Source organism: Nomascus leucogenys, chromosome 11, assembly GCF_006542625.1.
Source record: "Nomascus leucogenys isolate Asia chromosome 11, Asia_NLE_v1, whole genome shotgun sequence".
NCBI lineage: Eukaryota > Metazoa > Chordata > Mammalia > Primates > Hylobatidae > Nomascus > Nomascus leucogenys.
Window position 1 is genome coordinate 56,849,589 of NC_044391.1, and position 137,269 is coordinate 56,986,857.

At 51.7% G+C, this 137,269-nt stretch overlaps 8 protein-coding genes and 2 long non-coding RNA genes across 14 annotated transcripts; 2 read left to right on the top strand and 8 right to left on the bottom strand.

The window, feature by feature from the left end:
- Positions 1-31,232: 31,232 nt before the first annotated feature.
- Positions 31,233-70,963, bottom strand: HOXC4 (homeobox C4). 2 transcript variants are annotated; one of them, XM_003252902.2, is made up of 4 exons: positions 70,434-70,963; positions 33,992-34,108; positions 32,906-33,350; positions 31,233-32,415 (listed from the first exon to the last, which is right to left on the bottom strand). In XM_003252902.2, exons 3-4 carry the CDS (start codon positions 33,342-33,344, stop codon positions 32,060-32,062), a joined length of 795 nt encoding a protein of 264 aa, XP_003252950.1. In that variant the 5' UTR covers positions 33,345-33,350; positions 33,992-34,108; positions 70,434-70,963; the 3' UTR covers positions 31,233-32,059. The 2 variants fall into 2 exon arrangements, with proteins under 2 accessions (XP_003252950.1, XP_003252951.1); XM_003252903.4 differs by lacking the exons at positions 33,992-34,108; positions 70,434-70,963 and having other exon boundaries at positions 32,906-33,454.
- Positions 52,519-55,023, bottom strand: HOXC5 (homeobox C5). The gene is made up of 2 exons (XM_003252901.2): positions 54,306-55,023; positions 52,519-53,601 (listed from the first exon to the last, which is right to left on the bottom strand). Exons 1-2 carry the CDS (start codon positions 54,757-54,759, stop codon positions 53,387-53,389), a joined length of 669 nt encoding a protein of 222 aa, XP_003252949.1. The 5' UTR covers positions 54,760-55,023; the 3' UTR covers positions 52,519-53,386.
- HOXC6 (homeobox C6) lies at positions 57,053-70,963 on the bottom strand. 2 transcript variants are annotated; one of them, XM_030822518.1, is made up of 3 exons: positions 70,434-70,963; positions 58,961-59,306; positions 57,053-58,215 (listed from the first exon to the last, which is right to left on the bottom strand). In XM_030822518.1, exons 2-3 carry the CDS (start codon positions 59,112-59,114, stop codon positions 57,908-57,910), a joined length of 462 nt encoding a protein of 153 aa, XP_030678378.1. In that variant the 5' UTR covers positions 59,115-59,306; positions 70,434-70,963; the 3' UTR covers positions 57,053-57,907. The 2 variants fall into 2 exon arrangements, with proteins under 2 accessions (XP_030678378.1, XP_030678377.1); XM_030822517.1 differs by lacking the exon at positions 70,434-70,963 and having other exon boundaries at positions 58,961-59,517.
- A 4,525-nt stretch (positions 70,964-75,488) lies between these two features.
- HOXC8 (homeobox C8) lies at positions 75,489-78,803 on the bottom strand. Its single transcript, XM_003252900.4, has 2 exons — positions 78,074-78,803; positions 75,489-76,720 (listed from the first exon to the last, which is right to left on the bottom strand). The coding sequence occupies exons 1-2, from the start codon at positions 78,507-78,509 to the stop codon at positions 76,428-76,430; spliced, it is 729 nt and encodes a 242-aa protein (XP_003252948.1). The 5' UTR covers positions 78,510-78,803; the 3' UTR covers positions 75,489-76,427.
- Positions 78,804-84,415: 5,612 nt separating this feature from the next.
- HOXC9 (homeobox C9) lies at positions 84,416-92,276 on the bottom strand. Of its 2 annotated transcripts, XM_012510491.1 has the most exons (3): positions 92,236-92,276; positions 87,045-87,639; positions 84,416-85,332 (listed from the first exon to the last, which is right to left on the bottom strand). In XM_012510491.1, the coding sequence occupies exons 2-3, from the start codon at positions 87,580-87,582 to the stop codon at positions 85,088-85,090; spliced, it is 783 nt and encodes a 260-aa protein (XP_012365945.1). In that variant the 5' UTR covers positions 87,583-87,639; positions 92,236-92,276; the 3' UTR covers positions 84,416-85,087. The 2 variants fall into 2 exon arrangements, with proteins under 2 accessions (XP_012365945.1, XP_003252946.1); XM_003252898.4 differs by lacking the exon at positions 92,236-92,276 and having other exon boundaries at positions 87,045-87,701.
- Positions 87,754-88,752, top strand: LOC105740470. Its single transcript, XR_001116524.2, has 2 exons — positions 87,754-88,062; positions 88,504-88,752. It is a non-coding gene; the product is annotated as an uncharacterized LOC105740470 (long non-coding RNA).
- Positions 92,277-97,493: 5,217 nt separating the features above from the next.
- Positions 97,494-102,621, bottom strand: HOXC10 (homeobox C10). Its single transcript, XM_003252899.2, has 2 exons — positions 101,756-102,621; positions 97,494-98,599 (listed from the first exon to the last, which is right to left on the bottom strand). Exons 1-2 carry the CDS (start codon positions 102,504-102,506, stop codon positions 98,322-98,324), a joined length of 1,029 nt encoding a protein of 342 aa, XP_003252947.1. The 5' UTR covers positions 102,507-102,621; the 3' UTR covers positions 97,494-98,321.
- Positions 102,247-103,819, top strand: LOC105740471. Its single transcript, XR_001116525.1, has 3 exons — positions 102,247-102,290; positions 102,683-102,802; positions 103,615-103,819. It is a non-coding gene; the product is annotated as an uncharacterized LOC105740471 (long non-coding RNA).
- A 6,290-nt stretch (positions 103,820-110,109) lies between these two features.
- HOXC11 (homeobox C11) lies at positions 110,110-114,652 on the bottom strand. 2 transcript variants are annotated; one of them, XM_030823102.1, is made up of 2 exons: positions 113,855-114,652; positions 110,110-112,600 (listed from the first exon to the last, which is right to left on the bottom strand). In XM_030823102.1, exons 1-2 carry the CDS (start codon positions 114,534-114,536, stop codon positions 112,368-112,370), a joined length of 915 nt encoding a protein of 304 aa, XP_030678962.1. In that variant the 5' UTR covers positions 114,537-114,652; the 3' UTR covers positions 110,110-112,367. The 2 variants fall into 2 exon arrangements, with proteins under 2 accessions (XP_030678962.1, XP_030678961.1); XM_030823101.1 differs by having other exon boundaries at positions 111,334-112,600; positions 113,851-114,646.
- Positions 114,653-128,834: 14,182 nt separating this feature from the next.
- Positions 128,835-132,866, bottom strand: HOXC12 (homeobox C12). The gene is made up of 2 exons (XM_003252038.3): positions 132,242-132,866; positions 128,835-131,450 (listed from the first exon to the last, which is right to left on the bottom strand). The coding sequence occupies exons 1-2, from the start codon at positions 132,843-132,845 to the stop codon at positions 131,212-131,214; spliced, it is 843 nt and encodes a 280-aa protein (XP_003252086.3). The 5' UTR covers positions 132,846-132,866; the 3' UTR covers positions 128,835-131,211.
- Between the last annotated feature and the right edge of the window lie 4,403 nt (positions 132,867-137,269).

Genomic DNA, 137,269 nt, shown 5'->3' on the forward strand with positions numbered 1-137,269 from the left:
TCACTGCCAGGTAAATGGGCCCTGCTTATCTGCAAGACTGTGTAATTTTTATCCCTCCCTCTCTGGTGCTGGAGGAGGCAATTCCTTCACTTTTTAGAATCTGAAGAACATCTCTCTTTCTTCACAAGAAGCTTGTAACACAATAACTACCATTTATCAAGCCCCTGCTGAATGCTTGGATCTATGCAAATAAAATTTAATCTGATCTACAGAACAACTCTATAAGGTCAGTGAGTATGTCTATTTTATGGATGGCTCAGAGAGGTTAAGTAATTTGCCCAAGTTTGTACAACTAGCAAGTGTCAGATCAGGGACTTGAATCACAAACTCATGCTTTTAACCACTGTGGTACACTGCCTCTCAGTTTCTCAAGGCCAGAAGGGAAGGGCTTCAGGTCCGCCATATGAAGTGCCTACGGAATGTCTTGGGGAGGGAAAGAAGAGAGAAGCAAGGAGAAGTATAGGGAAGCAGACAGGGGCTACACATGCATAGGGCATGGAGGGCAGAATGGCGGCTGGGAAAGACTGAAGAGGGTTTGTTGGGCTAAGAGGAGGTACCTGAAGGAGGGTGTGGTAAGCTGACACGTGCATGGGAAGGGGGCAGTGGCTATGGAGATAGCTGGGGAGTGGGGGAACGGGGTCCAGGAATGGGCGCTGGCAGTTGGAACATCCAGAACAGTGAGCAGTGCCCATCGTGGACTGGGTGGTTGGGGAGTGGGAGGGACCTCGTGTCAGAGGAGGGGTCTTTGTGAGAGTGCAGCAGTGAGGAATGCTCTGCCATGAATACTAAGGGCAAGAAGAGAAAGGGCCAGAGGGGGCTGGGTGATGTTTAGCTGCTGGGGTGATTAATGGGGGTGAACGGAGGGTGAAACTCAAGCCCTTCCAACGAAGATGGTGGGGAATGGTTGTCCAAGAACAACAGTGCACTGTTTCATGGAGAAAGCCAATGTCCAGGGGAGCGGTGGCTGAGAAGGACGCCAGGCACAGTTGCTCCTTCCCTTTTTTCCCAAGTTATCTTTGTTTACCACCAAACAGTAAATTAAACTATATTAGCCAGTTCCAAGGGACCCTCTGGATGGGCTTCCTGCCTGCCTCCTGGCTTGGGAGAGACCAAGGAATGTTGGCGTGGCTTGGGGAAAGAGTGAGTGAGGTCTGGGCTGAAAGTTGAGATGACTCCATGGACCACCCCCTGGTGGGGCACAAAATGGTGATATGCTGGCAAGAGCCACTGGCTCCCTCTGGACCAGACAGGCACTGAGAGACACATGGGGGCTGGGACCTCAGGTGTCCTGTAGAAAGTGGTAGTGTTCTTAGAGCAGTTTTTAGAGCAGCCCCTTGGCCTCAGGGAGAGACACAGGGCTCCTTTTCTGTGAGAGAGAGAGAGTTGGGGGAACAAGGAGAGAGGGCTTCCCATGGCCCTGGTTTCAGGGTGTTGACCTGGGTTTGAAGAATGGAGATAAAACTTGTGGGAAATAACAGGTTTAAGCCACTCTCCCCTCATTTCCTACTTCTCTCTCTTCCTCTAGGTACAGCTGTTGGGAGCTGCCTCTCCTGCCCTCAATCTCCCTGCCTGTAGTTCCAGAGGGAAGAAGAGGGGAAAAGAGGATGAAGAGAATTGTTTCAGTGCTGGGGGAGGTGAGCTTATAGCAGGGATTTAGATGGCAATTACCTCATGGGATAGGAGCAATTTTCTCCCTCTCCAGGCCTCTCACAGATGTGAAACAACTGGCAGATCCAACTTTCCCACCGCTAACCATCTGAGGGGATGATGTGTCTTGAAACCCGTGCCTCTCGATTGAGAGGCTGGTGGGGGAAAGAGAGGTCAGGAAAAGGGGCCAGATGTGTGTTCAGTGGTCCCCAGAGAGTTGAGGGAGGCTAGCATCTCCTTAGGGTAGGGAAGGCAAAATGCCCATTCCTGATCCCAGATTGCTTAGGTACTGTGCCTGGGAGTCCTCCCACCTGGCCTTAATTCCTGTCTCCACACACAGCTTGGCCAAGTTTCTTCCCCTGTTGGAGTCTCACTCCCAATCCCCTACTCTATCTCTCCAGGAGCCTATAAAGCACTTTGAAATCTGAAGTTTGTGGGAGGTGGCTGTATCGCACAAATACTCTGAGGTGCAACATGACTTGACTGGTAATGAGGCAACCATCCCACCTAGGGCAGAGTTCAAGGACTGCCTTCAAGAGGGGCTGGCCTCAGTTTGCCTGTTACAGAAGCCAAGGGCTAACAGAGGCTGCCCTCTGCCTCACAAAGAAGCAGATAAATGGGTCCACTGGAAAGCAATAGTCACAATTAAGTCTTAATGATGAATTAATAATTCATAATTACCCCAGACTTGCAGATAAGCACAAGCCCACTGGAATTATTTCCCAGGGAGGAACACAGTCAGAAAGGGTGGGAAGGGGACTTCAGTACAGACATTACTTCCAGAGGCCATTAAGTTCACTCCTCTGCTTCCCAACCAGAACCTGGAAGAGATTCATTAGCTTCCTTGGCTGATTCCTCCTAACAGCTACCACCCCCTGAGCTTCTAAACAGTGCCATATTGCCCCTCTGTTCTTCCTAAAGCCAGAGGACCATTCCTGCCAAAGTGACCTCAGAGCCTGGACTCTGGATTTCTGGGGTCTCTCTGTTCTTTGCTCCCCATTCTGCTATTTACATACGAGGTCCCCTGTAGGAGGGCCTGGTGCTAAGTGTCCCAGCGAGATGTGGACATCTTTCTGGCTCTTCTCCTTCTCTTATCTAACTCCTCACATGGTGGGAAAACACCTCTCTAACTCTATGTGGAAAGGAAGCAGGGAGTGCCCCTTCTAGCTTGGATGCCTTTGGTTCCCAGATCTGGATTTGAGGGGCTGGCTCTATCTCTTAAGAAGAAATTTACCTAGCATCGATAATGGAGATGGGGCCTAAATAGGGCTAGGGAGGCACACTCAACTCCAGACCCAGCTCTCTGCTGTTCCCCTTCCCAGTGCACACAATCCCAAATTCCCATTCCAGAAAAATTTTTAAAAACGTATCTTAAAAGAAACCTCAAAGAGCCAAGCAGACCCTCAGCTTCAAGGTATCTCCTCATTCTCTCTCTCTCTCTCTCTCCGAATCTACAAAGAAAGAGTGAGTTTTGTCTCTCCAATTACTCAGAGCCTTAGATCAAAAAGGGGCCTTAGATCCTGGTCTTTAGGAGGTCTTTGACCACCATCTCTGCTGTGGCATGACCTTTTTCAAAATGCTAGAAAGAAGAGAGACTGGCTCTTAGACCAAGGGGATTTGGGATTCAAAAGGACTTCCAATTCCAGTTCTATAGATTTCCTTCCCATTAGCCTCTTCATGTGCCTCAAATGTAAATGGCAGGCTAAACCTACAGGATGAAGAGAGTTGAAAGACTGGGGCCTAAAAATACCCTTGTCCAGATCTGTGGGTGCAGAAGCACATTGAAAAGCAGCTACCCAGCCTGGCGGTGTGGCACATGCCTGCAGTCTCACATACTTAAGAGGCTAAGGTGGGAGGACTACTTGAGCCCAGGAGTTTGAGGCTTCAGTGAACTATGATGGTGCCACAACACTCCAGCCTGGGAAACAGAGCTGGACTCCATTTCCAAAAAAAAAAAAAAAAAAAAAAAAAAAAGTAGTTACCCAGGTAAGGTGGATGATCAAGTACACCCAGTGAGAAGCACAGAAACCTTACCCTTTATCCAAACTCTCTCCCTTACCTGGCCCATTTCTGGTCTCTAGAGGAGGATCAGTTAGGGGGTGTGACCTAAGTTACCCAGATAATTAACTGTAGAAGCACGAGTTTGTTTGTTTTTTTTCCACTCGTTTGGCCTCTAAATATGAGATATCTTTACATCTCTTCCCCAGCTCCCTCTTATTCTCTACCCTCTCCTCAACACGCACGCAAATCCTAGCAACAAAAAATCCTAAATATAGGAAGACAAACCTTCCTGACCTACCATTTTGGCCCACCTGCAACCCCTGTCCCCCGCCCCCACTCCCAATTTTTTTCTCTCCTGAGCCTCTGCTCTTCGCTTCTAAAATAAAAAAAAAAAAAGGAGAAGAAGAAGAAGGAATTTTCAATAGTCCCACTTGTCAAGCGAAGACCATCTTTTAACCTTCAACAGCAGCGAAAGCCGTGTGAACTCTCGGTGAACCAAGATTGAAGTCATAAATCACGCGTACAAAGGCGGCTGCGGAGGCTGGCGCGGGCTGCTGCACCTTTAACGCTTTCTGGGGCTGACAGGCGGCGGCCCAGCTAAAGTTCACAGCGCCCGGGGAGGGCCCGCCTCCGCCTCCCCTCCTGCCCCCGGCCCCGGCCCCGGCCCCGGACCGGCCCGCCGAGCGGCTGCCTGCGCTGCGAGCTGAGGAGGCCCCTTGGCTGTTCCCGCAAAGGGCGGGGGTCGCATTTTCTCTCCTGCCAGCCCGCTCCATCCTGGTCGTTTATTCCCGGCCTTCTCTCACCCCCCACCCCCACAGCCTGCTGTATGTAAATAGGCAAATAGATCTACACGGACACAATAATTTAGCTTGTTTTGTCTTTGGCATTTTCTACAAGACCCCAAGAGATGGACTTTCCTCTCGCCTTCCTCCTTTTAGAACTAGCATCCTTCATCTCTGTCTACGCAGGCCCAATTATCCAGATCCTCGTAGCTCCAATAGGGTCTGAGTCATTGGAACCAGGAACACCTGGCTGAAACATGCCACATAATTAGATTTTCTTTTTCTTTACCTTTTCTTTCTTTGTTTTAATAAGAGGGCCGGAATTAGCCTCTTCGACTGGGGCGGAGTAGCTGGGGTGGGGGAAAGGAACACTTTCATACAACTTCCAGCTTTCAGCCCCTTGGAGATATCTCCAACTTCCCCCGAGCCGCCAGGACTTCCTTTCCTCGATCTCTCGGCCGCCTCCTCCTCCTTCTGCGATCGTTTTTGGTTTTTTTTTTCCCCTCCCCCCACTGTCTTCTCTACGGTTTAATTAAAGTTCAGCGACTCCACTTGCCTCTCCTCTCATTTCTTTCGGAAAGCGGAAACCAGACGACCCAGCGGCCACGGGCCGAGCCGCCCCAACTCAACCCCAGCAGGACGCTGGAGGGGCCTCCCTCGCCCTCCTCTCTTCGCCGGCGCTGGCCTCCCGCACCCGGGTCTGCAGTCCCTCCGCCATCTCGCAGGTGTGCAGCCGCTAGGCCTAGGGGATCCGAATGACTGGGGCTGGATAGGAATGCCTTCGTGTTTCCCAAGACCCCCGGGCCTGCTCCACAAAGTTTGAAGGGTGGGTACACCCCGACCCAGGCAGGTTGCTCCCCCAAACCCATGACTGACTAGTCTGATATGACAAAAGCCCATGATGGATTTGGTATATGTTAATTCACAATGCCCTCTCCTCCAGAATTTAACTATAAGTTAATACACACCGGAAACCACGCGCATACACGCTCCTTAATGGGCTTAGGTATTAGCGAGTCCTAACGATGCATACAAATGTGCTCTGCGCTCTGTAGGCCCCTCAAGATTTATGGGCCTTGAGCTCTCTGAAGCTGTAAACAAGGAGAAAAAAAAAAGAGAAAGCGAAAGCGACTGGGGGGAAGAGACAGAGGCCTGACTCGCCCCTCCAGGTTGTGGGAGAGAAGGGATTCTTTACGTATTTTCCTTTCCTTGCAAGCTCGGTGCGTGTGGGTTTTGGCGTTGGTCTGGGGGTGGTGTTCTGCCTGAATGCTGGTGTGCGTGGGCATTGTGTTGTTTGCTTGCTGGGGTAGGATGTCTGCCTCTTCGGATTGCTGTGCAGGGGCCTGAACACAGCAGGCATTTGTGAGCATATATGCGTGAGTGTGTGCACTGTGTTAGGGTGTGTGTGTGTATGTGTGTGTGTGTGTGTGTGTGTGAGAGAGAGAGCGAGAGAGACAGAGAGAGAGAGAGAAGCAGGCTTCCCCCTGGGCCAGGCTGCTGTCCCCTGAACGGTGGTAAACAAATCTCTAACAACAATCATAATAACAATAAATAACGAATAATAATAATAAAACAGTAGTTAACAGTCCCTCCATAACAGGATAACAATAAAATGCAAGAGGAAATATTTTGAGGTGGAGACAGAGGAAGGAGTCAGGATCACAGCATCTGAGGGGGAGATAGGAAAGGAAGGGAGGAAGAAAGCTTCTTAATATGCTCTTGGCGGGGCTGGGGTTGGGAACCCCTTTCCCAGACAAGGGACAGAAGAGGGGAAGGAGAGCCAGGAGGCCACTCTTTATTGCTTTTTTTCTCAGGCTTCTGCTTTGTGTGATCAGGGAAGGGATCCCACATATGGGGATGGTTAATGGCTTTTGGGACTCTCTAGGAGCCCCTGTTTTAAGAAGGAGGCCAAATGTGCAGGCTCAGGCCAAGGGGCAGAGATGAATGAGGCGATGACCACAGCCTTGATCCGGCAGGAGCTCAGAGATGCCCGGGAAGACCGGGGACCCGAACGGAAGCAGAAAAACACTTATGGCCGCCGGGGAGTGGGGAGAGCCAGGCTGGGGCTCCGGCAGGCCCAAGGAAAGTTCCCTTTCTAGGCTCTTTATTAAAAAAATTTAAAAGGAGGAGTTGAGGCGCCTTGAATTTTCCTTCGCGAGTTTGGAGACTAGCCGATTTTTCATGAAGCAAGCAAAGACCGCGGTCCCGGATCCTGCAACATCCACCTTATTCTCTCCAGGTACAGTTTTCTGGTCATTTAATTAGTTTGTTTTCTTGGGGGAGATGGGAATCACAGACGTAGAGATAATAAGTTTGCTAGAGAGGAAGCCGCCCCACAGTTTCGGGTATAACGAAATCCTTCCTTTAAAAACGATTGTACCCCCAATAAAAATAAAATTAAAGAGGAATATAGAAACACAAATTAGCCAACTTTTTTAAAAGAGAAAAAAGAAGAGAAAATCATCGTAAAAAATGAGCGTGAGAACTTCTAAAAGATTTGTCACAAACTCTTTCAGAGGTCTGGATTCTTTTTCAGTAGCCGGTGACCCATTTGGTCTGAAAAGAGAAATACACTATCCACTGAGTCACTTATTTAAAGCCAGCGCACACACACACACACACACACCCACACACACCCACACACACCCGCATTCAGAAAGCCCTGGGTGCCCTCGCATTTGAAAACAACAGCGGGTGGAGGACGCTGCGATACCTAATAGGACAAAACAGCACTAAAATAAGACCGGTGGAAGCGCTAAGCGCAGGGCGCAGGGCGCAGGGCTAGGGCCTAGGTTTTGTGTTCCAGGCCGCCGGCGGGCGAGGCAGCGGCCCCAGGCGATGGGGCGCCGGGCGGTCAGGCGCCGGCTGGCGACTCCGCTCGGCCTCCGCAGCCCGGCCTGCAGCCACTTTCTCCCAGCCTCTGCGCCTCGTGGGCTCTCTCCGCTCTGATGCCTGGTCGGGGCTTCTCTGTTGAGAGGGTTTTAGGCCGGACTCAAGCCAGACTCTGCTTTTTCATTTTTCTCCCTTAGGCCTCTCCACTTGCCCGAGCTCTCAGCCACCAGGAGACAGACGGAAGGGGCTTCTGGGCTGTGTTGGGAGCGGGCACTGTCCCCCCCACACTCCTGCTCGGTTTCCCAAAGTCCAGCGACCTCCGACCCTCCTTGGGGGGAGAAATACCAGTACCCAGACACCTCTGCACCCTGTTATATGACTGGGCTTGCTTCAGTAATATCTTACAAAGAAGAAGAAGAAGAAGAAAGAACGGCTTGGAGTCATGTTTACATCTAGTTCTACTGATCCGTTCACATCTGGAGAGTTTATTTATAACTCCCTCTATAATTCTCTGTTTGGAGGCACGGGTGGCTCTATTGACAGACTGATGTCTAGGAAATATTGCTCTACGTCTAACCGTACCTAAATGTGCTGTGGTTGTATTTACAGATTTATGTTTGAGGGAAATATAATTATTTCCATTGTATTTGTGCATATACTGTAGTTATAGGAGCAGATTTATATATGGGAAAATATACGACTCTCTTACAACCATCCGGCTTTATGTACATTTGATATCCTGACAGATTTATATCTCTGAACAGCTATATAGATAAAAACGTATATTGTTAGAATTATGTATCAGGAGATATATACTTATTGATTGTGAAATGGAGTAGTTAGAGCATTCACTTAGAGCCATATATGGCTATGGAGATATTTCTATATTATTATCGCTATATATAGGCATATCTATTTATAACTACATAGTTATAAAAATAGACATAAATAATTATAGTCCTATATGTGCATGCTGCAATCTCTCTCTAGAGTTATAGACACTTTCAAATATAACTCTATAGAGAGATCTGTATGTATATAAGGTGTAATTATCTTGTGATGTGTGTACCTTGGGACTTAGGCCCGTCTATCTCAGAACAGACATATTTATATGTAGGGGCTAGGAGAGACTTGTTCACAGATATCTGCAGAGGGCCAACTGGAAACACTGTATCTGCCCTCTAGGAAACCAGCTAGGAGAGTTGTGTACTTATGGAGGGATGGAGATACAAAAGGGTAAATAGAGCTCAGGGAGCCTTAAGGAGGGGAGGTGAATGGAGGGTGGGTGGGCTAGGTTTGAACAGATAGTGGGAGGAAAGGAGTAAACACCAGCACCCACCAGAAGGCGGGAACCAGTTTTGTGAGGGGCTGGCGCAGACGGCTGTGGACAACGAGCTTGTAAAAGGGGAAGCGGCGAACAGTCCTGCTACCTCACCCTGAGACACTCTCCACGGAGGAAGCAGCCTTCAGTCTGGCTTTTAGTGCACTGTAGGATAGGGACTGTCGTGTCCCTCCTGTAGTCCTAGCGCGTTTCTGTTGAACCCTAATTTTTAGGTCTCAAAGAGTGGGCTTCAGAGATAAAGAGGTTTAGGCAGGGACAGGGCAAGGAGCGTGGGGTGTACTTTCGCTTTCCGATAAGTGAGGTAATCCAGGAAAGTGAGTTAATTTGGCCAAATAAAGCTTGTTTTTATCTGGGCCTCCTGTGCCCTGGTGGGAATGTAGGATGGGACCAGAATCTGGTGGACTGAGGAGTGAATTTGCAAGTATTGGGCCTGCTCTGATGCGGGCTTGGGGAGGTTGTCCTCACCACCCGCCCTCCTTCGCTGAGGCCTGAGTGGCACAGAGGGACTCCTTCGGCTCCCTAACAGTGCTGCCCTGGGTCTTTTCAGGGAGAATTTGACTTTAGGAACAGGGAACATGGACTTACCCCACTAGATCTCACTTCTCCTACTCACAGCTACACCACTCTTACATCAGCCTCCTTCCAGGCACCACTGGGCCAGGGGTTCACAATTCTTCCCATGCTACCAACCAGCCCAGTGGGGAAATACCTCCCACCACTGCCGGTTTTTTTTGTTTGTTTGTTTTGTTTTGTTTTGTTTTGTTTTTTAACCAGGGAGTTACAGATAACTTCGTTGAATGTGTGAAGGAATTGTCCTGAACTCAGTCTCCGCAGCCAACCTGGCCTCCAGGATCTCTAGGATGCTAGGAAGGGAGTGGAGACCCTTGGACCAGGCTAACCACCATGTGCCACCCTCCACACACCCCTGCCCACAGGACTAGGAATTCCTGCAGTGCAGGGACTCTGTCTGCTGCCTGGCACAGAATGGTTGCCCAAACATACTTGTTGAGGTAAACGGAAGGGCAGTCAATATAAAAACTCACCCTCACTCTGCACACCACCATAGCCACTGCTGGCTAGCAGGAACCCTAGCCAGGCTGGGAGATAACATGGCGGCTGGCAGCAGCTTGGGCTTTGACCGGACCAGTGGTTAGTAGGGTGGGAGAGCATCCTGAGCCTAGGATGGGGCAGGGACTGGAGCGAGGCACCTGGAATCCGGAAATTTGGGGGTAAGCCAAGGCAGGCCCACCGCCCCAGTGCACTTCTGCTTTCTATCTCTAGTCTCCTGGCTTCCTGGACCCCCAAGTTATGAAAACTAAACCAGAGCTGAGACCTGGGCTAGGAAGGAATTGCCTGTTAACCCGGGGGTGCAAAGAGGAACCACCACAGGGTCCATTAAGAAATCCACAATTAAAACAAAAATAAATCAGTGCTAGACAGAACCCGGCTGAAGGAAAGGTTTCTCTCTATGCCTCAGCCCTGCTCCAGGGCTACCAAACAGATCAGGCTTAATATTTAAAATGTTTCATAGTTAAAATTTTTTAACAATTTAACTTTAAAAAGGTCACACATTTTCTGATCCAGTAATGCCCCAATCAGATTGTTTCATTTTTTTTTTTATTATTATCACTAGTGTCCCCTTTTTGGTCCCTGTAAAATAGTTCCTTTCGGGAGTTTGGAGCCAGGCCAGGCACCGTCGGTGCATGGGATGAGATGGGCAGGTTTGGAGCTCCTCTGTCTAGTGAGGATCCCGGTCTGCAGAGGAGGGTTGGCCTCCCCCTCTCCCATCAAGGCTTAAAGCAAGGAGGACCCTCCCGAATTTTGTTCCTTTTCCCCTAAGTATCCTTAGAGGCAACCCACCCTGTGACTAGGTGACTAGGTGAAGGACTGAGGTCCATAAAGCAGCTATCTTAAATCTGGAATCCCATTTCCTGGTCTGCAGCCTTTGGCAGTTTCCCTCTCAGACAACTAGCCCTCTCCTTCCTCCCCATGAATACCTATGGCTTACAGGGATGGTTGTTGCTTTCCCTAAAGAAATTCAGGGAGGGAGAACTGAGGGTCCTACATTTACATATATTTGCCTAAGAAGGGCTCAAGGCAGGTGCCTGGGCTCTGGCTAGAAGTAGGGGGGTTGGGGGTGTTGTTGACAGTTGCTGTAAACAGCAGATTACAATAGTGGCCAGTGTCTATTGGTGTGTCCTTAGCCAAAAGGCAGGAAACCAATAGACACTGGCCACTATTATTAACCCCAAAGAGTCCTGGGTCCCTTTTACCTGGGCTGGAATGGCTCTTAGCTGTTTCTGGGTCCCAGACCCCTTTGAGAAGCTGACAAAAACAATTGGCTTGCTTCCTAGCAAAATTCTGGAAGTGCCCTTGATAGTTGCAGGAGCCCTAGAAGCCTATGATCTCTAGACTGAGTATCCCTAATTTGTGTATTTCCCCTTTGTTTCTGTGACCCACCCCCTCCCTAAATGCCTGCCTCAGTTTTTGCCCTCCCTGAGTTCTCTTGCTTGGAAATCAAGAAGTTATTCCCTAAGTATAACCCCCACGATTCTCAGCAAGGTTCTTTTTCTTCTTTTCTTTCCTAGAACAGGTACCTGGCAGAGGCCTTGCTGCTTATGTTGAGCTCCTGTTTGGTTCTCCTGCAGAAACCAGAAGAACGGCTGTTAACTGAAGCCTAGTCTATATTGCCCAATTACTCAACTGATTCCTGGGGAGGCGGGGGCTGGGGGTTATTGACAGCTGTGGAGGCCTGGCAGTAAGGGGGTCAGTTCCCATCTTTAGTGGAAATTTGAGCAGGAAGCAAGTTACAATTGCTATTATAGTCATAATAATAACAATAATAATTTATTTAGCATATCATTAGATGTGTATTTACTGTCTTCCCTCTGGTTTTTTACAAGTGTCTCCTAAGGAATTCTCACAACACCCAGGGGAAACAATAATAAGCTAATTACGGCCCTTTAGTTCCTTCTCCTCCTCCCATCCACAAAGCCCCCCTCTCAGAGATGGAGCGTTTACAGAACCCCTTCCTATGTTTTACACCTGCTTAACACATTCTCCCCCATTCCCAATTATCCTCTCTCATTCCCTGTTCTTCCAACTTTCTTTCTTTTTTTTTTTTTTTTTGAGACGGAGTCTCGCTCTGTCACCCAGGTCACCCAGGCTGGAGTGCAGTGGCATGATCTCGGCTCACTGCAAGTTCCGCCTCCCGGATTCACGCCATTCTTCTGCCTCAGCCTCCTGAGTACCTGGGACTACAGGCGCGCCTGCCACCACGCCTGGCTAATTTTTTGTATTTTTAGTAAAGACGGGGTTTCATCGTGTTAGCCAGGATGGTCTCGATCTCCTGACCTCGTGATCTGCCCGCCTCGGCCTCCCAAAGTGCTGGGATTACAGGCGTGAGCCACCGCGCCCGGCCTTCCAACCTTCTTAAGGAAGTTTCCTCATAATTCAGAGGAGGAAAGTTTGGGGAGGGGAGTAGTTGAGGCCCTACAACTTGGTTGTAGTTGTTGTAAGTATTAATATTATTTCCCTGATATCACAGCAATATTTAGGGTAATGTAGGAGAAACCAAGTTCTCACTTATCGGGCTGCTCTTTTTACGGCAGAAACTGCCTACACAGGGTTTAGGTGCAGACTGGATTAGAGAGAGGATGTGTGCTGCCATGATGCCAAAACATCTGAGTTGAAAAACATTGGTAGGAAAGCGGCCAGTCCTGCAGATGTAACATCCACTCTGGTGGCCTTCAGGCTGTTCTGGTCAGATTGCAGAGATGCCAGTTGTCGCATATCTTATTGGCCTCTTTTGGCAATGGAAAGAAAGGAAGGAAGGAAAGGAGGGAGGGAGGGAAGAATGTGTGTGTGTGTGTGTGTGTGTGTGTACACATATACATATTCCATATTCACACACACATTTTTTTCCTTAGGAAATAAACATTACAATAGTTATACTTTTTCAAATATTCATTTCTTTGCTCTATATGAAAGAGCATATATATATTTATATTTCCTCAGAGATTACAATTAAAACACAAACCAGGCCAGGCGTGGTGGCTCACGCCTGTAATCCCAGCACTTTGGGAGGCCGAGGCAGGTGGATCATGATGTCAGGAGTTCGACACCAGCCTGGCCAAGATGGTGAAACCTCATCTCTGCTAAAAATACAAAAATTAGCTGGGTGAGGTGGCAGGTGCCTGTAATCCCAGCTACTCAGGAGGCTGAGGCAGGAGAATTGCTTGAACCTGGGAGGCAGAGGTTGCAGTGAGGCGAGATCGCGCCACTGCACTCTAGCCTGGGTGCCAGAGCAAGACTCTATATCAAAAAAAAAAACAAAACAAAAAACAAAACACAAACCAGTCACGTGTATTTGGATGATGGATTCTGGGTGGACTTTTGGACTAACTGAAAGACCCTCTAGAGTCCCAGTGATCTGCAGAGCACACTCTTAGTTACTCATTTCCTTGACCCCAACCCAGAGTGGAGACCTTTAGCTGCTGTCATGATAGTGTTGGTCAGAGACAGAGCTGCTTGGTCTCAGTCACTGAGATCCTGGATGTCGCTGCTCAGACTACCCAGACACTAGTATCGCCTCTCTACCTCTTGCCCAAGTACATCATTGCTCTTGGGAGGATGCAAGTCTGCGCTGGAAGGTACAAGAGCTAGGTAGAGTCAATATCAAGGTGACATGAAAGTTAGAATTGTCTCAATGTTTCAGCTCCCTAAATCACAGATGGCCCAGTCGACATTCTTAGTAGGTCCCATGCCCATTTGGTGTCTTTCTGTTGCCCATACATTCTGCTGTGTGCCTCCTGAAAGGAAGAGGCCTGTGCTCTGGCCCTTTAAGAACCCCAGTCCTATCAAAATTTACTTGTCCTGAGTTCCAGACCATTCATCTTTATTGAAGAAGAAGCTAGATTGCAGGTTAGGAAACTTTCACCAATGTATTGACATGCACATTCTCCCAGGCAACTGTGTGTTTTTGGTAGGGGTCTTCAGAAGCCACTGCCCAGATGGAGGGAAATATCTATAATAATGGAATTTTAGACCCATGTGGCAGGTGGCATAATACAGATTTGGGTGAGGGTGGTTTATGATTTTTCTTAAATCCTGTCATGAAGGCAGCCACCCATCCTGTCTGTGGGTAAGACCAACCTTGGCCCAAACCTAAAATTTCCAGGCTGCGTGGAGGGGTACAGGACTCTTTCTGCTTCCTTTATTGGCAGATCCTGAAAGATAAGATTAAGTTGGGAAGAAACAAGATTCACCCAGGTAAGAAAAAGATTATGCGCCGGGCGCGGTGTCTCACACCTGTAATCCCAGCACTTTGGGAGGCCGAGGCGGGCGGATCACGAAGTCAGGAGATCGAGACCATCCTGGCTAACACGGTGAAACCCCGTCTCTACTAAAAATACAAAAAATGCGCTGGGCGTGGTGGCGGGCATCTGTAGTCCCAGGTACTCAGGAGACTGAGGCAGGAGAATGGTGTGAACCCAGGAGGCAGAGCTTGCAGTGAGCCGAGATCATGCCACTGCACTCCAGCCTGGGCGACAGAGCAAGACTCCGTCTCAAAAAAAAAAGAAAGAAAAAAGAAAAAGGAAAAGATTATGCATGGATTTATCAGGGTCTGGACCTCTGATTTGCTCTGACCATGGTGACCATTCATTACATGGCTTAGTGCCAATTCATGAATGGTGTCCTGAAGCTCCCTCGGTACTCATAACTATAATAGTTTCCATTTCTAGAAGATTACTATATGCCAGTTGCTTTATACTGAATTTGATGAGGAAATCTATTCTCAGAAAGGTTAAGTCACCTGCTCAAGGTCACATCACTAGATTTGAACCCTGGCTGTGTGTTTCCCTATCTGCTAGGTTTTAATACATTCAAATCATGCCTTATGGGTTAGATATACAGTAGATAATCATAGAAATGGAATGGATTTTTCCCCCTCTGGAATAGTTTTATATCCTCTGGACATACAGGGGGCCCCATGAAGTACTTCTACATGGGTTTCTATAGTGGCTGATCCAAATGCACGTATATTATCAGAATTTCCATCCCCCTGATTTAAGTTTTACTGGCAGCCTCTGTGATTTTTCAGCGTGATAACTACCCTCACCACTTAGAGTCCACCCATATCCCAGGACTAGAAATATACTCATAATTGCAGGCATCTGGTTTCTAGGGGAGTCCTTGAGTTCCCACTTCCTCAGGCAGAATCTAGCTTTCCCACAAGGATCAGGCAATGTGAAACTGAGAAGTATCTAGAGATTAATCTTCAGGGCCCCTCATCTCCCTGAGCATCCCCCCTAAGCACTACTTTTCTGGTTCTATCCTTGTTTGATGAAGTATCCCAGTGGTGCTTTTGTATTTTAAAGGATGTGATCTGCAGAGGACTGTACTTAACACCATGTGCTTTAATGGTGGAACTTAAGGCATTTCTGTGGCAGGATAATTGGGGAAGGGGAAACAGATCCTTCCCAGGGGCTTTAAACTGAATCACTGCAAAAGGCTGATCCTGCATCTCATTATCCATTACATCAGATGAAAGCTACAAAATTGGATCCCTTTATTCTATTTGAAACTAAGCAGATAGTGGGCTAATTTCTCTGTTTTCACCTGGCTATTGGCATCATGCAGATGCCCTTTCCAACTTCCTGCCCCAACTTGTTTCTGCCTCTCTTCCCTCAGGGGCAGGGTCCTTAAGGGAAACAGCTCCCCATGGTGTGTCTGCAGGGGCTCTGTGGAAAAGGTTGAGTTGTCAAATAAGGAGACACCACAGCTAACACCCCCTACTCCCCCACCCCCCACCAACTCTGGAATGAAGATGGAGAGTTTTCTGTGCCTGGTTTGGTTCACAGAGACACATAGTCCATCATTTGATTTGCTACAAAGAGTATTCCTTCTCCCTGCCCCCCAGCATCCTTCAGTTTTTGCTTAGAGTCTCAGAGCTGGAAGGATCTTAGTGATAACCTAATCAAACCACTTCATTCTGAAGGAAGAGAAACTGAGGCTCAGACAGAGATCAGAACCCAGGTGTTCTGATCCCTGAACCAGTACTCTTCCCAGCACCATGCTGACTCTGGCTCTGTGTGTTTCAGCTGGATATTTTTGGAGTTGCTCCCTCCAAACCCCAGAATCCAAGCTTGCTCTCCACGGCAGGGAGAGTCACCAACCATCATAATAAGATGGACCCTTCTTCCTGGTTGTGGCCACTTTTTGGCACAAGCCTCATCATACGCCATGCCCCATAATCCCACTGGAGCCATCTGTGATCTCTGCGCTATTAGAGGGCCTCTCCCCTCTCCGTGCTTCTGTACCACATTACATAGAAACTCACCCTAATCCATTTTCTAGAGCTGGCCAGGGCCCAGATAAGGGGCTGAAGGTCTTAGGACAGACAGCAACAGGGTAAGGGAAGTTTTTGCCTCTAAATACCCCACCCCCAGCCTCAGATGAGGAGAGAAAGAGGCTCTCTTGAATAAAAAAATTTCCTTAAGATCTTGTCAAGCCTTCTTCAAGCTTCAAGGGAGAAAACCTCTCTTATTGGATGAGTTTTATCTTACTGTCCAACTCTGAGGACTGGAGGCAGGGGACAGGGGTTTGAGCTTGGCCTGAAGAATCTGAATACACATAAGAAAGAATGTATCAGTGATGAGAACTCTCAGACACTTGTGTTCTCTGAACATACCAGGTAAGTTCTCCGGGCCGGGTGCGATGGCTCACACTTGTAATCCCAGCACTTTGGGAGGCCGAGGCAGGCGGATCACGAGGTCAGGAGATCGAGACCACGGTGAAACCCTGTCTCTACTAAAAATACAAAAAAAAAAAAATTAGCCGGGCGTGGTGGCGGGCGCCTGTAGTCCCAGCTACTCGGAGAGGCTGAGGCAGGAGAATGGCGTGAACCCAGGAGGCGGAGCTTGCAGTGAGCCGAGATCGTGCCACTGCACTCCAGCCTGGGTGACAGAGCGAGACTCCGTCTCAAAAAAAAAAAAAAAAAAAGTTCTCCTCAATCTGAGATGGCAAAGTTAACCTCACTGAGTTCTTTCCAGTTCCAAGATTCTGGTTAGAAACTTCCGTTTCCCAGTGTTTGGTGGTCAGCCTAATCCCGGATTCTCCAGCCCATGCTCACTTAGTTTCCCAATGGGCCTTGGCTCCAGGAAACGGTTTTCAATCTCACATTGGCTCTAAACAGCTTCCCCATCCCTAAGACACAAAACAAAATTGAGCCAACTTAAGAATAGGATCCACCAGATGACTTAGTCTGACATGGGCATAATGGCAGCGGACTAGGAATCCAGAGTCATGGTGTCAGTTAAGGGCTGAATTGTGTCTCCACAAATTCCATTTCTTGAAGTCCTAACCCTCAGTAACTCAGAATGTGACTGTATTTGGAGATTGTCCCTTTAAAGAGGTAATTAAGTTAAAACAAGTTTATATGGGTAGGCTCTAATTAAATAGAACTGGCGTCCTTATAAGAAGAGCTCAGCGGGCCAGGTGCAGTGGCTCATGCCTGTAATCCCGACATTTTGGGAGGCCGAGGTGGGCGGATCACCTGAGGTCAGGAATTCGAGACCAGCCTGACTAACATGGTGAAACCCTGTCTCTACTAAAAATACAAAAATTAGGCAGGCGTGGTGGCATGCACCTGTAATCTCAGCTACTTGGGAGGCTGAGGCAGGAGAATCACTTGAACCTGGGAGGTGGAGGTTGCAGTGAGCTGAGATCATGCCATTGCACTCCAGCCAGGGCAACAAGAGTGAAAATCCATCTCAAAAAAAAAAAAAAAAAAAAGAGATTAGGACACAGACAAAGCAGAGGGAGACGGCAGCCACCTACAAGCCAAGGAGGGAGGCCTCAGAAGAAACCAACACTGCTAACACCTTGATCCTGGACTTCTAGCCTCCAGAACTACGAGAAAATAAATTTCTGTTGTTTAAACTGTCCATGCTGTGGTACTTGTTATGGCAGTCCAAGCAAACTAATATGGTGTCTAAATGTGTCTCAGCCATTTACTCGCTGCGTGACCTTGGACAAGTCATTTAAAACTCTCCAAGCCTCAGTTTCCACATGAACTCTAAGGTCCCTTCAATATCTAACATTCTGTGATTCTATATAAAGAAAAAGCCTCAATTCACTATACAACTTTTACTTTCTTGCCAATGATAATAGTTTTAAGTTCCTGATACATACATTTTATCCTTCCAAATCTACAGTCATTTACACAACCCTTCCCTTACCCTAAATGCCAGCTTTCAGTGCAAACACACTTGGGTCTCTTGACTCTCGGATGCTGTTGCTTCTGCTGCATCTCACAAAAATTGGTTGAAATGAGAACAGTTTAGTCAATTGGCTGGTTTTCCTGAGCACAGTGCTAAATAGCCCCACTGGTTTATCTCCATCTATTGATGGATCTTGTTTTAAAACTGTCGGATTCTGCCCATCCTTTTTGACTCAGTATCACTCCATGGCCATGTAATGCCTAGCCAACAACCTGATCCAGCCAGTTCCATCACCTTTATTCTTTTAATTGATTGGTAAGTTCACTCAGAAGAATCAACCCCAGACAATTGGCACAGCCTCTCTTGGGCCCAGAGAAAGCACCCCCAGGTCATGTCTAGAAGATGCCAAAACACCCATGTGGGTCAATCGATTTGGGGAAAAATCAGTTCAACCTACAGCTGTAGCACAGGGTAAGCAAAGCAATGTTCCCTCATCAGCCTGCGGTGACTTGAGGTCTGTGCATGGCTAGTGTTCTTTCCCCTTTTCAACAAGTTGACTTGGCAGAATGAAGAAATGTGTCTTCATATGGACACATGCACACACATACACGGTACCACACCACACCACTCTTATTCCTGCCTTTTGGGGAGACAGAGCACTAATGATAGAGAACTTGTGCTGACAAGGGCAGGGGAAAGGCCTTGGGATGACTTATCCCAGGTACACATTTTTGTGAATGTGACTCAGGTTGGAGTTTGGTCAATATTTGGCCTATTTGATGGTATGTGAGGGAAAGAGCCAGACTTGGAGCTTGGCCGTGTTAACTGGTCAGTAGTAAAACTGTCTCAAAATGTATTTTCACACTTCTGGGCTTTTCTGTTTGGTTCCAGAACCTGCATGTTTGTATCCCTGCATGTTTATATATGTTTGAGTGTTTGGGTTTGTATCTCTGTTTTCCTGCATGCCTGAGTTTGCTGATTTGTATGTGTATATTTGCATCTGCCTCTGAGTGTTTGCATATGTTTGTACATAGCTGGTATATGGGCAGGTGGGTTTACTTGTGTCTCTGTGCAATCTCCTTTTGGGTTTCTAGATGCTACTACATGTATCTGCATGTCTTTGGAGATCAGTAACTCCAAAGAGACTTCAGACATCTTTCAAATGCCTGGCGAGCCGAGGAAGAAATCTGATGCTGGAGAATGGCTTGGCAGGCCCTCAGCTCAGATTCCTTCTGGTTCACTCTGATTTTCATCCAAGATGAGGTCTGCAGTGTCTTCCGAGGATGCCTTCTGGCTGCCTCCACCACGTTAGACCTCCAGGGTCCCCTCTCAGCCCATTCGTAATGGACCTAATAAGTAGAGGGGAGGAGCTGGGGGTGGCCTGGGATTTTAAGATAAAAATAAAAAAGGAAAGTTCATCCTCTTCTCCCCATTCTCATTTTCTATTATTGACATTCATCAGCCCTGAGCATGAGACAGAGCGGAGTTAGCCACTTAACATTTCTTTTTTCTTTTCTTTTCTTTTTTTGAGACGGAGTCTTGCTCTGTCACCCAGGCTGGAGTGCAGTGCTGAGATGTTGGCTCACTGCAAGCTCCGCCTCTTGGGTTCACGCCATTCTCCTGCCTCAGCCTCCCAAGTAGCTGGGACTATAGGCGCCCGCCACCATGGCCGGCTAATTTTTTTGTATTTTTAGTAGAGACGGGGTTTCACCATGTTAGCCAGGATGGTCTCGATCTCCTGATCTCGTGATCCGTGATCCGCCTGCCTCGGCCTCCCAAAGTGCTAGAATTACAGGCATGAGCCACCGCGCCCGGCCTCCACTTAACATTTCTTAGATCTTTTTTTACTTTTAAAAAAGTAGGGAGGCTGAGGCAGGAGAATAGCTTGAACCCGGGGGGTGGAGGTTTCAGTGAGCCAAGATTGCGCCACGGCACTCCAGTCTGGGCAACAGAGTGAGACTCCGTCTCAAAAAAAAAAAAAAGATCTAAAGAGTTTTGCTAAGAAATTTTAGGTAGGTATTATAATCATATTGTGGTTATGTTACTAATAAACTTTAACTTTTAAAGGTATTCACTGAAATGTTTACTACGTAAAAAATGTTATGTCTGGAATTTGCTCCAAAATGTAAGAGGTACTGTTGAGTAGGGAATAGATGAAATTAGACTGGCTGTGGACTGATCATTGTTGAAGTGAAATGATGATTATATTACTAGTGTTTGATTATATTATTCTCTCTACTATTTTATTTGGACTTTTCCATACAAGAAAAGAATCCTAAAGCTGGGCATAGTGCCTGTAGTCTCAGCTACTCAGGAGACTGAGGTGAAAAGATTGCTTGAGCCCAGGAGTTTAAGGCCAGCCTGGGCAATATAGTGAGACTCCACACCCAAATCTAAAAAAAACAGAAAGAAGGAAAGAAAAAAGAAAGAAGAAAGAAAGAAAGGAAGAAAGAAAGAAAGAAAGGAAGGAAGGAAGGAAGGAAGAAAGAAAGAAGAAAGAAAAGAGAGAAAGAAAAGAAAGAAAAAGAATCATACTCAGACATCTCCTACTATTTCCCCACCAGACTCCTCATCCTGAGATGTAGCTGAGACTATCATTATATCCCCCCATTATGTGGATGAGGAAGTGGAGGCTCTCACTGGGTAAATGATTTGCTTGAGGCAGCTAGGAGCAGAAAGCTTGGCTAGAATTCAGACAGACTGACTTCCCACTGAGGCTTCTTCTCATAGGATCCTGCATAAACATGAGCCTCATACAGCCATAAAATGTAGAATTTGTGAATAAATACCTATCAGATTAGTGAAAGAATTGAGACCCCAGTTGCTCATACATTTACACGGGGCTTACCTAGACAGGTATGTGGGCACCCAAGGTTCTACATTTGCATCTGCAGACACACATCTACACCTCAGCTCATACAACGATGCCTTCCTTGGTTGTACACTTGTAGACCACTAATTTTTGAAAAGGTATGTTAGAAATGACGTATAGGGGCTGGGCGCGGTGGCTCACGCTTGTAATCCCAGCACTTTGGGAGGCCGAGGCGGGCGGATCATGAGGTCAGGAGATCGAGACCACGGTGAAACCCCGTCTCTACTAAAAATACAAAAAATTAGCCGGGCGTGGTGGCGGGCGCCTGTAGTCCCAGCTACTCGGAGAGGCTGAGGCAGGAGAACGGCGTGAACCGGGGAGGCGGAGCTTGCAGTGAGCCAAGATGGCACCACTGCACTCCAGCCTGGGCGATAGAGGGAGACTCCGCCTCAAAAAAAAAAAAAAAAGAAAAGAAATGATGTATAGGAAAAAGAAAAAGAAGGGGACGAGACTGCTACCCTCAGGTGTGCCTGTTCTGTGTGCTCATGTGACAAGCTGGGCTATCTACCTGCTCTCAGTGGGAATGTACCAGCAGGAGACCTGGAAGGAAAGAGTATCCCTAACAGTGGATATATCCAGCCCAGAACTACAGACACGTGGATAATTTGATGAGGAAGGAGAAACACTGGCAGACTGATGCCTTGTACAAAGCAAAGCTGTAACTTTGCATGCAGGAATACAAGACATTTTTTCTCTCAGATATAAATATGTTCAGATAAATACAAATATTATATGTACTTCATAAATGGTTTGTGCCTGGCGCACATCCACCCTCCACAGGCATGTTTTGCAGCCATGTCTGTATAGAGAGGGATTCTGAGAGGGTGAGCATAGGTCTAGGAGTCAAAGGACAGGAGTTCTGGCCTACTGCCCACCAGTTGCTGATTGTGTCATCCTCAGCAAGTCACATCAACCCTCTTTGGCTCAGTTTCCCCTTCTGAAAAAAAAAGATTGATATTAATAGTCAACTGCCCACCTCAAACAACGCTAAACATGTGAAAGCTATTTTATCTATAAATTTATATTTTACTCTATATACTCAAGCTAAACAATAATGAATAATGCACCTATGACACACATAGTAAGTCTATCTATATCTATCTGTCTTCAATCTATCTATGAGATAGAAAAATTGAGTAACTTACCTAAGATAACACAATTCAAGTACAGCATGAAATAGTGAAATGATGATGGGTTTTGTAGTCAGAAGCACCACTAAAGAGCTAAAAGGGTGTCCAGTAATATTATTATAGTGGCTTCTGCTGGTTATCATAGTTGGTTAGCTCAGTGGTTCTTAAACTGTAGTCTAAGGATCCCTGGGGGTCCCAGAGACCCTTTGAGGAGCTCTGCAGGTCCTTCCTGCCTTGGTTATATGTCTGCATATGAGGCTATGTACTTCAGATACTTCAACCAAAACAGCATATCAAAATAAACTGAATGCAGAAACAGATATGAGAATCTGTCTTCTATTAAGCTAAACATTAAAGAGATGCAAAAATGTGAAATAATGACATTCTTCACACTAATTTGTTTTGTTTGGGAAAATATAGCTTTGTCATAAAAGTTATTTTAACATATAATATTTATTACTTTTTAAACAATTTAAAAATGCTTTTAGTTTTAATTTTTAGTAAGGTAGATATTGATAGGTGTAACCCATAGAAATAAACAAAAGCTCCTCGAAACTCTAATAATTTTTTTTTTTTGAGACGGAGTTTCACTCTTTTGGCCCAGGCTGGAGTGCAGTGGCATGCTCTCGGCTCACTGCAACCTCCGCCTCCCAGGTTCAAGCGATTCTCCTGCCTTAGCGTCCCGAGTAGCTGGGATTACAGTTGCCTGCAACCACGCCTGGTTAATTTTTTGTATTTTTAGTAGAGACAGGGTTTCATCATGTTGGCCAGGATGGTCTCGATCTCTTGATCTCGTGATCCACCCACTTCGGCCTCCCAAAATGCTGGGATTACAGGCATGAGCCACCACGCCTGGCCTGAAACTCCAATAATTTTTAAGAGTGTAAAGGGGTCCTGAGACCAAAAAGTTTGAGAACCACTGGGTTGGAGCCTGGTGTTGATGAGAACAAGAATCTGCCTAGGTGAGACCAAGCCAGGTAGCAAAGCCCAAGCTAATCTAGGTCCTGCTTGCCCTCTGCTGACACGACCCCCATACTCTCACCAGTGCTCCTTGCCTATCATGAGCAAAGAATTGGAGTGGTTCAGAACACCCACTCTGGGGCTAGGCTAATCTGACTGGAGTCTGGGCTCTGCCAGTGGAGCACATCCTTATCCTCCCGAGGCTCACTCAGCTTCCTTTTGTGTCAAATAGGAATATAATAACTTCCTTACAGTGCTATTATAAGGCTTGAATGAGACAATGAATCTAGTCCAGTGCCTGGTATATAGCAAGCACTTAAGAAAATGCCTGATGATGTTACTAATAATAACAGATTGCACTCACCGAAAGCTTATTCTATTCCAAGCAAGATTCTAAGTTCTTGTCATGCATTAATCCATTGAATCCTCTAATACCACTGTAAGGCAGTTAACAACCCTAGGAGATAGTTATTTGGCAGTTGCTGCTATTGTGGAGTGGTTGTTTTCTAGGTCCTACCCATGGGCAAAATAGGATAGATTGGAGTGTTAAATAAATGTTCGTGGTTTTGATTAACCTTGACACAGAAGTGAGAGGGTTAAGTGAGAGCTCTGATCTACTAGAGATTAAGCGAGAGATCTGATCTTCTAGAGAGTCTTCTGACTCCTGCCTCATTCCTCTTTAGCCACCCCAGGCCTAAGGAGCCAAATTATGGGATCAAGAGTGAGACCTTAGGCCACATGGTCTCAGCAAAGAAGCAGGCCTTTTAGAGCAGTTTAAGGGCAAAAGGGGCGAGCAAAAACCTCTGGCACCAGTGACATCAGTGGTAAGTCAAAGAACTCACTTCATAGATGCACTGGTTGGGATGTCATTCTCTGTCATTCATTACCTCTACACACACACACACACACACACACACACACTCTCTCTCTCTCTCTCACCATCACCTTCAGCAAAGTCACCTACCCGTGCACATGTGAACAGAAAAAATAAAAAATAAGTATGTTAAGGTCCTTGAATGTATGTGTCACATATGTTTTGAGGATATGCCTCTAGGTAAATGTGTACAGAAAGGTCTGTGTGAAATTATAGACTGGAGAGAGGGATTCAATCCAGTCTTCTCTCCTGACTAATTAGCAAAGATGCTATCACAAAATTCAGGTTCCTACCTCCTGTATCCTCCTTAGGTAAGATTCCCCCAGACAAGAACAACATCCTGGGCTGGTCCAGGTCTGCTCCAACCAGAGAGTGTGTGTGTGTGTGTGTGTGTGTGTGTGTGTGTGTGTGTGTGTCTATGTGTGTGTGAGAGAGAGAGAGAGAGTAGGGAGTGGTAAGTAGGTAGTTTGCCTCTCAACATCATGGAAACTGGGTGGCAAAGCCACTGGGAGCATGAATCTGGGGCTCTTGGCCAACTGCTGCTCTTCCACGATAGAAGAGGAGGCAGGATCCCAGGCACTGGCTGGATCTCAGGATGGAGCTGGAGGGAAGGGAATGAGGAAGGTTTACTCTTTTCTACCAGTTTTCAACTGTGGGCACCAGGACAAGGACCTTGGGATTATTCCAGTCTAGTGCCTTGGAGATACAAAGCGGGTTTTTGCTAGAGACAGGTCTACCAAGCAGAGTTCAAAGGCCTTGGGCCTGAATTATCTGAACTTGGACCCAAGTGGATTGACTAAAAAGGGGAAAAGACAGGCTACTGTCTACCTCGATTGGGTTTACAACACTCTCTATATATTCTACGGGTATGAGTGGACGGAAGGAGGATGTGAGGGAGTAATTTTTTTGTTTCTTTTTTATTTTTTGAAAAACAGAGAAAAGAGGCTCTCCAATGTGCACAGTACGGAAACTGCCTTGATCTTCCTAGTTTAGATCAGTGAATTCTGGGAGAGATTGGAGGGGCTTTCTTATTGCTCAGAAAATGACTTTGCAATTAAGGGAAGGGTCAGAAAGGGGTGATAAAAGAAATGGCCAGGTAGAGGTCAGAAAAGGACATCTGTCTATGGTCAGAATATGGATATGTTCAAAATCTAGAGCCCCCAAAAGCCCAACAGAGGACTGGGGTAGTTATCTAAATAGTTCATCACCAAACCCTTCAACCTTGGACTCCTTGCTTTTACCTGAAAAATGGATAATTGTCCCAGGCAGAGAAGAGACTGGTCCCTAGGGGCCAAGACTCAACTCATTCAATTCCAGCACCCTCTCCAGCTGGTAGAATGAAAGAAAAGTAACTGGGGAGGGGCCTAAAGGTTTGGCCTCAAAGGTATCTGGACGTTGGTGTATCAGAATAGGTCAGAGGCCAGAGGCCTTCCCTTTGGGGGCTTTTTGACTGCTTGAGGTGGAGGGAGGGAGAAAGAGGAGGGTGTTGGGGGAGGGTCAGACAGGAACAGATGCTTTCAGATCTAAAGAAACAATTTGGGGGGTGGGCAGGATCAAACAGAGGAAGAGGAGGGGGAGGAGGGGGAAAGGAAAGAGAACAAAGGTATAGTGGAGATGGGAGCCTCTTCAGTGGAAGAGAGATGAAGGGGAATCCGGGTGAGATGGCCGAGCCAACATCTGCCCCGGCTGTAAAATTTTGTTCTATTTGCTGCTGGCCCAGGGGGCACTCTGGAGTGGTCAGATCAGCCCCTGAGATGGCCCGGACTGGAGGCTCAGCCAGGAACTTTTGAACCTCAGCTGTCCCTCCCAGACTGCCACCCACCACCTTTTGGTTCTTCCACTGCTTTTACAATTGGAAGGGAGTCCAAGGATTGGAACCAGGGCCAGGACAGGAGGAAATATGGAACTCGGAAAGCAGCAGAAATGCTAGGCAGAGACTCTGAAATGGCCAAGAAAAGACAGACAGAGCTGGAGGCAGTCACATTCCAGAAAGGTTTGAAATTATCAGAGACTGAATCCTTGAGGGGAGGTTTCCAGCTGGGAGGCCCACATCTCCCCATCACACCTGAGCTGGGTCAGGTAGGATAGCGATGAGGTGGGGAGGCCCAAGCAAGTGTGTATTATGAATATTCCTTGCCTCCCTCCCCCATTTTTTCCTTTCTCTAAATCGGTTGCCCTTTTGTTCCTCCAGCTAAAACTCAAGCCCCATTCGGTAACCTTATTTTCCAAAAACTATTCCAGCTGAATGGAAAGACTCCACATGTACAAACTTACAAACACAATGGTACCACCCAAAGGGGCAGAGCCTCAAATAAGAGCCAGGCTATCACTGTGGTGGGGTGAGATCGCCTCAACAAGAACAGACTAGTTCGGAGGACTTCTCCCAAATGACACACGCCCAGCTCTGTCCCTGCCCATCGGATTTGAGAAGTGTTTTCCCTTTTACAAAAGCCCTAAGCCTAACCTGACACCAGAGACAAAGGCCAGGGAACCGAAGATGGCAATTCTCCCTATAAATGGGGGAGAAAGGGACATTCTTGGCTGGAATTCCTCCGATGGAGGGGATTGTTGATTTGATGGCCTGGGATCCTTCAGGGCCGTTCTGAGTCCCGGGTTGAGAATGCTTCTACTGATAACTAGATTTCCCCTCTCCATCCCCACAAAGATCCTGAGAGGGTCCCATTTCCTGCTCTTATACCTCGGGGAAAACTATCTTTTCATTTCTGAAGAAAACGAAATCTCATTATTTGGAGGTGGTAGCGGTAGGGTATCGGTCAAGGAGCGATTGAGGGTCCTCTCAATTTTCCACGAAAAAATGGAAGGTGAGATAGGAGGAAGAAAGGAGAGGCTGGGATCTAAAGGGCGAGACCCTCGGGCCGAGCGGAGTTCACCGCGCAGTGAACCCTCTCAGCCGGCCACGCAGCCCGCGCTCCGTGCCCCGCGCCCTATTGTCCGCCCAAGCCTGGGGTCGTGACCCAGCTGAAGGCGACACCGCGCCCAGGGCGGACGCGGCGTGGAACCCAGAGGAGGAGCCTGGCTGCCGCCGGCCCCTAAAACCTCGTCTTTGCCCCTGCTGGCCCCATTTCGCGATCCTCAAGACCCCGGCCTCTGAGAAGCGGAGCTGGGACACCTCCACCCCGTGAAGACAGTCACATTTCGCCCCATTCTCTCGCGGCCAGGCTTCCCGGGAAGCCAGAGCTCCAGAGTGGAACCTAGGGTTTGGCTCTCTGGCAGTGCCTTCTGCACACTCGGTTCCAGGGTTTGTTTCTGCCTGGAAATTAGAATACTATATACTTTTCTCTCCCGATCTTTGAGGCTGGGAAGAGAGAGAGTCAGAAAGGAGGATTGAGTAGAGGCCACACTTTTTTGGCTTCACTCATACTCCATCCAGGCAGGCAGAGCTGACCCTAGAGGATGCTGCCTATTCAGGAATCTGAAAATTGTTGATGGGGCCTGGAAATTTAAAATAGTCCCTTCCTCTTTATTAGGCTCTGTAACCGTATTCGCCCGCAAACATACTCTGATATTCCCCACCCATCCTTGTCTTCCCTTCCTCCTGATTTATCCTCTAGGCCTGGCAGAAAGTGGAAGCAGGAAGATGAGGCTGCAGAGGCCCTTATCCCGGCAGGCCTGGATGTGGGCTCTGCTGGATTGGCCCTGCGTTCAAAGAGCTACAGAACTGACACCAGAGAGAAGAGAAGAAAAACCCGGAGGAGTGGAGGGAGAGCCGGGGGCTCCTGGCCTTGGAGGGCTGATGAGCAAACCTCCAGATCAGCTTTAGTTTCTTTCTGCTCCCCAAGCTCCAAAGGGGTCTGAGCTCCTTGAGCCGCACAGGTTTTAAAATGTTCGAGGGCTCCTCACAGGTCTGTGGCTCAGAGTTCACCGCCCCCATTTTTAATTATCAAGAGGCAGCTAAAACTCCAACACCTGGAGCAGCCACACGCTGCAGGAGAAAAATCAAAATGGGGCTGGCAATGCGGGGTGCAGAAAAAGCAGGCTGAGAAGGGTGGTCAGCTCTATCAAAAACGTTGGTAAGAGGCAAAGACTTTTTTTTTTTTTTTTTTTTTTTTTACCAAATCCCCCAAATGTTTATTTTGGGCTCCTGCCCATCCAGATAAATCAAGCTAACAGATTAGGAAGTTCATAAAATTGTATTCTTAGGTAATGACATCCAGAGAGGTAATAAATATTCCCTCTGCTCTGGTGGCCGCTGGAGTTCTGGTGTTCGGGGATCTTCCATCTCTCCTTCCAAGCCTGAGAGGGGTCTCTTGTAAGTGGAACATTTAAATTAAAATTAGCTCTCCATAGCTGCAGTGCCAGACAGAAGCTGTGGAAAACCCGGAGCGGTGGTTTTATGAGTGCAATAGCTTGCTCCCCCAGGACTGGGCAAAAAGCAGAGAAAAAGATGGTACAGTTGCTCCAGCGCACTGCTCCTCCCCGTCATAGCACCCTTGATCTTAAGGGTCCCTTTCAGAGTCAGTCTCCCCTAATCCTAGAAAAGCAGAGAAGGACACCCTGGCCTCAAGCTCCCAGCAAACATTTTAATTGTTTTCACTTCCCTACCACTCCCCCCAAAACACACACACACACACACACACACACACACACACACACACACACACCCCTAGCTGTGGGAAGCTGTCTCTGGATTTCAGTCTGCCAAGTCCAAGCAGAAAGAAAACTGAAGCACAGATTGCAGAGAAAACTTTGTGGGAAACTTCACACAAACAGCAGCAAGAGACCCTCTGAAAGGCAAAGTGCCCCTGTCCTTTTCCCTCAGTCTCATTTTCTCAGACTCTCTTTTTTGAGCCAAATTTCTTTACTCCCCAGGTACACAGACTCAGCACAGAAACGTCTTTTTCTCCAAGCAGAACTCCTCCACTCACAATTGGATTTCCCGCCTTCCCTGCCTAAGACCGGGAGTTGAGACAAAAATTAAGTGGCAAATACAGTTTAAACTTTTGTGCTCCTCACCCCCAGAGCAGACCGAGTGCTAACTACTTACATGTCAATGGGATCTTTGGCCTGTGGGGATCTCCTGGCGCTTGGAGAGAAGGAACCCTGGAAGATTGGTGTGGCCATTTCACCCGTCTTCTTTTTACTTAGCCATTGAAGAGAGAGGGATACAATGCACTTACAGGCATTCATGCGTCTTGCCTCTCCCATTACTCTGGGCAAGAAATCCCCAGTCCTACAAAAGCAGTGGCATCCTATCTGGAGACCAGGGCTGAGCAAGGGCTGGCTTGGGAGGGTCAGAGATGGGGGTGGGGGAGAGGTCAGAGGCGCTGCCGAATATAAAGGCAATGGGAGAGAAAATGCTGTGTCCTCCCCGTGAACCTGGGCTGTGTCCTCCCCCCAGCCTTTCCCCACTGCTCAACCCAACTTAAATAAAAGCCCAGCCCTCAGCTTCCCAGCGAGGCTGTAGCAGCATCAGGCAGAGCAGCAGGGACCAAGACTGCTGGAGCTTGGGGCCCTCGGTCCAGACTGGCCCCCCACATCCCACCCCTGCCCTGCCATTCTGGGTGGCCAAGTCCAAGGCAAAGGAGAGCTTTGGGGAAAGGGTAGAAAATGGAGCCCACTGGAGGGAAGGCCAGAAGCCAAAATCTTCAAACTCAAATGAAAGGGATTTTAGTTTGGGTTCATTTGTCAAGAATTATGGATTTCTGATGTTTCCCCTTTTCAGACCAGAAAGAACAGAAGAAGACACACAGAGAATGACCATGTATGTGAATGAAGAGGAAGGAGAAGAAAAAGAAGACATAAAGAAGGAGAAATAAAATAAGTGTTCTGACCTTTTATGCTGCTTTTCCTGAACTAGAGTGTCCCTTCTGCAATTTCGGGGAGAAACTTAGGAAATAAAATGTAGTAATTTGCCCCCTCCTCACTCTCATCTCTTCCACTTTTGGGAGGATAGGGATAAACTCCTTGAAAGCCACACGAGCAAACTTAGGAAAGAATCATGGATCTCAATTTACCCCTTCCCTGCTTTCCATCTTAGCTCCTTTACAGGCTTGAAAAGACACCCTGGTGCCCTTAGACCTTCCTTCCCTTTTCCCAAGCACAGCTAGAACCCCCTTTTTCTGTTCCAAGGGCAATCGCCTCAAGACGATAGGGCTACAGTCAGATTTGGCCCCTAATTCACTTGATTACATAAAAAACTCCAGATAATTGTTGGCCTGCCTCCTCACACTGCAGGCAGCATGTTTTGTTGTCTCCAGGGTACCACTGAGGGAGGAAAAGTAGACTAAAGGACTAAGAGACTCCCCCCAACACACACACGTGTGAGGACATGCATACACACACACACACACACACACACACACACACACACACACACACACCAAGTAACATCCAGCAAGTGGTTCAAAAGGAAATAAATTCAAAGCACAGTAATGTGATTTGTACAACTTAGTCCTGCTGTTGCCTTTCACTCCAGAATTTGGAGATAGGGGGAAGGGGTATCCCTGGCTTCCCTGCATACCCTAGATCTCTTCTCCTCTGTCTTCTACTTCTAATTGCCTTTCTTCCTAAAATATGGATAAATCGTCCGAGAAGAAGGTCACCAACAGCTGTCCTCCCACCTTCTCCTAACAAACAAGCAAAAAATTAAGCAGGCCTTGCTAGGGCCTGGTTCTCAGGACCAGAATTATTTGGGAGCCTTTGGCTTGAACGTATTATTCAGGTAATTCAGGCAAGATTTTTTGTTTCTTTGTTAGCCCCAAGGAAACAATTTTATTTAATTAATTTATTTCTTTACAGCCAGAGAAGCTTGTTCAAGCTATCCGCATACGCTGCCAGGACCTGGGAGGTTATAGGAAGAGAGGGTGGTCTTTGACTCTCCCTAAGTCTCTTCACAACACCTGGCAGGTCCATAATAAAAGTTAGAGAATAAAAAGGTAAAAGTCTTTTATTATCTCTAGGCATCAGCCTTTGAGGCCTATCCATAACAAGGGTACCTCCCAGGCCTCTGGCCTCCACCTTACCCTTTTTTCCAAGCCTAAACAAACAGAGAAGGCATCCTGACAGGTCACTTTGCTGCTTCAGAATCACCAGCTCAAAACCTTTCTTCTTTTAAGAACTCAAATGTTGAGGGGATGTCTTCCTTAATCTTCATCCCAAAAGAGCCCTAAAAGATGAAAGAAAACTCTTCTCCTTCCCACTCCCTAAACTTGCCCTCTTGTCTACAAATTAGGCAAGCCTACTCAGCACAGAGGAGGGAGAAGGGAAGAGAGAGAACAGACAAAAAGAAGAAACTGTACCTAACTATAGAAAAGTGAGACACCCCCCACCCTCAGCTCCACTGAAGTGCCCCCAGAGGAGTCTGGTCTCTCTGCAGACTCAGGGGGAAGGAAGGGGACTGGAGAAATCAGCCTTAATCTTCCACATCCCCTCTTCTGAAGATCCCATACCCCAACCCCCTTGCTGCTTCTTCTAAGGACATTGGAAGACTAATGGAGAGCTAAGATTTGTGTGTTTGTTTAAAGTAAACTTAGGCAACTATAGAGAAGATGGGATGTTACCAGGCCAGAGAGAGGAGCGGGATAAAAAGAAACCATCAGACATTGACGTAAAACTAATTCACATCCACTGGTTTATTATTGATCACGGGGCATTTCACATCGACACTAAAATTCTTTATTGCAAGTTTTACAATAATCAAGTAAATTCAGTCCAAAAACACAATAACCACGATGGGGGTGGGGAGAGATTCTACCTATAGACTGCCTCTCTGAACTGAAAGTTCATTTTGATTTTCTTTTGGCTCCTCAAACTGAACAGCTCTGAGAGGCTCTCCAGATGCATTTAGCTTTGTCTGCTGTCTTCGCCCCCTCTCCTCCCGCACCCCCCCAACAATAATACAAAAGAACTTCATAGCTTTGTTCTCCTTAAAATGACTTCCCCTCACTAACCTCCCCTGGTGCATTTTCAATGCAAAGGGCCTAAGGAAAGAGGGGGGAAGGAGGAGGAGGAGAAGGATGAGAATTGGCTTTAAAATTTCTTTCCTTTTTTCTTTTCCTCATTTCTCATTTCCCCTGAAATTCACCCAAACCAGACCATCACACCTTGCAATATATAATTTTTGCAGCTTTTTTTTCTTAAAAAATAAATAACCCCCCAAATGGCCTTTAAAAAAAAAAACACCCAGCAGGTACCATGCTAAGACAACATCACATGCTTAAAAGGGTCCTTAACAGTGGAAGGGAGAGGAGGGCAGGGGGCTTGTTTGTTTATCTGTTTTGTCTGTTTGGAACTGACAAGGGACAAGGTGAGAGGAAGAGAGAAAAGAACCTATATATATATATATATATATATATTAAATTCTATAAATAAGAGTCAATTTGTGTGTGAGGGGAGGGTGGGGGCATGGGGTGGGGGCAGGGGTGTGAGTTATGTTTTATAACCTGGTAATGTCCTCTGCCCGTTGCTGCTCCGGCGGCGTGGCGCTCTGGGAGTGGTCTTCAGAAGTACCCGGGGTAGCTGCCGAAAGGGTGCTGGGCGCAGCGCCGGCCGGGGGTGCTGACCTGACTTTGGTGTTGGGGAGTCGGTGGTCCTTCTTCCATTTCATGCGACGGTTTTGGAACCAGATTTTGATCTGCCTCTCAGAGAGGCACAGCGAGTGGGCGATCTCGATCCTTCTCCTTCGGGTCAGGTAGCGGTTGTAATGAAACTCTTTCTCTAATTCCAGGACTTGCTGCCGGGTGTAGGCTGTCCTCGAGCGCTTGGGTTCCCCTCCGTTATAATTGGGGTTCACTGGGGGGGAGGGGAAAAGCAAATAGTGGGGTTCAGAGGCAGCAGGCTCCCCGCCCCCCACCCTCACCCCATCCTCAGCTCTGAGGAACAGGAGGAGGGAGTGGTGGAAATAAAGTCATCAAGCTTAAATGGGTTATAAAGAAGTTGAAGGAAGCTGAAGACTTTGTAGTGTAATAAGAGGGGAATCCTTATTGTAACGACACTGAATTATTTATGCGCCCTTAGAAAGCGAGCATAGTTTTCACACATACATAACAGATCGTAGCACATGGCTCGGACTGCCCAGAGTAGCTAAGCCATAAAATTTATGGGGGATGTAATTACCCATTCTCGCTCGTAAATCCAGTTCAATTGTGCTAACCCAGAGTCGCTCCTGGAGAGAGAGGGGGACGGAGAGAAAGGAGGACGGGGGCCAGAGGGGGCCGAGGAGGGTGGGGAGCGCTAGGGAAGAAGGGAGGGAGGGGGGGGAGCAAAAAGCAAAGTTGCCTACCCGTGCTAACGTGAATTTTTTTCATCCATGGGTAGACTATGGGTTGCTTGCTGGCGGCGCTGGAGGGATGGTCGGGGGCTGGCTGGCTGCAGGCTGGCGGGGCTGGGGACGGGGAGGCGGAGGAGCCTGAGAGAGGCGCGGGCTCGCAGAGCGACTGTGATTTCTCGGGGTGGTGGTGGCCCGCCTGGGCCGGCCCGTGGCCTCGCGAATTGCCCGGCCCCTGGAGACTGGTGCAGCTATACTGGCGCTCAGGGTAGCTAGGGCGCGGAGGCGGTGGTGGGTACAGCTCCTGGTGGTGATGCTGGAATCCCGATTCCCTGGTCCGGCCGTAATATTCCGGACTGTGTTCAGGGATGTAGCTATTTTGCGAATATTCTTCGCATGGAGGAAATTTCGGATCGATGTAGTTAGAGTCCATCAAATACGAGCTCATGATCATTAATTTCTGGAGTGGAAAATAATTTTTCTCGCTTTGTCGTTTTTCTGCTCCATAAAGCCCTCCTACTAGCTAGCGACCCTGTAAAGTTACTTTCACCATGTGACTCCGCCGGCCAATCACACGGAGCAACTCAGTCCCCGGATAAGGAACCGAATCGCTTTATTCAAAATGTATCCAATTTTTTTGTGTGTGTGGTGGTGGTGGTGCTGGGGGGGCGGGGGTGGGTGGTGATGTGGGGTTAGCTGGTAGGGGTTGGGGTGCCCCCAGTGCACATCCCGCCAGACTGACAACCCTCCCCTGCAAAAGGAGATGGGAAGCTCCCGGCTCCCCTCCAAAGCCCGGGCATTGGGGGGCTGTCGGGAGGCAGTGATTCAGCCCCCGCCCAGGGTCTCCCTTCAGGCCTCTGCTGGGCCCCGTGGGCCTCGGCTTCTGAGCTTTTCCAGAGGTCTCCATTCATGGCGATCGTGTCTCAGTCTGTGTAGGTCACCGGGCAGCGCCCCTCTTTCGCAGGAAGAGGAAGTTGAATGAGGACTGGAGTGGAGGTTGGATGGGGAGGGGCCCAGGCTGAGCCCAGGAGGTTGGAGAGCCTGGAGTGCTCCCCATCCAAGGATACCAGAGTCCAGCCCCTCTTCCCCATACACACTCACCCAACCCTCTGGCCATGGGGCAGGCGAGGCAGGGTCCCAGCTGGACCAGGCAGGTAGAGGCAGCGGGATGCAAATGATTCTGACGTCATTTCTGAAGGTCTGGGGGTTGAGCCCCCGCTGAAGAGAGACAGGAAGCGGTTGGCAAAAGCAGAGTTCAGAAGTCTCGCCTTCCCCTGCTACCCACTGACCCTCCCTGCCCCAGCCCCAGAGCAGAGGATCTCTTCTACTGCTGGCTCCTGTTTCCACTCCCCATTCAGCCAGGCCTGCTATTTTCTAACAATTATCTCCAAGGAACTGGGGCAAGGAGGAGAGCTTTCTGCCAGGAGTCAGTGCCCTGTGATGGTGCCCAGCCAAGACCCTGAGAGTTCTTTCTCTGTCCCCACAGAGGGCAGACCTAGCTAAGAGGGAGGCCTGTGTGGGTAGAGCCTGCTTGCTTCTGGCTAGGAGCTGTATCCATGTAACACGTGTGTTTACATGTAAACACGAATTCCTAAGGGCCAGCTCCAGGCTGCTTTCCAAAAACGGAAGGCTAAGCTAACCAAGTTGGGGAGGCAGGGCCAGCCTTGGGGGTCTCCAGCCCATTCACACCCCCTGCTCTCTCTCTGCCACCCACTCACAGTAATACTCTGATGGAGGGGGGTGGCAGGGACATAGAGGAGGGAGGGGGCCAGGAAAAGCTGCTTCCCTAACCACCACCCCCCCCAGCTAGGGGTGGTCCTGTCATGCCACCAATTCCAATTAACTGATCGCCCATAACTCAGAGTTGGGGGGGTAGCGGAGGGGAGAGCCCAGGGAGGGAGCCGGGTCCCCTTGTTGTACTTGATAACAATTATAGTTTAAAATCATAGCTTGCCAGGGCTCGGCTATATTTTACTTGATAACAATAAAAGTGACACATAAAGTTAACTGTTTATGTTTTATTTATTAGACTAAATCTGCCAGCGGTGGTAGGAGCGCTTGCCTCGTCGCTACAGCTTTTATAGGGCTGTAAAACGTCATAAATCAGTCTCGCGGAATCGCCCGCACTCTTTGTGTCGGCGGCGGCGCGGGGCTGGCGGCCGCTGGCTGCCTGCTCCCTCCTTTCCACGAAAAGTCGTAATGTGATTTTTTTCCCTCTGATTTTATTATTATGATCGCCGCCGTGATTAGTCAATCTACCTTTAATTCGCCGCCCTACGCTGCCTCCTCCCAGCCCAGCCTGGTTGACACTTGAATAAGTACCTTTTAAAACGGCATAACAACTATTTGAGGGTTTAATTAGAACATCTGCAATTAAGGGAATGAGGAGGGGAAAGGGAAAAAAAAAAATAAAGCCCTTGTGAGAGGTAGACTGAAGGCAAGAGATTCCCATCCTTTTCTCATCACCTTTGGGATGTTGGAGAGGGTCCCCACTTCCAAATTAGGGCTTCCCCAGAGGGCTGGAATGAGAGGGAAGCTGGACCACAGCCGTGCCCAAAGGGTGCCGATTCCCGCCTGGGCCCTCCTTGCCTTCCCTCCAATGCTTAGGCCCCTACCCCCACCCCAGGCTCAGCAGGGCCAGGGCTTAGCTCCCAAGGAGCTGGTGCTTGGGGGTCCCTGAATACTCTCTCTCCAAGAGGACAGTGCCCATTTCCACTGTCACTGGGCCAGGTGAAGGAACAGGAGTTCCCCAGAGGCTGACCACCTCTAATGGAGATTCCCAAATTCTCAGAGTTGGCTGAGAACCCTTGCCCACTCTTGTCCGGAACCCTCTGCATGTGAGGACAGGCTGGTTTCATTGGAGAGGAACTTGAGACTGTGAGTGAGGGGGTGGAAGAAGGCTACTGCTTGGTTAATAGTGGTTTGGGTTGTGTGAGGGTTGTCTTATTTTAATCATTGGTGGTGGGGGTGGGTTCGTTATAAATTGCTGGAAGAGGGCAGAGGGAAACCAGTGCTGAATCCTAGTACCTAAGTCTGAACTGCAGTCCCAGATGGCTCCATGGGGAAGTCCAAAGCTCAGCAAACTTTGGTACCATGTGGAGAGGGTTGATGAAGAGGGAGGAAACCTTCCCGGCCCCAAGCCCAGTCTCCCTTCTAGGCCTGTACCTGGATACGGCTGCCTCACCTGGAAAGGTGAGCTGTGAGCCTGACTCTCCTCCTCTCAGCCCTCACACTCACCTTTTACCATCCCTGCCCCGACCCTAACCCTGTTTTCTTCAATCTTCACCCTCCTGGACTTGTTAAGGAGTCCTTCCCAATATGTTGCCTGTCACATCCCACCCCCGCCAGGTTTCTGAGCTTCTGCAGGTGGGTCAAGGAGACTGACTTTGGGCCAGTTTAAGTAGTAGACACAGAGGGTTCAGATGCCCCCAACTGAATGTCAAGTCTGTCTTTGGTTATTATGGTTAACATATATGCATGCACACTATTAATATTTATTAATATATTAAATGCCTCTTTATGCAGCTATAAATATGTAGCGTTTTCATTCCAGGTTCGTGCAGCTAATTCAACATGCACATCCAGAAAGTGAAATCTCCAAGATTCCCCCAAATGTGCCCGCACTCATCTACATCATTTACAAAACAACAACAGCAACTCCCTTTGGGCTCCTATAGCTTAATAGCAAGGAAGTCGCCTGTCACATGGGTAAAATACCACACACATACAGACAAACATTTTCACCTGGATATTATTACAAGGACAGAAATAAAATCCATTCTAAGGGCTTTTGCACTTAGCAATGGCTTCATTGGGAGGGGGTGGGGGTACTAAAGCAGCTCTCATCTGTGATGAATCCTTGTATCTGGTCCTGTCTTCTTTTGTGTTTCACCCTCCTGCCTCCCGCCTTGCTGGCCCAGGGACTGCACCTCTGGCCTGTCCTCCACCTTACTTTGCCCCAGTTTTGTTTATTTTTATTTTTTCTGACTACCTTTTGTCAGCATCCAAATGCTCTCTGAAATTGCCCCTCCACCTCAACTCCTTTCTAAATCTCGATTTGGTTTCTCTTTCGGAAACATGTTTCAGTACAAAGCGCTTCCCTTCTGACATCGCTGAAGAAAAATATGTGTCCATTGTGTGTGAGGCCTTATTGTGCCTGGATTACCATACTGACCGTTGGATAACCCATATTCCTCCCCTCCCCAGTAACAAGCTGCCGGCTGAGAGAGCTCAGCAGCTCCATAGATTCTCTGCTGTATTAAAATTGTATCCCTCTCTGATTTTTCCAAGGGAGAAAAATAAATGAGTAACCAATTCAGGATTTGGAGGGCAAAGGGAAGGAAAATGAGGGTCATTCCTTTCCCCACTCTTTGAAATGCAGGGTTTATGTGTGTGAATGTTGTTGTTGTTGTTTTAGGGATTAAAAATTGCAACATGTCTGTTTCCTTTCACTCATATAAATTGACTTTTAGATGGTATGCAATCAGGCAATTCATTTCACTTTGATTTTTTTTTCCTTTGGGCAACTTGAAAACCCCAAACTAAATCAAGGCTCATAGCCCATTTTTTTCGTGTGTGTGTGTGTGTGTGTGTGTGTGTGTATGTGTGTGCGTGTGTGTGTGTGTGTGTGTGTGTATGTGTTTGTCCCTTTCTAATGCCAGCAGCCAGGGCTAATGTATGCAAAATAATATGCAAATACTTAATTGATTTTTTCTTAAATCTCATGTCAGTAAAAGTAATGAATTGGTCTAAAATGATTTTAATAACCTGGATGTGTCGCCAGAAAATACTCAACCTTTTTTCTTCTCCTGGAATCGCTTATAGTCTCAAAAAAAAAAAAAAAGCAATCATGGAATGTTAATTTGCCCCCCTTTAAAATATTAAAGATGAATTTCTCTTGTTTGTTTGGAGACCACAGGCAAGGTCCTCTCATGGATTTCCCCCGCCTTGCCTTGCCTTCCTTGGAATTCAATTTTCCTCAAATCTCGTTTAAAGTGGCTTTTTAAAAAGTGGCCGCATTTTAATATTGGTTAGACAGAGTGACCTGCATTTCACCTCGGGTGTTTGACTTGTTCCAATAGGTCACTGCCATGGGGTTATTGATGGGGAAACTCCATTGAAATTTGTCTCTTCGCAAATGGCCTTTAGATCTTCCAGCGAGTTCAATAACTAGTTATAATGTGGAAGGGGAAAAATGAAGGCCCTGGGCTAACGAATTTGATGTTTCATTTTTATGCTGGAGAAATTGTTAGTTAGAGGTTGGGTTCTCCACCACCTTCCTCCCTCATCCCAGCCTCATTGACCCCCACCCCTCTTCAAGACTGCTGGATGATATCCTTTTTAAAACTTGGTTTGGGGTGTCCCTTGCTAACTTTGATGCAAGCTTTAATTCTTATTATGAAAATTGTTGTTGTTGAAAATTCTGATGTGTGGATGCAGGAACCTTGCTGTGCTGCAGGTTTGTGATCTGAATTTCTTGCTAGGGAGGGGGACTTTTATTTTTCAAGGAACCTAAATGTAGCTTGAAAAGATCTAGAAATCAGGCTGGCCTTAGGTTAGTTTATGGAGGGCTCCCTGGCCTGGTACTCCCAGTATTAAAGAGATGACAGGAAGCTAGAAACACTTTTAAGAGTTGATGAGGGTATCTCAAAGTGCCTCAATCTGTTCTTGGCCTCTGATCTGCCAGAGACCCATGAGATTAGGCACCCAAGACCAAAGAAGGCAGAGACTGGGAAAAACTAAGGATAGAGAGAATTCTACAGTAGGCAAGGGAATCCTGGGTCCTCTCCAGGGTCAGCGTGAGAATTCATGGGGACTTGGTCAGGTCACCTCTGTTGCTTCACAAGAAGGGTGCTCCAGAAAAACTCAATTCCCAAAGACTGTGCTTTTTAGTAAACTGGATAGAGCCGAGGAAAAAGAAGTGGGGTGATGGAGATTTTATAAGGTTTCTCTTTTTCTGGAGTTTTTAAGGGAGGGAGAGGAAAAGGCAGAGGAAAGGATTATTTATTTTATTTTCCCCAACCATAGTGAAGTTGGGGAACCCTTGACTCTTCCAGAGAAACCTCTGTGAGAAAGAACTTTGGAGAGCGCGGTCTCCTGGGCTGACCCAGCCACACCAGATCATTACCATGATTAACCTCAATAGTAAGAACATCTTCCCCTCACAAAACACAGCTCCCGGTGTGCCTTTTTTTCTCTAGGAAAGGAACTGTTCTTTCTCCTTTCCTGCCCAAAGGGGTCCAGTTTGCTCAGCCCCAAGCTCTCCCTTTAATAACCCCGTCTGCCTCGCACACCCCTTCCAAGCCTCGGCCCATAGATCGGAGTCTTTCCGGGCATGCCTTGAATCCTGGGTTGGAGGAATCAAGGTCGAGAGAGATTTCTAAGTGCCTGAAACTGGAGTGTCACCTCCCTCCATCCCCTCAAACCCAAAGGCAGCATCTTGATGCCATTTGGGTGCGCAAACTTGCCTTGGCAAAATCGTGGCACCAGTGGGATCTGGGGAGCGGCCTTCAACTGCAACTGCGCGTCTCAACCCCACAAAAATGGGAAAGTCGGAGAAGAGGCCGTCGGCGGCTTCAGGGTCTGGCCTGGGAGAGGGCACCAGAGTCTGCTTTTCCTAGCCAAGCGGGAATCAATAGCGATGTGTTATGAACTTCCCCGAAGCCCCTCCGCGCGCTCTGGTCCTGGCGGGCGAGCAACGTCCCTAACTAAGCCGCTCGCCAGCCTCGGCCTGCACCTTGGCCGCCTCCTCCGAATCCGGGACCCCCAGCCTCGGGCCTCGCCCCCTCCCTGTTTTAATTACGTGATTGATTTCCGCTTTGGCCGCCTCGGGACGCCTCTGCCTCCGACTGTTTAAATCTTTCGGCTCCCTTTTTGTATTTCAGAGTCCTCCCGGCGGGCTGTAATTTAGAGGCGGCCCCTCGGCGGCCGGCGCGCCCCTCGCGGCCTGGGTCCGGGGCGAGCTGCGGCCTCTCCCTACATTCCAACGAAATGGTCCTGCCGCGGTGCTCGGGCGACCGGCTCTGCAGTGGCCCCGCGGCGCGGGACTCTCAGGCTGTGGTCCTGCCCATTCATTCGCTTTCTGAATTATTTTGTGCTCCATTATTCTCTGATAGGAAAACATTTCGTGTGTGGGTTATCCCTTCAGGCCTGGCCTCAAAGCTGGGCTCTCCGCGGTCCTGTGCTTTTCTCCTCCCCCGAATGAGGTGTGTATTGGAAGGTCTGGATTGAGCCCGGAGGAAGGGGGACGCCTGGCTCCAGGCTTGCGGGGAGCTCGAGCCCCTTCGCCCCAAACACCTGGGCCCTGAGCTGGCGGGCGAGAAGCACCAGAAGAGACGCGAATTCGGCCACGACTTTAAGCCAGTCAGCGCGAGAGGGACCACAGGGCTGGCGGTCCCCGCTGCGGCCCCTACCCCGCAGTAGGCGGTGGATCTGACTTTCGCTCCACAGCCCAGAGGCCCCCTCACCCTGGCAGCCCCAGCGGGCACCTGGCAGCAGCCTGGGGTGGCTGCGCGCACCTCCGCCCGGGAACACGCTGTTCAACCCCTCCACCCGAGGAATTGAAGGTGAGGCGAAGGAAGGGAAAGAGGGGAGAAATTGATGAGAAGAGTAGACTTAGGTTGGGGAGAGAAAGGGGAAGACAAGAAATGAAGAAAAGGAGCCCCTTCTCCCACCGTGGCTGACTTCTTTCTCTTTCTCTTTTTCCTTCCCAAACTGCTGGTTTTCCACCTAATCTCTCATTTATTTACAACAAATAAACATTGCTCTGCTTATTCGCCCACGTTGTGTTCATTCTTTGATCTTTTCTAACGAGGCAGCAATGAGTTACTTATAACAGTATATATATATATATATATATATATATATATATTTCCCTCAAGGAGAGAAGGGGATTGGGAATGTCTTTCTGACTGGGAAGAAGTTCAGTGACACTTGAGTTGGCCACAACCTTCTCCCTGTTCCCTGACCTACGACACCCCGGTACTTGCCCCCCAGACCCAGCAATGTCGCCGGGTAAATAAGAGTCCGCCTGCCTGGCTATTAGGATTCTGGAGACGTTGGCATCTCTAGCAATCATTAGTCAAAGCCGCGGAAGCCAAAGGAGCCGAGGAGTTGGACAGAAAAAATCTTGGAAATGATATACAGGAGCCGCCGAGGCATCAATCCCAGCCGATAAGAGCGGGGCTGCTGGGCGCAAGGTGGCCGCTTAATTGGGCACTGGGCACCGAGAACAACTGGGGAGGAGGAACCTATGGGTTGTGCAGTAACCCTGGCATCATTTGGGCACCCTACAAAAATAGTTGGGAACTTGGTCCCCTTTTCCCCCACATTTCAAAGGCCCAGTTGCGGGTGCAGGGTGACATACAAGCCCCTGTCAGCCTCTTGCCCTGGGGATCCAAGAGGAACTGGGCTGGAGGACTCTCCCCTTTCTTCTCTCCCCCTTCTTTTTAGTGGCTACCTTGAGAGGTAGGGAGCCTCAGCTTGGATCTCAGGTCACAGAGGCAGCCTGGAGGCAGGCTATAACCCCTAGAGTAGGTTTTCGAGGGACAGATAACTTAGTGGGACTAGATTTTGGAGATGGCCTTGGAAATAGAGACAGAATTACTTGCTTTAATAAGCCAAACATCCAAAATATATTTGTTCCCTACCCCCACTCACCTAATATCTTTGTATATCACAGACACAGAGATAGAGAGGAGACAGAGATGCAGTAAGTTTAAGTCCTTCTAGAAGGGAGATCTATGCCCCTATACACAGATGCATGCATTATGAAACCATCTCTAAACATATGTTCAAACATGTAAGTTTTTCAGCAAAAATGCAAAGACTGTAAAGATCTCTAAATATGTAGCTTCAATATGTAGCTATTTTATGGGTTAGGATCCTTGCATAAACCTAGATAAAATTTTCAAAACAGACATTGAACACACACATAGTTCTTTCCAACCAACAAAAAGTTTCCAAATATTCACCTAGTTGTTTCAAGAGAGCTGTACCAATACATCCTAGCATATACATCCAACCACTATAGAAAGATTGGTGAAGTGCACACAGGAATTTGACCAAGGACTGTTATGTTCACTATGGATCTATAAATCTAAAGATTTATAAATCTGCATTTAAATGTGGAGCAAAAAGGAATATAAAACATACATCCTGATATAGACATAGAATGATCTACAAATACGTTTTCACATATATAACTATGGGAGCGCTCAGCTCTCTGTGAAGATTATTTGCATGGAGTCCTAGGAATGAAGAGGAATCTCTAGTTCTTGTGGGTTTGGGGTATCCCAGCCCAGGCTTCTCTGAGAAAGAAATGAGGGTGGACTAGAGCCTTCGCAAGTACTAAGAGGGCCCAGGAACTCATATAATCTGTGACATATTTCCAGCATATAGGGGCATTTTGCTGGCAATGAATATAAGCCCTGATGCCTGGGCCTGAAAGCTTCCTGACCTGATCTGGCTTGAACTAAGGCTGAGTTAGAGGGCTCTTTTTTTTAATTTTTTTTGAGACGGAGTCTCGCTCTGTCACCCAGGCTGGAGTGCAGTGGCGCGATCTCGGCTCACTGCAAGCTCCGCCTCCCGGGTTCACGCCATTCTCCTGCCTCAGCCTCTCCGAGTAGCTGGGACTACAGGCGCCCGCCACCATGCCCGGCTAATTTTTTGTATTTTTAGTAGAGATGGGGTTTCGCCGTGGTCTCGATCTCCTGACCTCGTGATCCGTCCGCTTCGGCCTCCCAAAGTGCTGGGATTACAAGCGTGAGCCACCGTGCCTGGCCGAGGGCTCTTTACTTTGTTTTCCTTCAGCTCCAAAGCCCCAGGCACAAGGGAGGGACTTGCCAGCGAGGGAGTGGGGGATCCTTAGGAGGGGAAGACTCATTATCATTAGGAAATGGAGCTATTTAGGTAAAATATATTGTTTGTTTGTTAGATAGAGATGTGAGAGGGCTAGGGGCTTACACATACACACACACACACACACACACACACACCCCTGCACCCATCTTAATTACAAAAAAACCCAGGGACAGACTGCAGAGTTTCCTCCATTCATGCAATACACGATGGGGTTCCCCTATGCTCCCCTCCCATCTCCTTTTATTCCTAGCTCCCATGAACTCTTTCTCTTATACATCTGAAGTTCTACCTTGTCAAAGGGGGTTTGGGGCTTGGGGAAAGAGTGACAGGGAGGGATCAGCCCCAGAACAGAAGAGTCCTGATATCTACAGCCAGGCTCTGAGGCTATTTACCATCAATGTTAGTTCCTTTGTGACTGAGGGGTTGGGGGACCAGGGACTGCATGGGCAAAAGGAAATGAAATGTTGCATTATTTTTTAGGGGAAAACTTTGAGGGAAAAAAAAATCACCAACTAGCCTTTTAAAAAAGAAATTGGAGGCAGAGGATTTTGAAGACTCCAGATGCTCTGTTATATTTCTCCTTTAGTTTACTGGGGAAGGGAGGCAAGGAGGGGCCTCAGGTGGGCTTGGGGAAGTGCAATCCAATCTACCAAGCCAGCTTTGGGGGAGAGTGATTTACAAAGCAAAACCTCAGATGCTACTTCCTGAGAAGTCACCAGATCAAAACACCCTCCTCTAGGCGTTTATGACCCTGTCTTTACTCCCAACAGGAAAAGCACCCTCAATAAAACCTCAGCCCATGCCCCCATCCTTCACCCAGGGGATGGGGAGAGACACAACATAAAATGAAAGACCTGACCCTTACTACTCCTTACACACACACGCGCGCGCGCGCACACACACACACACACACACCCTGTGTTTTCCAGCCAGAAAGTTGACTTTTAAAAGAAGTATTTACTAGACAAGATTTATCTCTAATGTCTGAGCAAGGGAGCCCTGAGGAGTTTGGAGTTTGAGCTTGGAACAGAAGGAGAGGGGGATTAGATCAGATAAGATTCTGGCCTCCTTAGACCCTCCATGTCTCTTCAACTCCCAACAACTCAAATCTGGGCCAACACGACACTGAAGATCACAGAAAGCCTGGCTGCCACCATCCCTGGAGTCAGCTCTAGGGTTTGGGTTTTCCAGAAAGGCAGAAGGAAGGAAACTCAACAGCTGCTCAGGGCTTGAGGGGTGGGGGTGGGGTGGGGAGGACAAATGGTTTCCAAGCTGGGCTGACAGGAAGAATGGAGTGGGAGGGAAGGAGTGGGAAGCGGGTTCCATGCTGGTTACTGCATCCAGCCCAGGCTTCTGACCTCTGCCATACCATCCTTGGGCACATGTATGTATTTCTGTGTGTTCAGGTATCCTCATGTCAGGGCCAGGGGCTAGGGGAAATGACAATCTTCAGAGGGCAGAACCAAGCCTGAACTGCCTCTCTGAGACCTGCGGTGCAGAACTGAAAGGATCCTAGGTGACCAGGCTACACATTTCACCCAGCCCATAAGGGGTTGCAGATCACTATAGAACTTTCTCTGTACATGTGTACAGGTGTAGAGAAGCAGCCTTCTCCCTGCACTGGCTCCCCAGCATGCCTGGAGCAGTGGACTGGCTCAGGGCCCAGCCCAAGTGTTCAACCTCTTCTCATAGCTGCTAAAATGTGGTCCTTAGAGGCTGAACAAGGTCCTGCATAACCGAGTCCAATTTTCCCAAGTCCCACATTGCACACCCAAACCGCTTCCTCTGCGGTATCTCTGTTCCCTTTTTGCCTCTCAGTGAACCTTGGGATTGGGAGAGGGAGATGATTACAAGGGTTGTGTAGGCCTCAAAAATAAAGAGATTTGTATCACCAAAGTTCCTCAGCCCAGACCTTGTCTGGCAGTTCCTTGGGCTCCTGGAGCCCCATCAAAGCAGCTAGCAGAGATATTATCAGAACAGACACATCAATATGGGTCACAAGGAGCCAATAAAAGTGGGGAGGGGTAGGAAAGGATGTGACTTTCTTGGCTCTCAAACAGCATCGTCTTCTGCTTAAATTGAATCCCTCACCCCAAAACCCTAGTTTGGCATCCTGATTCCAGATTTTCTTTCTCCTTCACCTCAAAGGGCTTCAGGTGCTCTATTCCCACTAAAGAAGAGGTCCAGGGTGGTGGTGCTCATCTTCTCAGCAAAAAGGACCTAATTAAATCCTAGAACAATGATGTTTCAGCATTCCCCCTCTCAAAAACTCAGTCCAAAGCAGTTACAGACAGAGAACAATAGTCAAAAAGAGAAAGTTTACCTAGATATTAGGACGGGTCGTGGCACTCATAAAATCTCTTTTCCCAGTGCTTGTGTGGATGGAACCAATCTCCCCCTCTCTTTGTTTCCTAACTCTTCATGAGATCTGGTACCCCAGTGTGAGAAGTCCACATTGAGGGTGAGAGTTGGTCTCCAACAACCTGCCACACCATTCACTGGGGAAGAATAAGTGAGTCCTTTAATTCTAACTCATAAAAGAGGCAAATGGGGCCGGCCATGGTGGCTCATGCCTGTAATCCCAGCACCTTGGGAGGCCAAGGCAGGCGGATCACCTGATGTCTGGAGTTTGAGACCAGCCTGACCAACATGGAGAAACCCTGTCTCTATTAAAAATACAAAATTAGGCCAGGCGCGGTGGCTCACGCTTGTAATCCCAGCACTTTGGGAGGCCGAGGCAGGCGGATCACGAGGTCAGGAGATCGAGACCATGGTGAAACCCCGTCTCTACTAAAAAAAAAAAAAAAAAAAAAAAAAAAAAAAAAAAAAAAAATTAGCCGGGCATGGTGGCGGGCGCCTGTAGTCCCAGCTGAGGCAGGAGAATGGCGTGAACCCAGGAGGTGGAGCTTGCAGTGAGCCGAGATCGTGCCACTGCACTCCAGCCTGGGCGACAGAGCGAGACTCCGTCTCAAAAAAAAAAAACAACAAAATTAGCCGGGCGTGGTGGTGCATGCCTGTAATCCCAGCTACTCAGGAGGCTGAGGCAGAAGAATCACGTGAACCCAGGAGGCAGAGGTTGAAGTGAGCCGAGATCCTGCCATTACACTACAGCCTGGGCAACAAGAGTGAAACTCCGTCTCAAAAAAAAAGAAGAAGAAAAGAAAAGGCAGGGTGCAGTGGTTCACACCTGTAATCACAGCACTTTGGGAGGATGAGGCGTGTGGATTACCTGAGGTCAGCCTGGGCAACATGATTAAATCTCATCTCTGCCAAAAATACAAAAATTAGCTGGGTGTGGTGGTGGGCACCTGTAATCCCAGCTACTTGGGAGGTTGCGGCAGGAGAATTGCTTGAACCCAGGAGACAGAGTTTGCGATGAGCCAAGATTGTGCCATTGCACTCCAGCCAGGGCGACAAGAGTGAAAGTCTCAAAAGAGGCAGATGGAGCAGTGTGGTTGAAGGTAACTTGGGAAGTGAGGGCTCAATGATTTCTAGAAGAGCTGCTCTTTTTCTGGCTTCTCATCCTTATCCTTCCCACCTGGCCTGTGGCATTGTCCCCAAACCAGCTCCACTCAGAAGACAAACAAGGAGTGGGGTGTTGACAAAGCCCAGCTCAGTCCGGACTATCCTTCCCATTCTTGTACTCTTAATGCCCCCAGGGGGTGCTTAGAGGTCCAGGTGGCACAGTCCATCAGAACTCCTGCCCCTTAGCTCAAACAGGGCAAGAGATCAGGAAGAGAAGGGGAGGAGAACCCAACCAGAAAATTCACTCTGAAACAAAGCTCTAGAGAAGGAGTTGGGGGAGAATGCCTGGGTCTGGACCCAGCAGTGGACTGGCTCAGGGTCCAGCCCAAGTGTTCAGGAAACACAAGCATTTCTGTCATAGCTGTGCACTCCCTGTGCCATCAGATGCTCTTACTCAGCAATAGTTTCTCGCCTATTGCTCGTTCTTGGCCTAATCCATGTAAACTCAAACACTGAAATCCACACCTTCAGTAAGCTGTACCTTTTGATGGCTATTGGCCAGGACATAGGATCATCACCTAGTCTATTATTATTATTACTATTATTATATCCTGTTTAAAGAATGGAAAGGGAAGGGGTTTAAACAAATCCATCAATTATTTAATGTGGAGAGTGAGGAAAGTCGGAATTCTCTGTGCTCATTCCTTTCCAGAACCCTTAACTAGCTCAAAGTAATTCGACAAACGAAAGGTACCAAACAGAACTTTCAAAAAATCTCCACTTTTGCTCCCTTCCTTAACCATGCCTGAGGCAGTCTGATAAAGCTAATGGCTATTGGAGCATTTCCAGAAAGATAAATCAAAAGGGCTCTCCTCTCACCCCACCTGCCCTCATGAAAATCAGAAGAGAATGAACACTTATAAGTGTATGGGGAATAATCACAGCCAGAATTTGAATTCAGGGCTGGAGTTCATATCCACATTTGCTCTATAGTCTAATTTAGGGTCTACACCTACAACACCCAGAAAATTGGGTAGAATCACGCTGGCGAACGTGGGAATAATCCAGAGGATTCCCCCACAACTTCACATCCCTGTGCATTTGAGATTGACTCCCAGATACAACTTTGTAAGCAACTGAGGAGACAAGCCAAAGACTCCTCAGAGCTGGTTCAGGGACTGAGAGAGGAGGCCAGAATATGCTGGGTATCACTCTAGCCTTCCAAATCTGAGATAGAATAAACCCAGGAGCTAAGGCTGTGGTGGGAAGGGAGGGAGGGAGGAAGGAACAGGGCCGGATGGGAAGAGCGAGACAGAGACCCAAGTACTTTTTGCTAATTGGTTGATGGGGACCATGTGACCCTGCTTAGTGCATTTCTGGTTGGTTGCTTGACCTCTCCTTGGGTTAAAGACCTAGGAACAAAATTAAAAGCTTCCCGGGTTGACTGGAAAGCTTGGCACCTGATTGCCTGCCCATCCTCCGCTCCAGAGAGACTCCAAATTAGGGTTTGGGGTAGTGGGTGGGAAAACCAAGAATTTCAGGCCTCCTTTGTGTTTGCCCTGTTTCCAGGTGGAACTAGAAACTGTTTTTACAAAACAGTAAAAAACTGAGGCAAACTATTTGAGGGGAAGGAGAATCAATTATCACAGGAAGAGGGATGGTATTTAAATGGAACATTTGAGCCTAAAGAACAGAAAAGGGGGTGAAGAAGTCATCAAAGGGCTCAAGGGACACTGTGTAAATCTTTAAACACCCTCGAATGCCGTCTACACAGAGAGGAAGGGAATGGGACTGAGATTTGGCCGAGAGTCAGGGCGGGTGTCAGGGTGGAGTCTTGCCTGGGTGTGGGACTGCGGCCCTGGCTAAATTCCGGTTAAAGACCACTGCACTTGCTCCCTAGAGCCCTGGGGAGGCTGGAGGGAGGGGAAGATTCAAGTTACAGACCAAGAGAAACTCCCATCTCCCCGCTGCTTGGATAGGAAAGTTTCCAGAAACCCTCAAAATCACAGGCTAGAGGGAAGGAGAGAGCCAAGAAGGACAGGTAATGAGGAAGGGAGAAACTGATAATTAGCTTTTTCCGATGCGTTGCTGGAGAGAATTCCCTGGGATCCTAGGAAAATAAAGGCATCAGGGAGGAGGGTGGGGGAGGCTGAATCTTGGCCGAGAGTGAGGCCCCGAGGGACGGCGTCAAGGGAATCCTCCATGTCGGGTTCCCGAGCTCCTCATGCAAGTGAGAGACCCCTAGACCGAAGAATGGGGCTCAGCTAAGACTCCCCATTTATTTGGGCCTCTGTACCCGCTTCATTCTCCCAGAGTCTGCCTGCTTCTCGCTTCTTCCTCAGTCCCTTGAGCAGCGGGGACGAGGCTAACAGCATTCCCTTCTCATCCCCCAACAGTACCTCTCCACGAAGCAGATGCCCAGACACCCCTGCTCCCCAGGCATGCCCCCCTTCTGGAAGGTGCATATCTGGCTCACTCCCTCTGCTCCCCACCCACTTCTCCCAGCCTGGAGGAGTTGCGCTTATGGGTCCGCTGGCATTCAGCCCTGCTTCCAAAGCCCTGGCTATTCATGGCTGGCCAGTACAGGAGCCTGAATTCACATGTTGTCACTTTCCTGGCTTAGCTCCCAGTGATGCACAGGGAGGGATAGCACTCGCAGGTGTGGAAGACACGTGCCTCTTATGCCCAACGCTTCTGCTGCTCCTTCCTAGAAACCTGAAGGGTGCCCTAGCCTGAGGATTGACCCCAGGGTGCAGTGCTCAGATTGGGCCCTGCTAGCTTCATCCCCGAGGGGCTACTCTGTCCTTAAGGTTGGGGGACTTACTTTCCCAGCCTAGCAAAGACATTGCCTCTGCTCCCTCACCCATTCAACACACAGTTACACTCCACTCACAGCAGGAACCTCTAGGGCTCTTAGGGCCTACTATTATCTGAGGCAAGAGCTGGGAATGCCAGGAAGACCCAAGCAGCTAGGAGAGGAGGAAGCATGAAACCACACTTGCTTCAGACGGACTAAGATGCCAAACTACGGAGGCTGAGACAGCTGCCCATCCAAACCTGGTGGTGAGGGAGGGAGGGGACACTCTGGGACCTCTGGGTTCAAACAGCCACCTTGGAGATGCTTTTGCCAGTTCAGGCAGCAGTAGCCTGTGGGCTTAGAAGCCACAAAACCCTCCTTCCCTGCCTTTCTCCCCAGTTTCCCACCTTGGGCCACTGGCCAAGGGCTGAACTCACCCCTCCCTGGAACAGGGGGCCCCAGAGGCATTTTGAGCTTGTGTCTAGAGTTTACATACCTGTACAGACACCAAACACGCTTGTTGCTGCCGCTTGCTTTCTTCTCAACTGAAAGGGTCAGGAAGACCTGGCAAAACTCTAAACAACCAAGGCCTCTCTACCCCAGTTGACTTGCAGTCAGAGAGAATAAGGAGTGGGAAGGGGAGGGCTGCTCCGGGTAGACAAGCTCCTCCGTCTTCCTACTTCCCAGCGGCTTTTCTGCGGCTTCTTCTCTTCTCCCACCCCAGCCTGGGAAGGCCTTTTCCCCCTCCCCCTAATGAATGGGAGCTGCCTTCTATCAAGTGAGGGGGGTGGTTAGGTAAATGGGAGAAAGGGTCTGAGAGAGAGAAAGAGAGAATTAACTCACAGCGTTCGCCTGGGATTCATTTGCGAAGATGTAACCTCTCTCACCATCGTCCCCAGCGCCGTAATCCCCTCTAACTGCTAGGGCCTCTGTCCTAGCATTAAACCTCACCAGCAGCTGCGTGGCTGGACAGTTAAGATTATATATGATGTAAATATATTGTGGGTTTGTCAGCTCTCCCTACACCATAAAACTTGGTTTAATGATATCACGTGGTACCCCAAGAGCCACTCACGGGCTTGCCTTCGGGCTATTCACATAAATAACCTCCAAAAGTTTCAAACTCCTAAATTCACATAGAAGCCATGCCTATTTCTCTAATGCTCAGTTACACTAAAAAGCCCTGGTGCTGTTCCTTTGCCCCACCCCCACATCCCCCTTGCAGGGTGGAGACGGGGGAGAGGGTGGATCCTTATTTATTTATTTACTTACTTATTTCCATAAGGACCTGTCGCCTTCGAGGTCGTGTTGATATTTTTGTCCTCTTATTTTTTCCTCCTCTTTCCTCTAATTGCTCAGAGTGGGCCGTGTCCCCCCTCTTCCCACTCCCCCGGGAAGGTAAGTCATGCTTCTTCCCCTTCTTTCTTGCTGCCAGAGGGGGTGGGTTCCAGGGCAAAGTGGAGAGGCAGGCTCCATGGTCTCCGCTTGCAACCCAGAAGCCCCCTCCATGAACTCCCCCAGAGCAATGCCAGACCCTGTTACCTGGAAATACGTTCTAGGAGGCTGGCTGGTGGGGAAACTACCCCAGGCCCCAAAGCAGAAGCCCCTGTTCAGGGAGAAATCAGGGATCTGGGCCTTACACACCCCCAGTGTAGGGAAGTAGGTATGAGGCCTCTGGCTTGGTTGCTGCAGCTGACTCCCGACGATGCTGCAGAAGCCGAGGCTGGGGCCTGGGCAGACCTGCAGATTGTGACAGGAAGGAGGAGAGCAGGCAGGCACTCTGTGTCCACCCAAGCCTGGCCAAAATGAGTCAGACCTTCAGCTCCTCCAGGGAAGGAGAGGCTCAAACCCTGCCGGGAGGAGGCAGGCAGTGCACGGTGGGGCTGGTGTGCCCTGCCTGGCAGCTCTAACCAACATTGACCCTATCCATGGCAAAGCCCTTGGTTTTCCCCCTGGGGTAGTGCGCCTGTCCCCTGGGGAGGAAGCGCAGGGCCTGGGCAGCCTGGGAGGCTGGAGCGGACGGGTGCGGGTGCCACAGCCTCTTTCTTAGTTAACTGTTACCCACCAGAGACGCCAGTGCTTCTCCACGCTTCACTGCTCGCCCAATAGTTTTACTCAGCATGGAGAAAAAATTAAAATAACTCCCTGAAGAAAATTACACATTTTATTTCAGAGAGAGAGAGAGAGAGCGCTGGTCTGGGTTGACTGCTGTGTGCAAGTTGAGGAGAGACAACAGGCGCCCTAAACTGGCCTGAGTGCAGTGTGAAGGGGAAGGGTGGTAGTTAATGGGCACTGTTCAATAAGCATTTGTTGAGACTGCCTATGTGCCAAGCATGGGGTGAGGAAAGGCTCTTGGGTCTTTTAAAAAATGACTAATGGGTAGCTTAGGCAGTGGGATGCAGTGAAGTTAGTCCTTATAATAAATCCAAGGAGCATCAGCATTAATAATCATAAATATTCCCCTGCCCCTCCCCAGAGCCTCTCTGCTCCCCTTTCTTCTTGGCTGCTGGTGCAATCCCTTAGCCCAGCTCCAGACCCTCACCCCACCAGTGTGGGGGGCCTAGGCTTGGCTCCAGGAAATCACCCCGTTGCGGGAGGTGGGAGAGGAAATGCAGTAAAGTTTTATGGACCCTTCCCACATTTGTTTCTACTGTAAAGTACTTCCTCCCCCAGCCCATCCCAGGAGCCTGGAGAAGGACCTGAGCCTCAGACACTACCTGAATTATCTGCCTCCTCCCACCCCCACCTTTAACCCATCCTCCCCTCCACACAAAATCCCAGAGACTGAGATAAATGATGGCAAACAGACGCGACTCCAGCACTGGTCTATGCAGCTCCTTTCCCAGTTAATTGTCCTGCATAGCCCGAGGGCCTAGAAGGTGGTGGAAACAGTCTGAACATTTCCTGCCAGGCTGATACACAGCTGCAGATTGTCCTCCCTGCTCCCTCTTCCCCAGTATCTTAGATACTGAGGCACACCTCCTCCAACTCTCCCAACACCCCCTTACCAAGCAATATCACCTCTCTCTAGAGGCCCTTCTGGGACCAAATGGGTCCCTAGAGTGAGGGCTCAGCCCTCCCTCTATGTCCAGCAAGGCCTCTCAGGGACCACCTAGGCCCAGGAAAGATCTTCAGAGGCCCAGAAGGGCCTAAGGCTGAGCACGGCGGAGCCACTGGTTCCTGCACCGCAGCTTTGGCATAGAGTGGGAGCTGCTGCCAGTCCAGAGGCCTCATGGAGTGCAGAGGCGTGAAGGCCTTGGACAGACACAGCATGGGAAAAGCAAGTACCCGAGGCCTAGGTGCCCTTCTCTTCCCCCAGAGGCTCTTGTTGCAGCCAAGGATCAGGAAAGGAGCTCAATTTCACCTCCCTCTACTCACTGCCCCTAGAAGCTAGAAAATTTTTTAAAGGGGTGGCTTAAAGTTTGTGGGTCTCCTTCTACATCTCACAGCCCATTTAGACAATTTTACCCAATACATGCCCCAAACAGACAGGAGCCACTGCATCTTTAGTCCTGTTCTCTCTTTATTTGATATGACAAAATATAGTTTCAGGAAAGACCCAGAGTCAATAAATAGTTGGACAACAGCAATGGGTCAGGAGGGCACAGAAAGTCGTGGCAGGGACTATGGGACAGCAAAGGGCCTCTAGGACCACTTGCTGGGGTCCAGTGCCAGGAAACCCCAATAGTTGAGCTAGCTAGCAGGCTGGGGCTGCCGGCCTGAGAGGGCATGCAGCAGGCGCAGGCTGGGGAGGTTCCTGGGTTTTGGGGGAAGAGGTTGTGGAGATAAGGTTTGGAAAGCATAGAGCAACCGTGGGGGCCCTAGGCCGATGTTCTCCTTTCATATGCAAATCATTCATAAGTGAAAATTTAGTTTAGTCGCTACAAGGAAGCACCCCGAGTCTGGGGCCAGACTCTCGCCAGCCTTCAGCTGTCTAACCCATCCAGCCGGGAACAAAGGAGAGGGCGAGGCTAGAGGGTCGGGCGAGGGTCCTGTGGCGCGGGCCGGGCCCACCTTAACTCGGGAGGGCCGCGCTGAGGCTGGGAGCCGGAGAGACGGCCCAGGCCAAGGTTCGTTCAGCGCCAGCCTGCACGCCGCAGCCCTCCAGGGAAGCCCTACGGAGCTTGCCCTGGGCCCCGGGTACCGAGCTGAGCCGAGCTGAGGGGAGATGGGGCAGCGCGGACAGCCCCGCGGGAACCCTGGGTCAGTAGGGATGCGGAATGCCAAGGAAAAGCGCTTTTGTCTGTGAGGCCCGGGAGCCCAGTGCTCCAGCACCTGCCCCCGCCCCGAAATATAGAGAGGAAAGGCGAAAAGGAAAGGCGCAGGGACCGGAACCGGCTAGGGGCGCGCTCTGCGGGCCTCCCCCACTGCCTCTAAAGAGCCTCTTTGCTTTTCATTTTGGAATCTTTCTTCCACTTCATCCTGCGGTTCTGGAACCAGATCTTGATCTGTCTCTCATTGAGACACAAGTTGTTGGCGATCTCTATGCGCCTGCGGCGAGTGAGGTAGCGGTTAAAGTGGAATTCTTTCTCGAGTTCCAGAGTCTGGTAGCGCGTGTAACTGGTTCGGGACCGCTTGCCGTCCGTCTCTGGAACATAAACCCCACCCCAAGCCACGAAGGGGTGAATAGCGTGCAGGGTTCCCCCGTCCCCACCCCAGCCCAGGCCCCCACCCGCGGCCGGAGGGAGAGGAGGCGAGAGCCGCAAGACAGGCCCCGCGGGCCGCAGGCGGGCCAGCCCAGCCCAGCCCCGGGAGAGGCGCCTCCGCCCAGGCAGGAAACTTTCCACCGCAGCCTTCACTCTGCAGCCGGAGGGGCTGAGGGGGGGGGTTGGGGGGAAGAGGGAGACCCGGGCTCGGACCGAACAATAAGCACCCTCGAGATCCGAGCACCGGGGACCCCCCTCCCGCCCCTCCCGAGTCGCTGGAATCCTCCGGAGCCGCAAGCGCCGGCGGAGCCGGCTCCGCAGGGGAGAGAGGGAGGGAGCCGCGGGGGGATCCCCGCTCTGGAGCCCCGCGCTCCTCACCCTTCAGATCCCTCTATTTTTTTTAACTCCCTCCCTCTCCCCCAAAAATTGAATATTGCCTTTTATACACGTTTTGTTCCTATGATCCAATTATGTCGTCGTAAATTTGGGCGCACACAGCCTCTAAGCCTTTTAGTGGACAGTTTTACGAGCCATTGATGCCTGGATCGTAAAATTTATGGCCGCAGGTTTTTTTTCTTTATTTGCCCCGCATGGCCTATAAAACCCAGGCGGACCCGAGCGCGCAAAATGAAGTCCTAAAGTTTACCGTGGCTCATGTGCAGTTTGGTCATCCACGGGTAAATCTGTGGCGGGGCCGGTGGCTGGCTCAGTCCGGCGGGCTGCCCTGTCTGCGCCTGTTCCTCTTTGATCTCCCCACTGCTCTTAGCTCGCTCCTCCAGCGCCGGGCGAGCCGCCTTCTGACTGTACATCCCGGGGTTCAGAGGAGCCGCTTCGTCTCTGCCCAGAGCGTGTCCCGGAGCGGCCGCGGCGCTGCAGGCGGGGCGGTCGGGGTGAGCCCGGGGGTTGGCAGCCATGTCTACCCCGTGGAGAGAGTTGGAAGGCGCAGGCGGTGGGAAAGTGATGCTTAAGTCCAATCCGCCGTAGCAGTACCTGGATGCCTGCACCTCTGAGGCCGATCCATAGTTCCCACAAGTTTGCATGTTATAGGCAGGGATATTGGGGCTCTGCTTATAGAATGAATTGGCTACGTAGGAGCTCATGGCGGGGAGGGCCCAAAAAAATTTCTGCACCCTTTTTGATTAAGGGTGATTTGTGACTCTTTGAAGTTGAGGGGTTTTTTGTTCTCCAAAGTGCACAATTTATAGGTGGAGATATCTCTTTCTTTATCCTATGCGCTCTTCCCAAATAAGGGAGCCTTAAATAGAGTCACGTGACTCGAGCGGCCACTCATAAATTTGGCTTGATGACCTCCGGGAGGTTAGTGATGGAAGCCGGCGAAACGCATCTCGATATGTTGGCAAAGCCCAACCAAGGGGGAGAGGGAGTGAGAGAGAGAAAGAGGGAAGGGGGAGGAAAAAAAAATGGTTCTTGGAATTGGGGGTAGCCAGGACAAGCCCACAGCGACACCTGGTGCCTATATGGGGGAATTGCATCCTGGAGCGCCAGCTTGCTTTCCGGTGGCTGGATTTCCTATACTGTGAAGGAGAAGCTGGTTGTTGGGGCAACCCCTGAGCTAGCCTTTTAAATTCTATTTAAAATTTGGAAAAGATGAGGCCCCACTTATCATGCACAGAGTGCTTTTTGTAATGAAAGCCCCGTTCTCCCAACCTCCAGGGTCTTCCAATCTTCAAAAATGGCTGAGGAAGGGGGATTTAGTTAGGTAAGGTGGCCTATGCCCAGGCTGGAGAACCAATGGGGTTTAACTTAGGTTCCCTAAACCAAAGGTAGAAGTCCCTTGCCTCGCAGGCCCTAAGGCCCCACTACTGCTGAAGAGGTGCCTATCAGCAAGAGAAAGTAGAATTAGCCTCTGAAGAGGTAGACAGAACGCCTAGGAGGGATCCTGAGTGGTCAGAACAAGATAGGGGGGTCATGAAGCTGAGGGTGTTGCGGGCTGTTTGGGATGGATCTGGAGGTGAGCAGCCAGGTGGAGTTGGCTAGACCTCACCATGCTAGGGTCCCCAGAGTGGCAACAAGGCAATTTTCAAGTGTGTGTGTGTGGACACGGACAGAGCCAGACAATGGTCTAGAGGACTGCTCTGTCTCCCTGTGTGCGATCCTTATGTGGTACCTATGCCAGAGGTTTTAGACAGGAAATAGATGTTAATTGAGGGCATGGAGAAGCAAGATGGAAGCCTCCACAAATATTACGTGAGCATGGCAGAGGAAAAGGCCCGTTTTGTGCCCTTTGGGGAAAGGGTCTCTGGGCCAGGCTTTCCAGGGACCTGAATCCATAAGGTCCACAAGAGAGCAATTTCTGAGCTACCAAGAGGAATGGGGCGGACCTGGGGGGTGGGCAGGGCAGGCGCCTGGGTAGCCTTCGCAGGGTATCTGCAGCCATTCGGCCCCATCCTCTTCCCCGTAGCCCCAAGTCTCATACTTTCCTGCCTGCTTCTTCCCAGGAAATCTCCGCCCCTGCCAGGAGAAGGCCCCCTCCTCACTGGTGGAGGCGCGGGCGAGGGTGGGGGCGCTGGAGGGAATCTGAAGGGCCTGGAAAACTCCGGCGGACTTTTTCCCTCCGGAGACCCCCCCTCAACACCTCTCCCTGTAGGCCCACTGAGGTTTCTCTGGCCAGGCTTGGAGAGAGAAGGCCAGGGTTGATAAATGGTTAGGGTCCGGCTGCGCTCCTCACCCGCCTCTTCACCCGTTTGAGGAGAGAAAAGTAAGGAACCAGCCCGGCTGGAGCTGTAATGAAGAAGGAATTTTGTCCCGGCCACGTCAGGAGTCCCAGAGCAGGCGAGAGCTCAGTTTCCAGGCTTTCTCTCTCTAGATGTCCTTGAATCGCTCAATCCCTGCCGACAGGGCTCCAGTTCCGCGGTCTTCTCTTTCCCTCCGCTCTCCGCCTCCGCCACGTTTCGCAACAGCCAGCTTGGCGCGGGCCTGGGGCTTGCTCTCACGCGCCCCCCGCCTCCACCTCCCGGGAGTGGGCGGAGGAGACCCTGGTGCCTGGATAGTGCTTCTTTACTGGTCTTTCGGGGCGCCTCGGGGTTTGGACGCCGAGGACACTGGCTGCCACAGGCAGGAAGAAAGGCCTGCGTGGGGTTGGTGCCCAAACCGACTGATCCCGGCTCCCCCCGCAACAAAATCCTACGCAGCCTTTTGCCGCAGGGTGTGTGTGTTGCTCCGCGCAGGGAGCCCAGAGAGGCCTCCCAGCCCCTCAGTGCGATCGCGATAACGAACAGAAGGCCGGGGCCGGGCGCCTGGGCTCCGGGAATGGCGAGTACAGAGGGCTGGGGGCTTGCAGGCGGCGGGCAGGCGCAGGAGCGCTTGGAGCCTGCTCCAGCTCTCACCCCGAGGCCGGCGGGCGAGCAAATTAACAGAATTCCCGGTATAAAGTTTTAAAAATAATATCAGTTTTATTAAATATTCGAGAACGGACCCAGAGGTTGGATTTATACAGAAGGGTAACACGAACGGATTTATTTATTTATTTATTTTCTCCTACTGGCTAAACAAACTTCATTCACTTTTTTTCTCTCTTTTTGTAATTTTCCCTCTTTTTTTTTCCTTTTTGAAATTGGATAGGAACACTGACGGTGCTAAACATAAATATAAATACAGAGACCACAAATACAGCTAAAAATATTCACACAGAAACGGTCACAGTTTGTAAAATGCCATAATGACCCCCAGGATTCTTTAAATACGATTTGCCTGGGCTGGGCATTTGCTGGGGCAGAGGGGCTGGGCAGGGACTGCGGGGAGGCCCTGGGGGTTGGTGTGGGGCCAAGGCGCGCCCTCCTTGGGCCTCCGGCCCTCCCCGGTTGCCAGGCCGGGCCCTGAGTCCCTGGAGCAGAGGCCCCAGGCCCAGGAGCCTGCTCTCGGCACGGGGGGCGGGGGTGGGGGCGTCGAGGGATTGGGGGGAGCCAAGTCCTCACTTGGAGGGCAGTCTGTAGAGTCTGAGTTCAGGGTCTAAGCCCCCAAGGCCTGGACGGGGAAAGGGGCCTGCAGACAAGCCGAGAACTAGCTAGCAAGGGAGCGAGGAGGAGGAGGCGCGTGGTGAAAGAGAGTTGTGCGGTGAGGGAGGGGGTCCAGAGCTGACTTTCAGGTCCACGTTTGACTCCCTAATTTTGTTTTAGGGAATCAAAACACATCAATTGTGCCAGTGATAAATACAGAGTGTGTGATTAGGGGAGAGTTGGGGGGGGAGCGAGGGATAAAGGGAGAGAGGGGTGGTAGGGACAGTCCTGGTCACTCTTTCTGCTTCTCCTCTTCTGTTTCTTCCCGCTTTTCCTCTTTTCCGCCCAGGCTGTCGGCGGTGGCCCCTCCGCCGCCCCCCGAGAGAGTGGACGTGAGATTAGATTCCTTTTTCCACTTCATCCGGCGGTTCTGGAACCAGATTTTGATCTGTCGCTCGGTCAGGCAAAGCGCGTTGGCGATCTCGATGCGCCGGCGCCGCGTTAGGTAGCGATTGAAGTGAAATTCCTTCTCCAGTTCCAGGGTCTGGTACCGCGAGTAGATCTGGCGGCCGCGCCTCCGGTCCGCTCCGTAGCCGACCCCTAAAGATCCGGGCACAAAACACACTAAAAGCAATCAGCAAGGCGTCCTCTGCAGACTGTTTTGCCTAGCAAAGTCCTGACCCTCCCAACCTGGCCAGCAGCTCACAGCCCCCTTAGGGCTCTAGCCTTCTCCCTTTTGCCCTGCCCCACCCCCACTGGAGGTACAGCGAGGACCCCAACTTCATTCAGACCTCCCATAAGGTGGGACCTGTGTGTCCCAAAGAAAGGTGTGTGAGGTGTGTGGGGTGTGTGGGGTGGGGGGGGGGGGCAAAAGGCAAACAGAAAGCTGCAAGTCTAAAAGCAGATTTTTGAAAAATCCCAGATAATGGGGATGAGGGCCCCCTTTCTCAAGGACTGGGCTCCCCCATCTCCCCAAGCATCCTAGTACCTTGGAAACTTCTCCCCACTTCTCTGCCTCTCCTCTCGCCCTCCCTTCTCCTCAGACTGACTCGACTTTGGGGGGCTCCCCTATCTTCTGCTCCCTCCCCTCATCCCCTGCCCTGTTGCTGCCCCCTCAGCTCGCCTTGGAGCCCTCCAATCCGTCAGGGGCCAAGGGGGCCAGGCCCCTGCAAGCGAGCGAGAGGCGAGCTGAGGGGGCAGAAGAGGGGGCCCTGTCTCGGCGAGGAGACGAGCGTGATTGTTTTTATGGGGCCATAAAAAACTCTCTCCGCCCGTTCTTCTAGGGAAGCCGATCATAAAGCCAGTTCAGTTTATTTAATTTATATCTCGGAGCTGTAAAACTCACCACTGTGCGAATTCATTCGCTGCATCCAGGGGTAAATCTGGATACTGGCTTTCTGGTCCTGGGGCGCAGTCCTGCCCTGCTCAGAACTAAAATCCTGAGCGATTGAGGTCTGTGTGTTATGTCCTAAGGTGTTTTGTCTGCAGTTTGAGAGCATGTCTTTCTCCTGGTAAAAGGAATTAGATCCATAGTCATACGGCCCCCGGCTGGAACTGAACACGACATTCTCCTGTGGCGAATAAAAGGGAGTCGAGTAGATCCGGTTCTGGGCAACGGCCGCTCCATAGGTCGAGAAATGCCTCACTGGATCATAGGCGGTGGAATTGAGGGCGACGTTGGGGAGGACGTCCTGGCCCCCGGCGAGGTGGCAGGATAAGGAAGGGTTAGTGAAGTAGGAATTCATCCCTTTGCCTTTACCTGGTCGGCTATGATTTCTTTAATATTTATTTCTGTCTCCAGTTTGTACTCGGAACTAGATGGTTATAGGGACGGCTCCAATCCAGGACAGACAAAATGACAAAGTCAGCTGACCCCCTCCCAGCCAATCGCAAGCCAGATGTCAAGAAGGGCGAAAAAAATCGCTTCTGCTTCTGTTGATTCCCTAGTTGAGACTAAGTGTGTGCTTTGAAAGTAAGACTTGGATTTCTTTTAAAAATATATATGTAAAGGAACTGGTTTGGTGGTGAAGGAGGGGTGCATGTCCCTGAGCAGGGCCTTGGAACTCAGGGAAGGAGAGCTGTACTACCAGGAAATCTCTCAGCCCCAGCTAACTTTGCTGTGCTGTGGCCAGAGCCAGGGCTAGAGAAACCCCTGTATTTTCAATCTGGTTTCATCTTTTATATCTGCCCCCTTCTAAAATTACATCCTGATTTCTCCATGGGAGGAACTCCCTCCCAGCACAGGAGGGGGTCCCCAGAAATCCTGCAGGAAATCCCGGTTTGACACTCCATGGAGTGAGTCCCTCACTAAACTAGTATTTTTTTCTCCAATAATTAAAAAAAAATCAAAAGTAGAAAGAAATTTCATAAAACCTGTTCCCCTGAGTAAGTAGAGTGTGGCTGAGAGTCTTGAATGTAGTAGGGATGTGGGGAACAACTAGGTCTAAAGGGGCAAGACTTCAGGGTACAGTGGCAGAGCTGAAGTGGGCAAATGGGCCACGCATCTGCTCTCCTTTGCCTCCTGGCTCCCTTCTGCCTCCTCCTCAGGACTCCTCTTTTGGGAAAACTCTTCCAGCATTTTTGCCTAAAAGGGAAAATTTATAAAAATGCAATAGAAAAAGGAGAAAAAGAAGTAAAATGTAGGGAGGTGGCACCGGAGGGGGAGAGACAGAGAGAAAGAGAGGGAGAGCAAGGAAGAACGAAAACTCTGAGAATCTTTCTAGAGACATCAACTCCTGTTTATGTTGGTGAGAATTTATGATTTGGAGCCAGTGAGGGCCGGTGGGGTAATTCACATAAGATCCAGCCAGAAAGAGAAGGCTGGTGGGGCTCTGATGGACAGTTAGCTTCCTGCAGGCTCAAGCTCCTGCCTTGGTCAGAAGCCCCCCTGCCCCCTCCAGACTCAGGGCACCGCCAGTGGAGGCGCCCCTGGACCTGAGCTATGAGGCTTGGAGACTTCAGAAAGGGGTTCTAAGGAGCTCTCACCCAAGTGCCAGTCACCCCTGGTGGGGATGGGCCTCTCAGCAGCCTCAACCCCCATTTTATTCCCCCATCTTGGGGCTAAAAAAGGGGAAAAGACGGTTATGAAAAGGCAGCTGAATCTGAGGCTTGTGAGGGAGACGCAGTGGGCGAACTGAAACAGCGGAAAGTGTGCAGATGGGGGTTTTCTCCTGATTAGTCCAAACTTAATTTGATATCGTGATATAGGCTGAAAATGCTTTGAGTTGACAAAGAGGGGTGGTGGGGAGTGTGCAGGGAGTAGTGAAAGCTCATATTTCCCCCCCACCACCACCATTTTTGGGTGGGTTGGGGGGAAAAGCTGGCTATAACAAGAACCCGGATGTCGCCGGATTTTATGATCTTTTCCTTCTGTGTAACAAAGCGGAGTAATCAATGGGTAGCAATAAAGCCATAAACGGGACTATGCTGAGAAAAAACTCGTTTATTCATCTTCTGTAACGTTAAGGTTTCCCTGGAGTGTCGCTGGGGGGAAAAATAAAGTTTCGAACCCAAAAGCAGACAGTGTGCAGGAGCTGGTGGAGACAACATGTTAGTTAATACATGAACCTCGTTAGGCGGCTGAAGAGTCTTCCTGCCAGACAATTTGCGTTGGTTTAAAAAAATACAGCCCCAATCCTCCAGAAAGGACAGAAATTTGTCGGTATTTGGAAGGGAAGGGGAAAGACTCCTATAATTATAAAGGTTCCTCCTTCTAGATCACACTTTCTTCTCCCCAAGGAAATGAAGGGGAAAGGGTAGAGGAGGATTTTTAAATTAAGAAAAAAAATTTTAGATGAGTTGTCTCATTTTGGGGTGACTTGGCAGGTACACAAACATAGACACCAATGTGAGTTGCTTTTTGCCCTAGAATCCAGCTGTCCTCGAATTCATGGCATGCCTGAGCAGAGGTTTCCAACAGCTGGCTGAGGCTTCAGGCCCCCTGGAGGGCAAGAGGTGGGGGAGATACAACAAGGCAGGAGTACTCTGGGGGCTGAGCTAGGGAACAAGTCAGTGCACCCCTGGACACAAGTAGGCTCTCTCAGAGTTCCCAGCCTCCTTTTTGCCCTGAGGGTAGTGGTGTAACAAGTAGAAGAGGCCGGAAGAGAGAGTAACTCCATCTCCCCCTCCAATTTCAGAGAAAGAGAGATTGCTAGAGGGATAAATCATGTCAGTGATATTTCCTTCAAGATATTAAATTGTTGCAATGTACAACAAATTGAATGATGGAAGATAGGATGTCTTAATGAGGTTTCGCCTTCAATGAGTGTTGATTTTCTATGTATTTAAAAATCTCTTTTATGTCTGGGTGGGGGAGGGAAGGACCTTGGACGAAAGAAGGGGCTTCTGGGGCAGCATGGACTACAGCCCCCAGCAAGGATGCCTAGGTTTCCTTGAGCCCCTCCTCAACCATGTCTGGAGAGGAAAGGGGCCCCAAAGTTGGGGAGATTCTCTATTAGGGCCTAAAGTCAGTGGGCTCAGGGAGGTTGGCGACCTGAGAAGCAGAATGTGAGCCTCAGCCCCGGAAAGTTAAGTGTTTTATGACGTCCCTAAACAGAGGGCAGAGACTGAAAGGTCTCGCCGATTTATAATGAACAGAAACCAGCTGCTGGGTGAAAAAGGCAGAAATGCTGGAAGGGGGAGAGAGGGGGAAACAGAAATACAAATAAATTCCTCCACTGCTTAAAGACTTTTGGCAAAATTAATTTTCAACACACTCCCCCCCATTACCTTTCATTCCTGAGGAAAGAAGCCCTCTGCTTTCTCTTAGATCTTTAATTATGCAGCTGAAATTTGCTGAAAGGATTCGATCCAAGGGGGGAGAGCAGGTCAGATGAGCCCGATCTTCCCTACATTGGATTATATTTTCTTTTTCCCATTTCATGTTAATTTTATTTTTTTGGCAAAAGAAGGCTGTCTACAGGGGGAAAGCTGGGACTTAGATTTTTCTAAATATATTTATATTTTCCTGTTAAATTTGTCTGAAAACAATTATGGAAACTCATCAGCAGAAGCAAGAACAGATGTTTTATTAAAACTGCAGTTGTGCTCTGTAAATATGCACAAGTCTTGGGAAGGAGGGGAGAGAACTTGTTCTTTGTTTCTATAAAACGAGCCTAGAGAAATCAGAGAACACTACCCCCAACCCCATCAGGCTTGCAGGTCTCCTTGCTGCTGCTCTGGCCCCTTGGCCTCCCGAATCAGGCATTCGGAAGGGGCTTGGTGTCAAGAACAGATTTTCACTTTCAGAGAAGCTTTAATTAGTGGATTCAAAAACAGAATTCAAAAAACACAGAAAAAGAATACAAGGGAAAAGTTGCCACTTGCTTCTCCAATCCTCTCCAATGCAAAACACATGCTTTTGATAGCGCTAATTATAGGAGAGAAATTTACTGCCTGCGCCTTGGACCTGTGTGGGGTGCAGTCACTGGCCTGAAGTCCCCAAGGATAAGGGTGGCATTGCAGCCTGGGCACTTGGGGATTTCCCTAGGCAAGTTAAATGCTACCACTCCAACCTTACTCCCCTTTAGGCCAGGGAAAGGCTGGGGGCCTGTGAGCTCTGAACTGGGGAAAGGGTGGGTGGGACTGGACCCAGCCTGAAGAAGTTCGTGGGCAGGCCTCACCTTGCTGGCTTTTGCTTTCCACTCAGCTCTGGGAAATATATTAATTTCTTGGGGAGGGATATTTGAAGTGAGCGGGATGAGATCTGGAATTTTTATTTGGGGACAATATTTTCCAGAGGTCCTCCTTAATTGTGTTCTCCCTGTCTCCTTACTCTCCCCAGATCCCCTAACTCTGCGCGGATGTTTGTAACTCACCAACCCTCGCACACAGACACACATATTCCATTCCTAGCTGCCGCGCGGCAACTACAGCTCGGTGCCTCCGGAGGCTGCTTAGGCACCCAAGCACTGGAGCCTCAGGACTCAGTGCTCAGCCTCAGCGCTTGGCCTGGGTGCTCAGCTGCCTGGACGCGACCGCAGCTGCCCGACCCTGCCCCCACCACCCCCAATTCTCACTTTTCTGAGCAAGGGAAGAACGGTTGCCCCGCTGGCCCCTTTTGTGCCACTGGGCGAGGGCTAAAATCCCTCTTACGGAGAAAGCCGAGTTTCAGTAATTGCTCAGCTCCCCTCACAATCACACTATTTTGTTAAGGCTTTGCTGTTCTGGAGCGACTGCTCAGTTGGCCCGATTGGTCTATGATTAGACTTTTTTATTTAGAAATTAAAAAATAAATTTTACTCCAAATGCCTGGTGTTTTGTGTATAAATAAGCTTCTTTGATCTCCATGGAACTCCTAGTCAAAGGATCAGATCGCAAAGAGAGCCTCCTGGTCTGCCAGAGAACCTGAATGCAGGGAATGCTGTTTAAGAACACCAAAGCATGGCTCACCTAAGGGGCTTCCAGTTTCCAATAGATATGATGGGGGAAGCTGTCTGAGCACATACCTGCCCCCCCTACACACACCGCATTCCAAAAAGGAACACTCCTCCTTTCAAAGTTTAGGCATGGAGAGAAGTGAAATTTGACACACCTAACACGGAAATGGATCCCATTTGGGGGTGCTAATATTTTGGGCACAGGGCCCAGGCTGACCAGTTGAAGGGAGCTGGGGATCAGCAGGGAGGAGGAAAGGAGGAAGAGGCCAGATTGGGCATGAGAACTGCCCCCAAACACCTCTGAGGCCTGTGCTGGTGACTCCTCTTTTGAGCTAAGAGGTTGAGAGGCTACCCGAGCTGCTTTTGCTTTATTGCAATTAAACAGAGAAGAAAGGTATATGGAGGGGCTCTGCTAACTCATGTCACATTTCCTCTCCCCCCTCTTTCTTTCCAGATTTCTGCCTGACCTTTCCTTACCAGCACTTCACTTATTGCTGCTACCATCAGCAGATACAAACTCTCACATCGGCATTTGTTTGGCTTCTCAATTCACTTCTCTGACTTACGGTTAAAACGTAAAATAGGTCCCAAACATCTCTACCCCATCACACTCAGCCCTGAGCCCCCTTCCAGCTCCATCTGGAAAAAATCATTTCTGGCTTTTTGGGGCTGGCGCCCAAGCCTCCTACCTCTATTCCAAGCAGCTGAGTATTAGCTGAGGAGGGGGCTTGGGGAGCGCCTGGGGACACAGCTCTCTGTGAGCTGGGAGTGGGGAGAGAGCTTAGACACTTAGGGACACTTGAGGGGGGCAAAGCAAGTGGCCCTGCTTGACCAGGAGAAAAATTAAAATGCAGAATATCCAGAATATTTTCAGCCCCCAGAATAGGGCCTCAAGAGGATGTCATATGAGGAAGAAGCCGCAATAGGGGGTGTGCTGCTCTGCGCTGGGTCAAAGGATCCCCAGCCCCCTGGCTTCTTCTATACCCCTCCACATGAAGCACTGCTTGGACCCATTTGAGAGGTTCATGAGAATTATAAAATTCAAGAACTCGGTATTATGACATCACAGTGAGTTATCATATAGAAATTGTAAATGTCCTACCAGTTATACATGGCAGGACTTTTGTGTGTGGGTTCCCGCCCTCCCTTTATGTTTTTTCCTTTCCCCCTCTTTCTCCCCCTGTCTAACTTCTCCTGCTTGAAAATCAAATGTTGTTATGTTCTGGAACAATACGCCAACAATAAAACAGCATCCTCATTTCCCTATAAATAATTTTATCCTTTATTGTTTGCAGATCTGAAAGAACCATTTAATCTATGCTGGCAAAAAGAGAGAGAGACACTGGGAGGGGAAAATTAATTTCAGAAATGAGAATATTACTTACTTCGATGATACTCTTTTAAATTTAATAGCCAGGAGCAAAATTAAAGGCCAAAAGCCAACTATCTGACTCTACACCTGGCGGGATTGGAGACATATAGGATCTTTAGCAAAGGGGCAATTTAATTTTGTAGGATTTGCTTAAATTCACTGCAATTTTGGGGGGCTGAGGAGAGGGAGTGTGGGAGGAGAATGACATGCTATATCTAGCTTTATGAATCCACCAGCATTACCATGATTTAAAACCCAACAACCTGTGTCTCAGGGAAACTCCTGCAGAAAGGAGTGGGGTAGTGGGGGACTGGGTTGATGGGGGTGGGCTCAACTTTCTCAATGAGTGTGGCCCCCTTAACCAAGTGGTCACTAAGGGAAGGAAGAAAAGCCTAGGCAAGGGAAGGGCTGCTCAGAAGTCTCTCCACCACAGGGACACCCAGAGGTTTATGGTGTCCCCATAATTCCCCTGACCCTATAAACAGCTGCCCTGTTTTAAGACTATTTCTGCTTCCTTCCCTCCGAAAGGGAGAATGCAGGAGCCTGTGAGGGCAGGAGGGGGTTGCTGGAAAGGGGAGGGAGTTCGGGGATAGCGCTGCACTTTGTTCTCCTGGGCGAGTTCGCTGGTTTGGCGGGTTTCTGACGCAGGGTGGCAGCAGACAAAACAAGTAAACAACTCACAGACACAATAAACAGGAGTGGCTGCGGCGCCGTGGCAGAGGCCGTGGGCTGGGCGAGGGGCACAATCCTGGGGTAATGTCACCCCAGTGCCTGGGGTGACCAAGGCCCAGAAAGCCTAAGGATGCCCTCCATGAAGGGCAGGAGGAAGGTGGAAGAAAGCTACATACCTCTTGGTGTAGTCTGTCTGGACAAGAGTCTTGGGAGGAACCCGATCACCTAGAGAGAGTAGCGCAAAACCCCTCCAGCCCCGCTCTGGTCCCTTTTATGGGGTTTTCCACTGACATTGATATTTCCCCTCTGCTCTATCTTTTTGTGTCTCTGGAAGGGAAAAAGGCTGGGAAAGGAGGCCCATCAATTCTCAGCCTCGGTAGCCCACACTCAGTGCTCCAGGCCACAGGCGGCGGGCCCAGCGTCCTCTCCCGTGCTGCCCAGACCAGCTGTCTCCCTGACCAGGTCTTGCCCTGGCTCAGATAGCGAAGAGGATTAAAACGCAGTTCATCCAGTAACCAGATCTGGTTATTTGGGGGACCTTAGAGAACTCCCAATCTGCCACCACGGATGCAAATAGGGCTGGGGCGGGTGAGCGGCCAGCTGGGGCAAGCAGGGGGAGAAACAGATACTCACTGCATCCCTACACCTTCTGGCTTGCCTTTTCCACAAGCTTCTCCAAGCACCCTGGCCAGCAGCCGCCCCAGATCACTGTCCAGAGGCCACCTTATTAACCACTCTGATCCCTTCATCGCTCCAGTGAGGCTTCCAGCGCCAGGTCCCTGACTACTCAGAACTGCTTGCAGCTCCACCATACCCATGAAAAGAATCCCGCAGAACTCAATTTCAAGACAACTGGTCTCCCTCGTAAAATACTTTCTAAGTTGGGAGAGTTTGCCAGGAGGTGTGGAGAGAAAGCAGAAGGTATTTAGTACTTCCCAGTCCAGCTGCTCGGGCAACAAAAGCAATAAGGTCTGAGGAAGCCTTTATGGCATCCATTGGTTACTGGAACCCGCATACTCCGATTCCAGTGTGCACATATTTCCAGCAGAGCATGCACAGAGGGCCTGCTCAGTGCACCCTGTGCCTCCATGGGCCCACTCTCATCTAGTGAGGACTAACAAAATTTTGCATGCACATAAAATGGTGTTTGAGCGAATATAGGCATGGTAATATACAATTAACCACCAAGGAAATACGAGTCTGTATGTATTCATGCATAAGCCTGAGTCTGTACATTTAAGCCTGTATATAATAAATATATAACACTCCCAAGCCTAGTTTCAGAACACAGCCAACCCAACAAGGTCGCCTTCTCCAAACAAGGTTGCATTCTGTCGGGATCACAACTGTCAGACCAGGGAGAGAAAGGGTTTGTTCTGCCCAATTCTCCTTAGCTAGGAACCAGCACATGAAATACAGCGGATGGCAGGGCTGACAAAGCCCCTTGTAAGGGGGGCACGCAAGCCTAAGGGTGCCCAAAGAGTGGGCTCAGAGGGGGAGGCTCCAAGGAATGTTGCCAGGCCCTGACCCACAGATTCAGTGTCTCTGTCCCGGGTGTGCAGAGTCCTTGAGCCAGATTCTATTCTCAGCCACCCTGGCTATTATTAGATAATCACAGAAGGGCTCTCCTGCAGTAAGGACCACGTCAGCAGGGAATGTGGCCTGCAAGGTGGCTGAGAGTTGCCACTGGTGGGTCCTCTTGTGCTTCTGTTTGAATGCCAGAGAGGGAGAGAAAGAAGGAGAAGGGAAAGAAAATCGAAAGTAACTGGGAAGCAGAGTTGGTGCTGGAGTCCACTGGGGTCCAGTTTATCCCTTGGCCAGAGTGGAAAATGAAAATAGAGGGCCGGTCGCTGCTGCTATGCCTTCTCTGCTTGCCTCTGTCTTCTAAGGATGATGGGTCTGGGGTGAAGGGCATAGGATGGGAGTGGGGGAGCTGCAGGGCTGTAGCCAGGAAGGGACAGAAAATCAATTAAAATATTATATAAAGACACCTCAGGATGGTGCTGTTAAGCGGCCAGCCTCGAACTCTAGCACCCCCAAATCTCGCTGTGGGCACACTCAGTGAGGTCGTTCTAGAATTAAGAGAAATACCCCAGCCTCGCCCAGGCCCGCCCCTCGGGTGGGAGGGGGCCCTTCTAATATTCCAGGTGAATCTCCACTGGCCTGCATGGCCTTCTCTGGAAGAGGTTTTCTTTCGGGGGCGGACAAAGGACACTTGTGTTCCCCCCCCATCAGCGGCCATCCACAGGGGCGGGGGCTGACAAAATGCAGGCGAAAGAGAGAAATAGAGGCCTCACCGGTCGGCGATTCCCACATTACGCCAGGAGAAAGGCTCCCTTTTTCGGGCCTCTCGGGGCCCCTCCTGTGTCCCACCGCACTCCCTTTGCCCTTTTCAGGTCCCACAGACTCCGGGTTTCGGCCTGCCGCAGGCTGGATCCTCGGGGCGTCAGCCCCTGGGCCGTGCCTGAGCGGCAGGAGAGCGCGCGGCAGCCGGAGCAGGCGGCGGGCTGGGCCCATTTGGGGAGAGCCAAGCGCTTTTCTCGATCGTAAACAAGGAAGGCGAAATTAGCCCCTCGTCAGACGCCTCTGCCGACACACAAGTCCTACTGGGGAGGGGGGGGTGGGGGAGGGGGAGAGAAAATGCCATTTCTTCCCGCGGGAGAATACCTCAGAGGCCTTTATGTTGGCTGCGAAAGGGGAATTTTGGGGGGGCAGAAAAGGAAGGGAAGGGGGTTGTGGGGGAGGGGAGATAAAATTAACCGTCAGCTCTGGCCCAAGCGGTTTGATCTGAATGCAAACTGTATTTTTAAAAATTTGATAAAAACAGGTTTCTTCCCCCTCCCCCGCCCCCCCCACCACAGACGACGGGTCAGGGTTTAAACAGGAAATCGTGGAGCGATCCCCTCCCCCACTGGGACTTGGCGCAGAATCCCAGTCGCGCCTCTGGGCGAGGGTGGGGGTAGGGGGGGTGTCTTGGCCCCCAGGCCAAGGTGTGTCTGGCCCCCAGGCTCTCTCGGGCCTCGTCTGGAATATGCTCCCCCACGCCTCCGAGTGTGTCTGCCTGGGTGTGTAGGCGTTTGCGTGTGCGTCGCCGTTTATAAACAGAAATTCACACTTACAGGGGCCGCCTCGGAGCCTCGGACCCAGGCCGGGGAGCAGGGCGGGGTCATATATCAAACTGCAACACATTCAGGGCCACGTACATTTGGAAGAAATTAAGCCACTGTGTTATGAAACCATATGCGTCGGGTTAAGACTATACAACAGGCCATTAGCACCAATTATTAGAGAGATCCCGAGTGCCCAGGACCCTCCAGCCGCCCCAGCCTGAGGCCCCTACCCCGTAAGCCAGTAGCCCCCGGAATCCTCACTGCCTCCACAGTACCTAGGAGACTCTGCCAGGAGGACTGGGCCTGTCCCCGCCCAACCTAGGGCCTTCCCCATTCCCACCTCCGCCCCAGGCGAGGCAGGTCCTAGCCCAGAGCAGCCATGCGTGGCGAGCGGGCATCCCGGTCCAGTGGGCATCCCGGCTGGGATGGCCGCGGTTGGGGTGAGGGGTGCCGGACCTGGGAAGGGAAAGCCGGTAGGCCTCTTTTCTCCGAGCACAAGATGGCTTTTGAGTACGGCATCCCCCACCCCCACCCTACAACCTCCACCCTCCACCCAACGCAGGGCACCTCCCACCCTTCCATCCGCCCGAGTGGGGGCGGGAGCAGGGGGTGGGCAGACGTTCTCCTCTCGGCTGACGCGCACCAGCCACCAGCCTCCCCTCTAATTGCCAATTAACAGGCCCCGCCAGCCGCCTAGCTGCTCCCGCTTCCTGCTCGGCGGCCCGGCCCTGGGCCCACACTGCGCATGTGTGAGCTCTAGCAGTCGCGCTCTCTGGGAGGGAGGGGGCTGCCAGACAGGGAGGGGACGCTGGAAAGTTTGTTTGGGGGTTGGGGGGCTGACTTTGCTTAGGGGGCAATGGGCACAGCCTCTAGGTTCTCTCTCCTGCCTGGAGCTTGAGCTTCCAGGTCCCCTCCGACCCAGTTCCATTAGCCAAGAGGCCGAAGATCTATAATAAGCAGGTACTGACACAGTGGGCAGCAGAGAGCTGGCGCCCTAGACCGCCGGCTTGAGCCCCACAGGTGCTGTTCCCTTGCCTCCCCACCCCCAACTTGGCACACAGTGACATTAGGACAACACAATCGCCCCACTACCAGTTACCAGTATTCCAGTTTAACCCCATTTCTCTCCCCCCTCCAATTTTCCTCCCCATAATTAACTACGCGCCCACCCTCTCGCCAGCCCCCTCTTCTCCCTAACCAAGACAAGCCGCTGCTGTCCTTATCTTGAAACCGCCACCCAGCTACGGACCATTAGTTACATATTTGAACCAATAAGGAAACACTTACCGAGCGCTGCTGTCACTCTCCCTCTCTCCCTCTCTCTCTGCCTCTCTCTCTCCCACTCTGTCTTTCTCGTCTTCCCTCATTTTGTGCCGCCGCCGAGCCTGTCTCAGCTCCACACACACACATATACTTTATATAAATTCAAAAATAAAAATGATTATAATCATCCAAAAGCCAAACAAAATTAAGGAGAGTTGCAAGAAGGGGGCAGGAGGAAGAGCCTGGGAGAGGGGAGGGGCGGAGGCATCTGCAGCTCCCTAGCTCAACTCCTGCTCCTGCATTCCTCCTGCCCCTTGGGGGCCAGAGGGTCGGGAAGGAAGAGAGAGATGCCCTCAACTTCTGTCTCTCCCCTCCCATCCCCACCCTCCCCAGCTGCCCCCAGCTTCCGCAACTCCACCTGGGAGGAAAAAAAATTAAATGGGGGAAAATAATTATTAATCAGATTAATTTAAAAAAAATACTGCTAATGAAGGGAGCGCCCAGCGCAGGTTTCCCTGGCAATGGTTAGGCTCGTACAGGGAGGACTGTTCTGCGGAGCGCTCGGAAAGGACAAACCACAATAAAAAGTTCACGTTCATGGATGGAATCCACATGACTTCTTGTGGCCAATCCAACTTGTGAGTCGATCGTAAACTTTTATTACTCAGCTGTAAATTTTCTGCAAACAACCGGGAATGCGATGCATTTGTGTAGCGTGTGCAAATGGGCGCCGCGGTCGCCATGTTTACCCAATTCTCTCATAGAGGGCGCATCCCCGGACCCCCACCCCACCCCTACCCCCCCCCCCAACGCCCACTCCCCACGGGCCAGGCTGCTGCAGGCGAGCGCAGAAAGAGCTGCGGGCGGATGCCCAGACGAAAGAAAGCCTCAAGCACTGAGGGTCAGTTGCCTCTCCTGGCTTGCCGAGTTTTAAATATTGTCCTTAATAAATGGGGGCATTAAGGTTGGATCAGGGGGAATTCAAAGCTTTGCAAAGATTTGTGGTCTTGAGGCAGTGATGGTTGGTGAATGGCAGGGATTGAAAGGGTGCCTCCCTACCCCCCCTTTTTTTTTTAGTAAGAGAACAACATCCCCTCTATGGAGTACCCCTGAAAGCCCCTACTCCACCCTAGACAGGAACAGTAGTCGAAGACCACTGGCAGCCACCCAACCAAACCTGACCTGGAGTGGTCTGAAGAACCTAGGGGACTAGACCTACCCTGGGCAAGCCTGCAGTGCAGCAGGAGAGGTGAGAATTGGGGGCAACTTCTAGGACCCTCAAAATGACCCTCATCCCCGGGGTCCCTTTCTTAGAGAGAATGACATTTTCCCCCAAGACCATCCCTAATTTCCTTGCCCAGTTCAAATGGTGGCTTATTTGAAATCTTTTTACAATTAAAAATAAAATTAAAGCCCCAAGATCTTGGTCTCTACTTCCTTTTTGCGGGGAGGGGTGCAAGGCAGTAAGCCTTTTGGATCGTGTCAGATTGCCCACACCCCCCTGCCTTTCTCAGAAAAATTTCCTGATTCAATGTCTGGGCAGCTGGGATGTAGTACCGAGGCCTGAAAAAATAACCTTTTACTGCCCTGAATTCCACCTTCTGTGCTAAAATTTCGAGCAGCCTGTTTTTCCAGACCCCTAATTTTGAAGGTGAGTCCAGGATAAATTCCCCCATAGAGACTATTTGCCGGGGGAGGGGTTGCAGCCAGGTCACTCTCCCCACGGGCTCGAGATTTGAAGGCCGGCAGCTTTCCACTTGGTCCCGCATCAAGCTGGCATGGGAATCTCAATGGCTGGGTGCCTCAACCCTGACCAAGAGGGGATACCTCATGCTTTCCCCAAACTTCCTCCATAGTAAGCAAAGCAGTTCCCTAGGCCGGATGCAGGGAACTCGTTTCTTTTTACAAACCCACCCATAAATTTTATAACAGGTAGTTAAAAATTACGACAAGGAAGCGCTGGCCCAGCTTTTCACAATGGGCAGCAGGGAGAATGGGACGGCGCTGCGGGCAGTTCACCGGAAATTTTACTTCTAGACTGTGGCACAACCTGTCCTGAGTTCTCCCTGATTGGGACGGGGTAACTTTCCCAGTCAGCAGGCAGTCATTAGGGCATCTTATCTGGGGAAGATAAGACTGGGGAGACCAAACCACTCGCCTATCCAAGGGTCCCTCAAGGAGCCCTTCAGGACGCTCACTACCTCTCTCACCCACCCCCAGATCTCTTGCAGGTCCGCACCTTCCTTGACTGATGCAATGAGGGAGTGGGGAGGAAAAAAAATTTAATCCAGAGAAACGAATTTGCCCCCCAACTTAATAGCTGCATTATTCCACCTCTACGGTTGAGATTAGAATAATAAATTCAAGGAGCAATGAGCGAGATGCTTCAACTCAGCATTTTGAAAGATACTATTTTTCACAAATCACAAATGGCTTTCGGAAGCCACTTTGATTGGCTAATAAAAAAGTAAAGAATGGGAGAGAAAGTCCTATCTGCAGCAGCCGAATGGTCCCCATTCCGGTAATGGGACGGCGGGAGCATTTGGGAGGACGCGATTCTAAAGAGAGCGCATCCCGCTCACAATTACGTTCCCCCATAAAACGGGTTTTTACCTCCATTTCTTTCCAAACGAGAAAACAGAGGCGGTGGGCAGGAGGGGTGGGGGAGCGGGTACTGCATGAGGGGGTGGCTGGGGCTCCCTCGGCTTAGCCCTCTCCATGCCTGGCATCTCGAGTAAAGCCGGGTGCCAGACGCACCCCGCCCTCCGACGCACCGGGCTTGGGGCCACGGACATTGCTGAACAGGACAAGGGATGAATGGGACATTTGGTGTAGGGAAAAGGCGGCGAGGCCCTTCGGAGCCATTTAATGCTGGGTTCATTCCGCTAGGCTACTGGGCCAGATATTTTTATTAATAGCAATCATAATTCCACGTTTAAAAACGAAACGGGACCTCGGCCATCCCTCGGAGTATGGAGGACACGCCTGTGGGAAGGCCCGAGGTCTGAGCGAAATGCCCTCTTTTCTGGCCTCCCTGGTGGGTAGCCGGTGTGTACCACTGAGAACAGGGTTACCTGGCTGGTGCCGCTGCTCACAGCAGGGACCCCAAGTTAGAGCAGATTTCTCGGAGCTCCTGCTCAAAGCTGCGCCAGCTGCCTGCAGCCTGGGCTTCCAATTCACAGCCTTTCTCGGGCTGCAGGAGTCCCCTACGAAGGAAGCCGGACTCAATTCTGTACTCAGGCCCGATTTTCAGGCCCGGTTTGCGTGAGGGCCAGTGACTGGGACCTGGGTGAAATTCCACAAAACAAGAGTTGGCCTGGGCCTAGGTCTGGGAAAATCATTGACCAGGAGCTAGACAGATGAGGGGTGGGGAGGAGAGAGAGAGAGAGAGAGAGATAGAGAGAGAGAGAGAGAGAGAGAGAGAGAGAGAGGAGAGAGAGAGAGAGAGAGAAGAGAAAAAGAAAGAAAATCTGGCCTCAAAAATATTTCAGCCTTTAGGGGTCTGGTTTTTAAGACCAGAAGATCCCTCCCCTCCCTTTTCCCCTCTCCTGACTGAGTCAGAAGACTTGTATCTCTGGAATTTGGGATTATTTGACCAGAATCTTGTTGGCATAAACAGAATTTTGAAGTCCAGGACTCTCCAGAGAGAAGTGAGAAACCCTTCTACCCCCTGGGTCCCTGAGCCTTCAGTTCTTCATTTTGGGGAATGAAGATACCAATAAAGATTCCCTCTTACCCCACTGTGGCTGGGGTGGCAGGCTGTCCACTCAGCAGGCCCATCCCCCAGGCCAATGGCCCACACTATGGGGGCCGGGTAAGCTGCCCAATTGCCAAGGTGAAGTGGGGAGTGGACTTTAAACCGTTTGAACAGAAGTTGGAATGGACGCAAGCAGGCTGAATGACAGTGATGACAATCTTCCTGTGCAGAGGATTGAATTTGAATTTCAGGATGTGGGCTCAGGCTGTTCGCCTACGGGCTCACTTACTTTTCCCTTCCTTTCTCTTCTCCTTCAGGCTTAAGCTTCCTCATCCTCATTCTTAGCATCCCCCATCTTCAGGCATCTTCAGGCAAGCCCTGCAGACAGGCCAGCCAGTTGCCTTGAGCCTCACACATCCCCACCCGGTTCATTATTCTAGTGCTGGGTGCTGGGTGCTAAGGTCTGGCCACAAGGGGCATGTGGAGATCAGAAGGAACCCCACTATCTCATCCTCAGCCCCAGACCCTGGAAGAAAAAGTCATAGTTGCATAGGGCAGATTCTTTGTCTGGGCCCAGCCCAAGGCTGAGGAGGAGGAGGGTGGATGAATGAGGAAATCTTTCTTCCCACTGGGATCCTGGCATCTGGAAACCCACTTTGTTTGGAGCCAAGATTCCCCCAAGGGCATACCTATAGACTCCTTCCTCTCTCAACCAATGGACTGTTCCTCTTCTTCCTCCTCTCAGCCCCTCACCCCTTTCACCTGCCCTCCCAGGCCAGAATGCTTTCTCAATTCCCAGGCTTCTCTCCTCCTGAGTTTCTCAACCCCAAAGCCAGAGCAGTGAAGCAGACCTTTTCCAGAGAGTTGGACAGGGGGATAAGGAGAGAGAGGGTAGAGAATGGGGAAGAGCTGTGGAGAAAAAGCAAGTCATTCCAGCTTCTATTATTTTTCTTATTTTTTTTATTATTATGACTTACGTATACAATACAAAGTACTTGGACCAGGAACAGGGCTGTCGGGACACAAAATCTACATTCATAGCTGGACATAAAGACAAATGACAAAAAATTATTCTTATAGATATATTTTTAACGTTTTTTTTTCTTTCGAGCACATTGCATAAACAGAGAATTCAAGACAGAGTTAACTATACATTCAGTGCAATTTAGTTCTACTCTACTGGGGTTAGAAGCACAATAAAAGCGCACGGGACCGGCGGGCTAGGCAGTCTCAGTTGTTGGGTTTTCTTAGTGAAATAAGCAGCAACAAACGACAACAAAACCGCATTACGAATACTCTCAAAGCAGGATTTCTTTCTATAGGTAGTGATAAAATACGCTGGAGGTTTCTTTCTTTCTTTTTTTGATTTTTATTTTTTTCTCTTTTTTCTCCTATAGCAGGATTTTAAAATTTTTCTCTTTTTCTTTTTCAAGATTATTGCAGGTTCCCTTTAGGTAGTATGTTAAAGATTTATTATTATCATTTTCATGATTATGGTGATTTCTGAGCACTAACACTAATGCAGCTCAGAGGAAGCCGGGCCCAACAGAATAGAAATCAAACAGCGAAGGAGAGGAAGGCATGGGCCCGAGTGACCATGGGATGGTTAGGTAGGATTTTAGAGGTGACTGCAGGCTCCTATCTACCCTTCTGGAAATGGGGGGAGGGGAGAGACCCACATCTCCTTCAGGTTTCCATCAGGTTCCTAGAGAAAGTCAAGGGGGTTTTTCTAAGCAGGGAGCCCTGGGGAGGGGTAGGGGAAGGGGATATTCCTTGCTTTTTTCCTTATTTCTTTACATTTGTCTTCCTTTCCTTCTTTTCCTTTCTTCATTTTTTTCTGTCCTTTCCCTTTTAGAAAAAGTACATCTAGTACACTAGCCTTAGCATAAAAACAAAACCACAAGTCCTTTTCTGCATTTCGAGGGGGCTCCCCTCTCACATAAATACCAGAGAAGCAGGGAGGTGGGAGTGTGGCGAGAGACACACCGAGGAGCATGGAGGCCAGGTCTCAGATCTTAAAATCCAGAAGGACCCAGAGCGGTGGGGGCAGGGACAAGTGTGTGTGGGGCAAGGAGTGAGACAGAGAGTCCGAACTTTCCACTGTGTCTCGGTCTCCCCCCTCCAGCCCCCAAACAAATAAAGAGCGGGGGAAGTCCAAAGGTAATAAAACCAGAGCTGCAAGTATCTGACAGGTAGTTAGAGTTGTGAGTGTCATTCTATTCTCTATAAAAGCAAATGACAGTCGTAAACTTCTCAATTTATCTGCTACCATAAAACGAAACTTCAAGGGAGTTGCTAAAGGGGGGGTCTTTCTTTTTTGCTTAGTCCTTGTTTTCTTCCTTTTCCTCCTCTTCTTTCTCCTCCTCCTCATTTCCTTCTTCCTCCACCTTCTCCTCATCTCGGGCTCCCGGCAGTTTATCCTTGTTGTTCTCCTTTTTCCACTTCATCCTTCGGTTCTGGAACCAGATCTTCACTTGTCTCTCGGTCAGTCCCAGGGCATGAGAGACTTCAATCCGACGCTTTCGTGTCAAATAAGGATTAAAGAGAAACTCCTTTTCTAGTTCCAAGGTCTGATACCGGCTGTAAGTTTGCCGTCCACTGCGCCTCCCCGGAGCTGGACAGAAGAAAACCCCAGTCTGGTTACGTTTGCGTGGGGGCTAGGTTTTCCTTTGCCACTCTTCCTACTCTAAACTCCCCTCTCTGATCTCAGTTCTCCTCCCCTCTATGAAAAGGCTAGAGCAGAAGGCAGACAAGGGCAGGAAAGTTGGGGAATTGTTTTGGTTTGGCTTCACCTTGGGAGGTGGGGTGGGGGTGGGGGCTGGGGTCTGTTTGGAAACTGGGGCCTTTCAGGGGCTGGGGGAGCCCTGTAGAATCCCCCCACCAGGCCTGTAATCCTAGGAACTGGTCTTTGCAGCTTTGTTTACAAGTGCAGCATGGCATTTAGTGAGCAAGGCTGGGGACAGAGTGTTTCCAAAAGAAAGGAAAAAAAGCTGGGGGTAAAGAAGAGGGGCTTTGCCCACTGCCCTCTCCTTGTCTTTCTCTGCCTAATGCTTTTCCAATAAGAAAAATAATTGATCTGCTGGAATGTATCACCGCTCCGCCTGATTGCTAACTGGAGACCAGCAAATAAATCATGGGCCATCCCCGCCGGAACTTGTCGCTTTATCGCTTCCCCCTGTACTTCGAAATTGGGCCATGAGGGGCCACCCTTGGAGGGGCTCATGACCTGAGCTACTCTGCAGGTCTCAAGGAGACCCCACAAGTCCTTGATTGGGGGGGTGGCTAGGGTCTTCTGGACCTCAGGGACCCCTAATCTCTATGGCCCCTCTCCTTTTGAGCACTCTTTTTCCCCCTCCTCTCAGGCTCCCTTGTCTTCTCCCAACTGGGGGAAGTACAGAAAAGTTGGGGTAGTGGCCCTCAGGCTAGTTCTCTGAGAGGAGATTGTGGGTGCCCTAGAGAGCCAGAGAGCCTGTCCTTAGAGTCTCACCACTCTCTGGCTAGGGCAGAGAAACAGGGGTCTCCCTTTGCCCCAAGACAGCCTGGCCAGTGTCCTGAACTCCAGGCTCCCTGCCTCTGGAGAAACTGGTTTGTTCCAAAGGCTGACAGTCTCAGGGTACTCAGGGTACCATTCCCAGCCACCTCCCCAACTTTGACTTTAGAGATGGGTAGTGGGAGAGTCAGAGAGAGACAGACAGACAGAGATGGAGAAAACGATTTTTAACCCTTTGCGGCCACACACCAGCTTTCCCCCACCTTCACCCCAATCCCCTAAATGTTCTAGGCACCCCTCTCTGCCCCGCCCCAGCGGAGCCTTCCCAACCTCGAGAAACCCACCCAGGCACGGGGGTGGGGCGGGAGAGACCCCAAAGCCAGGAGAAAAAGCGAGGGCAGACAAAAAGGAGGCGAGGGAGGGGGGGAAAACCCCGGAGCGCGGGAGACCAAGGGGGAAAGAGAAAAGGCTTCTCACCGTGGGGTCTCATCCATGGAAACATGAGGCTGGGAGACGAGTTTTGATTTAAGTGGCCTTGTCCTTCGCTACTGTTAGTGTTGGCGGAGGATTTACAGTCGGGATATTGCACCACGCTCGCCTCTTGCTGAGCCCCATAAAGGGACTGTCTGGGGAGCGCCTCGTAGCCATAGAATTTGGAGGCGTCTCCGTGGCAGCTAAGCGAGCACGGGTTCTGCTGGTAGCCTGAGTTGGAGATGCCGGAGGTGCCGTGGTGGAAGAAGTCTTGGACGTGGTGCGAAGCGTGCTGGAAGCCGGGCGCCGAGCCGCCGGGCCCGTACACCAGCGCATGGCTCCTGCCCACGCTCTGAGGGAACCGGCAGTCGTAATAGGCCGGTTCCAGGGACTCGCCGCCTTTGTATTTGGAGAACAGGGGGTTGACGAAGTAGGAGCTCATGCTGGGTACATGAAAACCCGCGGCCCCCTCCCCTCTGGCTCACGAGTACCCCGCCCGGTACCCCCGAAACTCCCCTCCCCCCGGGACCGAACCCCAGGCCGGCTGGCTCCCCGGGACTGGGCTGGGCTGGTGGGCTGGGGGCTGGGCAGGTTGGGGGACGCCTAGGTGCTGAGCTCGGCCGGCTCAGCAGAGCTCCCGGGGCTGGGGCGCGGGCGGCGGCGGCGGGCGGCGAGCGGGCGGCGGCGGCGGCGGCGCTCCTCACTGTCGGTAGGTAGAGCTCGCGCTCTCTCACTTAGCTCTTTCCTTTAACAGCCCAGGCGAATTCCTCAGACTCCCGGCGGTGGCGGCGCTTACACGCGATTCGCGTTCATCAATCCACGACATGAAGACAGGCGAGAGAGAGAGAGAGAGAGAGAGAGAGAGAGATGGCGGGGGTTGAGGGGTACAGGGCTGGGGGGACCTGGAGGAAGGGGAGGAGAGGAGAGGGGGAGGGATGGGGGTGTGTGGTGTGTGTAGGGGGGTGGTGAGCCAGCCCCAGCTAATGGCTGGGGCCAGTTTTCCAGGGTATGAATTTAGATGTGAAGGTGCCTCTCGTCCCCAACCTCGCTTCTCTTTTCCTTCTTCTCAGAGAGAGAGAGATACCTGAGCCAGCAGGTCAACCCAGGTTACCTCAACAGGTATAAGACCTCCAAGGGGATGAATACCTGCAAGCCAGAGCAGGGCCCCTAACCTAAAAGATGGGCTCCCTAGGGGGTCCCTAAGTCTGGAGACTTTGAGGAGGAACCAGCACACCATACCCCCAGATACTTCAGGCATCAGACCCTCCATCCCCTGGCCCCTCCCCAGGGTCCAAAGCTGTTCTGTCTTCTTCCTTAAATCCAGAAGACTCTCTTGCTACCTGCTATGGGTAGAGGAGAGGGTCAGAGGCGGTGAGGCTGGGGAAAACTCCATATACCCAGTCAGGGCCACACTGCCCCTTCAGACACCAGCCCCTGCATGGAGCAGGAAACCCAGGCAATGGCCACAAGCTTGGCTAGGGGCTCTGAGGGCAAAGCTGCTAGACTAAAAGGAAAGGGCAGCTGTGTGTCCCTGGTTTCTAGCTGGGCTGATTCAGGACATTTCTTCTTAGGAGACTATTTGCATCTGAGTTGGAGGGGACTGGAGCAGGCCTCTTACTTGTCCCCACATACCCCCCTGCCATAGGAAATGCCAGCTCAGCCTGGTGGGGCCCCTGGCTTCACTGCAGCCCCCTCTTCCCCAGGCAGGCTGCCCAGGCCAGGATGTGGATGGGAACTGTCAACAGACACTCTTTAAATATTTATCCACACTTTCTCTGGAGGGTTCCCCCATCCCCAAGACTGAATACATTCAAGTTAATTCTAATGGATTAAAGAACCTTAGTCCATCAGCACCCTTCTCTGGCCATAAGTGTGTACAGTGATTTGGGCTTAACACAGACAGAGAGAAAAAGGGAGAAGGTGAGAATACATGCGTGCTGTGTGCATACGAATGAAAAAGATGAGTAAGAATTATTTTTCCAGTCCTCTCCCTCACCAGGGTGTGAGGCTGTTACACCAGGAAATCCTGGAGCACACTCAGGACACACACACACCGTATGTGCTACTTCTCACCCTGAGACACATCAAGTCCATGCTCAGTGTAAACTAGCACACACATGACTGGAAGCATCCCTGCCACCTCACAGACACTGTACGCACATGTGCACACCCAGGCACACATGCATACGTGCCTGACAAACACAGATGCATCTTTAGGTCTTTGCATTATGAAAGCAAAATGCTACCTGTTTTTCTTCCACATCCTGGGGGTTTCAGGGTTGGATGAGGAAGGAGGCGGCTAGGCAACCAGACCTTTTCCTTCCCCATCGGGAGCCCAGCTCTGGAGATGGAAGAAGGAATGGCGGTTCAGGGCAGGATGGTTTAGAGAGAATGAACACCTCCCCCCACCCAACCCAGTTCCTCTATTATCTAAGTAATTGCTGGGGAAATGGCCACTCTCTGTCAAATACCCAAAGGAGATTCACTGGTGCAGGCAGCAAGAGCTCCTTCCAGGATCCCCTGCATTTGGGGAATCCCACCCCCATCTCAGGAGCTGCCCAAACTCTTAGACACCCAGAACTCTGGCATTGGAGCAGCAAGAGGGAAGGGTCAGAAGAGGGCTATGCCAGGGCTGCAGGCCTCCCTAGGGTCCAGAACAGCAGGGGTCAGGACAGGACGTCTCTACCCCTACCATAGCTCGCTTCAGCCTTGGCTCCAGCCCTGCCATTTCTGAGCCTGCTCTTCGGGTGCTGCGATGAACAGAGTGGACTCTGGGCTCCCAGCATCTGGGTCACTGGAGACTGTCATAAATACTTTCTCTTCCCAGCCTGGAAAAAGGAGGCCCAGAGGGCTGGATCCGCTCTGGGGCCTGCGCCTTATCATTTAGGGGGTGGGGTGGGGGGATATTTCGACATTTTATGGTCCAGCGAAAACCCTGCCAGAGGGCTATTCTTCTGGGCCTTTGTGTCTTGGAATGCGACTGCCCCGAGTGTACCGCCACCGCCGCCTGCCCGGAGAGCCCACCAGTCCCGCAACCCCTGGTCGGACTTGGTTTCCCCTTTTGGGGGTCCCTCACCGTTCTTTCATTTGTTTGTTTGCTTTCTTTTACACGTTATCTGGTTTATTTCGCTCCCCGAGCCTGGAAATAAAGGAACAGAAAGCAGCCATCCTCGCCGAGGCCGTCTCTGTCCCTCTCCCCGAGGCCTGCACCGCCCTCATAGGTACCACGGATTTATGTTCGTTTGTCCGGGTCATTCTGCCTTTTTGTGTTAATTACGCGCTGCCTGCTTTGCACTTATCTCCTCCACAAAGCGATTATTTTTGATGCCTGCCCTCCTGAGCCTTCCGAGCCCGCTGCCAGAGCGAGGGCCCACCTCCCGCTGCCCCTTGCGAATTATTTACACCTCGCAGGTGAGAGGATTGATTTGCTCAGAGTCAGTGGGGCCGGGCCGGCCGAGGCGCGGGGCTTTCTCGCAGCTGCTGCGGGCCGGGCCTCAAATGTCAGTGCGGCCAGGGCGGCCCAGGGCACCGCCGCCTCTAACATTGAGCAACAGCGCCACCTCGCGTCCTTTTGGTCCAATGCAGTCCGGCTGGGAAAAAGCTAACAAGAGGTCCCAGGCTTGACCCAAAGGTGGAAAGTGGGAGGAAGGAACCTCCAGATGGGTGCGCAGGAGAGAGATTCCCCGCAAGGCAGTTGCCCCAGGACTGCTGTTCTTTTGTTTTCTAAGTTCTTGAAATAAAACCTTGTGAAAGGTTCCACACTGTTTTCTCTTTTTGTTACCCTCCCTTCTCCAATTAAGAGACTCTAAGCAAAGCAACTGCCGCGATCTCCCTCCATTCAGGCGCATTTCTGGGCTTGGAACATCTCCGCGAACGCGGATGCACGCCCCGAGGCTCCCATGACCGTTGCCCGCGGCTCGCACCCTAAAGGCCTCCCTCCTCTTACCCTGATGCTGGCCCCGCACCGACTATTCCGCCGCCGCCTGCAGGACTTTGGGGTGGGACTCTGACTTCTCCAGGCTGTTTGACCCCTGGTTTGTAGCCCATCCCTCTCGCGCGCGCGCTCTCCACCTCTCCCTCTCAGCCAGTGAGGTCCTGTTCTCCGTGGGCCATAGACAAAACATTCCTATAATCCGATTTCAAAGGAAAGTGTCCACCTTATTTAAACCATAAAACAATTAAGCCCAGACGTCTAGCCAGCTCCGCGCTGCTGTTTTGTTCGGCCCCATTCAGAACCCAGAACAGGGAGACAAACAGCGCCATAAAAGTGGCATTTCGGGGCTGCGGAAATGTACCTATCCGCTGCCTTCCCAAGTGGAACAACCTTCAGGGTTTTGTGATTCTGACAAAGGAGCAGAGGAGAGGTGGGAGGGGAAGATTAGGGGAAGAGGGCGTTTGCTAGCCCCTCTCTACCCCCAGCTTTCATTTCTTTCCCCAGATGCGTGTTGTGTTGTTGTTTTAATTCGTAAATGATAGCGAATAAAAAACGATTCCAATCCTGACCTGCAGGCTGGGCTGGGATTGAACAGTGGGCCGGGCCGGGCCGGGTAGGCCCGTTCTGCATCCCATGCTTTCCTAGGGTCCTCCAAGCCCGCGGCCCTCCTTCCTGCCCGCAGTAAGGCCGCTCAGGCCGGCTGCAGGAAGCAGGCCGCGCTGATGGACGCTGAGGGGAGGCGACAGGGCCTGGGAGCAGGGGCGGGGTGGAAGCCCGGAAACGCCGCCGCTCTGGGTCTGGGAGAGAAGCCCGCATCCCAGCGCTCCCGACCAGGGGAGACAGGGGTGTCTTGGCCTCCACTGGGTGGGGAACAGAAGTCAGAGTTCCAGAACAGCAAAATGGTCAAAGAGAGGTGTGAGGAAGGAGAAAAACTATAGGCAAAGCACCTTTCAAATGGACCAAGAAAACAATGCTTCTGCAACTGGGGAGGCGGTCTCCTAAGCTCGAAAGAGGAGCTGGTGCTTCAGCGACTGCGAAGTCCCTTGTTGCGACTTGATTGCCCCCCAGTATTATCGAAACAAAATTTTCACCCCTTCCTACCTTCCTCCAGTCACCGAAATTGGAGTTTTTAATAGAAAGAGAGAGTAGGAGATTCAAATGATGGGGAAGGGGCTGGTCCCTACAAGTGTCTCACCATCCTGTAAGGTGATGCTATGGGGAGCAGCACATGGGCTGGGGTCTCTATTTTTTTTTCACGGAGTATCCCCCAAATATTCAGAGCGACACCCTGTACCTTTGGCAGAATGGGCAGCTTGAGATATTAAAGGACTATATTTCAAGCAGTCTGATTTTAATAGTTTCCAGATTGGGGGATTTCCGAGAAAGGGGGCGCTGGGCCGAGGCATACCCGGCAGCTTGTGTCTGCTTCTGATTAGCAGATTAAAACTGCTGGTTCTAGGGAGGCGCTCTGGGGTGCAGTACAGCCGATCAGCCCCACCGGGCTGTTACACACACATCCCCACATCTTTGCGCTTGGGGTCCCACAGCCACCAGGGAGCACCCCACTCCTGGCTAATCTCTGGCCAGCTTCCTCAGGCCTTGGGCACACCAACCCCCAGAAATGCTGCAGCTGCACAGCGTGACCCAGTCACCCCCAGGTAAACATTCAAACTAAACACCAGAGTAGGGGAGACAGAGATTGGGAGGAAAAGAACTAGGAGAAGGGGAGCGAGGAGCTGAGACTGCATTGAGAAGTAGAAACTACATCTAATTCTGATTGTACTGGCTTTGCCATCTTTCTCCTTCCTTCCTTCTTTCCTTTCTTCCTTCTTTTCTTTCCTCTCTCCTTCCATATCCCATCTCTTCTCTCTCAGTTTTTCTTCTACCGCAGTCCCCAGTGCCTGTCCTGCTCCCTGAGGCCTGCCTGGCCTTCCTCCTAGTCACACACCCCCTCCTAGCCTTCTTTCCCAGCCATCCTTAGAAGCACCAAAGCACCAATGCAGCCAGGCAAGAATCCAGCCTGGGCCCTCACCCAGCACCCAACTTTCATCTTCACCTATCTCTTCCCTCCGATCTCATGTACTCATAAATTATTACAATTAATTACAGCCAAAGAAAGCCATTCATGCCGTGCCTCTCCCGCGCACTCCATCTAGCCACCAGGAAACTTGTAGGCAGCCAGCCAGGGCAAGCACAAGCTGGGCCTGGGCCTCAGCAGCCTCCACCCCACCCCCAGAGCCCCCCCACCCCTCCCTGACTGGAGAGAAGCAGCAGCAGGCATTTGCCCTTCCAAGGTAGAAGGAGCCCATTCTCTGGCTCCAGCCTCCACTAGACGACCTGAGCACTTTCCTCCTCCACAACAGCAGACTGGGAACCATAGGGAGGAGAAATAACGAGAACTGGATACAGTTGGGTTTCTGGTTTTTTAAGTGACTTCGATATATTAACACAGGGCTGTTCTACCATAACAAACAGAAGCACGTTACAGGACGGACGCTGGGGACGAACGCTGGGGATGAGAGGGAACACTATGTACAGCCCAAGGCGCCGGCCTGCACGGGCCCGACCCAGCCCACGGCATGGTTCCCAGCCCTTGCCCCTCAGCTCCTCGGCTGGGAATCATTATCATGTATGTGTGTGTGTCTTTTTTTTTTTTTTTTTTGTACAAAATCTGCACACAGAGCGCCCCAGGCCCGGGGAGGGATGGCCTGGACCAAATACGATACAGGGAAAAAAAATAGAAATATAGCGATTCAAGTACTGGCTTCTCTGAAGAAAGGAGGAAAAAAATCACATTTATGTGTGTCATTTATTTCGGTTGCGCTGGGGAAAGAGAACGCAGTTTCTCTCCCCGCCTCCTCCTCGCTGGGTAGAACTAACTCTAAAACACCAATATCTCAACACTGAACCCTCCCAAATCGCAAGAGTTTTCTTTTCCCCTTCCTTTGTTTCCTTTTTAAGCTGATTGGCTTTTCTCTATCTTGCTCTTTCCTTTTCTTTTTCGTCTCTCCCCCGCCTGTGTTGGGGTATTTTGTGGGGTTTTTGTTTTTCCCTTGGCTGTGCTGAGGCAGTAGGCTGGGCAGGGTTTAGGACTGCTCCTTGTCGGTTTTCTCTTTATTCATCTTTTTCATCTTCATCCTTCGGTTCTGAAACCAGATTTTGACCTGCCGCTCGGTGAGATTGAGAACCCGGGCCACCTCATACCGTCGGTCCCTGGTTAAATACATATTGAAGAGAAACTCCTTCTCCAGTTCCAGCGTCTGGTACTTGGTGTAGGGGCAGCGCTTCTTCCTCGTGGAGCGGGCGTGAATCCAGTTGGCCACGGGGTTGCCTGGAGGGCCAAACACAAGCAGGGGTCAGTGGAGCCCCTTTCCAGCCCAGGACTTCTGCTACTCTACCCCCAGACTTAGCTCCCCAAATGCAATAACTGAACCTGAATTTGGACACATTTTGCCTTAGGAATTTTCCTCCTTCCTCTTTTTGCATTCTGTCCCCTCCCCAGCTTCCCCCTTTTCAGTTTCCAGCAGCTAAAACTGTAGGAAATCCAAAGCTATCAAAGCCCCTCCAGTCTGGTCCTCAGCTTCAAGAGTAGTAATTTGAGAATATCCTCATAAAAAGTCCAAATTCCCAACCGTTTCATAGGCCCATAAACGCTTCTCTCTCTTGTTTTTTATTTTTATAGCAAGGTCTCTCTCCTCCCCACCTCCCTCCTCCTCTGCCCCCTCCCATCCTCCCAGCCCACAACCAAGTCCTGAAATTTTAGCAGTTCTGCTTCCTGACCCTGAGAATCACTAAACCCCTCACCACCCTCTGCAGCACCCTCCTCCCGCTTGGAGTTCAACCCTGCTGAGGCGAATTCTCAGGGTGATGCTGAGACGGGAAAAGTCTTTCTCCTCTCCCCAGAGAGCTGCTGGCCTTGGGGACAGGCTCCCCTATATCTTAGTTTTCTTGTTTGGCCTCCAGTGCCCCCCTCCTGCCAGCCCCAGGACAGGCTCTGCAGGAACCAAGCCTCCAATTTCAGGTTTATGGGAGTAGCTGAGGGCAGGGAGGGAAGCCTTCAGAGGGGTATAATTAGGCCCTGGCCCCTTATGGGGCTGGAGGAGAAGATTTCCTGCAGCCCCCTCCTGGGACTCCCCCAGACACTTCCTCACACCCAGGGGTCTGCACCCCCTCCCCTGCTGTTTCTCCTTCTTTCCCCTTTTTCTGGCCCTGCAGCTTCCACCTGACCCCCCCACCCCCGCCCAGCCCTCCTGTGCAATCCTCAGAAGGCGCCTGTCTCCCTGATTGGAGTGCGCGGGCGTGTGTGTGTGTGTGTGTGTGTGTGTGTGTGTGTGTGTAGAATTCTCTAATCTGGGGAGATGCCCACTCCTCATCCCTGATCCCCATTCTCAACCCTTCCCCTCCAAGACCCTCAGAAGAGGGTTCTCAAGTTTAAGGAGACTCAGACCCCACTTTTGTCCCCACTTCTCTTTGAAAGTCCTGATCTCTCCAAGTTCCCAGGCTTCGAAATACCTCAGACCCCTCACCCAGTGCTCCTGGGGGAGAAGTCCATGGACCTTCTGTTATGAATCTCTAGTGGGGTGAGGACCTCCACGCTGACTGGGAAGCAGCAGTCATTCTTCTCGCTGGGGGTATCTCCTCTGGGTGCCCCCAGTGTCCTCCTCACCTCTTCCCTATCCCATCTCAAATCATAAACTGAACCTCGCCCCCAGCCCCATCCCCTGGCCTTGTCCGCCTTTCTTCGAAAGTGGTGACTGAGCCAAAAAGCCTGGGCTGGGAGGAGGGGGCAGGGGTCTCTCATCAAAGCCAGCTCCTGAGAGAGGAGCTCCCCTCAGCCCTCTCCCAACCTGTCTCCCTGGGCCCCATTCTCAGACCTCCTGCCCCTGAAAGCTCCCCAAGGTAATTCGCTTTTATTGAGTCCTCGCCCCCTCACCCCTCTCCCGCGCTCCCTGCACGGTTCGGGAGAGCTGTAATCCGGCTGCCCCCGCCCGTCCTCCCCTCCCCTCCCGCGCCGGTTGTAAAGGAAAATTGCTCCCAACTTACTGGGGTCCAGGTCGGCCTTCTCCTCTTTGTGCTTGCTGCCGGCGAGCGCGTCCGCCTCGGGCGAGGGCAGTGTCTGCGGGGCGCGGTCGCGCAGCTCCCCGGGCGAGCCGTACATGTAGTCCGGATAGCTGCGGCCGTCGCCTGGGCCGCAGTCCGCGCGGCGCCCGGGGTAGGCGTCCGGCTTGAGGGCGTAGTGACGGCCCCCGGCCGGGAAGCTGGGGAAGGAGACGGCGCCGGACAGCGGCTCGAGCCAAGTCCGCATGTAGCGCGTGTCGGCGCCGAGGTGGGGCTGGGGGCCGTACGGGTGATATACCACGGACGACTGCGAGGGCACGGGCGCCCACGACGTGCTGAACACTGCCGGCTTGGGCGCGAAGCTACAGGACGGAAAATCGCTACAGTCCGGCACCAAACCGCTGGGTCTGGCGGCGGCGGGGTGAGCCCCCGTGGCCGGAAACCTGGACGCTAGGAGGTCTTCATTGTCGTGAGAGATGAGCGAGTCCACGTAATAGTTACTGATGGGCCCCGTCGCCGACATCGTAACGGGGTTTTACATACATAAGATTATTGTATGAACTGTATATGTACTTTTTATCTGCTCACAGAACAATCAAGGCAGGTAATTATTTTTCCAGTCTTTTCCCCGCAGCTCATTGGCTCCCCGGCCCCCACGTGATCTTATTTACCCAAAAATACGGCGCGGATCAATGCGCAGGGGCTTTTTTTTCCTTGCTTTTTTTTCCCCCTCTCCCACCCCCTTCTCTCTGCTGCTCCCCGCTACCTGCGATTTCCTGGGGGTCCGGAACTCTGGACCCAAGGCACCGGTCACCCCCTCAGGACGGCTCCTAGCTCATCTGAGAAGCCCCTGTGCCCATGTCCACCCATAAGCAGATGGCCTCCCCCCAACCATGAGGATTTTTTAATGGGGTGAAAATTCCAGTCCCCGAAGCCAGGGTTCTCGGACCCCCAGGGCCGAGCTGGGCGCGGGAGCCCCGCAGGGGCGGGGAGGCAGACCGAGGTAGGTGGAGGAACTATTTCTTGACGTAATCCGTCTCTGTCGGCCCCGACGCTCCCGCAGTCTCTGCGCGAGCCGAGATCAGCGATTGTCAGTTCGGAACGTGGCTTTTAAAAATGCGTTTTTAAATAGTGTGTATGTATGTATTTCTTTTAGGAGCAGCAGCGGCGGTGAGGGAGGGAGGGTGGGAGGGGACTGGGGAAGCTGAGATACAGGGAGGGAAGGAGGGAAGGGGAGCGTTCTTCTGCCACTGGCCAACTCTGCCCCCCAAATCTGGGGTAGGAGAAGCCTGAGGAAGGTGGTCCCTGGGTGGGAGGGGTAGAACCTCAGGATCTCATACACCTTTATCAGCAGCCTCAGAAGTCTTCTCTTTGCTTTGGCACAGATATACAGGCGCCTTTATTTTAAATTTATTGTCTATATCTATTTATCTTTCTTTGCCAGCTTGAAGAAGTGTAGGAGAGATCTGCACAACTTAAGTGGGGCGTCCCCATCCCATCTTCCTGCGCACCCTCCTTTGCCCCCAACTCCATCTCTGCGACACTTCCCCACCCCCACCCCCCCAAAAAAGAAGTCACTCCCGGGCTCTGTCTGCAGAGAGACAGGGTGAGAGCGGGCAAGGCAAAAGAGCGACCTCGGTCGTGGGCAAGTAGCTTGTTTTTACGTCCTTCAATAAAATTTTTATGAGGATCATTTGATTGTTCATAAATGTGTCTTTCATTAAGTAAAATTGTAGGCTGTTTTTGGAACGGGAAAAAAGCAACGGAGGAACGGGAGAAAGCAACTTCTTTGGGGTCGGATGCAGGAATTCCAGAGGGGGCAGTGTGATTGTAGAGGAATATCAGACAACTTGGATTCCTCCCCCCAATAAGTTGGTTGCTACCCTCCTCCTTCAATTGAGGGTTTGTGCCCAGCCCTCTGCTTTGCATCAGACTGTCCCACGGTGGTGTAGTAAAGGGGGGCTTTAGTCAAGTAAGAAATTAACAGTGTGGGTGAAGAAGAGGGGGCATGGAGGTTGGCTGGGGGGTGGGGAGAAAGGGACAGGTGAAGCCCCCAGAGATATGGTGCACTTAGGCAGGGTAGAGTGAATTTGAAGGAGGGGTGCAATTTCAGGGTCAGAAAGGAAGAGTCCCAGTCTGTGGCCAGGGAAAATAGACAGGAGCTGAGGTTGAGATGCAGGCTCTGGAGGCAGCAGGGTAGGAGTCTTCCCAGACCCGGTCATGCCTGCCCTTCTTTCCCTCTCCTGTCCCCAGGAGGGGACCAAACGCCAGGGGTGGGGGCGGGGGCTAGTTTTCTCCTGCGTCTCTGTGGATCTTTCTCCTCTGGGGTGGAGAAGGGCTGGGGAGAGTGTGTATAGTATGTGTGTTCCGGGGGAGGAAAGTTGGGGGGAGACAGCTGCAGCTGGCAGCACCAACCCCAGCTCCATAGGCCCCCTCCCAAGTCTCTGCTCCTCCCCCTCTCTGGCTCTTTCCTTTTCCTTTTCGGTCTAACGGGGCGGCTTAACGGGGCTGGGATTTCAACGCATGGGGGAGGATGAGGGATGTGTTTGGTGGGGGAGAGGCGACTTGGGGGTTCAGCTCCTTGGCGCCACTGTCTTCCCCTCCCTTGAGCTGGACTGAGCTGGGAAACCCAACTTACAACAAGAAACAGAATATCTCTTTGGCCTTGATGGAGTTGGGTTAGCTGTCAATCAAAAAATCTCCCTCACTAGTTCAAGGGAAAGACAGGAGGTTCCAGTCCCCCTGCCGAGGCTTTCTCCAAATCCCCAGTGCAGCCAGCACCTCCCCCAGCCCAGGGCGACTGAGGACCCGGCCCGGCTCTTGGGCGGCTGCTGGCAGCAATGAGCAGAGACGTTTAGCCCTCAGCGGGGCCCGGGGCCAGACTGAGACCAAGAGGACATCAGGGGACAGAGCCTGAGAGAGACTGAACCCGAGACAGCCTGGGACAGACCAACTGAAACATGGAGTCAGGCCCAAGAGAGGAAAGAAGGAAGCGGAGCATTAGAATAAAGAGAAAAAAGGGGGAGAATTAAAGAAAAGAAGGAAGGCAAGATGAAAAGAGATAGGAGAGCCGGGAAAGGCAGGCGTGCAGAGAGGGAGGCGGAGGAAGGGCGGCCGTACGCAGGCAGGACGGGGCAGGGGCGAGCTGGAGGAGCAGCCGTGGCATTGTGCAGCCCGCTGGCTTGCCGGGCCTTTGCCGCGGGACTGGCTCCGGGCGCGGCGGCCACTTCTGTCTGGACACAAAGGCGGAAGAGGCCTCCTCTCCTGTCCCTCCCAGGAGACTTGCTCGGGTGGGTAAACTAGGCCTCAGGGATATAGAACCCCATATTGGTCCAGACAGCCGCTCAGGCAGCTGGGGGCTGAGCCCTGTTCTCGTCAAGGAGCGAAGAAACAGAAGAGGAAAGAGGTTTCACGCCTGCTCTTCCTTTGCGTCTTCTCCAGGAGACAAGGCCAGCTGCCACAGCCTCAGCTTTCCTGGAGGAAAGAGTCCCTAAGGAGCCTCCCCAATGGGCCTCTGCTATTTGGGAGAGTTCCTCAAATAGACATTGGGGCTGTAAAGAGACGCCCCCTTCTCTCCTACCCGCTTTGAACACCGCCTTCTTTTCGACTCTTGAGCTGCCTGCGTACCCTGCCTGCCCACTCTGCGGAGGCAGCAGCAGCAGGCAGTGAGGCTTACCGGCGGGATCCCTGCTGCCATGAAATCCCCTGTGAAACCGAGGAGATTGACGCTTTCCTTTCCTATATTTTATTTTATTTTATTTTCCGGGAGTATGAACTCCGAACTCTTCCCACTCAGAGGCAGGCACGGCTGTGGATCTGGAAGCAGGCCTCGCCCACAGCCCCTTCCCAGCCAATGCCTCATTTTCCCTGCGCCCTTCGGAGAGAGGCGGCCTTGGGGAGGGGGGCTAGAAGAGGCTGGGAGTCCCGGAGTCCACTGGGCGGAGGTTCCGCAGGTCCATAACTGCATGTGGCCTGTAGCCCCCATTCTCCACATTTGGAGGGGGGTGGGTGGCAGACCAGGGCTTTGAAGCGGACCTGCAGATTTCCCTCAAATCCAGGTTTGTAGGTGCGGGGGGCGGGGCACAAAGGATATAGGGGCACCAAGAAGGAAGGTCTGTCTTCCTGGGGTTCAGTTACTCCTGAATCTTCTGCCATACTCCAGACTTCCCCTCACCCACATACTCCCTTCAATTTTCCTCAGCACCGCTGGGGCAAACCCAGGGACTGGAGGCCACTAGGAGTTCTTGTTGGGGAGGGGGAAACCCCAGCTTTAGCTCGCAGCTGTGCATTCACTCTGGTTCTTAGAGTTCCCTCCCACCCCCAAAAGACTTCACTGGGCACAGGAGAGACCCCTGAGGGGGAGGAGCACCCTTACTCCATCACCTGAAACCTGGACAGCTGCGGCCACAACCAAACTAGCACCGTGGGAAGGACAGACAGAAAGATAGACAGGTTAGAGTCGTCCCCTCCCCCTGCCCCGCGCCTCCCTTTTAGTGATTTAAATTCCCTCCGGTTCAATCCACACCGTCAAGTTCGGATTAAATTTAAAACAGGCTTTCTCCGGTGCCCCCAGCGGGCCATCCCGGCTGCCGCAGGCAGGGAGCCCTCTCCCGGCTCGTCAGCACCCGCCCTGTGCGGAGAAGGCCGTACTCCATTTGCTTTCATTTTCCTTCTCCCCCTGAAATGGGCTCATTTCACCTCTCCACTGCCCTCTCCCCCTCCCCGCCCCCTCCCTGGCTCCCCTCTACTTTCCCCCCTTCTGTCTCCTGATCCCTCTTTGTTGGGAAAAACACACCCACACACAACTCCTCCTAGCTAAGGCCTGCGCTGGAAGCAGAAACTGAGTTCTCTTGGCCTGCCGCGAGGAGACCCGCGTCCTGCCCCCACCCAAGGTGGGTATCTGGGATCCCCTACACACCAGGAGTCAGGTCCCCAAGCCCAGCAGGAGTGAAATCCCCAGGGCCTGTGAACGTGGCCCTCTCAACGCCACGGCCTGCCGGGCCTGCATTCCCGCCGGCGCCCCCGCCCTGCCGCTCCGCAGCAAACGGGGCTATTTCCGGCTCCCCCAACACGGTCTGGTTTTCCAGCCTGGGAGTGGCTGGAGGGGGAGCCGCCCCAGAGCTAGAGCCGCTCCCTGCCCTGCCCGGAGCCCCAATGGCCCTGAGCGCCTTGTTACCTGATCTTTTGTGTGATGTATGTGTCGCAAGGAAATTTGCAGTGACTTTGGAGCCCAGACTGAGGAAGCGGAGGTGGCGAAAGGAGAGACAATACGGGTCCGAAGTACAATTAAGGGACCAGAGCCGCTCGTCTCTCCCCCGCCCTCCCTGCCCGACTGCGAGCTGTCTGGCCTCAAACCTCAGGGCGACACGCGAACCTGGAGCCGGAAACTCAGCCCGTGGCAGAGGGAGTCAGAGGACTCTGCATCCAGAAAACAGAAGCAAAGCGCCCTTCCAACTTGGGGACGCCTTGACCAGCCCCGCTGAGTTGCAGATAACCCAATGAATGAAAGTGCAAATTACGCCGTTTTTCCCGATTTTTTTCCAGCCTTGGGAAGGAGAGCTCAGGGTTTGGGGCGTCTCAGACAGAAAGGCAAACCGCATCTCCTGAGGCAGACAGACCCACAACATGAGTGTGAGCCTGAGATCACATACAGGCTCAACATTTCCCGAGGCCTCTTTGCCAGGCCCAACGGGCGCCGATCTCCCTACCTTCTCTCCCTCCAGGGACTCAGGCAGAGAGACCCAGAAGACTCGGTCCCTCTGGTTTGGTCCAATCCCGCTTCGGAAGCGCCTTCGTTACCTGCTCCTCCGCTCCCCACGGCCGTAGATACAGGGCAGCCGCCTCCCGCCTGGGGAGGGAAGCCCAGGCCACCACGGCCGCCGCCGCCCGCCCTCCTTCCCTCCCTCCCTCCCTCCTTCTCGCCCTCCCTCTCTCTCCCTCCCTCGCGCGCTGCCGCTCGCGGGGCCCTCCCGCGGGCAACCTGCTCTGGACCAAATCCAGGTATCTCCGAAAGAGAGAAAAAAGAAAGGACCTCTTTACGTGGAAAAGAAAAGAAAGAAAGACCTTCCATTGCATTTATTTTTCATGCTGTGACCATTGGTCGGCCTCAGTTCAGACGTCCCGGACACGGCCCGGCAGCTGCAGAGATGTGCAGGGCCTGGTGCCTCGCCCACGCTGACCGCCGCGCCCCGCGTGCCGCGTGCTCCACACTCTGGGCCGCCGCCCCCAGGGCAGCCCAAACACCCAGCAGACCTCAAAGTCCTCTCTACAGACTCAACATCCGGTTGCCCGCCTCGCCGCCGGCCACAGCCCGGGAGCCCGCTTTGCTCTGTCTGCGGCCAAAGTCCATACACAATCCACCTTGCCGGTGCTCTCGCGCCCTGCCCGGACACCCCTCCTGGCCACGCAGCCGTCCGGGCCACACTCGGACTGCGGTCCGGCCCAGGACTTCGAACCTCGCCCCCTGCACGACCCACACAAAGCCCTGAGCCCTGGCGTTCCCACCTGCAGCCCCCAGTTCCCGCTGCCGCCGCCTTCTTCACCTGTTCTCGGGAAGGGCTGCATCTCCGAGCCGAAGTCAGGCCGTGGGCCAGGGCGAGGTCCCAGAGAGGCCACAGCGGATCTGCCAGGCTGAGCCGGAGCCCCAGCAGCCGACGAGAGATCTCAGAGACCAAGGCTCGCCTTGGCGAGCTCTTGCCTTTCTTCCTCCCGCAAGTCTCACTCACACACTGAGAGTTCAGCTCTATAAATCCTGCTCCTCTTTCCCATATCATAATTAAAAAAAACCAGTAGGGGAGGTTTTAACTTTTATTGCGATTTGAGTTGGGCTGCGGAGCATATATTAAGTTTACGCTTATGCGCTCTCGGCGGGGAGGGTCCTTTAAGAAATAAAAATCCATCTTAATATCCGCAGACGAGAGAGATAATTTTTTCTCTTCTCTTCACGCTGTTCCTTCTGAAGACTCCCTTCCAGCGAAGAGAATAAATAATTACCATCACCTTAGCCATGATCCACGGCCTTGTGCCGGGGGTGGGCTCTGACCACCAGACTGGCCCTCACCTTGGCCCTGTGAGACCTCGCTCCATTTCTCTGCATTTGGGGAGAAGACACCTCAACCCCCGGCTCTATGACCTCCCACACATAAGCCCAACAGCTCTGAAACGGAAATGGGGGCACAGAGACCCAAAGCACAGAAGTCGTTCATTAGTGAATTTCGGCCCATCAGGGACTCTATCTCCAAGCCAAATGCTCCTGAGCACCCAGTCCCTGCCTGGGACATGCTTTGCCCCAACTGACTGTGTGCCTGGGGCAGCCTGAAGACTCAAAGGCTGCTAGGAGCTCCCAAACTAGGGGATTCCCTTGCCTGCTTCACACCGGCTGGCCTGACTCTCTGGAAACTTCCCCATTTCCCTGGGAGCCATAGAGAGGTTTGAATACTTCACTCCAAGAGAAATTTTTTCTCCCACAAAGGGATGGGGGACAGACAGACCAACAATTCAGCTAGGGAGACAAGAAATTCTATTCCCATTTTCTCCTCCAGCTTCCTTGGGAATCAAAACAAATACGTTCGCATAAGAGAGAGGGGAAAAATAAATGTGTATACGTATAAATACATACAGGGTATTTAAGAGAGCCTAGGGGAGACAGAAACAGAGCGCTACACTCATACAAGGTCACATATATCCCTCCCAGCAGATGACTGTGAGAATATAGAACTCTGTATATATTTTGTTACAGGGACATAATTTTGTTTCCCTGTTTAGACATTTATAATGTTTTAATAATCATAATAATTTCAAAGTAAGAGAACCAAGAACCTGACCCTCTTTTGGCTTCTGTTTCCCAGTATCTCTGAGAACAGGGGTGTATCTCCTCAGTCTCCATAACCCCTCCCCCATTTATTCCCCCCCAACTCCGCCCGCAGGCAGGCAAAGAAACCTCTTTTGAGAACTTTCTCTGTAGCAACCAGGGCCAGAATTGAAGAACCAGGGGGGGAAAGGACTAGAGGAAGCTTTGCAAAGTTTCACACTGCTCAGATTTTCCTCTACCCCATTCTCCTCCCCTCCTCCCCCTGGCATCAGCCAACAACCTTTCCACCAACATAGCAATGGTGGGCACGGGCAGCCTCTGTTCACCCAGATGTTTCCACATAGTGCAAAGACAGGTAACTGCCTGACAGTCACAGCCACAGAGACCGAGGCCTACAGGCCACAGACGACTAAACAGAGACCAGAGTCAGGTTTTTTGCCCTGATGTTTCCCAGTTGCATGTGTGTGTGTGAGGGGTTCTACTTGGACTTGATGGCTTTCCTCTAACCTACCAACACCCCAAACATGTCCTTCCCCTGGAGATGGAGCTATAGAAGGGGAAGGGGAAAGGGCTGGACTGGGGCTCAGAGTTCCCCAACTCTTGGAACCTCCAGGTACCCCACTTTTCTAAGGGGAATCTCGAGCCCCAGTCGACTGGAGGTGGTAGGTGGGAGAGGCTAACCATTCCAGAGACTCTCTTCTCTTTCTGTGATCCTCTTTCTGCTAATGATTCTGCCCCACCCTGCTGCCCAACTGAGCTGGCCCGCCAGGCCACCTCTTACTCAAACTCCTGAATTTCCTTGGAATTGGCTGGACCCTCTTTGTCTGTCTCCATCAGCTGGGCCCAGGAGACAATAGCTGCAGGAAAAACTCCTCTCCCTTAGTCACAGGGATTGGGACAGGTTGAGAGGATGGCATAAAGCAGGGTTCTCCAGACTTGTTCTGCAACCCCACTCACAGCTTGCCCTCCTTGGTCTGCACCCACTTTGCCCTATCTGGGAGGGGGCAGTGGGGCAGTCCCACTGGGGAGGGTAGGAGTGGGAGAGGTGTGTTGGGGCCCTCGACGAAAACCGACTGATGTAACTCAGGCAGTTTCTTGTTGCCGAGTTCAAAACTCAATCCCAACAACATGAAACTACCTAAGCCACAGATCAGCTGAGCGAGCAGGGCGGGAGATTCAGCTTTGCATCTATCCGGAGGAGAAGGGAACGGGGTTGGGGAAGGAAGAAATTCAGCCCCGTCCCCCTTTCCGCCCCCACAACCTCCCTAAGGACTAGAGAGTAGACTTTGGGTTGCTGGGTGGGTCGGGTGTCTGACTGCCTTCATTAGTTTCTGGTCTAAGCAAATTGCTCAGGAAAAATCTGGTGAAATGGGACCGCTGGCCGCCAAATACCTGCCCCACCCCCAGCACCGCAGTGGAGCTATTCCCCTGCATCTGGCCCTGGCCCTGGGGGAAGCTGGATCTTCCTTCCACTCTGGAGCTGGGTCCCCTGTCTTGTCCATCTGGCTCTCCTGAACTCTCCTTCTAGACTCCCTCTGATCCTCTCCGTCTCAGCTCGGTTTAGGCTTCTCAGCGAATGTGGGTGGCTGAATCATAGCCCTGTGCTCTGGAGCCACTTCCAATCAGGCCACTTGCCTGGCAAAACCTTACAGCCAGGGAGCACAGGGAACAAGAGGCTGGACGAGGCTCACATCCAAACCAGCAAAAAGCAGGAAAACCTAAGCTTCAAGCTTCAACCCACTGTACTCCCCCTCCCCCACCAATAGACGACCAGACTGAGCAACACCTAGACCAGAGTGTCGACCTCGAGGAGACCCAAAGTGCCCGAAAAGATAAAGAAGCCAAAAACCATCACTTTATCCCTTTAACCCTGGAACCCCCACAGCAATGGGCCGGGGAGGGGAGGAGAGGGAGCTCCCAGTCGCTGCCCTCCGCTGCCAGCGGCCACAAGGAAAGCCTGGGTTCTCAGCAAGCACGGATGCCCTAAACACCTTCCTCCAGGCTCTGTCCGCTGCACGCCGGGCACCTGGGGACACCGCTCATCCCCACTCCGCCGCCAACAGAAGAACAAGAAACCGCTTCTCTTACCTTGTCGCTGCCTCCTTCTCCTGCTGCTCCTGGCGTTTCTGTTAGCTGCTGTCGAGGTTGGGGGGGCTGAGCTCCTCATGCCCCTCCAGCGGTTAAGTTTATTCCTTTCCTTGGATGGGTGGGGGGCTCTTGGGTTGACCCCCAGCAGCAGTGGGGTGCGCCCAGCCCAGCACCCCCGGCAATCAGATCCGTCTGCTCCTCAAGATTGCAGTTTGCTCTCTGCCTCTTTCCCTCCTCCAGTCACCTTTAAATGCATCTTTTACTGCAGCACCACATTATATTTGCAGATCATAAAATCCACCTCTCGCGCGCACCAAGACCGTCCTGACATTACTGTTTTATGACCTTGACTTATTGTGGTCACCTGGATAATATTTAAATCAACGTTATGGTCTCTCACTTACATTAAACCCGCCAAGAGACGTTCTAGAAAGGCTCTAGGAGATGAGTCAAACACAAAACACACACATCCACACACTCAGCCTCTTCGGGGGAGGGGGTGTCGCTAAAAATCACTAAAAACAAAAAACCATCCATTTGAGGATTATGATTCTGGAAATTTATTAGGATGTTTTTTCTCCATTAAGGAAGCTACATGCAAAAGATACAACATACAGAATATCTTTAAATAACACAACTCCAGACAGGGACAGGGCAATATTGGGGGGGGGGCATTCTGTCTTTGCTTTGCTATGTTCTATTTTTAATTTTTTTGTTCCTCTGGATGAAATTTCTGAGATGTTAGTAGATGGGGGATGTGGGGGTGCTGGGAGGGGTGGGAGAAAAGCAGAAAGCAGTACAAATACGAGACTTCAAGCAGATTCTTAGAGCGACTGGGAGGTAAAGACACGGAGAGGGTTTGGTGGAGGCTCTGGGTGCTACGACAAACACACAAACACTAGCCGAACTTTCCAAAACGTCTATTAGTCTAAGGAGGAAATGCAGCAAGGAAGGAACGATTCTGCCTGTGCTCTGCGAGATTACAGACCCTCTGGTTAATTTTTTTCCTTTTTTTCCCCTACAAGCGGGTGGATTCGATCTTAGCTTTGCATGGAGAACAGAATGCTGTGTGTGAGTGCGTGGGTGAGTGAGGGTTTGACACACACACCAGCCACACTCCCACCCCCATCTATGGGGGCACACACCACACCCCACACCCCGGCACCCCATTTCTCATGCTTTAAGTGGAAGCATCTTCGCAGCACGAACCATAGGTCCCTTGGAAGGAGAGTCTGAGGTCTTTGCCCTTTTTGCAGGCGCGTTGCATTTATACTCAGGGAGGAAAAAAATATATATCACCAGGCACAAAGGGAGGAGGGGCGGGGAAAGGAAGGAGGGGGAAGGGAGGAGGAGAGGCCGCGCGCTCAGGTGAAATTAAAATTGGAGGTCAGTTCCCGGATCCGATTCTCTCGGTTCATTTTCTTGAGTTTCATTCTGCGATTTTGAAACCAGATTTTGACTTGTCTGTCTGTAAGGTTAATGGTCTTGCTAATCTCCAGGCGGCGCTCTCGCGTCAAATACATATTGAACAGAAATTCTTTCTCCAATTCCAGCGTCTGGTGTTTAGTATAGGGGCACCTCTTCTTCCTTCCGCTCTTTGCTGTCAGCCAATTTCCTGTGGTGTTTTCTGCCTTTATCTCCTCTGTTAAAAATAACATTATTTACATAAGTATCCCTCGAAGTCGAAAACTCTCTCAGCGCTGCAGCCTTTGCCAGCCTGCTGTGGGGTGGCTGAGGGAGCACAGGGGAGCTGCTCTTGCCCCAGGGGCCTGGCCGGTGGGCTCCTCTTAGGCTCAGGGTTCTTACAATTTCTTTGGGGTTTGGACTTAGGGAGATAAAGGGAGGAAGTTCTTGCCTCCTAGCGTTTATTAAATTTAAATTACCCAAGTCCATCTTAATCTAAAAGATCCTGAGTACCCTGGCTTTCCCCCAGCTGGCTGACCCTGGCAGATTCCCTAAACCTTGCCAGGTCCCCCCTTCTCTCTGTTCCATTCCAGCTCTGGAAAAATCCAACCAGACAGAAAAGCATTTTCCAGGCCCCAGATCAGAGCAGAGTCCACCCACAGACCAGAGAAATTCCCAGAGAGCTTTGACCTGTTTCAACTCAGTGGAGGGACTTTGTTCCAGGATCTGTGGCCAGAGGCCACTGCAGTGGTCCCCGTACTGGGCCCCCAGCTCTTACCCCAACCTGAGCTGCCACAGAGTGACTCTGCTCCCTTAGGTCTCCCATTGCCATCTCTTGCTCTCTTAATCATTTCTCCTAAGTATATGTAGCTGAGGGGAGCTTGTAAGAGCAGCAGAGGTCAGGGGCAACAGAGCTGGGGCATCCTAAGGTGTCCTCAAACAAGTTTCCTGGCCAAAGGACCTAAGGTCAAGGGAGAGACATATCCTGAGGAAATGCAGCCTCCCAGAAACCCCCTGCCCAGTCTGTGCATACGTAGATGTGTATGCCTGCAAGTACACATGTATACCTGCAGAGATACACACACCTATACACATAAGTTCACACACATAGATATGTACATAAGTCTTTTTTTTGTAATGAGATACTATAGAATACTGTGTATTTCCCATGATCTTATTGACAGCCTCTATCCCTGACACACATTCTTGCTGAAATTGACCAGCCTTGTTTCTCAAGTAGCAGAAGGGAACCTGGACATCTTTTTAAGGGCAAAAAACAGAGTCCAAAGACCTGAGAGGACACCCAGCAAAGGACTCTGCTGATGGCTCTGAGCTCTCTCTCCTCCCTATTCCAAATGAGGCTGCCAGGTTCCTGGATCTTATCTTGGTGGAGGTGGGGTGGGGTGAGGGCCTAAGAGGAACCAGAAAACACACAAAAAAGGCAAACTTGAGGCTGCAGTCTAAAAAATCTGAATGTCCCGAATTTTCTCTCCTGTCTCTGCACCTGCAGCTTCTTGCCAGATTGTTTACAGGCTCTCCACATCTAACTATGTCCTGTTTATTTTATTACTGGGGTTGTTAGGTTTGGTGGGGTGGGGGACAAGACAAATTATAAATGGAGAAGTTTAGCCAAAAGCTCTCTTGCCTCTGGCCTGGTGGAGACATCAAAACAGGAGGAGGGGAAAGAAGGGCACAGACAGGGTACAGGGTAAGAGAGATTCTTTGGGGTGGGAGGGATTAGGTTGCTGTGGGGACAGCTAGAGAAAAGGGAGAGCCTATGGGAATGGGTGCAGGTCGAGTTAAGAGGTGAACTTGTTAACCTTGACTTTGCTTTTGGTGGGGCTAGAATGCAGCTTTTCCTGCCCCAAATCTGCTCCCTAACCAAGCTCAGGGTCTGTAGAGAGGGTATAAGATTAAACCTTCACACTGCACACGTGCCACAAGAAAGGCTTCGAGGCTGTAGGCGCCTCACCCTCTCCCTTATGCTCATGAACACACCAGTGCTCATATTCCAGTCAGTGTCTCTATGGGGATGATTTACCAAGGCCACCTTTGCACACCCAAGAGGATGAGGCTCTGCCCTTGCCCGCCAAAAGAGTGCCTGTGCATGTGTGAGCGGGCATGCGTGAGTGTGCAAGGATCATGCAATATGGATGTGTGTGAGTGTGGCACAGGTCGCCCGTAGACATGCGTGTGCGTCGCGTCCATATACAAAGCACCAGGAGATCCAGGCCGCCCCCAGCCTGCTCCGCTCTCAGTATTTCATCTTCCTCTACACCCAATGAGCCCCTTATATACTGTCACCAGTAGCCGGTGTTGTGGGGAGCAGGTTTATTCTTCCCCGTTGGCTGGGCCTTTTTCTGAGGCTCTTTGCTACAACTTTTCAGGAAAAGTCATTCCCCTCAGCTTCCCTCCCCTGCTCCCGTTTCCTCCACATTCTTTCCCCAGGTATTAGAGAAAGATCCCGAAGGCCCCCAGCTCCTACAGCAGAAATGAATCTTGAACCCTGAGCTTGAACTCTGGCTGGGCTTTCTCTCAACCAAAATTACAATGAAATCCAACCAAAGCCACATTCCCTTTCAGGAGAAAATCTCTTGCCACGCACACAGAAATTTCCCAACCACTCATTTGTAAGCTGCTTTTGGAAACCAATGAAAAAAGATAATTTAACTAGAAAAAAATGGAAAAGAAAAAATTAAAAGAGGAAACAGAAAACTTACAACATTCCAAATGCCCTGTTCCAACGTCATCCAAGCCAGGCATCTGGAGGAGGGAGGGACGTGGCGGGCAGCCCTTCACCTCCACCTCTTCCGGCCCCAGCCTCGCTGCCCAAGGCCCCCGGCCAAGCCAAAAGCCGCAGGAGCCCAAGCTGCACGCACAAATCAGACCCACAAACAACAAATCGCGTTTCGCAGGAAACAATTTTCAACTGGGAAAACGCAGTAAAGAGAACCCCCCCATCTCCCCAGTCTTCCCTAGTCCCTGGCCCAAGATCGCCATTTTAGGCTTTTTGCAAGCCCCTGACCTGAGCTGGGGGACGTCAGCTCCCCAGGACACCAGCATTGAGAAAGCAAACCACAGCCAGCACGCGCCTGGGAGCAGCCACCAGTCCGGTGCAGCACACTGCGCCTGCAGGCTGCCCGCGGTGCGCACCGCCCCCGCCTTAGCACCCATGGCCGGGCCGGGCCGACACCTCCACGTCGCCGCTTACCTTCCCCAGCTAAGTGACGCGCCACCAGCCTGGAGCTCAGCGGACACTAGTCGAAAGCCAGGGTCGCATTCCCGAAATGGTCTGGGGCCTCCTGGGCCCAACCCTCTCCCCTGCCCCCCTCCCCGGCCGCGAAGACCAAGTGCCGGAACTTCCCAGTGGCGCCCGCGGCCCAGGCGGCCTTACCTTTCGCTTCGTTATCCGAGGTGTCTGGGCTGGAGTCGGCAGTTTTGGCCCTCTCCTTTTCGCTCTCCGAGGGGCTGCCTTTAGGGCCCGCCAGGCTCTGCTCCGTCTTGATCTCATTGGGGCTGGGGGTCTGGCTGTCGGACTTGGGGGTCTCAGGGAAACTCACTTTGCCCCCCAGCTGAGGCGATTCCAGATGTTCGGCGCGCGGGTTGAGACTGGCCCGCTGCTCGAAAGGGGCTTCGAAGTCGTTGGCCCCAGAACAGTGGGGCGTCTTGTCCAGCGCGGAGTAGCTCGGGCTGGCGCGGTAGTAGCTGGGCACGGGTACCTCGTGCTCCCCAAGGCAGGACTCCGGTAGGGGGTGGGAGTAGAGAGCTGCCTCGGGGCCACTTTTCGCTCGCTTCTCTGCGCTGTACATGCAGCAGACATTCTCCTCCTTGACACTAGGTGGGTAGGAGCAGGAGGACAGCGGCCTGCCAACAGGTTGTTCCAGGCGATAGGCGGCTTTGGGGTCGCCCCAGGAGTCCAGCTGCGAGAGGTAGGACGGATAGGTGTTGAGGGCGAGGCTGGGGCTGCCGCCCTCGTCCCTCTTGGAGAGCGAGGGCGCGAGCCCGCAGCCCCTCATCACCCCGCAGTTGAAGTCACTCCCAGACTGCATATACATGCCTGCGCTCCGGCTATAGCGCTCTCCTCCGCCGGGCGCAGCCAAGGGCTCCGCGTACGAGTTCGGAGTTACATTGCGAGGGCATGTCATTTTCAGAGAGAGGGGTTTTTAAGGAGCAATACTACAGCGGAGGAGCTGACATCTTTTTTTTTTCCCCATCCGGGAGGGGGGGCGCGGTTGGAGGGGAGGGAGGAAAAAGAAGGGGAGGGGGGAAATATCAGCTCCATAATTATCCGCGCATTCGGTTCTCACCATGTGACGGCTAGACCAATGGGATTTGAAAATGGCCTTGATGATTCAGACGGCCGTGACGTCAGCGGGGTCAAGTTGTCGGCAGGCGGAGCGCGCAGAGTGGAGTAACAGCGCCACCTAGCAGCTGCCTCGGGGTAGGGGCACTGGAGCCCTTCCCCGCGAACAAAGGAAGCGCCCCCCGGGCCGCAGGGGCGGTAGCGGGGTGGAGGGGGGTGGGGGTGAGGGTTCTAGGAAGAGTGGGGTTTGTTTATCCAGTAACCAGCCTGTAACTCCTGGGGAGAAGGGGGCGGAGAGGGGGAAAATGCGGGAGAGAGGGAGAGAGCGAGGCAACCCGGGGCTCAAAACAGTCAAATTCAAATTAAAAGGTCCGAGACACGAATCAGGTACTTCTCCCCACTCTTCATCTCCCCTTTTCATCTCCCCGGACCCGACTCCTGCTTCTTACCTTGGGGATGGGAGTGGGGTGAGGTTTTTTTTTGGGAGGGGTTGGGGGTATCTGATGAGCAGAAAAAGCGGAAAAAAAGTTAAGGAATCCCAAACAGGACTAAAGTTTCTGCTCTCCCGCCTCCTCTTTTCCCCGGGCTTGGCCCTCGGGGCTGGAAGCTTAGGGGCCGCGGCGCTGGAGGTTGGTGGAGTTGCAAGTTCCCTGTGGGGGTTGACTGGGAATCTCCAGCCTCTAGGGTGGGCCAGGGAGGGGGTCACGGTCGCTTCATGGCTGCTCGGAAAAGGAGGTTTGGAATGGACGCGGGTTAGGGAAAGAGGAAGCCAGAGACTAGAGGCACCCGATCCCCGACCCGAGAGCTGTGGCCTGGGCCTGGCAGGCTGGGCGGCTCCTGGGTCACCAGCTCAGGGGCCCACAAGGCTTTGGCCTTGGAGCCGGTTCTGCTGCTTTACTTCAGGCCCTGCCGTCCTCGCTTTCCGCGTGACCTTGCCCCCACTAAAACAGGGAATATTCCGGGAAAGAAAGAGGGAACCTGCGGAGCGTCGGTCAGTTTGGAGGAGTCACCTATCACACGGGAAACCAGCACACAAGACGCAACAAAACCCGACCCAGAGAAGCGTCCTTTACAGAGCGCATGGGCTGGGGAGCATGTTTGAAAGAAGACAGACCAGTCTATTTTTGTGGTTGTTTTTAAATAAAAGGAAGAAATAAGGGGAACCGTATGTTTCAAACAGTTATTTCCGTTTCTCCATCGCCTTCTTCCAAAGCGAACTAAACTCTCCACCCCTTCCTCAGGAAACGGAATTTGGAGAACAACTTGTCTTTCCGGTCGCCCCACATTTTTCCTTGGACAGAGCCTAGGGTTCAGACTTTCCGAAGGGCTGGAGTTTGGCGGGGAAAGGACTGGAGCCCAGCGCCCTGGCGTGGAGGAGTGAGGAGGCTAGACCGCTTCTAAGGAGGCCCAAGCCCGCTGCGCTAGAAGACCGCGGAAAGAAATCCGCCGAATTTCCCCATCCAGGGGTGGAGAGAGAAGACGCAGGGGTTCCTAAACCTCCGGAAAACTGGAAGGAAATGTGGAGTGTATGATTTGCTTGCAGGACCGGCCAGGGGAGATTTGAAATGGTTTCGTGTTTTCATTTGCAGGGTCACCGTGGCCTCAGCATGGGGGTTATCCAGGGCAAGGTTAGGCTGTTTAGGCCCCACACTTGGGACAGTCCGGGCAGCAGTCAATCCAGGGAGCCATTTGTCCCACCGCCCATCCCGCGGGAAACGGGCGAGACTTTATGGCCACTCTGTTTGTATTATCTGCATTAGTCTTTCCCCACAAGTTTGATCGAAACCGTTCCCTTTTACGAGGACCCAACGAAAATTTCCCGTCATATTTATCAGCCAGGGATAAAAATTTAGTATGGGAACTGATATTTCCTCATTTATGGGAGGATGAAATTAAATACCAAAGCAATTGAGAATTATATGGCTTTGGGGGTTCCCTCCCCCCTCTTCCACGTCTCCTTTATTTTCCTGCCTGGTGTGCTTTTCCCAGGAATTTAGCGTCCCTGTTCCCTACCCTTACCACCCCCTTTGGAGTCTGGTGGGTCCTTTTCCCCACGGCCAAGTGGCCCTTGGCCACCTCAGCCTTTTCTTTTTTTTTTTTTTCTCTAGGTGTTAGTAGCTGGGGGCCAGGACAGCGCTACCCGAGCCTCTGCCCAGGCCAGCCAGGACAGGCTGGGATCAGAGAAAGGTTTCCGGGGAAGAGCCGCAAAGGGTTTGAGCCCAGCCTGGGAGGGGGTGAAGGAGTCGGCAGCAAAGGGTGAAGGAGATAAACTTCAGACAAGCCCCAAGGCGTAGCCTGGGGAACCAGCACACAGGGGGCAGAGCCATCGGCCTCAGGAGCCCCACCACCCAACCTCTTTCCAAGCCCACCTCTCACCTTAGCCAAGGGAGAGGACAGAGTCGCTTCGGAATTCTCGCCATCAATAATGAAAATAATACTCCAGGGAGGAGCCTCCCGCCTCCTCACAAGAACTCCCACCTCCTCACAAGAACGAATAGTGTTTAAAGTTGAAATAATTAGAAGTATGATAAACACGGCCCATTAATGAAAAAAGAAATCAAATTCATCAGCCTAAGTGGGACCCCCGGTGGGACAAATGTTTGCCTCTAATTACGCAAGATAAACGAAAACCCGGAGCTGTTAAACTAGAGCCCGCTCGGAGGCAGACCTGAATAACTTGTTGGGTTTTCACAGACTTTGAGATTCTGCTTCAGTGGAGGTAAAAGGAAGGAAAAAGTGAGTGTTTTATCCTGGCGAAGGGAGCATTCGTGCGGGCCTGGGTCCCAGCCCTGCCCCCTTGGGCTCGGTCTTTCCCGAGGCCACGAGCAAAGGCTGTTTCGGTCCTATTGTCCGGGCCTGGCGTTCAAAGGCATGCGGGCCGCCACAGCCACCCCGCCTGCCGCCACCGCCAGGCACCCACCGCCCTGCCCCACAGGGCCAAGACCCTTCAGCCTGTGCCCTTGGCAACTGGATTAGGATCCAGGGGAGGCCTGTGTTGCTAGAATCACCCACATATGGACTCTTATTAATCCATTTCCCCAACTTTCCGAGGGTGCCGAGACACCTATACCTAAGCCTAAGTGTGGGGCTCCCCCTTCTTACCTCAACTTGGGAACATGAAAATCCAGGGGCTGCAGGCCACAGTGGGGCTCAGGCTGTGCATACGACCTGACAAATCCCACCCAGGGCCAATGCCCTGGCCCCTTTCTCCCCTCCCGGGTACCCGGACCCTGGAAAGGCAGCAAGGTTGGGGCTGGGCCTCCTTCTGCCTGTGGGGCTGCGAGCAATGCAGGGGAGGAGGGTTCAGGAGCTCCGTGAATACTCTGGGAGGATCCAGCGGGTTCCACAGGGCAGCCCAAAGGCTGGGGCGCTAGGCGTCCCCACGTGAAAGCAGAAGAAGGAAAATATGCTCAATGAACAAAAAAGGACCTTGGTTGCTTTCCTGGCTGTAGCCCTCAACACACCCCAGAAGCACCCTGGTTTCTCCAGCAAAAAATTGGAGTTTCCCCAACAGGTTAAGAAAGTCAACTGGGAAATTCTGAAGATGAAGTGAAAAAGGAAGAATGTCTTTCCCTTTTGGGTTAAATAATAAAATAAAAATAAAGTGTGTGTATTGAAATCTTTTTAAGCAAAGAGAAAACAGAATCACACCAGAGATTGCAGGTTTTTTCCCCTTGCTTTGGAGGCCGAGATAAATCCTTCCCTTCTCAAAACTTGAAGAAAAGATTCGCTTTTCTTCTTCACTAGCACCAGGCTCTGCCCCAGCTGAATTGGGAGCAGGGAAATTCCAGGCAAAATTCGGAATGCCCAGAGACCCAGAAAAGAAAAAGATTTTCAAACAGGTATTAGAGGGAGGTAGGAGGCTGAGGACACTTAGTAGGGCCTCTGGTCTACTCTGGACCTCACAGCCCCCCGCAGCTCGGCCAGCAGAATCTCTCACGTCTTGACATTGTACACACTTGCACACAGATGCTACGGAGTTCAGCATCTATACACTTGTCTAACTTGCACTTAAATATGTGTACACAGCCACAGATATTCACTTTTACCCAAAGTGCTGTCTGAGATCTCCGAATCCCGAATTCTGATAACCCGCGCCAGTCTGACTGCTTCCTGGCCCTGCCAAAGCTGGCCAGTTATTTAATTTTTTCCCCTGAATTGAAACCAGACCGAAGACACCTCGGAGAGAAGCTTTGGGAGGAGGGTGGGAGGATGTCTTAGGGGCAGGCCCTGCTCCCCACTTTAGTGGTTTGCTTCTAAGTTGCCCCCAGTAAGTCAGGTTTCTAGCTAGAGTTGGGGCTGTGGTTCAGCTGGCTTGCTCCGGAGAAAAACACCGAACCTTTCTTACCGGTTAAATTCCTTTTCAAAGATCTCTGTTTGCCTTCATTTCCTTTCTTATTTTTCTTTTTTTTCTTCTCTTCTTTCTTTCCTTCTTGTTTCATCCTCCTCTTTTCTCTTTATTTGCTTCTTTCTGTTTTTCTTTTTCTTCCTTTCTCCCTGTAATTTATTTTTTCCTTCTTTATCCAATCCTTTCTCTTTCTTAATTGTCTTCCTTATTTCTCCCATTTCCTTGTTTCCTTCTTTCTTTATTATGCAATTCATTCTTTGCTCTTTTCTCTCTCCAATTATTTCCTTCCTCCTGACTTTCTTTCCTAGCCTTTCTTATTTTTCTCTGATGTGCTGGGCTTAGTGAGGGGGACAGCACCAGGCTCAGTCGCATGCCTCCCTAGCCCAGCTGCTAAGGCTTGGAGTTGACCTTCTCCCGCCTAGAGCCTTAGCTCAGCTCCTCCTCATAAGGCGAAGTGTAGGGCTGCCAGTTTTCAGCAGCCAGGCCCCAGCAGTCGCCATTAGAGGGAGGAAAAATAGGATTCTGGGGCACATCCATACAATGCTGCTGGCTACTTGAAGTGCCAGGATTCAGGGGTCATGTATTTTCACTTCCATCACCCCAAAGGAGGCTTGTCTACCAGGCCTACCTTTTGAGAAGTCCGTCCCATCTTTGTCCTGACCTCCGGAGCTGAAACATTAAAATGGCTCAAAGTTGAGCCCAGTTGGTGCTCCCAAGGCTGGAGTCAGGGGAAATGAGCAAGTGGGATTCTGTCAGTCCCAGGTTGGGGGGCAGGTCCAGGGGTCATCTGTGGGCAAGGCCATCTCCCACATGGCCGCCTTTGTTCTCTGCTCCTGGACTGCAGCTCTGCTGGCCCTCTGTCTCCTTTGGTCCTGCAACCACTGCAGTCTTTGGGCAGGAGTTTCCTAGTGATTCGGATTCTTTCTTCAAACCCATTGTTGACTTCAAAGGCGGCAGGCAGGGATGCAGGGCTGTGTGTGCAGAGACCCTCCCAAATCAGCAGTCTGAGTCAAGGTTATGGGTCTTTGCTTTGTGCAGTGGGTTGGAGGGGGGCTGTGCAGAGAGATGTGTGTGTGTGTGTGTGTGTGTGTGTGTAGAGAGAGAGAGGGAGAGAGAGAGAGTAGTGCCTACAGGAGAACAAGAGGGTGTGATGGGGGAAGGTCTTATCATGCTGATATTGTCCAAACTTCTAGAGTTTGTAAAGGTGCAAGGGCAGAGTAGACAGGACTCTGTCCAAAGAGGCTCCAAAGCTGAGTCCAAGATGGGCTTCAGGAAGGATTGACTCAGACCTTCAAGACTTTTTGCCTTAGACAGAGAAAGGCAGCTCCATACACTCCCTGCCCTGCACTGCCACCCCTCAGAGCCCCTCTCTCCCCTGCCTTTCAAAGACCTGTGATTTCATCCTATGGTAAGACCAAAACTTACTTTTTTTTTTTTTTTTAAGGGATGGGGAATCTTGTAAAATTTTTATGCCAAACAAAGTTATAAAAACTTCCCGGGCATTGCCTTTTGCAAAGGTTTATATGAATAATAAAGAGTGCAGTCGCGTGCACTGGTTCTGGCGGGCTTTCAGCAGGGAGGGGTTAGCAAACAGCATTATCCAACCCTGGGGCACCAGAAAACCCCAGTAGCTCCCCCCTTCAGGGAATACTGGCCCAGAAACAATTGCCCTACGGATTCCTGAGAGAGGCGGGGAAAGCGAAGGGGTGGTGCCCTTGACTCCCTTGAAGTTCAAAGTTCTTCTTTGCCCTTAAGAGAAGAGCCCTCTCTGCTCTCAGCCCACTCGAGAAATTAGCCCAAGGTAGTTTCTCCCCTTCTGGTTGAGAACTGGCTCTAGGTATTTCCAACTCTGTTCACCTTTCAGACACCTGGTTTGCACCTTTTGCTCCCCCAGAACAGGGCTCCCCAATCTTTCCATCTGGGACACCTAGAGCCAGGGGGCTTTCTCTCAGAGGTGCTTGGCAGGGGTTTTGAGTCTTCTTACAAGGGGCCGTTGCATCGCCATTCCTCAGCCACCTAAGAGTCTAAGTGACAAAGAAACCCCAAACTCAAGGCTACTCCCAAACCCATTTCTCATTTTGAGTGCCCTTGATTCCTCCTGCACCCCCAAAACCCATGGTGGGAGGGGGAGGGGCCCAGAGTGCTCTCTCAGCCCACACCACTTAATACCCTTGTAAACTCCCACGTGCGCTATAAACTTGGATTTTTACAACCAGCATTCCTCCTTAGCTCCGGGAAACTTTGAACTCGGCCTCAGGTTTATTTACTGTGGGGGGCGGGGCGGGGAGGAAAGGGGCTGGGGAGCTGGGAGCTGAGAAAGGCTGAAGAGAAGAGGAAAAATGTGGGGCAACGGGCTGAGGAGGTGGGGGTCTGGGGTGTGTTGGGAGAGCCAAGACCCTCCACTACACTTTTGTTTACTATTTAGGGCGGAAGTAGTTTCTAATACAGGCCAGACTGGGTCGTTAAGGTCGAAATGAAACTGGGTTTAGAGACGTGGGGGGGTGCTTTATGGCAGCGTCTAGACGAGGATCTTTTGTTCCCGGGCAGTGCTGCGGCTGGAGGGGATTACCCCAAGAGGTCGAGCCCAGAGTGCCCCTGACCTGCAAGGGGGGTTGGACACCTTGGGAGACCGAAGGTGGGTTTGTTTGGGGGCCAAAAAACCCTTTTTCCTCCTTTTTAGAGGGTCACCAAGGACTGGCAGTTTCCTGGCTTGGGTCACAGAAGCCTTTGTTTTTCTTTCATGATGACTTTCTCCTCTCATCCACCAGAACTCTCTTTTGGAGCTAAGGACATTTCTGGGCTCCACATTGCAGAGAAAGTGGTACCTGCGGGTTTTAAATATTTTTATCCAAAATCAGGCATTTGGAGGCTAATATTTTGCTTTATAAATAAGTTCATCTTATAGAGTTTCCTCTATCCTAATTTTACAGGAAACATGACCAGCAGGCTAATATTTCCTAATGTGGCTAGTGGGTAAACATCATACCTAGAGAAGTGTCACACACACACACACAAATGTACAGAGGCCCCTCAGTTGCATTCCTGCTCACACTCAACAAACACTGCCAATGGTTACACACCACAGAGACACAAGCTCTAGATGTGTATGTGGTCAGGTTTACTCCATACAACAGACAAAAGCATACAAACAATATTCCTTCTTATGTGCACCCATAGGCACATTGAGTTAAATGAAAAGTTTGTGTGTGGGCACATGAGGGAATTGTGGGCTGCATATACACCCTAATTTGCAAATCTTGTCTCACGACCCAACCTATGTTTACAAATTAGAAATTTAGATACCTAAGCTGCAGGGATTCCTACCATCAAAAATGACAGAACCTAGATTTGATAGTCATGATGCTTTCCCTTTCATCCAACAGAATTGTATTGACAAAAACATTTTCTTTGAATTATACAAAGACAGAAAGAGGAGGGAAAGATGAGATAAGTGGTCCTGAACCTCTGCCCCCAAATAACGAATTTGAAACAGAGACCAACGAAGTGCCTTCACTGAAAGGACTGCAAAGGCCATGATTATCTTTATACAGAAGAAACATGCAGCAAATATAGATGGGTATGGTGACTGTCCCCGCAGGTCATCTCCATCCCCAGTGCCAACTCTACAAAACAAACCTCTGGGGCTTTCTACTGTGGGACACCCAATGTATAAACATCAGGGTGGCCCCAGTATAGGCGTCTTGTTGTGTTTGGAAGAGCCTGGCCATTTGTGCCAGAGGGAAAGCAGCCAGGCCCCACCTTCCCACCCCCAGGAGCTGTGAAGAGGAGAGGGAGGGGGCTGGTTTCTCCTTTTGTCCCCTCCTTCCTTAAAAACAGTGTATAAAAATTCCAATACAGATTTCTCATAGAGAAAAAAAAAAAAAGCCCTACCCTCCACACTACACATTTAACTGCGACAGACGGAGACATCTGGCAGAAGGGCGGTGGAGCCAAAAAAATTCCTATAAATTTAAATTCGATGATGGTTACAATTAACTCCACAACAAACGTGTACTTAAACAGAAAGCCGTTGCTGGGCGTTTGGACACAGCTCGAGCTGCACGTGAGAAAGGAGAGCTTCAGAGTAGCTATGGAATGTCCTCAGCTTGAGAATGTGAGGAAACTACGGCCACACTCTTGGCCCTGCCAGCGGAGAGGAGCTCCAGGCCGGCCAGCACTGGCCTGTCTCACCTCCGCCTGCCTGTCCTCACCCGCTGGGCTCTGCCCGCCTGCCTCCTCCTCCTCCTCCGCCGCCGCCATGGGAGCATGGAGGATTTTAAGAGGAGAGGGGTTAATAAAAGGGTCAAATAAAATCATAATATTGAACAGAATGAAATTTATCTTTATTTGCCACCAAAAAAATTTCACAGCAATCCCTCTGGGAAGGGAGCAGGGTGGGGAGTGCACATGTACACACGCACTCACGCATAGGAGGAGAGATGGGTGATTTGAGTCTCACTGAGGGCGTCCCCCCCTTCCCCTCCAGGTGGAAAGAAACGCTTGGGAAATTTATTTACAAAAATCCAGGCCTCAGCACCGGGGAGGTGCCCAATCCCATCTCCCTACTGCCTCCACCATCCCAATCTTCAATTTTCTTAAAAAAAAACAACAACAAGAAAAAAAGAGGTAACGACTGCATAGACTATAGCTATAAATCCATGAAGTGGGGCACTGCTTGGAAAAAGGTTTGGAAACCTCAATGCACCGATTAAGAAATTTCAAAGGAAGGTTCTACACATTCAGGGGGAGAACAAGTAGGCTCGGGCGGGGCCTTGGCGAAGACGGAGGTAGGACACGGACTTTGCACACCTAACACCAGGTTGAAGGTACAGAAATTTCACAGCAAGGCAGGATCACATTTAGCTGCCCCCTAAAGTAGTGGGGCAAGGTGGGGCGGGGTAGAGGGGGGAGCCCGAGAAGTTTCCGCTGGCAGACATGCTGTCTTAGCGGATCTTTTCACTTGGGCAAGGGAGGGCTTTTAGTTCAAGGATTGTTCGACTCAGGCGCTCACTACTGTCGCCCCTCCCCCACCCAATCCGAGCAGCAAGACATTGTCGCCGAGGTGTATTTTCTTTTAAATGAAAGTCTTGGCCTCGGCGCCAACGGTGTTCACACGCCGTGCATCAGACTCTTCCCTTCACCCCCTTTCCAGGCCCGGTCCCTGTCCCACAGCGAGAGTCAGATCGAGGGTCCAGGAGGTTCCGGAATGGAGTGCCGGCCACGGCGGTGGGGGCCAGCCCTGGCCACAGTCCAGTTTTCCACCGGCGGAAAGAAGACGAGTTAGAAAATAAAAAATAAAAATAAAATAAAATAATTTTCCCCACCCCCCGCCCCCCAAAGAGCCCGGTCTGCAGGTTACAGCAGCGGATTTCCCGAGAAATACTGCAGCCGGTCTCTGCTCAGTTTTTTTTCTTTCATCCTTCTGTTCTGAAACCAAATTTTCACTTGTCGGTCCGTCAGGTTCAGCATCCGGGACAGCTGCAGCCGCTTCTCTTTGTTGATATACACGTTGAAGAAAAACTCTCGCTCCAGTTCCCGGATCTGGAATTTCGAATAAGGGCAGCGCTTCTTGCGGGTGCGGGGGGCGTCTGGAGGGAGGGGAGGGGGCAAGTGCGAGGAGAGGGGGGAGAGAGACACGTGAGACCCGGGCGACCCCAGCCCGCTGAGTGCTCAGCGGCCCTTGTCCTAGCCCACCGCGGGCAGCCCTCCCGCCAGGCGGCTGGCTCTCCTGCAGCCGCAGCGCCCGGGCAAGCCTCGACCCCCTGCCAGGTCTAGCGGGTCCCCACCCCCTGCCACTGCGAGACCCCATCCCCAGTCCTCAGGCGAGAGCCGCGGCTGACAGGGTCTGAGACAGAAGGAAAGCCCTCCGGGGACACGTGCGTCCCCTCGGGCCCCTGTCTGCTCCCCCTCCGCCCTCGGGCCCTTCCTGCGCCGCCCTCCTAGTGGTTCGGAAAGCCCACCCCCTCCCCCAGAAATCTGGGGGGAAAGCTGAGAACAGGCGCGAAGCAGTGAGATCTGGCAAGAGCAGTCGGGAGGCGGGGAGGAAGCCGGCCAGCAGGCACCGAGACACCAGAGAGCCGCTTCCGGGCCCTGGCGCCCCGGGACGCCCGCGGGGCCTCGCCTTCCACACCGCAGTTCTAGGCCAGCACGGAGGCCGCGGACCCAGGAGAAACGCCCAGACCCCCGCCTGGAACGCAATGGAGTCCTGCGCCGCCTCGCCCCATTCCCCTGTCGCCGCTGACCCCAGAGTTGCTTGGGTTTCTGCTCGAGGACCCGCGAACACATAGTTTGAACATTTTCAAAACTAGTTTTAAAAACGATCATAGCGGCCCTGGCTTGTCTCTCCCTGTCTCAGGTTCTGCTCCATTGCTCCTCTCCCCCACTCTCCCCCTCTCTGGATCTCTCCCTGTCTTTCCCTCGCCCTCCCCTTTCTCCCCCTCCACCCCTCCCCTCCTCCCCACTCCTCAGCAGCCCGGCTCCCCATCCTTCCTTAAATGCTCCTCTAAGTTCACGATCAAAGTTAATATCGCCCGCAATGGTGGCGCTTTTAAAAATTTCACAGACCGAGGGAGATAACGGGGGAGGGGGGTTCACCCGGCTTTTCCAAAGAGCCCTTTTCCCTCCCTCCCCACCCCTTCTCCATCGTAAAAAGTCGAGTCGTTGGGAGAGAGGGCTTTGTAGGTTATAATAAAATCCTTTGAATGCTTATAAAACTCCACATAAAATCGGACTGACCCAAAACACGAGGCCGTCCCCGCTCCCCTTGCCTCCCCCCTTCTCTCGCCCTCCCTCTCTCACTCCCTCCCTAGCTGCCCGCCCGTTCCCCGGCCGCTGCTACCTACTGGGGGCGGCTCCTTTGGCCGGCTCCTTGGCCGCGGAGTGGGCTGAACCGGACGAGCTGGGATTTGTGTTCTCCTCCTCAGCCTCCGCCTCGGCACCCGCCTCAGCCCGGGACGCCAGTCCCGATGCCGGGGGCGCCTCGGGCTCCCCCTTGGCCTCCCCCTTGCCGGAGCAGGGGGGCTCGGCGGGCGCGTCGCCGCCACCGCAGTAGGCGTTGTCGAAGAAACGGTCGAAGGCTTGAGGCAGGACGCTGTTCTTGTTGACTGAGGAGTAGAAGCCGGCGGGGGCTGCGTGCGGGGCGCTGGGGTGGTGGTGGCCGCCGTAGGAGCCTTCGTTTTTCATGAGGATCTCGGTGACGGTGGAAGGAGGCAGGCACTCCCGGTGCATAAGCTCGTCGGCCGCCGCATAGCAGGAGGAGTAGCTGTTCCGATGGTGCCACTTGCCGGATGGCTCCAGGCCGTAGGAGACCTCCCGGACCGGGGGCACTTGGGCCGAGTAGGGGTAGGAGATCTGACGAGAGGGGGCCTGGGGCAGGAAGGAGGAGACCGTGGAGAACTCGGGCATGTAGTAAGTGCAACTGGGCAGATAGAGGTTGGAGGCGCAGCTCCCTCGCTCGCCGAAATCTGCGCCCCTGTCCTTGCGCGACGGCGAGCAGAAGTTGCCCAGGTTGACCGAGTTAAACATCGTTCTCCTCTCCTGCCGGCTCCGGATGGAGGTTTTGGACCCGGTCTAGCGAGGGGGGAAAATTTGGGAAGGCGAGATGACGCGTTATCCGTCTTAGTCTCTCTCTCTCTGAGCACGTGATCCAAAGTAGATATTGTCATATATCAGTTCGGAGCACTTCGCAGACGTAGGAGGGGTTCTCTCTTAGGTAAGATCGGGGACGTTCAGGCGATTGGTTTGCAAACACCGCAGAAACATTATGAAAATCAATTGCAGATTTGTATTCGTTTTTCTCTCGTCACTCCCCTTCTCTCCATACCACAGCACGAGCGAAGGAGGAGAGAGAGGGTTGGGGTGGGGTGGGCGGTGGGATGGGCGAGGGTGGTGGCTGGGAGGGGGTAATTGTATTTTTTTCTAGCTGCTGCTCTTTTTTCCCCCAGGATTGGGGGAAGGAGGAGGGCTCTCACTTATGGGGGTCTTGCCTCCTCTCTGTGATCAGCACCAGGAGGGTGGGAGTGAGGACTTCTTTCCCCACTGCCTGATTTCCCCAGAGAAGTGAATCCTTTCCCTTAAATCTCAGGGACTCTTACCCTTCCAACCCGCAGAGACACCGCCTGTTCACAAGAGTTTGAAGAAGTCCACTCTTTTCCTGGCCAGAGCTGGGTGTCAAGACTACCTTTCTGGAGTCCTTAGAGAGACTCCCGGAAGAGTATCTGAAGTTTCCCAAAGGTGAGGCAGCCCAGCTGCAAGCCAGTGTCCCAACTTTGTCTGGCTTGCTGTGCTGCCGCTGGCTAGGGAGTCAGATTAGTCATAAACGAGTGGTGAGCAGTGCGCCAGCCGCCCAGCCGGTGCCTGGCGAAGTCTGGGAAAAACCTTCTCTAATGTTGTGTTAAATATTTAGTATGAGAGAGTGGCCCTGGGTGAATATTTCATGCCTGCCTTTATTGTCAATCAATGTGAAGAAAGCTACATCCACTGTGGATTTTCAAATCCCAAACCCCAAAGAAAAGGACTGGAATGAGAGCCATGTATCTTCTACGTCAGGGCCCTTTGGCTTAGTGGCTCAGCCTCAGCTAGTGGGTTGAAAAGAAGCCTAGTGTAGGGGTCCAGGAAGAATGTGGTGGGGGGGACTAGGTTTGGGGTTCTTATTCTTGGATGATTTTGGGGACTGTAAGGTGGGTGGTGGGGCCAGGTATGGGTCTCCAGAAGAGACTAGCCAGACAGTGGAAAGGAGCGGTGGATGCTGTGGCATCAGGGGAGGCCCAGTGGCCACTCCCTAGTCAAAGCCCCCAGCCTCTGTCCCTGGGGCTGTGACCAGATCTTAGTGCCTCCTTCCTATCTCTCAGCCCTGTCCTGCTTCCTACATGTCTGTCAGCCTCCTGGATAGCCGTAGCCCAAGAAGTAGGCTCAGTCATTCTGCATCCCCAACCCCTTGCCTTCCATCCCTCTGAGCACCGCAGGACACATCTGCGCATCTGAAAATCACTTTATTGAAAGGTTCTGGACTGGGTCCAAGGGGCCAAAAGCAACCGGCATGAGCTGAAAGCAACCTTGGATCCAAAGAGGAGCTGCCAGGGCACAATTTGTTTGGGAAGGAGGGGAAGAACCGAAGCCCCCAAGGGCTCAGCCCAATGCACACTCAGGGGAAACCAAAAAATAGCCCAAACTCTCTTTACACCCATAACCCTCAGTTAAAATTAGTTTCCACTTAAAGAAATTAGATTGGATTTGTCTTGACGAAACATGATGAAGTGCTGCGGCTCCCAAACCAGATAAGGAGGACACAAAAAATTGTAGCTTGTCTCCGTATGTAACCCCTAAAATCCATTCCTCCTCAATGCTCCTGCCTCCTCAAACTTGCTCAGCATTTAGAGTGACACCTGAGTGGAGTCTGCCTCTACCATGGGTCCCATTCTCAGGGTGGTTCTGGAATACTCAGGGATAGGTCTGAGGTGCCCTCCTACCCACTCAATGCTGGGCGCTATTCCTTTAGTTGTGGTCAGATCTTAAACTGAAGCAAAGAAGAACTAGATTGGGGCTTTGCTGAAGTGTGAGACTTCTGTTGGTTAAGGGGCCACGAAAAGAAAAATCTGCTGTGTTTCCTTTTTCCTCTAGCCCTTTTTATAGAGTGAGCTGGGGCCAGCATTTTTAATTATAGTGGTGGGGAACTATGGACTATGGCTTTTAATGGGGTTCACACTGACCTCATTAAACTCAAGTTTATTGAAGGCAAAATGCTGCCCAAACAGTGATAGGAACAAGCAAGAGGGAAGTGAGAGGTACCCCTATCCTTGCAGAGGTGTGGATGAGGGCTCAAGTCTCAGATTCCGCTTTCTCCACTTCCACCCAAGGCTCTGCTTCCTTCCCCGTCCTGGCCCTCCAGGGTGATGTGGGGCCCAATCCCTCAAGGCAGACTCAGCATAGCTAGGGCTGAGATGGGGGTAGGGGCTGCTTCCTGTGAGGAGACAGCTGCTGGACTGAGCACTTGAATTTGACCACCAAAGTTTATTCCCGGGCCACCATAAAAGTGAGCCAGGCAGCAACAAGGAGCTGCTGGCAGCCCTATTTCCTTGAAACAAAAAAGAAATGGAAGAAAGAATGTCAAAGAATTGATGTCTAGGAAACGCTGGGGTCTCCCAACAGAGACTTCTGGAAAGTAATATTCCTCCCCTTAAAAGTAAGGCATGAAGTTTAAAATGTTCTCTAGTGTTGATATGGCTTAGTTTTTCAACAAATCAAAAAACCTCTAGCAACTGTCAGTTGCTGCTAGGGTCAAGGAAAGAAGGCACTGGCCACTGAGGTCAGCTAGACATTTACTAGCAAAAATGCCCATGGTCTGGAGTAGGCTCCCTGCCCAGCCCTGGGTCCAGGCTACCTGGACGCTTCAGCTGAAATGCTTGCCCTAGGCTGCACCCTCTCAGCCTGTGGATTCTGTCCACAGCATCAATACCTCCCTATACAGGACCCATCCCTGGCCCCCAGTCCCTTCCTTGTCAAGCCCGCTCCAGGTGGCTTATTTGTATCTTATGTGGTGGGTGCCTGTGGCCCCTCCATCTGCTTTGAGTCCTGGCCTTCACCCGAAATTCTCTGCAGCAGGGCCATCTGGCCCTCCCCACTGGCTCTTGGTGTCCTCAGTCAGCGCCATCAGCCAGCCTGGCCGCTAGCAGGCGGCTGCGGTCTGGGCAAGTGTCCCGGTGGCCTGACCAAAGTTAAGGCAGACTCCAGCACCCTTCCCTCCCACACACAGACAACAGGGGCAGCTTCAGAAGGGGACAGTGTCTCCTAAATTCTACCCTGGGCGGCTGCCAGAGCAAACTCCCGCACACAGCATTGCGGCCTCCTGTTAACTTGTCTACCTCCTCCTCTGCTCTGGGTTCTAGAGAGCAGATCGTGGTAGGGAAAGGAGCCCATCCCACAGACCATGAACTGTGGAGGAAAATGCTGAAAGGAGAAATGGGGCCCACATGTGCTCCAGTGGGCTTGGATTGTAAATTAAGCCTGTGTGGAGTCAATAAAAAGATAAGCGGAGAGAGTCCCACACATGGACACTCTCATTTGTTCACAGGCTGGGCCAGCAAGGAGACTTCATTAGAAATTGGCTTTCACCTTCTTGCCTATATTTCTCTCCCTTACAGCAATATCACTGCCTGCAATAATCCCTTTAGTATGCTTTGGGATTTTCAGGTCAGTGGTTTATCTTGCACCTGGGACACCCCAGCCCCAGCCAGGGAACAAGAAGCGGGTGGGACTGCTAGTTCCTGGCTTCCACCTCTTCTCAGACTTGGCCATTGCCCCAAGCCTGAGTCCCCAAGTCAAGCCACCTAAGCTGGTGGACCCTGCTCAGAGGTTCCTGGGACCTATGGAGGAGGTAGTGGGGAGGGAGAAGGACAGACAGCTCCTTTGCCCACACAGGCCCCACCTTCCTCTGTGGAGAGATTGTCCCAGGAGGCCAGCAACCCGACCCTATTTCTTCCCATAAAAGCCCTATTTTACGAGCCAGTTTCACTGGCCCCCTCACCAAATGCTCCAAAATGAAGGAAATATCTTAAAAGCAGGCTGGAAATGGAGCCACTGCTATTGGGCTTTAGTTTCCTAAGCCAGTTGCAGTGGCACAGAAAATACCTTTTCTGGGCGGGATTGCCCTGTTGGGCCACCCAGATCTCCCGCCTCACCGCAGAGCAGAGGCGGGTTGGCCGGAGCCCTGATTCTCTGGCTTTAGCTCCTACATTAAGGCTCGGACCTAGTTCTCCTGATCAAAGTGAGCTCGCGGCATTTTTATGAGATCAACTTCGGTGACTCTTTATTAGCGATCAGATGCCTGGGTCGAAAATGCAAAAGGGAACAAACAGCTAATCAATCCAAAAGGAAAAAGAAAAGAGAGGGGTGGGAAGGCATGGGGTGAAAAAATTCAGGTGACACAAAGCAAAAAGATTCCAGTCACCAAAAACAAAAACAAAAAAAGATCTTTTGCCCCCAGCAAGAATCATTTGTTTGGGATCTGTTCCAGCCTCCAGGCCCTGCCTTCTGCCTGCACATTCTGCCCTGATTTCCGGAACCTGGAAGCCTAGGCAGGCAGTGGGGAACTCTGACTCTCCTGTGCTCTGAAGCTTGATCTGAAAGCTTCCACAGTGAGGACTGCTCCGTGGGGTGAGTGTGGTGGCCTATGCCTCCTTGCCCCAGCAGGGAAGGTGCCTTCTGCTCAGGATTTACAAGTCTCCCCCATTTTGCTGCTTTGCTTTCTGCGGGCTCAGTGGTTTTCTCCTCACTACAGTCAGAAGTTGAGTTACAGGAAGATTCGCCAGAGATTTATCGCCTGGCCCCAAACTTGGAGAGCCTCGTTGTCATAAACAGCCGTCTATTGTCTAGACTTTTATCTCCGGGTATGGATCGAGCATTAGCGAGGCTCAGGAGACATCGGGCTGGCTCTGTGGGGTGTTTGTGCAGCCGGTGCCTGCCCCCAGGCCCCAGGGGTTTCTTTGGGTCATTTTATGAGAGTGCACACATTTGTGTATGCTCTTGGAGCTGGGCAGGTACGAGTGGAGGCCCAACTTAGGGAAGTCTCTTTTTCTCTGTGTTGGGGAACATTCCGGTGCGTGTACTTGTGTGTTGGGTGAGAATTTGTCATGGTATGCTTTGTTTCTGGGGCATTTTAAGTGTTCCTGCCTGGGCTTTTTCAGGTTTTATTAACTTGCATCCGCTTGGCCTGTTTACGTCCCTTCCAAGCAGATCATCTGGTATTTTTCAATATTGGAGTGCATTGTGTGTATTTGGCTTCTCTCAGGAAATGGTTTTGGATGATATCTTCCCAGGCTTACTCCCTCAGATACCCCCACCCACCCTGAATCACACCTCAGCCTCTGCCTTCTCCAGGTTGTCTGGCCCTGCCCCACTCTCTGCAAGTCCCTAAATCTCCAAAGTGCCTGCCAATTTTATGTCACAGACATGAAGTGCATTTTTGCAGGGTGAGGTCTGGCTATCTCTATCTTTCCCACACTAGGGGGAAGCGTCCAGCTCATAAACCACCTCACTAACTGGAGCTCCCCTTCCCAGACTGAGGGGACATAAGAAAGGGCCTCCCCAGTCCATTTCAACTGTTTAAAATACTATCCACGGAACTCTAGATACTGCCAAAGAGAGCCTGCTGTTCCCTCCCTGGGGCTTCCCGGCTACCCCTCCAGCCCCTTGAGCCCAGGCATTTTGTAACATAAGTGGCACTTTGCCCAGATTAAACGTCTATGGCAGAGACACTTATCACCTTAGATCTTGGGGTCAGAGCTGCTTTGAAAGCCAGGATCATTTAACATCACCAGAAATAATCAAATCCTCTCCCTTTGTTTTTTATGATGAAAACACAGGGTAAGAGAGCACCAGGGACTGAGGCCTGGGAGCTCCACAGACCAACGCCCCTGCTCCTGGCGGCTCCCACCGGGGACTTAGACCCTCAGGTCCCTAATATCCCGGAGGTGCTCTCAATCAGAAAGGTAAAGTGGGGGGTGGGGGCAGATCCCAGAGGCCATTTTTCCAGTTGAGGAGGGTGGAGGTGACAACAATTAGAGGCTTTTGGAGCATCAGATTGAACCAGAATTCCCCATCATTGTTTTCTGTGCATCCTTCCCTTCCCTTGCCATTAGAATTTCAATTTAAAAAGCAATGATTAGGCCTTAAAATGGCTCCATGAGCCCAGAGGAGGCGAAAACGAGCTGTGAGGTCCAGGAAAAAGGTAAGTCCTCCGCAGATATCCCCACACAAATTAATTTTCTCTCCTTCTTTCTCTCTGTTCATCCCCAGCGCTACCCTGGAGGAAAAGGATCAAGGATCTCAGTTCGGGATCCTTCCTTCCTGAGCCTTGGAGCTGAGCCTGCCCACTGCCCACCGCCAAAGGCCGCCGCGGCGGATCCGGGTCTCTTTTGGTCTTGCCGGCCGGCTGCGGCGCCGCCTTACGCTCCGGGTCTCCCTGTCTCCCTCCATTCTTGCCTCACCCCTCCCCTAGACCAACAAATATCCAATATATTTATTTCTCCGCACCCCAGGCCTCCGCGCAGCCAGCTCAGCCCTCGGGGATCGCTGCCCCCGCTCTGGGTCCTTACGCGCCTTGCTTCTAGTCCCACCGACTGCAGCCTCTTTCTTTGCTAGCTGCCGGGTGAAACGCTTCTGTCGCACTTTCCTGCTTCTCCCCCCTTCTTTCCGCCTCTGGATCTGAGAAAGAAATAAAACCAAGTCTCCTACCGCACCAGCCCTCCCCACCCCTACTGCCTCACTTCTCCTTACCGAGTGTACCGCCTTGCTTTCTGAAGGAAACCGTAACATTCAGACATTTAAGCTGTAAATGAACTTTTCTTTATGACGTTTAATTTTCTCTCCAATTCTTAGGTCCTGCTCCGCTTCGCAGTGGAATGGAACGGATTTAGAAGCCTGCAGTAGGGGAGTGGGGAGTGGAGAGAGGGAGCCCAGAGTTACAGACAGCGGCGAGAGATACGGAAGACCGGGAGATAGAGAAAAAGAGAGGCGGGGGGAGGGAGGGGGAGGAAGGAGGGAGGGAAGGGTCCCCAGCTGGCGGGGAGCGGAGCCAGAGAGAGAAAAAGAGAGAAAAGTTTCCCGCAGTCTTCATTAGCTGATTTCCCTCTCTGCCGCTTTCCCCGGCCGGCTCACCCCCGGTAAAGGAAGGAGGGGCGTCTTTATTTTTTTAAGGCCCCAAAGAGTCCGATGTTTACAAGACCAGAAATGCCACGGCCGCGTCCTGGCAGAGAAAAGGCTGAAATGGAGGACCGGCGCCTTCCTTATAAGGTACGATGCTAACTTGACCTTCACTTTGTCATGGCGCCCCCGCCCACCCAGACTGCTGCAGGCGGCCGGGCGAGGGAGAGCAACCGCCGACCCTTGCTTCTGCCTCCCTCCCGCCTCTTTTTATCTTTCAATCTTTCTCTCTTGTCTTTCTTATTTTCATTTCCCTCCTTCTGTCTTTTTCTTCCTCTTTTTCTGTCTTTTCCTTTTCATTTCCTTCCTTCCTTCTTTTTCTCCTGCTGTTCTTCCTACCCCCTTTCTTTCACTCATTCTTTTTACCCTTGCCGGCTGGTTTCACAGCTTCCCTGAGTTCTCTCTTGCCTTGTTCTCAGGCACTTCCTTGATCTCTTTCTCTCTCTTCCCAGCCTTCTGGTCCCTTCCGGTCTCAAATCCCGGAAACAACAACAGCAAAAATATTTTCAGTCCTTCCTGCATCCCTACTCTGAACTGGCCTTCACAGCCCCAGCCTGGCTTTTGCCCCACCCAGGTGTTCCTGGGGGAGAGGGGGAAGGCCAATTTAGGATTAAAAGAGGCTTCACTTTGAGACCAGTGCCCACTCGGTGATGAGAATGAAATTGGTTTGGATAAGACCCTGTCTTCCTCGCATTGGCCCCACCTGCAAAGTCTCTGTGATCCTAGTGGCCTTGGACTGAGAGCAAAGCCCCAGGCTGTGGGGGCATGGGGGAAAGCAGACCCCACAGCTCCTGAAACTATGGGGAGGGGAGCAGAGTTCAAGTACCAAATTGTGGTTCACCCTTCTCTGGCTTTCAGCCCCTAAAATCTTAGAGCTTTCCCTTAAGACATCTGAGGAGGAGATTTAGAGAACTAGGGATTTATAGAGATTAACGCATATGTAAAAATAGGATAGAGAAAGACTATAAGGGCCTCTCCGCCTTGTCTATTGCTGCCTCCCAGGCTCCAGCAGAGCCTCTGACATTAACTCTAATCATATCTTGTGTGGCTATAAAATAATATTATTGACACCCCTGTAATTATCTATTATCCCCTTACTTGTAATGACTACAATACTAGAGGAGGCAGGTCTATGCTGACAAAGTAAAGCCAAGCAAATATCCTGGAAAACGAAACCAGATCAGGGGCATTCATACTCGATCTCTTGTGCGTTCTTGAGTATGTTCCAAAATCTATAAGCTCCTGCCTAGGGCCTCCTTGATTTAGGAGTAGCCATTTTGTAGGGCTTAGGGTGATGTTGGGAGACCCTACTATCTCCTTTTCCTCTACATCCCATACACCCCTGGCCCCTCCTCCTCTGCACAGACATCAGAGAGGGTCAGACAATAAAAGAGAAATGCTTTCTCTCTCTCCCACTACAATTATCCGAATAATTGCATGAATTCTTCCTGAAATACCACTGTGTAGTCAGGGTCAGGATTTCAGCAGGAAGTGCAGGGGACAGAATTCCAAATGGGGGAAGCGGAGAGAGTCCTGCGTTCTTACATTCCCAGACTTTATAGTTCTGTCTAGTGTTACATTGTTTCTTCAGGCAAAGATCTTTGTTCCCCTTCAGTCATATTTCTCCCTTCCCCCTCCCTTTCTTTCTCTTTCCCTTCCCCCTTTTTTGAGTCCCTTTAAAGGAGACTCAGATCATCTTCTGCTCTTAATAGATGACTATAAAAGTAAAATTAATTCCCCCCTGCCCTTTAATATCAATATCTCTCCATTAAGTATGCACATTGGCGAGAATAAACAGAATTAAGTGCTGCAACCCAAACCAGCAATTACACCCAAGGTTTTTTTTTTTTAATTTTATTTTCATTGGGTCTGGCTTATCTGGGGGTGTTCACTCTGGCAAGAGATAACCAGGGGGCATTTGTATTTTTTTTTTACAAGCTCGTTGGGGCCTGAGCCAGCACCGACCTGGTAGAAAAAGCAACCACGAAACTAGAAAGAGAGCCAGAGGAGGGAAGAGAGCGCCAGACGAAGGTGAAAGCGAACCACGCAGAGAAATGCAGGCAAGGGAGCAAGGCGGCAGTTCCCGGAACAAACGTGGCAGAGGGCAAGACAGGCACTCACAGACAGAGGTTTATGTATTTTTATTTTTTTTAAATCTGATTTGGTGTTCCATGAGGAAAAGGGAAAATCTGGGGAACGGGAGTACAGAGAGAATAATCCGGGTCTAGATCGCGACATGAACGCCCAGCAGGAGAGAACTCTGGAAAAACCTGAGCCGGGTGCTGCCCCGGCCAGCCACTGGCCCACACCGGGCCCACCAAGCCCACCCCCTCCCCCGCGGCCACCCGGGCTTCCTTGCTCTTCTTATCATCTCCATCTTTATGACGAGGCTTGTTAACAAGACCAGAGAGCTGGCCACGCACATCTATCTCAGCCGCCCCCGCTCAGCCGAGCAGGGGCCGGGCCGGCGGGGGGACTGGGAGGCACTAATTAATTGATTCCTTTGGACTGTAAAATATGGCGGCGTCTACACGGAACCCACGGACTCATAAACAATATCTCTGTTGGGCGTGAGTGCACTGTCTCTCAAATAATTTTTCCATAGGCATATGTCAGAGGGTTCTGGATTTTTAGTTGCTAAGGAAAGACCCAAATGGGACTAATTTTAGGAGGCCCAGAGTTCAGTGTCAGAAAATGCTTCCCCAAAGGGGTTGGGAGTGTGTTTTGTTGGAAAAAAGCTTGGGTTATAGGAAAGCCTTTCCCTGCTACTTGTGTAGACCCAGCCCAATTTAAGAATTACAAGGAAGCGAAGGGGTTGTGTAGGCCGGAAGCCTCTCTGTCCTGGCTGGATGCAGGGGACTTGAGCTGCTCCGGGATTTGAGAGGAACATAGAAGCAGAGGTCCAGCCTTTGCTTCATGCTGATTCCTAGACTTAAGATTCAAAAACAAATTTTTAAAAGTGAAACCAGCCCTAGCCTTTGGAAGCTCTTGAAGGCTCAGCACCCACCCAGGAATCCACCTGCCTGTTACACGCCTCTCCAAGCCACAGTGGCACCGCTTTTCTAACTGGCAGCACAGAGCAACTCTATAATATGCTTATATTAGATCTAGAAGAATGCATCTTGAGACACATGGGTAACCTAATTATATAATGCTTATTCCATACAGGAGTGATTATGCAGTGGGACCCTGCTGCAAACGGGACTTTGCACTCTAAATATAGACCCCAGCTTGGGACAAAAGTTGCAGTAGAAACATAGACATAGGAGAACACTTAAATAAGTGATGCATGTAGACATAGAAGGGGTATTTAAAAGAGAAATAATAGAAGTACAGAAGAACAGAAAAAAGACTCAGCAGATGGAGATTACCATTCCCAATGCCTGAACTTCCTCCTGCTATTAAGATTGCTAGAGAATTGTGTCTTAAACAGTTCATGAACCCAGAAGAATGCAATTTCAATGTATTTAGTACACACACAGTATGTATATAAACACAACTCACAGAATATATTTTCCATACATTGGGTAGGTATGCACTTTGTGTATATATAATAATGTATTTTCCATGCAGTTTTAAAATGTAGATATATTAATATCTGGATGCATTTTCTATGCACTGGTTTTATATGCCTTATGTAGTATATACTCACATGTATCTAAATAGACTCAGGACTGCACATTCCTTGTGCAGGATGTGTGTGTGTGGTGGTTTTATGCATAAATAAAGTTTTACATGTGGTGAATACACGTGCTGTATGTAATCTTTCCCCAGTAGGTTGCTTTCACATATAGTAGATAAAAGTGCCTCTGTGTGTATATTTTATAAAGAAATATATTTTATATGCCAACAATGTACCCATAATAGAGATATCTGTGCATTTTAGACTGTGTTTCAATTTATTGGCAGCACTATGACCAGGTGTGTGCTTTATGGAACATCTTTTCCATGCTCTGCATGTGGACTATGCACCTTTTACAGAGAGCTTCCCAAGCAAGGGCTGCTGGGGGGGTTCCATCCTCACAGACCTGTCTTTGAAGGAAGCTCTCCACTCTGGGCCAGGTAAACTGACAAAGTGAAGACTTGCCTCCTAAGCGGCTCTGGCTGGAAGAAGAGAAATCACCTGCTGGCAACCCCACTTCCTCCAGCCTGGTTTAGATTGGCTAAAGGTCCAGCTGTGTTTGGTCCTGTCGAGGCCCAGTTTCTTGGCTCCTATGCCAGGCTCTAGCGGGCGGCACAGGTCTTAGGAGCCTCCAGGGCAGAGCCTCTAGCGATGAGAAGCCGGGCAGGAGAACGGGCAGCTGCTGTGGGGACACCGAGTGCCCGGCAGAGGGAAGGAGCTTATGATAAAGGTCTAATTCACGCAGCCCGGCCAGTGCCTCAGACTCCTCCGGCCGCTCTTGGAGGTCTCTCACACTCACAGGGCGTCCCCCCAGGCCTAGGGTGCTCAGGGACGAGCGACTGGACAGATCCGGGTCTCGGCGAGGCCGCCTCCACAGCTCCGGCCAGCAGGGGTCATCTCGTCCTTCGCGGGGGCACAGCAGCCCTCCGGAGGAGACCAGAGCTGCTGGCGCTGTCGGGCGCGGGAGCTGCTCAGGTCAGCCGGGGCTGTGGGCGCGCCGGGTTTCCTCACCCTGAACCCTGGAGAGGACCGCAACCGGGACCACGACGGTCGGGGAATTGGACCAAGGTCTCACACCCTTCGCCACAGGGCCGGGATGCTGAGCACTCCAGGCACGAGTCAGGGAGTGTCCCAGGCGCCCGCGTCGTCCACCAGTGCCCGGCGCGTCTTTGTCTCGGGGCCTCGGCTAGAGGGGGAACCGCGAGCACCGCGCAGGGCTGCAGCGCGGAGCGGAGGGCGAAGCTGGGGAGTCCCGCAGCGGCGGACGCGGGCCACGGCCTCTCCGCGGAAAACCGGCAGGGCCGTCTCGACCGAGGCACACTCAGAAGGGCGGCCGCTCGGACCAAAGGCTGAGCATAGGCGCGCTGTGGGATCGGGGCCCGCCTTCCACCTCCCGCTGAATTACACCGGAACGTTCCGGGCCTCCAGGTGCCATGCAGAGAGGATTGGCGGCTCCCGAGTGGGTTTCTCGCGCGGCCTGGGGCCGAAAAACCGCTTCTGCTTTCCTGGATATAGCAGGGAGGGTGGGCAGGGGCTCTGGCCTGGCCGGAACCCCAAGTCCCCGGAGTTTGCTTTGTTCGTGGACCGGGGCCAGCGGTCCCTGCTCAGCTCTGGGTCTCAGCCATCGATCGCGCCGGATTTCCGGCTACATTAGCATCCACAGAACCCAGACGGCCAGACCCATCACCTGCCGGCTCCATAGCGGCTTAGTGGCTTTAAATACTCAGTTTCGTCTGTGCACGTCAGAGTGGAGCAGAATAACTGCAACAATAACCAGGTCCAAATACAGAACTCACTCGGGCGCCGTAAGTTTATACACGCACAACAGCAGAATTATTGTCTACCTAAATTATCTGGATATTTATTCCCTTTTCTTGCCCCTCAAAACCCGGCGAGAGACACGGAGTGCTTTGTCTTAAAGTTAGTGGAATACATTATAATTTGGGGGCTTAAACTGGACAAATAGTTGCAATAGAGAGGAAATCCTCACCCAGATGGAGAGCTCAGCTGCGACCTAAGTATTGGGATCGCGGTTCCAACCGTGACCTCCTCTTTGGCCGGAAGACCCAACGATTTGTTTTTCAGTCATAGAGAGGAGGCAACATCCTTCTCTGGCAACATCCCCAGTGTTTGCGTTGAGTCTCTGGACCTGCAGAGACACCACCCAACTAGATGCCTTCTCTCTCAAATTGGGAGTATCTCTGGGAATAAATTAAAGGCCAGTTATTTGCGGCCTTCCTAAATCCTCCTTTGTCTTTTGCCAGAGATGTCCCTATTGTTGATCCTTCCGGTGTAGACACGTCATAAGAGTCAGATATTCTTTTGCCTGGATTTCCTGGGATTCTGACTCCTCCTACCCTCCTCTATTCAGACCCAGGCTCAAAAACCAGGCCCCTCCCCCAGCTCATGGCTGCCCAAGCTGCCGGTCTTCGGTCGATGCTTCACTCTGTGGGGCATTTATATGAGCACCCTAAGGCTTTGGGTCTCCTTCCTGTCCATACTCCTCAGCTTCGCAAAGCAATTGGGGATTAGGGGTAAAAAAGAGAACGGTATTTGATCTAAATTCGCTAGTTTCTCTAATTATAGGAATAAAGAAAGGGAAGGAAAGAGAGAAAGATTTCAGAGCAGGAGGTGTGGCTCAGAGGCTGGACTTGGTGGGGTCCCCAAGGATTCTGGTACAGGCTCAAGAGCGTGGAAGAGGAATTTGGAGGAGACTCCTTTGATAAGAGCTTTACAGTTAGAAAAGGTAACTGGAGAGAGGGGAGGGAAGAGGCAAAAGGGTAAGAAAGAGAGAGGGCATTTCTCACCGAAGGAAGGGGTAGGTGGAGGTGCAGAGGGTTCATGGGCACATCTGGACTCTACCACTGGCCTGGGCCTGGGCTTACCTCTGGCATGGCCTAGAGGGAGTCTCTGGCTTCAAAAGGCGGAGCCTATTTTGCCAGTTCCAAGGAGTCTTTAGCCCCCTCTCAACATCTTGCAATACACAAGCGTCATCTCAGAGTGAAGCCACAGGATTAAGACCACACGATTGAAGCTCTAGGCCCAACAACCCTGCTCCGTCTCAGCCCCTGGATTATGAATTACTCTTACTGCCCCAGTATCCAGCTCAGATCACCAGTGCCCCTATCCCGGCTTCTATTTGTCAAGTTCCTGAAGCACAGACCTCCTTTTCTGAAGCTGGTTTCAACCTCCTTTAGGCTGTCCACATTATTTTTATGGCCCCATGACCTCTCACAGCTCCCTCTCCTGCCCCAAGTCTACCACCCCCCAATTTTCTCTCTGCTCTAATTGCTTGGGACTCGAGATGGTAGCTCATCAACAGATCTTGGTTGCTTATATATTTTTGTTGCCCCTGCAACCACTCTTCCTTTATTATTATTATACATTTATTATTTTTATTATTCACCTGAGCTGGAGAATATAAAGTGAAGAACAGCTAGGAGGCTGGGACTCCCATTATTTTGGGGTAGAACTTTTGTTTTCAAAAAATCACATAATCATAATTCATGTTTAATTATTATTATCAATATTAATATGATGAAGCAACTCTGTACAAGGACTACATAAAGGGAAAACGTGCTAAAGACAGATGTTTGAATAGGAGAATTACACTACAGAGAGCTGGGGAGGCAGCTAGGGGAAGGGCAACTATCCACGGGGACTACACTAGGTACCAGCGACAGACACAGAGAACAAGACACAGATTGACAGAGAAGCTCACAAAAGTCAAGTTTAAAGCAAATGGAAAGAGAATATTGCATATCTTTGTCCCCTCACCCCTTTTAGAGTGTTCTGGTCTCTCTTCATTATTAGATTGGGAATCAGGTTAGTTTGGAGTGGTAGAGCTCAAATCCAGCACCCTAGAGCCCAGAGGTCACAGGAAGGGCGGCATAAAGTGGGTACAGTGGGTGACCAGGCAAGGTGGGGAGTGCTTCATGCCCAGGGGAAGCCCACAGGAGACTGCAGACAGCTGGAATGGTGGTAATTTGGGGGAACTTGCACATGGGTGAAACAAGTATGTGTGGATGGGGAATTGCCAGGTGTCAGATATCCAGCGGGGGATGGAGGCATGTGATTGTATCTCCACTCTTCTGGGCCATGTGGGGATTATGAGGCTGCCTGCTTGCAAGTGCACTAGGGAGAGTAGGGTGGGCCCAGCGCTGTGCTAGGCTCAGCTGTGTGTGTGTGTTTGCCTTTGCCTCTGCCTGTACAGAAGCTGTGTGCTGGTGGGAGAGTAAAAAGCTCCGTGGATTGCCCTTGGAGAGTTTGTTAGGGGAGACTCTCCCCATATGGGAAACACTCCAAGCCAGCAGGCCAGTTTCACACTGTCCAGGCTGCAGTTAACCCCCATCAGTGCCCTGCTTCTCACCCCTCTTGCTCCTGGAAAGGGCCAGACAGCAGATGGGAGGCTGGGGGACTCTTGGGGAGAAGGATAAAAATGAAGTGCAGAAAGGTTGATGGTTCTCTCACTGCTCCTCTCTTCCAAGCCAGCCCAGCATCTACTGGGCTGGGGCTGGGGTCTGAAGGAGTCTGGATGAAAGGCCTTCCCACTCAGAGAAGCCATTCTCAGACCTCCAATGGGTTCTAGGGCTGTGCCCCTCCCTCTGCTCTGGTCCATGTGCTAGGCTGTGGAGGTTTGCAGGCCAGGAGGTGAAGGCAGCCCTTCTGAAGACAAAGGGCAATGTGGGGGGGCGGGTGGGGAAGAGAGAAGGGAGTTGGGTGAGGGGCTGCAGCGCCCCCCTCCTTCATTGTCACCAGCCTGGGAAACTGGAACTAAGTGGGGCCTCAATGGCTGGTAGCCCCTTTAAGGGTGAATTCTCCTCCCGCCTCGTAAATTACGGCTGGTCCAGCCTCTGGCCGGCCGTGACCATGAACGCCAGCAGGGAAGGGAGAATCAGAGGCCTCGGCTGTGGCTGCCAGAAATTCTCCCGGCCAATCAGTGTGGTTCTCCGTAGCCCCATCTACAGCCTCTTGCACTTTCTGTCTGGAGAGCCAGCTGGGGACCTCTGGGGTGGCTAATGAACCTGAGGCTGTGTCCGCTGGGATCTCAGGTCCCTGCTTGCTGCATCAGGCCCACAGCCGCCGCAGGCGACGGAGGAGTGGATGGCAGCACACCTGTGAACAGACATTCAACCGGTGCGGGCAGGGGGCTCGGGAGAGGGCTGGGGATCAGGATACTGTTCTGGTCCTAGAGGGAACACGAGGCTGATAGTCCTTGTCCACAGCCTGGCCAGCCAAATGCCCAAGCTTCTGCCCACTGGGTGTCCTGGGGGACCCAGACCCAAGCAGACTCTGGTTCTTGCTGATCATTTTCTCACAAACCACATTTCCTCCTTGGTTCCCCACTTCCTCCAGCCCTACCAGAGCCACCTGACCCCCTCAGCTCTCTCCGCTGACCCTCCACCCTCCTCTCTCCTCCCAGTCTCTTCTAACCCAGGAACTGTGAGGTTGAGGTGCCTTGGTTCCACTGGCCCTGCTCTCTGTTCCTGCCGGCAAAGAGAATTAAGACCACGGAAGGGAAATAGAGGAAGGGGACATCTGGGCCGCTGCTTCTCCAGATCCTCAGCGGAGGTGCAGCGCCCCAGTCCCGCCTCAAATAAACCAGCCCGCAGCACCTCAGCCTTCCTGTCCCTGCCAACCGCAGGCAGCTGCCGGCTTCCACTCTCCCTGGCTAGGTTTTTTCCCTTCTTTCTGGGACCTGGCAGGGCGTTTTGGGTGTGTATGGGAGGGAACCACGAACAAAACAGACAAGAGGATGTCCAGGGAGGGCCTGCCAGAGACGCCTGGCGTTCTAAGCGGGGGCTGTGTTCTAGGCGGCGCCCTCTTTTGCTCTCTGCCAGGGACAGGCTCAGTCTGGGGCTGGCGCCCGTGTCCTGCCCCTTAAAAGAAGGAGAGAGCTTGCTCCCTCAACAGAAGTCTTTTCTTTTTCATTCTCCGGTTTTGAAACCAGATCTTGACCTGCTGATCACTAAGATTCAAGCGGTCTGAGAGTTCCCTCCGGCGCTGGCGTGTGATGAACTCGTTGACCAGAAACTCGCCCTCCAGCTCTGCCAATTGCAACTTCGAATAGGGCTTGCGCTTCTTCCGAGAGCGGCTGTGGATCGGGTACCAGGGCGCGCCTGGGTGGAGATAAATGGCAGTGGTTGGCCAAAGGATCTAACGGTGACCAATCCAGTGCCCTTGGCCCTTCCCCAGACCCTTTCACCTTGGCCTCACGGCTGGACTCCAGGCCCTTTCTCTCCCTTCTCCTTGCCGCCAGTCATCTGAATCTCCTTTTCTACCCAGACCCCCATCCCCACCAACTCCCCCACCTTCTTTACTCTTTTTTTCCTTTCATTCTTTGCTCTTACCTCCTCAACCCTACCTCCTGCTGCAGTATTCATGACCCTTCTAAGTCCCTGTCCCCTCCTTTCTCCCCAAACCTCTCCCCAATTTTCTTCTTCCCTATTTCCTGGTCCCTTCCTCTCACATCCTTCAGGACTGGATCCCGGATCAGTTAGAACAGACATGGGCGAATGGCAGAGTAAACGCATCCACTGGCGTTTCTTTTGAAATGGAAGTAATGGTGTCTGTGGGAAGGTGGAGGGAGAGGCGCCTGGGAGAACTAGGGCCGGGCTTTCTGTCCCCCCCACCTCCTCACCCTCAGGCCTGGGGAGTCCCCGTCAGGATCCCCCAACTCCAGAATCCCTGCCGCCTCCAGCCGCAGGCGGACGAAAAAGGAACACTCTCCAGTTCTTTTATGGGGATATTCACATGTTTATAGGCTCCCCCCACCCGCACTTCATTTTAAAAATAAGCTTTTTCTGGCCACACATTCTGTCACCCTGGGCGTCCCTAGCTCAGTCCTGTTCTGCCCGCCCTGGTAAGATGTCGGGTTTGAATCCGCCGCGTGAGTGGCCGGGGTCCTTACCGCTGGCCGAGAGCCCGCTGCCGGGGTTCAACGGCGATACCAAGCTGCCGGGGTCGCCTGCGCCGGCGCCCTTGTTGCCCTCGTTGAGCAGGGACGAACTGGAGTCGGATTCCAGCGACTGGCAGGAGGGCGGGTCGTGCGGAGGTCCTGCGCCGCCGTCGCCACCGCCGCCGCCCGCCGCGTAGTCGTACTTGAAGCCGAGCGCAGGCGGCCCCGACGGCTCCAGCGGGAGCAGCGCTGCCCCAGGCCCGGCTCCCGGGTCGCGCCCGCGCTCCTCACGCTTCAGGACCCCGCCGCCACCCTCGGCGCACGGCTCGCGGTAGTAACCCTTGCTGTCCTCCACGCGCGCCAGCTCGCACGTGCGGCCGAAGGGAGGGTTGAGAGACACTGGGCTGCCGAGGTAGGGCTGCGGGTAGCCATTGCACGGCTCCGCCGACGGCCAGGGCAGGGAGCACACGTTGTCGCGGCGTGGGTAGGACAGCGAAGGCAGCCCAGGAAGCTGCGCCCCGGACGCGCGGAAGTTGGGGAAGTAGAAGGTGTCTCCCGTGTGGATGTTTACCAGCGGCCCCACAAACCCGGGATTCAGGAGATTATGCTCGCCCATTTCCGCGGGGCCCGACCGGCAGCTTCTACTTTATTGCTATCTGACATTAAACATAGTTAAACCTGCGCCGGCCACCCATTGGCCGCCCCACTCACGTGGGCACCGCCGCCAGGGGGAGGGGTGGGGACAACCGATCCCCCCCATCATCCCGCACCAATTCCAACTTCCCCCTTCTTCAATCCTGGGGGTGAGTGGGGGAACAAAGGGCGGGGGCAGGTTTATTTGCTGAATTCTGATTTTTTAAAAAAAATGTATATAACCTAACGCAGAGAGTAAAGCAATTGCCCAACACGGGGCAAGAGGGAAAAAAACACACACCAAAAAATGCCCGCATATATACACCCCTATAACCTGCACCCCCCCATATATTATCTTATCGCCAACAGCTGGCCAAGCTCAGCCCGTCCCTCTTTAATTAGCTTCTTTATTAACTAAAACCGTTGGAATTTACAATATCTCCCCCAATAAATGACTATTAGATATTGTGTCATATAAAGTTTACTGGCTGTTTAAGGAGACGGATGAGCCCTTTGGCTCGGGGTTTATTTACAATGGAGGCGAAGTGGGGATAAGGACAGGTTTCCCTGCCGTTATCTCTCCCCGCCCCAGCTGCTACTGCACGCTTCTTTATCAGCTCTTTATCCTCAGAAATTTGGAGACACATTTGGAGTCCTCTTCCCCAATACTCAAGGATAATTGATAATGCCGGGTTTTCCGCTGGAGCCGGGAACCACCCAGCCTCACACCTCCACTCACAGCTAGAGGAAGGATGCGGAAGGGAGGTAGAGAATGCAGCAAAAGGAGGTGCCTAGCTCCGCATGGACCTGCCTGCCTGCTCCTGAAAATCTGGGGGCTCGAACTACTCTTCCGTTGTCATTTCCGGGCGACTGAGGAGCTTCTGGGGGCCTCCTGGAGTCTTTGCAGCGAGAAGCTTTGGACCCCTAACACGGCTTGACTGGTCTGAGAGGGGCCTAATTCTCACTGCAGAGGAGACAGCCACACCCCAGAACCGGCCCAGCCTGCCCCTGGGACCATCAGATAGCAGTGCAGAGGCCCGCAGTAGGTTGCCTCCTGAGGGGGCTGGGATTGAGGGAAAAAACCCTTGAAGAATTATCTTATTGGGGGGTGAAATTATATTTATGGTGCAAACTCAGAAGCTCCCTCCAGAGAAGGCCGAGAAGCAATGATGGCCATTGGTGAGATAATCAACATCTGCAAAACCACAATCCGATCTCAAATAGGTCCACAGAACGCAGCCAAGCGGATTAAAAAGAAAGACAAAATAAAACTCCCTCAAACCAGATGTATCCTTTTGGGGTCTAATAGAGAAAACTCGAATTTCCATGTGATCATTTCGAGCTTCTAACCAATGCACGGCTTAAGTAATACAGGTTGGATAAATAGTTCAGTAAACGTCTAAACACGAAAAAATACCAGAAGACTGAAAGAAAATTGGAGACAGAGAGTCGGAGAGAAGGCGAAAGAAATCCATTTAGGTGAAAGTTAAATATCAGAGAAAGCCTGAGAATAAGCCAAAGCTACAAAAGCGATCGAAGCAGAGAAGATTCTCCCTTTTTTTCCTCTCCCTCCCCTCTCTCCTCTGCAGGACGCGGCAGAGAGAAACGCAGATTCTTTGAATTCCACCGCTCCCCGAGCGATTTCATATCCCAAACCGTAGCTGCTCACTCCGACAGAAATGTGTCCCCGCGGGCGCCGCCCTGCCCGGAGCAGTTCGAAGCTCGCAGCTCGGTGCCTGCCCCTCGCCCTGCTTGGCCGGTTCCCCTTCCCCGCCCCTGCTCGCCTAGCTGTCCGGCCTGGCCCGGCCCCTCTCGCCCCCAGGAGCCGGCCCCGCGTTAGGCCCACTTGTCGGAACTTAGGGCAAGCCATGGGCTGAAAACGCGAAGCGGTCACCTTCAGTTAGAGCAGGTGGCGCCATGGAATGAGCAGGAGACTCAGCCTGGATTGGCCTTTTTGTGCCTAATTGATAAGGGGCTGGGAGGCTGCGGAGAGGGGCAACCCTCAGCTGCAAATTCCAGGTCACAGCATCTGTAACATCTTATTTCCCCTTCTCAAGCTGCATTGATGAGCGCCATTGAAATTTTAGTTTTTAAAAAACATTTTATTTGAGGGTTAATTTGGTCATAAAGATAAACAGGGTGTGACTTTAATATTGCTGCTGATTTCAATCAGAACATCGTGCGGGCAGCTAGGTCTCCGCCCAGGCTCTCCAGGCCTCTGCGCTCAGCCGCTATTGCTGGTGTGAGGGATGCCGAGCTGGGCTTTGCCAAATAATCACTAGCCTTTGTGGGGAGGAGTATTCTCCTCATTCTCTTTTCCCTTCCCAGATAATTCCAAACTCCTAGAAGAGGGACCCCAAGAGGAAGGTCTCAGCCTCTCCCCATTCCCTCCACCCCAGCAGGCAAATCCCAGGCCGGTAGCTCTGCTCGCTGCCCTCCCAGGCCAGGCCGCTGAGCGTGAGGAGCAGCGGCCACAGGGCGGCGGATGCAACGCAGGAGAAATGAAGATTGGTTGAAGGCTTCCTTCTTCCAGGCACGCATTTCTTCTAGCCTGATGTAGCCTCATCAAAGCGGGCCGTTTCCCCCAGGTTTTGGATTCGGCGGGCAAAGAAGCACGCACAAACCCCTCTTTCTTCTTTGCAGCTGACCCTGATTCCTCTCAGGGAGAGCTGTCGACAACCACTAGCAAAATTCGCATCCCCGGTGTCCTGCTTCCCGAGACCCACTGGGAACCTAGGGGTTTTCAGGACTCTGGCAAGGACCCAGGTAATCTAAGCGTCCAGCCTTCCGGTGCACCACCGAGGCTCCGTTTGCGGTTAAGGAACCCCGCGACACACGCAACTCAGGCACCCGTTTTTTAACCGGGCTCGGACAAAAATGCCGCTCCCAACCTGGGTCCCCGGGGCCGGCGGGAGGCTCGGGTGAGACGCTTGAAATCTAAAATCCAGCCTCGGCGAGAGATGCTTGCCAGGAGCAGGCCGGGGCTGGGTGAGGAGACTGGGAGGGACTCGCAGCCCAAGGAGTTGGGGCAGCCGTGTCTAGCCGGGCTTAACCCGCTGGCACTTCGCTGACCACGCGCAAAACTATAGGTGGTCGGGCCGAGGCACCCGAACCGTGGAGCGATTGGTGCGAACTCTCCCGCACATTTATCAAATCACAAGGCTAGAGCGGTGGCCTGCCTGCTGGCCCCTGGGCCACTGGCTCCCGCCGCAGCTGGCCAGGCTCGACTAAGCCTCGCTCATTAACTCGGTGTTAATTAAAGCTGAAAGCAAGGATGCGGTCCAAGCCTTTCCTTGAAGACCAAGGCAGCCTGCCTCCCTCAGCTCGTCCTCCAGCTGGATGCCCCGCCGCCTCTCTCACACCTTCTCTGTGCCTCCATCCCTCCTGCATCCTAGCAGCCTCCACTGCGGCTGAGCCCAGCGAAAGGAGTTAATTAGAAAATCTACGCTGATTCTGGTGGGAGACGCAACGTGGCTCCTGGCGGCTTAGGCCGCGGGGAATCGGCTGTGAGTGACCGCGTTCTGGCTCCCTCGCCGACCGTGGTCGGGAGTGATTCCGCGCAGTGCTGCCTTACCCCTGGTCTGTCCAGAGGCCGCAGCGGCCCAGTTCAAGGTCACTGTCTAGTTTGCAGAAAGCGGTTCTGCCTCGTATGCAAATTAGGCCGGGACTCAGCACCAGAAGGGGTTTGGCCGGCGGAGAGAAGGGAAGATGAAAAGGGGGCTGAGTGGGAGGGCCTGCCCCCTTCCCTGCCCCCCGCCCAACCCTGCAGCCCTGTCTACCTTGCCCCTTCGGGGCAACTTGGGCTTGGGACCTGACTTTTGTCCGGTTCAAACAAGGCTGGGGGGTAGAGTAGGGAGCTCAGTCTCCTATTTCGTGGCTTCCAGGCTCCTTCAGGGGTTGGAGCCCACCTGGCTCCCAGCCCTCCGTGCCGGTGCCGGGGAGGTAAGGAGCAGATTGGGAAATCCCTTCCCCAGGTGCTGCTTTCTAGGGATTTGCAGCCTGGAGGAGGGAGGCTTGTAGGAACGCTCAGTGACGGAGCCCAGTAAGGCTTTTAGGCTCAGGCAAGTAGCCTGGGGCCAACGGAGCCCCTACCTCCTCCAGTTCTCCCGCGGCTTTCTCTAGTCCTCTGTCACCAAAAGATTCCAGTCAGATTGCCTCTCAGAAAATGCGGGGTAGGTGAGAGCCCCCTGGCAAGGACATCTGGGAGGCCATCTCTCCACCCCAACCTGAGCATCCCTAAATGGACCACTTTCCCTCGTTTCGTGTTTCCTTCGGTGGCGCTAACAGTTAAACAGGGCCGCAGCTCTGACATTTTCCCCCTCCACCAGCAGAGGATCTCCTCCACCTAGTGAATTACTGAGTGTCAGGTAAGGTGTGGGAACCGAGTTAAAAAAAAATCACATCAAA

What these genes read in the sequence shown, in the direction of transcription:
- HOXC4 (XM_003252902.2), bottom strand. Translation starts at nt 33,344, where the DNA reads ATGATCATGAGCTCGTATTTGATGGACTCTAACTACATCGATCCGAAA. An exon ending in AAAAATTCACGTTAGCACGG is followed by an intron (nt 32,416 to 32,905) that starts GTAGGCAACTTT and finishes CCTCCCCCCCAG; the next exon opens with TGAACCCCAATTATAACGGA.
- HOXC5 (XM_003252901.2), bottom strand. Translation starts at nt 54,759, where the DNA reads ATGAGCTCCTACGTAGCCAATTCATTCTATAAGCAGAGCCCCAATATC. An exon ending in CAAACTGCACATGAGCCACG is followed by an intron (nt 53,602 to 54,305) that starts GTAAACTTTAGG and finishes TTTATGTTCCAG; the next exon opens with AGACGGACGGCAAGCGGTCC.
- HOXC6 (XM_030822517.1), bottom strand. Translation starts at nt 59,360, where the DNA reads ATGAATTCCTACTTCACTAACCCTTCCTTATCCTGCCACCTCGCCGGG. An exon ending in GCGAATGAATTCGCACAGTG is followed by an intron (nt 58,216 to 58,960) that starts GTGAGTTTTACA and finishes CCGGATCTTTAG; the next exon opens with GGGTCGGCTACGGAGCGGAC.
- HOXC8 (XM_003252900.4), bottom strand. Translation starts at nt 78,509, where the DNA reads ATGAGCTCCTACTTCGTCAACCCCCTGTTCTCCAAATACAAAGGCGGC. An exon ending in TCCATGGATGAGACCCCACG is followed by an intron (nt 76,721 to 78,073) that starts GTGAGAAGCCTT and finishes TCTTCTGTCCAG; the next exon opens with CTCCGGGGAGGCGCAGTGGA.
- HOXC9 (XM_012510491.1), bottom strand. Translation starts at nt 87,582, where the DNA reads ATGTCGGCGACGGGGCCCATCAGTAACTATTACGTGGACTCGCTCATC. An exon ending in GAAGGCCGACCTGGACCCCA is followed by an intron (nt 85,333 to 87,044) that starts GTAAGTTGGGAG and finishes TTGGCCCTCCAG; the next exon opens with GCAACCCCGTGGCCAACTGG.
- HOXC10 (XM_003252899.2), bottom strand. Translation starts at nt 102,506, where the DNA reads ATGACATGCCCTCGCAATGTAACTCCGAACTCGTACGCGGAGCCCTTG. An exon ending in CTCGGATAACGAAGCGAAAG is followed by an intron (nt 98,600 to 101,755) that starts GTAAGGCCGCCT and finishes TATTTTTAACAG; the next exon opens with AGGAGATAAAGGCAGAAAAC.
- HOXC11 (XM_030823101.1), bottom strand. Translation starts at nt 114,536, where the DNA reads ATGTTTAACTCGGTCAACCTGGGCAACTTCTGCTCGCCGTCGCGCAAG. An exon ending in AAAGGAGCCGCCCCCAGTAG is followed by an intron (nt 112,601 to 113,850) that starts GTAGCAGCGGCC and finishes CCCTCCCTCCAG; the next exon opens with ACGCCCCCCGCACCCGCAAG.
- HOXC12 (XM_003252038.3), bottom strand. Translation starts at nt 132,845, where the DNA reads ATGGGCGAGCATAATCTCCTGAATCCCGGGTTTGTGGGGCCGCTGGTA. An exon ending in CAGCGGGCTCTCGGCCAGCG is followed by an intron (nt 131,451 to 132,241) that starts GTAAGGACCCCG and finishes ATCTCCACCCAG; the next exon opens with GCGCGCCCTGGTACCCGATC.